Below are 134,261 nucleotides of genomic sequence, written 5' to 3'. Positions count from 1 at the left end.
TTTCCATTAGCACTTTCCACAGCAGTGCTAATGCAAAAGATATTTTCCTGGCTCTCCAAACAAGCTTAGAAAATGGAATACGGCCCAATTCATGACAAATTTGAATAAGTTGCTTTCCCTATGTATGCAGCTGGGGGTGCTTTCAGATTCCCGAAGCTGTATTAGTTTGGCTACGGTTGTACATACTGCAGAACCAATGAAATGCAATTAGTAGGGACATTTTAATGCAGTTGACAGAGGTTGGGAAGAGACAAGCTGGTTATTTGTTCACTCTGAAGAAGGCAAGATATTAAATGGAAATGGTCAGAAGTGATTCTGACCCACTTTTTGAAGATGCTGCAATCTTAGTCTTTTTACTAAACCATAGAATTAGTGGTAGTTTTCTAGAAAAAGAGGTGCCAGAACTCACCAAGAACACCGCCCCTGTTCTCTTATAATGGCAATGGCGCCCACCTGAGAGGTACCAGAACTGAGTTCCGGTAATTTCTTGCACAGTAGGAAATCATCTTAATTTACCAGTATTTCTCAACTGCACAAGCAACGTCTGAGGCTGAGGACCATATGGATATGTGAGGCAGTTCTTTCGTTACTCACCTACCCACGTGTAATTTTTAGACAAACCAGGGACTCAGCTATACAGCTGCAAATAAAATGTCTTAAGTGTGTTTTAAGTGCTATATACAATGTGACACTAGATGGCGAGCCTTATGGAAAATTCAATGCATTTTTTAAAATGCTTCTTTTTAAAAAAAGGATTTTCAGAAAAGTTTTTATATGTGTGTAGATTCCACCCAGAACTATATATTTGCACGTTAATCATTTCCAAGTAGAAGCCCTCTGGCGGTCAATTGGGAAAACATGATCTGAGCTCAATGATATCACACTATAATCAGTATACACTTTAGAAAGATGCGTACGGTATTTCACATTTTAGGTAAGTATGAATGGACCCTCTAACACTATGCCAGTCACATTCTATGAGTGTAATAATTCTTGAATTCAATCTCAGACTTCACAATAGTAAAAGGAGCCATAACAACTCACATCTTTTATAGATGATAAACTATGCCAGGCAGCAGCAGCTATTTTTCAAGGCATACCTCACAGAAGCCACTGAGAACCGGCTGTTATCTTCAGGCCATTAGTGTTTGACTGTCAGGCTTTGTTGTAAGAAATTTTGAAGAGGTAGTACCTTCTTGGAAGTATGCTTTGTGATGTGTGCCAAATTGTTATGTCTCCTTTCCAGTAACTTTATTCATGAATAAAGCAGCACTTCATGTACTGCACTGCTGTGCTTGTTTCTGAATACATTTGGTCCAGAGAAGACAAGGGCATTGTGTCACTTGACTCACCAGCTGATAGCAATTTTATAACTCAAGCAACACACTGCTGCTTCTACTGCCTTGACTATCGCCATACATCCAGACCATACATTTAAAGCACTGCAATACCACTTTAAACAGTCATGGCTTCTGCCAAAGTATTCTGCGCATTGAAGTTTGTTAAGGGTGCTGAAAGTTGTTAGGAGATCCCTATTCGCCACAAAGAGCCACAATTTCTAGAGAGAAGAGGGATATTAGTCAGTCTTCTGATATTGTTGATGTTACCAATATGGTGTGCCACTCCCAAGGTATTCCAAGGTGTCCAGGAAGCAATAGCCTTGTGGCCACTTCATCTTCATAACCAAGCAAAGTAGCAACTCCCCAAAATTTCAGAGAAATCAGGGAGGGTTTCATTTAACTTGCACCTATCCAATTAATAGGGAAAAAGAGTTTCTAGCACACATACATGGAACTAAAGGGGAAAATGTTAAGTTGCAGTTAGCAGTGTACTTTTCTAAAAAATGAAAACACACACAAAGAGAACATTCAGTTGTAGCATGGTAATTCATTTCATTGTCATAGCTCAGAATCCATTTGTGTGTGTGTTTATCTGTCATTTAAACAAACTACCAAGGCAAGACCTATTGCCCAAATTATTTTTAGAATTCGTTATTTGCTTGACATGCTACTTATTTTTCAGTTATTATGTGCTCTCAAGTAATTGGCTCTTTGATAGGTCAGACTTGAAAGAGACAGAAACAGCCTTGTTCCAGATTGTACGGCTGGGAATTTCTGGTGTGATTGTGGAAAATAAAGAACTGCTAAAAGGCTGTCAAGTGCCCGAGCTACCATCCCATATGGCTTATTTTTGTTCTTCAGACTATGTGAATGGGGAATAACTAGGACTTTATAAAAGGGTTTGAAAAATCCTCCTCACCTGTAAATTGAAGAAGGAGAATACTCTGCAAGGCTAGATGGGGAACTGAGTAACCATTTTCTATCCCTCCCAAGATTACTAACATATATTAATTCTGAATAAATTGAGTGCACATGGAAGCCGAGAGAAAAAAGCTCCAGAGATTTGAAAGCCTGTTTATTGTCAAACAGCACATATTTTTTAATTATCTGTGTGCTCTCTCAGCTGTAGCATACAGATACTACTAGGGTGAATAAAATTCTCACCTTGTTCACACCTCAGCTTAGATGGGGAATAGGTGTTGCCTATTCCATGATGATGGACTTTAAAAAAATGAAAAGACACTAGACCAGGAAAAAAGCTTTTTCAACATGTGGCAAATAACGTAGACACTCCCAGGTTTGTGCTCCACCCACTGTTTTCCAGGTACAGTGGTACCTCGGGTTACAGATGCTTCAGGTTACAGATTCCGCTAACTCAGAAATAGTACCTCAGGTTAAGAACTTTGCTTCAGGATGAGAACAGAAATCGTCTGGCGGCAGCAGGAGGCCCCATTAGCTAAAGTGGTACCTCAGGTTAAGAACAGTATCAATTAAGAATGGACCTCCAGAACGAATTAAGTTCTTAACCTGAGGTACCACTGTAATTGAATATGACTATAACGAGGTTCTGCTTTTCTATGGAACTTTCCCCTGCCCTCCTCTTCCCAGTAGCTACCTGTGCACTCTCAATGTACAAAGATGGATACCATTCAAAATCTTGAGGATTTGTGGTTGAGTACCGAGCCACCCACATTCTGTAATAGATCAGCCTAAGAAGTGGCTTAAGTCTGAGGAACACAAACAGATGGGGCAGCTAATTTACTAAGTGGTTTAGTATGGCAGCCCTCCAGATGGACTTTGGTCATTCTTCCTTATAATAGCAATGCTCCTGCAAGGAGGTAGACAATATAAATCCCCTATTTCCCCAAAGAGCTACTATTTCCAGAGCTCTGGGAAGAGGGCTTGACTGTTAAACCATTCTGAAAAAGGTAGCCCTGGAAATAGGGGTCTCCTAAGAACTCTCAGCACTCTTAACAAACTACGGTTCCTGGTATTCTTTGGTATTCTTTGGGGAACACCATGACTGCTTAAAGTGGTATAAAGGTAAAGGTAAAGGGATCCCTGATCATTAGGTCCAGTTGTGACCGACTCTGGGGTTGTGGCGCTCATCTCGCTTTATTGGCCAAGGGAGCCGGTGTTTGTCTGCAGACAGCTTCCAGGTCATGTGGCCAGCATGACTAAGCCACTTCTGGCGAACCAGAGCAGCACACGGGAATGCCGTTTACCTTCCCACTGCAGCGGTACCTATTTATCTACTTGCACTTTGATGTGCTTTCGAATTGCTAGGTTGGCAGGAGCTGGGACCAAACAACGGGAGCTCACCCAGTCACAGGGATTCGAACCACCAACCTTCTGATCGACAAGTCCTAGGCTCTGTGGTTTAACCCACAGCGCCACCCGTGTCCCCTTAAAGTGGTATACTACTACTTTAAACATATAGTGCAGATGGGGCCTTTGTCTTGGCTCTTAAATTTACCTCACAATGCTGGCAACCTAAAGGCACACTGTACACAAAGTAGCATGATTTGTGCACTTTGCTGGGCCTCAAAGCAGCATTTGGTAATCAGAATTAGAGTGCTAGAACACCTCTGGACAGTGGCGTAGCGTGGGTTGTCAGCACCCGGGGTAAGGCAAGTAATTTGCGCCCCCTAACCCGTGGATTTTAGCACTCGAGTGCGAGCGCCCCCCCCAGATGTTGCGCCCGGTGCGGCCGGCCCCCCCTGCACCCCCCACGCTACGCCACTGCCTCTGGAACATTTCAATCTGTGAAGCATAAAACTAGATAGGGAATATATATCTAAATCATTTCATAATGCTTGCTGATCCTGAAGGAAGCTAATAAAGTTTTGTTTTATTATAGCAGCGATTGTCAGAGTCTTCTTACTCCTAAGATACAATTCACCATTAGTATTCTGTGCAGGATGCCTCCTACACATTTGGCTAATGAACAAAGTTCAGATATAACATCCAGTTCTTAAAAAAAACCACCCAAAAAACCTTTTTGCATGGTTTTCTAGTTACATAATTTCCCCCCAAGTATCTCTGCTGTGTTTTATCAACTCAGATTGTACCATAAGAAACTGTGTCTGAGACTTTGTGTACAGGCCAAAGGAGATGAGATGTAGCCATTTGTTTGTGTAGGACACGAAGTCAGGCAGCACCTCATTATTTCCCCTATTATATTACTTCCTAATAAAGATTAAAGGACAGCAGCATGCCCTGAGCCAATTTCTAGCTTTAGAACAGATAGTAAACGCAATAGTAAAGGGGGCTATGTGAGATGGTATGATTAAGATTATTGTAGCACCTAAAAAGGTTATGTGTCTTAAGTGTTTCTTCCTCTTGGTAGTAATGAGAACTTTCACTTTACAAAAGTTTAACTGCAGCCATGGGAGCACTAAGAAGGGATATTGAAAAGAGAATGCTTGGGTTTCACCACAATTGACATACTACACATGATGGATTATTTGCTAAAAGGAAAACTGTAATGAAAGAGTTCTAAACTCTCTCGGCACTGTACTCCAGACTCTCTGCGTGAACCTATTCCAGGTTGCAAATGTACTACAACTGACCAGGAGGACAAGGGAAATTAGAAGTGGATGTGCCTGATGTTCACTGCTCTGCAGCTGTGTCAGCAAAAATGTGCCCTATCAACAGTTCTCCTGACTCCTGGCCCTACAGACATGTTGTTGGACTTGAACTTCCATCAGCCCCAACCACATGGCCAATTGTCAGGGTGATGGGAATTATAGTCCAGCAACATCCGAATGGCATTTTCCCATACAGTCACTGCCAGTCAGAGTAGACAGTTATAGGCTAGGAGGGCTAATGGTGTGACCAGGTCATGCTCCTGTCTAAAGTCAAGCATTTGACTTTTTTTCACATTTGAAGGATAACAGTTTTAGAATGCATAAGAGCAGTGGCATGGATCCCAACCAGCTCTTTGTGAACACAAGACCACCATCCTCTTGCTGAGGGAACTGGAATCTAGTGGAGACAGGACTATGGAGGGCCTGGGAAGCATTTTCTGCTCTGTTCTGTGCTGCTCCCTGGACCATGCTGCTCCAGAGAGTCTCCCAAGCCTACAGAGCAACTTTCTGAGCAATAAAGGGTCTGCAGAGGGAAAAGGAGACCTGTGAAAGTCACTTCCCTTTTCCACTGATGAGAAAGTTTTATGAGCAGAGCACCTAAGTCAATGCGTCCATCAAATGCAACCTGACACCTGCCAAATCCACAGAAATGTTAAGAAAATGATGAGCAGCTAAAATGTATGACTTTTCCGGTATAGAAAGTCCTTCAGAGTGGATTATGCATGCAAAATTAAAGCAGAGACAAGTATGTGTGAGTGGAGGGCCTGTTTCCATTTTTACAGTTCTCCTAGTGCAAGGACTTATAGCTGCACAACGAAACCACCCTGCCCTTCCTCTCTCCATGTGATACCTAAATCTGCTTTGGGAGTTTGGGGAAACCCCACAGAACATATTTAGGGGCTGCAGGGTGGTACATGCGGGCAGGGAATTTCCATAGTGCAGCCTTTGTGCTAGTGGACCTGCTTAATTGCACAACGTCCAAAGTCAGTAACCTTTCTAATTTTCTGACAGAATTGGATGCAAATTGCCAGCATGATCCCCGCTTGTGAGAAGATTAAATTATGTGCTTCTGAAATGTGCAGTTTAGAGGTGGTCCTCTGACTCAAAAATACAGCCTATGAAGTACTAGGAAATGATCCATCCCTGGACAAGAGGTCACTTTTTTCTGTGTTGGACAGATTGTGCAAAAGAACTCTTCATTTGATTCTAATTTTTGTAAGGACTTTCTTATAATTTGGCTCTGACAACTTTGCTTAACTTGGAAGTTTTGCATTCAAGTGCAAAGGAAACTGAATATAAACTGAAGTGGAGGGAAATAAAGATGTTTGGAAATAAAGGGTTTGCTTTATTTATTCCCCAAATCAAAGTACATTTAGCCTAAATGTCACCATTCTATTTAAAGTCTTGAGTGTCAAAGGCACAGAACAGCTAGCAGGTAGGAGTGTAGTTGATACAATGGGCTGGCTTTTGTTCTCTATTGACTGTATTATCTCATTTACTCATGTAGGTGTACCTGTAAAATATTAAAGTGGCCTGAGAGAATATCAAGCATAAATAACTTCCATTGTAAGTAAACAATGGAGCTCCAGGCACCCAAATGCTGTAAAACGAGTTATTGCTCTCTTAACATGGAAGCGAGTGTAATTATTATTATTAATTTTCAAATCCACGACACAAAGGTTAATCAAAAGGGGTAACTTTTAATTTCCATTTTAAAAGTCTGCATGCTTGTGGGTTGACACTTTGTCTGAATTATGCGTCAGGTGGGAATGCTTAAAGAAGAAAAAGGGGAGGCAGCAGGAAGATAGGGCTTAATACTAATTTCACCTTCATCAGACTATGAAATGACAAAAAGGAACTTTCCCCAGAACCTTCGTGGATAAAGTGATGATGTAAGCTGCTGGAATCAAAAGGATGTCAAAATGTGAGGCTGTGGGAAGTTGTGGGGAATTATGGGGAAACCAGTATGGAAAGCAGAAGATGGTAGGGAGAAAGTCACATAGCAAACTAAGAAGAGGACAGGGGCAGCAGGAGCAAAGGCATTTGGAGTGTGGTTCCACTTCCTTCCTTGTGTCTAACATGGGCATAGGCAAACTTGGCTCTCCAGATGTTTTGGGACTACAACTCCCATGATCTCTAGCTAACAGGACCAGTGGTCAGGGCTGATGGGAATTGCAGTCCCAAAACATCTAGAGGGCTGAGTTTGCCTACACCTGGTCTAATGTGTGTGTGTGTTGTGTAGAAAGAAGAGGATACCCGGATAGCCAGCGACTGTGTTTCTGTTTTGCTTGCATCACTTCCCACAGCCAGAATTGGCTTCCCTAGTGACGTAGAAGTCTCAGCATTAGCTTCCTGGCATGACATTACTGATGCTTATTAAAAGAGGGAGGGACAAGGCTGTGGTGCACTAGTGGAGCCAATCTGGTACTTTTGCCACTGTGCCCAAATAGCCCTGAGTTTGCTCTAATCTCTCCCTTCCTGGTAAGCAACCAGCAGTGCTATTGCCTGGAGGCTAGTGCTGTGGCTTTGCCCCACTGGGCAGGTCACTTCTGCCTACAGCACCTCTTTGAAACCCTATTTGGGGGATGCCTGAATGTGATTTGCTTGGACTTATATATGCCTAGGTCTAGGAATGGAAGGATCTGACAGTTTTGCTTCTCTCCGTTTTTCATTTTCCCAACCTTAAATTCAATTCTTCACATCTCTTGTTTTCAAAACACCCTCAGGGGAAATTAGAGGAAAATGCTGAAGTGTTCTTTTCTCATAATATTACATTAAAGTCTTTTCATGATACAGTAAGAGAAAAGAAACTAATCTAGATAAAAATGCTTTCGTTTTTATCTAGATTAGTTTCTTTTATCCTATTGTATCACGAAAAAGAAAGGAAAAGGGGGGGGGGAATGCAGTCCTCTCTCAAAGTTAGCTCTTAACCCTTGTCTCACACAGGAATTGGTGGACCCTTCTAGTTCTCACCTTGGAGATTTCCTTTCTTTTCCAGTCTCTCACCCTAGGAGATCTTCCCATCCCTGCCTCTGGCCCAGGGTACCTCCATCTACCACCTTCATGGGTATGTAATTTTGGGACCCCAGTAATGGCCCAGAACAGAGGACATCAAAGGAAAAGAAAAGGAGAGAGAGAAGAAGATAAGAAGAAGGAACATATATAAGAAAGAAAGAATGAATGAAAGAGAAATGCTGAAGAATTTTTCATACAAAAATGTGAAGAACTGACTTTAATATGCATGTTTCTGCATGCGGTTTAGATCAATATACACATTTTTGCAAGCCATTTTTCCTAATATAATGCATTTTTGTATGTTATTTACACTAATATATTTATTTTTCCACTTACCAAATATATGCATTTTTCTAAATTTTGTTTAATTGGTGAACTGCATTACAACATTCAGATAAGTGTGAAGTTTGAAGTATGGCTATTTTTTGTATAATGTTGCTTAAGAAAGTGAAAATTTGATAAATTTGGCCTTCAATGCAAACTGAATTGAATTTCATCACTAGGACTAACTACCTTATGACCAGGAAACTTAGTATTTCATTTTACAGTGCCCCCAAACACACAAGAATGGTAGCCTTGGCATTTGTTATTTTGGAATCAACCAGGCCTTTTAGGATTGTTTGGCATGATAACATCTGTTCCTGTTCGGCTAACTTTAGCCTGCAATACATATGTTTTGCAAATTCTCTGCCCACCTACCATACAATGTGTTACAAGAAATGTGTTTGCTTTGTCAAATGCAAACACTGGCCACTAAATGGAAAACTTATAGGTTGGAAATATGTAGGAAATATGAGTGCTTGCAAGAAGCTGTTAATAAGGTGTGCCAGTTTTTTGTTTTTTTTAAAGAACATGCCTTCAAAGCATTAAGGGTTTGGGTTTTGTTTTTGTACCTCACTTCAGAGAGGCCTCATTGGGTCAAAGAGCTTCTCTGAAGCCACATAAAGGAATGGGCAGTCAGTCATTACTGAACTTCAGATGACAGCTTCATCTAATTTACTGCATTGTTTTCAATGCCAGGGTGAAGAATAAAAACAGCCAGGCTCAGTGGTTCCTTAGCATAATGAATTCAGACTGGAAATGGATACAGCATTTGACCCCATTATCCAGTGCTCACTTAAAAAACCACTGTATCAACAGAGCATCTTTCCAGTACTTACATTTCAGTGAGGTAACGTGTTTTTGAAGAAAAACCATTTGAAATACAGCAGGCGGACAGATCGATAGATGAAGCGCTAGTTTTGCATTCATGAGACATCAATTGACCAAATGCATTCTTCAGGGTAAAGAGAGGGGAGTGCGTTGCTAAACCAGGGACTTAATTGTTCCAGTTATTCAGCTGGGAGTAATTCTTTTTAGGTCAGGCCCATTAAACACATATTAGAAGGTGATCGATAATATTACCATAGAAAGATTGACCTTCGACTCTTAAGTTCGTTCTTTGCACTTTTACCAGGAAAATAAGCGAATGCAGTGCTGGCACTATCAGCAGATGCTAGGATATGGGGAGCAGCAACAATGTGTTGGATGACAGAGTTGTATGTGTCAGACTGCACACCTGCAGCATACATTTAAAGAGATGTCTCAGAGCTACAGTTCTCTTAGTGGTTTATCTATCAATCCCTGTTCCCAGAAAACTCTGAGGGGAACAGGGGTCTCCTAACAACTTCTCTGGGGGAAGCCATGACTGTTAAAGCAGTATCAGAGTGCTTTAAATGTAAGGTGTAGATGTGGCCTTAGGCATCCCCATATTGAGCCTGCTGCCCTCAGGTGTGCTATCCCATCACCAGTGTTGGAGTAAGACAAATCAGCTTATGTCTATGGAATTAGGGGAGCACCATCTTGTTCATTGCCTCAGACAGCAAAATGATAAATAGGTCGTGGGTACCTTATATGACTGGTACACCAAAACTGCATTCACATGGCAGCTTATTCCATTTTCATGTTTCCATGTTATTTTGCACATTATTTTTGAACTTTCACACAACGCAAAAGCCACTTCCGGAACTCTGGTAGAAAATAGCACAAGTTTAGCACTCATTCTGAGATTGTTTGGAAATGGATTTTTTCCCCGGAAGCAAATAATGCAGAAATTAGTTCCAAAATTACACTATATTCTACTATAGTTAGATTTTCTCTTTGGGGCACTGAAGACAGACTATTTTAGAAATGCTTTGCTTTCTCTGAGAGCCCAAAGGTGTAGTTTGACCTTTAAGAAATGGACCAAGCTTCTGAGATAAGAGCTAATGTCATCTCTTGCTTTTAAGCTTACTTATTTGAGGCTTTGTTATATATTGTTAGCCTCTTTGGGGACTTGGAGAATGAGAAGCAGAATGTACTAACAGGAACACTGGCTATTTCCTTATGCCAGATCAGATGATTTGTTCATTTTCATATACTAATGTTCAAGGTTTCAGGCATTTACCACCAAGGTTTTCCCCTCAAGGGATCCTGGGAACTGTAGTTTGGTGAAGTAGCTAACAATTCTGTCAGAAAGCCTTAGGCTCCCTCACAGAATGGCACTTCCCAGAGATCCTAGGGGTTTTTGTGTCTATTTCCACAAGTTGGGAGCAATCCACATGGCAAGCTCCTCCACTCAGTAGGGCCAGAAAATTGAGTAATTGTCACACACAGGCTGTTTCAAGTGGCTTTTATCCTGCGGTTCTACACTGCTTAGTGCTTGCCTGGTTCTGCAGGCATGACAATATGATTCTGAATGTTTGACCAGATAGATCACATTCAACATCTTCCTGAAACAATCCATTAGTGCTATCTGGAAGTGAACCCAGTGCTGATCTTACTGTATGTACTGTCTGATAAAGATATTGAATCAGCAGCCAGCAAGGGCCATAAATAACACTCTGTCCTGATTTATAGGTGCTTTATCAGGCAGTCATGCTTCTAGTAAGTTGTGATTTCTGCCAGGTTATTAGAGTCTTTGACGCTGCCAACAAAGGGTGGAGGGAACATCACCTGTGATAAGTGCATATTGCTAAATGAATTGGTTAGATGCGTTTTGATAGAATTCCATGGAAAAAACATGTTTGGTGACTAAAATGTGCTCAGCACACTGTTCTGTAGCCAGTTAGAAGTAGCATGGGCTTCACTGCCAGTGCTATAATGTAAAGATGAAGTCCTGAGACAACATGTACGAAGGAAAAAACAATGAGTAAAAGGGGGAAAGAATAGGATGGGGGGAAGTAATGGTAAATAATTGTCAAATCAGGCCAGAAAAAAGGGTTTCTTTTTGTTGTCGCATGCAGGCCAGCTGGCTGCTACCTGAGTCCTAGAGGAAGAATCTTCCCTTTCATTGCCTGGTAAGGACATTAAGATCAAGAAAAGCAACCTGCTTAGTTTTCCATGGAACTAATACCAGCCTGTGGTATCATGGAGGCTTTTTCACTTGGGCAACCAGTGTTGTGGAATGCCCTTCCTGCTGGTTCTTGAAGATACAGTAGATCTGTTCAAATTGCAATCCTGTAATCTACTGACCCGAACTTCCTATTTGTTTCAATTGCTGTTTTAACTGTTTTTATGGGCTTGTTGTGTTGCACATTTTAATTGTGGATCTTTATTTTATTGTTTTGATAGTATTCTCTTATCGGGTATTTTAATGATATGTTTTTAATTTTTGTCGTAATTGGTTTTATATTTCTAAACAGTTTAACGGCCACGTTGCCAAATAAGTGATATGTAAATGAATATAATGGCAGTCATAATAGTAATAAACAATCACCACCACCACACTGGCATCATCCTGCAGGCTAATGGAAAATGCTCTTCTGCTCTCTCACCTGCAAAGCTGCAGAATTGTTGGCTGCTGCTGGAAACACACTTTATTTGCTTTCTCAACTTCCTTCATTATTTATATGTATTCTGTTTGGTTGTATGGCTCTGTTTACTTAGCATCAGTACTTTATCCATATTGTTCACCAGATGAGGAATTAAGGGACTCTTAGGCTGCAGTTCTATATAAACAGTAACTCCCATTAAACTCAGAAGGTTGTATCCACTGAAGTCCTGGAACAACTTCCCTCATGAAATAGAACTATCCGGTACACACACCCAAACCTCTTCTGAGGATTCCCCAACCCTCTGGAGCAGATTTGAAGGGCTGCAATAGGATGAGAGGGAGAAGTGGTTCCGTTACACAAGTGTGAGCACAATGACTTCATTGGATGCAACCCAGTGGCTTACTTCTGAGAAATCATGTGTAGGATAGAACCACATGTGGTCTAACGTTTTGTGTAACAACTCTGCAATAATTGGCAAGGAATACAACAAGAAGCAATGTGAAAATTTGCCACTGCCTTCCTCAATGTGGTGCCCTCAAGATGTTTTGGACTTCACTTTGCTGGCTGAGGTTCATGGGAGTTGTACTCCAAAACGTCTCAAGGGCACCAGGTTGGAGAAGGCTAACTTGGTGTTTGGTGGAACCTTTTTTTGTCAGCCAACTTGAATCTCTGTTTCTATGTTCAAGTGTTCTGGTTTAGTGTATATTATGGACTTTTGGGTTCTATAATGTACCAGCAGCTCTCATTCTTTCCCTTCCCCAACCAGTTTTTTGGGTCTTGGTTTTCCACAAGCATTTTCTTCTGATCGCTCTCATTTAGCTACTTCAATAACCTGTGCTTTCTGGTTGCCCCCCTGGTCCTTTAGTGTTTGCACGTGATCTTACAAACTGACAGAGAGAATCTTTAAAGGCATCCTACACAACCAACCAGCCTATGGCTGTTTTCTGTAAAACACTACATTTTCTGACATAGCTTATCTGTTGTCTTGTTTCTTAGCAGCCAGCTGCTCCCTCTCAATGGCATGCCAAGGTGAACATCCGAGTTTCTTTTGTTGTTTTTACAGAAAATAGCAACATGGCTGGACACATTTGCATACCAATTTTACAGTATGCTGATTCAGACAATTTGGTCTACAGTTTCATAATGAATATTCTGGGGAGGGCAAAGAGAACTGGAATCCTTTTTGGTGTGATGTTTACATTTATCCAAAATTAGTAAAATGTTCCTTTAAATATTGATATTTACCTTCTGCTGGGAAAGGCATATGGGGTGGAGTGGGGAGAAGCTGGGCTTGAGGAGGACCAGACAGGGTGAGGAGGAGTAGCCAGGGGCCGGTGGTTTCCACACCCCTCTTTTAATACTCTTTTTTCCAACTGTTTACTTCCAGAGACCAAGTCTATGTATGTTTATGTATGGTGTTCTTCCTTGCTGCAAAGGACTAGGTAGTGAGCTCTGTACATTAATTGATTTATCTGAGTTGTCCACTTCTAGAAACTGCAATCCTGGCCACTGGCCAAGCAACCTCCCAAATTTGAAAACAAACACAAACAGCTTGCCCCAGCATCATGAGCTGCTCAACGGGAGAAGGGAGGTGGGAATATTTCAATGCCTAGGAATCCCAGCTACCAATCTGTAGACCAGGTGCCTGGGATTAAGTCAGCAACTGACAAAAAGGGGAATAAAGGACAAATGTTTACATTTGCAATTACTTATATTGTTAGTCTTGCTCCGGGCTGAATGTGCCTGAGACAGTTTTAAGCCAACCACTGTGTAAAAGAATAAGGCTAACAAAAACTACCATCCATACTGCCACAGTGCTAGAAAGGGAGAGGGCAGGTCTCCAGCTCACCATGTCTTTGAAAATAGCTAGTGGGGGGCAGCTGTATGCATAAACCTCTGCCATTCTGTAACAATTATTTACCTCAGCCTGAAAGCTTAAATAGCCAACTGGTAGATAAGCCAATTTCCACAACCTCTCTCCCATTTTTCCACCAGGGAAGAAAATTACAGCACAACCCTATACATTATCTCCTCAGAGGTAAGTCCAACTGAGCAGAATAAGACTTACTATTCAGTAGGTACGTATAGGATGCTGCTGTTAACTTGCCTTTATACAACAGGAGCAGAGTGGCATAAAACAGAGCACATGTGAAGGGTAAATCCTGAATATTTTTTCCCATACTTTAGGTGACAGATATTTTTTGGACAGGGCTATTTAAATATAATCATATATCTGTCAACAAATTTGACTGCTTAGAAAGAGTTCTCCCCTCATTTTGGAGAAGTGGTGGTCTGTAGCCAAGACTTTTCTAAAGCAATAGCTTTAAATAGAAACTACTTGTCTTTTTGTACAAAGTAGCTCCTTATTATTGACATTTATTATTATCACTATTGGCTTAGTAGCTTGAAAGTACCAGTTAAGAGCTCAGACCCATCGGGTGAGTGCTGAGTTACACGCTGTATGCTCACGTTAAGTCCAGAAACGACACTTCACTACTTCCCACAAAGCCCCTAATTGCTTTGTAGGGCTGTTCTCCTGCCAAGCTGTTCAAAGCAGCACAGGATACCCACAAGAGAATAGGGCTATCGGGATGCCAAAGCCAAATGAAACAAGCGGGACAAACAAAACCATTAGCGGTGTTATGCCAATGCAATACAGTGGTACCTCTGGTTAAGAACTTAATTCGTTCCGGAGGTCCATTCCATAGCTGTCAACTTTTCCCTTTTCTTGCGAGGAATCCTATTTGGAATAAGGGAATTTCTCTTTAAAAAAGGGAACTGTGGACAGCTATGGTCCATTCTTAACCTGAAACTGTCCTTAACCTGAGGTACCACTTTAGCTAATGGGGCCTCCCACTGCCGCTGCGCAGCTGCCACGCGATTTCTGTTTTTATCCTGAGGTAAAGTTATTAACCTGAGGTACTACTTACGGGTTAGCGGAGACTGTAACCTGAAATGTTTGTAACCCGAGGTATCATTGTACATAGGCACGCAACGCAAGACAGGAAGGTGAAGTAAACATTTAAGGCAGGAGTTCCAAAACAGTGGCCTGTGAGCCACCATTAGTCTGCAAACTTCATTCAGGGGTCTACGACTTACTGATTTTTAATTATAGATCATTTGTGTAGAGCATGGTGCTGATAATGCCAAGGTTGCAGGTTTAATACCTGTAAAGGACAGGTGCATATTCCTGCATTGAAGGGGGTTGGACGAGATGATCCTCAGGGTCCCTTCCAACTCTATGATTTTATGAATTGTATTTTGATTGCTTCTTTAATTTCTAATACTGTAACTTATTATAGTAATGTTGTTTGATAATGTCCTTGGGACTGTTTTGATGTATAATTGCTTTTAATTCTACCTTTACCTTACTACGACTAAAGACTTCTAAATTATGTATATGGAAAATGTGCATCGTAATAGCAACCGGAATATTTGAATGCCAGAAATAGCTAGCAATTTATAAACTCCAAGCTGTAGGACACAGAAGGATTTGATGCACCTGTGTTATTAACTCTGCTTTCACTATGGTTCGTGCCAATCCTGTGTAATTACAGTAAAGGCTTTATTCCTGCTGAGGGCATTATCACTGTGGAGGAATAATCACAATTATTTACAGGGTGGCATTTTTGTCAAATAACAGCATTCAAAGATCTTATGCCTCAAAGAGTAAAACTCTGGCTGTGTGACTCTTTCAGGTCAATGAGAAGATATCCCTTGCTGTACCAAACATCCATCCATCTGTAAACCAAATTATGCCGTTCAGACAATACTCGAGTTTCCATCCCAGCATGGGGTGCCTATCATCCTGAGGGAATTATGGGATGAGGTTATTATTTTATTGTAACAACAGTGTTTTCTCTGGAATGCAGAATGCCATTTGGAGCCAGAGACATAAGATTTTTGGTAAGGTTATTCCAGAGCACAATTCTGAATGAGTCAAGATAAAAAAAGCACAAAAAGCTATTTAAAGGCTTTCCCATTGTACCACAGGTTTATTTCTTGTTGTGTAGAGATGGTCATTGCTTAATTTTCAGGGACGTAACAAATTAAGAATTGAGACTGTGAAGCTCTTGTTTCTCTCTAATGGGTTATTGTCTGCCTCTGGCTCCCGTCTCCTCTGCCTTTCATTTCCACCCGTTTAAAATATTCTAGTTGACGGATTTACTGAGGTCAAAAGACACAGGAGAAAAATGAAATAATTTTGTAGTAAATTGGATTTTGTCCTGAGTACCGACAAAAGAACTTTGTTCTCCCAAACATACAGTATGGTTTTGAGATGTTTTGAATTTCGTAAAGAACCAATTATATTTTGTTTCTCTTTTTCTTTACCAGTCTGTGTGGTTTACTTTATAGGTTTTGTGTTTGATGAGTACTGTAAGCTTTTCTTCTTTTTCCTAATTGTAATTGTTTTATCCCCATCTCTAAATGTTGCGTGATGCTCTTCCATTGTTTTTTTTTGTTGTTGTTATCGAGTCCTGTATATTTTTTATAGGGACGCGGGTAGCGTTGTGATCTAAACCACTGAGCCTGGGGCTTGCCAATCAGAAGGTCGGTGGTTCGAAACCCGTCCCAGCGGGAAGGTAAACAGCATTTCCCTGCGCTGCTCTGGTTCACCAGAAGCGGCTTAGTCATGCTGGCTACATGGCCTGGAAAAACTGTCTGCGGACAAACGTTGGCTCCCTGAGCCAGTAAAGCAAGAGGAGTGCCGCAACCCGAGTCGTTTGCAACTGGAATTAACTGTCAGGGGTCCTTTACCTTTTACCTGTATATTTGCCACTTTATACTTCTTGTATAACGGCATGTATTTTAGGTTTCATGTCACTGAAAAGTACAAGGTGGCATCTAAAGTTTATATGTAGCTCTCCATGAATGAGCTGCAAACCTTATCACCAAATGGCCCACAGTGGTAGCGAATCAGACCTTGCATGGATTCTTTGTGTGTAGACTCAGCCTCTAGGCAGCTCTTTAGCATTTCAAACTAAATATTGCTAGTAGTTCTGCATTCCTCAACAATCTTGACAAGTGAAAGATTAAGCAACTGGTTTAAAAAAATCTAACTGTAGAGAGAAACATCGATAGATGCTTGAGGGGCCAAAACCTGGAAATATACTCTTTCAAACTGAACTCTGTACTGCTTATGAAATTGCTAAACTGGTGACTTAATCCCACCCCTTTGGGATGCATCAACTTGTTTACTTCTGAACACTCAACAGAGAGACAGAAATGGCAGATTTCTCCTCTTATTTGGGACTCTTAATCCCCTTAATTTGTTTGCCTAAATTTTAGATGGCCAAGGAGCTGCGATAAACATAAGGATCTCCTAATCTCCTGGCCCAGTATTTACCTACAAAGATAAGAGGAAAGACCCTATAAACATCAAACCTGAACAGTGACTGAAAGCAGCATGTGCTTTAAAAAATATTCAGAAAATCTTTCTGGTATTTTGTTGGATAGAAGTTAGCTTTGCTCAGGAAGGAACCATGAAGAAGCTGCGGAATTTTAATAGGTTAGAGGTTTAGAAAAAATCCCAGTTTTACCTAATTTAATGCCTTCCACAGTAAAGTTGTATCTCCCTCCCAAAAAAATGGACTTCAAATCTAAGTGTTTATTGTAGCATGCCATTCTGGCATTTGTGAAATGTTTTCAAATACTGTGGTACATTTTTTTCATATATGGGATACGGGGACAGATCTAAATTAAGCAGCACAAAATAGTATTGCAATTAGTCTTGGGAGTGTATATATCATGAAGCGTTTCTGTTTGGTAATGACAGAGGAATCTAGAGACTGGTGGATATTACATTTCCTGGGCAGATAATCAATTTTTCTCTTGCATCGCAGTTTGAAATTGTGATTTGCATGTAAAATGATTTACTTGGCAGATTGCTAACCACAAGTTTTATAAATGTTTTTAATTCTGATAATCCTTCACTTTAAGATTGCTGCATCTTACATGAAACACAGAATCCAAGTATTGCAATGCCTTGCCCCTACTTTCAGTCCACTCATGCCATTTTGAATTGTGCTCAAAATCTGCCTTACAGGCAATATTCTGCTGTTCTAGTTCTGCTAAATTTTCCTCATGAGTGCAACAAGAGGATTTAAAAGGAGTAAGGATATTGATAAGCACTCATTTCATAATGGGGAAGCTGTCCTTGATAGAAAATGGACATTCAGATAAGATGACGGATGGATCTGTACTGTGGAGTTCAAAATCAATGCAATGTAAAATAAAATAAAATACATTCACCTCATCACTATTATAAGAAGTGTCCTTCATGTTTACCTTTGTATGTATAGTTAACACAGCTGAGTCTACCTTTCTCTGGCTTTTTCGGTGTTATCTAATTTGCTTTAGATTTTTACGATTATCTGTACTAGTTTTAGAAAATAATTAGTAAATGTATTACTGGTGGGCTGTAGAAACATGAGAGGCTCCAAGTTCCCTGATTAATGCAAGCATTTACAAATGCTCAATTATTTTACATGTTTAAAGTGCCCCACAGATATCGTGATAACAATCCAAGTAGGAGAGTAAGAGGCACCCCATATGGGCTCAGACTGAGAGAGGCTGGTTTGCCCAAGGGGATGTGCTGAGATATGATTAAGGGATTTTCAGTGTACAACTAAAAATAAATAGACTCACACCTTCAACACTGGACAACTTTCTAGGCTTCTCTTGCATTTAAGGCTGTAATTCTGTATCTAGCCGTGAATCTCACTGGACTCAGTCAGCCTTACTTCTGAGAAAATATGCATAGGAATTGCACTGTAAGTGAACATATAGGGAGTACTGTTGATAGCAGGACACTTCCACTAGGTTTGATAAGATGCATCTAGAAGTTATACATATGTATGTTTACAGGGTATCATTCCCTGAATGCAAAAAAGGTGAATTCTAGTATACTTGAGGAGAACAGTAAACCCAAGCATCTATGGAAAATGAACAATTTTGTGCCAACCAAAAACAGATGACCAGTAAGCTCCAGCCCCCAATGGCAAGAACCACCAAGAAACCTGCTGTACCTGTAACTGGGTGTGGAGTGCAGCTGAATGGAACACAGCTGTGGGCAGCCTAAGGGAGGACCACTCACCTTGGTGCTTGCCCATAAAGATGCAAGCCCTGCCATGAGACAGGAAAGCAGCTGTAGGTAAAGAGGACAGAAGGAGTTCCTCTTCCCATCTTTTGGAACTCCCCCCCCCCCCCCCCGTTCCACACACCATGTTATTGTTGCTGTTGCATGTGTAAACTGCCCCGTGATATTCGGATGATGGGCGGTATAGAAATTTAATAAGACATTTTAGAATGATTAACCATAAAAAACAACAACACCTACACACAAATTGTGCTTCTAGGTATTTCTCCCCCCCCCCCACTCTCATTTATTTTATTTTTTTTAAAATTCTTTACATAGCTTTTCCATTTCTCCTTGATTTATACATTTTCAAGTAATGATGCTCATACATTAATAGGCTGCATGGATCAGAAACTATATTTGTGCCATGTGTATAATGGGTGCCATGTGTGCAGCCCTTATGGTGGGCTGAGAAAGTAAACAGTTCCCATTACTAAACTATTATATGCAAACACAGCACCAGTCAAATGCACTCAATACACTTTTGCGGTACTGATAAGTTCTTTGGGACTTAGCAAACTGAACCAAGGCTCCCTGTACCTCAAACAGGTGGTCTAATTGTTGCTGAGGGGACATGAGAATGTCTGCAATTGGAAAATCCACCGCCATGTACATATTTCTCTGGATTGGGCCCATTTAATACATTTTTCAAATGTTTGTTATTTATTTTTTAATGTTTTTTTTATTTACATACAAAAGAGAAATATAATAACAGAACAAAAAAAATGGAATTATAATAAAACACTCAAACAGTTTTAGTTCTTGGTTTTATTATATAGTTTAATATAGCTTTTCTATTATTAACTATCTTTGTTGTAAAATAATTACCAAATATTTCAAACATATTACTTTGACTCTGTTCTTTTTATATAAATTTAAAAGATTGCAACCCTTATTGCAGAGATTACATTTCCAAAGGCACATTCGACAGTTCACTTAAATATATTCTGGGTTTAACTCTGAACCATAGAATCATAAAGTTGTAGTGCTAGAAGGTACACCAAGAGTCATCTAGTCCAACCCTCTGCAAGGAGGAATTTCAACTGGAATGTTCCATGTTAGCGAAAGATGATCTGTTGCTCTGTGTGCATCTCCTCAGTACAATTCAAACCTGACTCTGACAAAAGCTGAAAGAATCTTGCACTCCTTTGAGAAATTTATCAGATGTATTTGAGGAAGAGGAAGTAATAAAGCATCTTGAAGTGAGGCAAATTAAAATCTAGAAATATCGGGAAAGTAGGTTCTCTATACCCTAGCAGCGCTAGCTGTAGGAAGCTTGATTTATTTCAGGTAGTAGAAAATATAACTCCTACAACTGAAACCAAAAGGACCTGTTAACGTTCACAACTTACTAAAGTACCAGCAACAGTGGGCAGCTTTTAAATCTGAATATAATTTAAATCTAAAAATAAAACAATCTAAATTTAAAATAAAATCACTATACATAAGTTATCTGTGCCCCATGAACCCCAAAGTTCTTAGTATCAAAGCTTCAATTTTTTTTGTTAATATTCATATTTTATTGAAAATATTTAAACAGAATAAAGTGAAGAAATAAAAAAGGAAACAAAAACTGCATATGAAGTACAAAAAGTGAAAAGTTGAAAATGTGATGGGATGTTAAAAGCCCTTTAATTGCAATATATCACATACAGAATTAAACAGCTCAAATTAAATTAAATTAGCTCAAACACACATTATGCTTGTGATTAAGTCACTATAAGAAGAGAATATCTTCTTGTGCATCAGAATAATCATGAAAAAGCAGGAGCACGACAAACAAATCAATTACAGTAAAACAACAGTTCAAGATGTTCACTGTGAGGTTAAATCATATTTCCCCCCTTCATCTTACATAATTTTCTGCCTTCTGGATTATGACTTTCAATTTGAGATTTTCTGCTAATGCATATGCTAGTAAAACAAAAAAACAAAATCAGTTCCAGACCTATCTTAATTAAGGACCTCAGCCAGTTTATTTTGATTCAGCTTACTCTAGTTTAATGGAAAGTTAAGTAAGTTAAAGGAAAGCTATCAATTTTACTTCCTCTTCTGTAGCAACAAAACTATATTTTCATTTTGTCTGACAAAGTCTAGGTGCCTTGAAAGAGTTTAAATGTCTTAATAAAACAAACCCACATAAAACTGGACTAGACCTTCAAACTATACTTCTAGTCAACTCTGTTAACAAATGAAAATTATAGAGAGATAAACAGAAAACACACACAAATAGGATGTCCCAAAGTGAAAAACAGCTTAAGTGATGAGTGGCATTTTTTAAGCACCTGCATAGTTGCTTATTGATTTAGCATAAGGTGAACAACCTGCAGTGACCCTCTGGTTCATGTGCTCCCCCCATGATCTCCAGGATGATCATGAGATCAAAAGCTTCTATTTCCACTTTCAATCAGATAGTGTAGCAGGTTGTCCAAACCATAAATCTGCTTAATGTAAACTACTGTTTGCTTAAGCCAGCCAGCTTCATAAACTATGGTTTTAAAACAGGTTGAGGTTAATCTAAGCCAGAAGCAAAAGCTTCTGAATTCCTGCTCATGGCCACTGTAGAAGAGGAGGGGAATATGTGATCCTGAGGCTCACTGTGGTTCATTCTCATCACATTAAGCTATGGTACGCCATGATGTCGGAACCAGGCCAACATGAACCTGTTTATTCAGTTTTATGTCAAGGAGAAGCTAAAATAGGAGGGTGGGGAATAACAGCTCAGCAACACACATTTTATTGATTTTGTTTCAGTGTAATGTTCTGAGGCTGACAGAGTATTTGTACATGTGTACTGCCATTTTTTTACTGCTTTACTCATAGCTATCAGTGTGGTAGGTAGATACAATTCGGGATATCCCCCCCCCCCTTTGCTCTAGGGCTTTTCGCTGGACAATCATTCTGACATGTTTAAAATCGGTATAATAATAATAATAATAATATCTTTATTGTCATTGCCCCCTCTCGGGGACAACGAAATTACTTATGCCATTAAAGAGGTAAAAGAAATAATAAATTACACTTACACAAACATTCCAAGCTGGAGTCCTTACTTTTCTAAGATTTGACAAGTGACTGCCAGCCTTTGAAAATGTTTAGACCACAACAACTGCAAGGTCAATGTTTAAAGCTACTTGATCAGAAAGAAAGTGGTTGAAAAATATAGCAGGTTTTGCAATGTGGGGGAATCGTATGAAGGCTGAAATCCTATATTTACTTACCTTGGAATATCTCCGTTGAACTTACTTCTGAAAAGACCTGTATAGCATAGTACCCTGGTGTCTGGTTTAGGAATAGCCAATGTAGTGCCTTCCAGCTGCTGTTGGACTTCCAACTCCCATCAGCCCCAGCCAACATTGATGAAGGTCAGAAATGATTTGAGTTGTGATCAAATCCAGAAGGAATCACTTTAGTGACTACTTAAAGTGGCCTACTTAAACTGGTTTTTCAAAAGTGTTAGCGATGCAGCCACCTTGCTGCAACTGAACAAGTCCAGAATGCTTATGTAAAGGTCACCTGGAAACCACATGTATCCCATCTTGAGTTCTATGATGGAAGCAAGGCTAGATATAAATGTATTAACTTAATATTAATAACTACTAAATTATACTCTGAATCTATTCTATACCACTAATTTAAAATTATTTTCCACACTCTAAACTTAGTCTTCAATCAAATGCAGTAAAATAAATATAAGTAAACTTAAGAAGATAATGCAACATTTGGCCTTTTTGTAGAAAGCAAATGGCAAATTATCACCTACCCTTAATGGCTTTTATACAAAAGCAATAAATTCACCTTTACTCATAAAAAAGAGGCAAACTAACATTGAGTCCAGAAGAAAGTTATTTTTAGATTCTACTAATATTTTTTTTTTTAAAAAAAGGTTTGAATAAGAAGATTTGGATTCTATGAGCATGTACTCACAATCACATACAAGGACACCTGGCTGTTAACCTATATTAGCCTCTCGGTTTGAAAAAGTTTATAAAACAGACATTTAAAAAGCTCGAATGCAGCTTGTTAGTCCCTAAACATAGATGTATATAAAATAGATACTGAGAGATTAAACACAAAATTCAAGTCTAGATTTTAAATACTGCAGTTCACATATGTTGCATTTCAATAATCCTAATTCTACTGATAGCCAAACAAAACCTTTGTTGCAGATACACAGAATTGCTTAAATCAATATTTTTAGTATCCTGTCCACTTGGAATGGACAGAGCCCATTAATTTCCTGAGCTAAGAGAACAGTTTGACTTAGTGGAGAGTTCTTTGAAAAACAGAAATCTTTTTTAAACCTAGTGATTGAAAACGTGTGAACTGGTTCCTGGATTTTAGCCAACAAAGAATTAAAAAGAGCATTGTAAAAAGGCAGAGAAAATTACATTATTAAAAAAATGAATTACTAATCACTTGCCCTTGACTTGTCACTCTGGAATAGAGCATTTTTCTCTCTGTATTAAAAAAGCTTTAAAAAAGCAAAGAAAATTCTGTATCTATTATTTCTCTGTCACATGCATGAACTTACTTAAGAGTTCCGAAACCTGGCCTGAATGATAGGCCAGGAAGGCTGCTGAACTATTCAATTTTTAGACAGTGCTGGAAGGAATACTGTTATTTTTGGTATTAGAGTGACCTTTTAACTCTCTGCTATGCTGGCAAGTGATTGTGAAGAGGAAAAAAAGCCATACCACACCATATGGTTTCTCCTTCAAACACAAACATTAGACAATTCTTCAGCAACATCTTAAGATAGTTTTAGAGCAGGAAAAGTCTCAGACCAGTATTCTAGCAATTTAACTTCCGAGTGTTAGTGAAGCTGTGAAGTAGTTCAGAAGAATGGTCATTACAATTAACATGCTGCTCCAAGTATATTAAATATGATTTTTCATAGCTTTTGCACAGGAAGATATGCCACTTCGGTGCACATCATTGTGCATATGTGTATCCAGATCTGTCTCTTCAAACATATATAAGATGCTTATTTTGAAAAGCCTTTTACAATTGTGTTTATTCGGGTTTAACATTTTTGCTTTTCTTTATGTAAGGCTGGTGGCAACCAAATGCAAGTATTATTGATTTACTTCCACTGAGCTTTGTGTTAAATCCATCATAGACTCCAGCAACTAGTAATTTTGGTGAACAATGATTTTAATGGCCTCTTGGAAGAACTTGAGTATTATTAACAAATCAATGATAATGATGCCCCAAGACTTTCAAAGTAACATATAAATCTAAGTGATGCTATCAAAAACTGAAATGCCTTTTGTAAAGCATAATGGTGCTAAGGAAACATGTCCATAGCTTTGAATAAAGTCTGGCATAGATACAAAGTGTGGTCAATGTCCATTTGGTTTTAACACAGCACTGCCAAAAATCTGAACAAGAAATCTTAATATTAGGAAATAATAAAATAATTAGCCTAAAATAATTAAATACTGAAGTTTTCACAATTATATGTGAATAGACATGGCAGTTAGCAAAAAAATACAGAATGCCACTGCTAAGTGGATAGGTAGTAGAAAACAAACATGGACCTCTCATAAATTGTTGTCCAGAAAACATAAGGCATAAGTTAGTTTTATATAACTGAGCTTATTTGCATAAAAAATAAGCCTAGCTCACTTTAGGATCATTTCAGAATACACCAGTTCCTTAAATACAAAATATTATGGGGAAAACATACTGTTTTTAATCAAGAAAAATATATATCCACATTTCAACCATTTATTCCAGGAGAAAAATACACTTAGGCTTTTGTTTAGCTCCAAATGAATCTGACCATACTTAATAGCAAATTTCCTATATGATATTACAGTATTGGGTTCCTTGTTAAGATTATCCACTATTCACACAATGACTCAAACCCACTTCTGCATTTATTGCTTATGCTGCAAGAAATAAAGGACTAGAATTTTATTACATTTTGCATGATTCAGCACAATGCGTTTCTACTTCATCTGATCACACTTATCAGAGTTATTTTCCACAAGCTTTCAAGGTGAACTTGGCACCAAACTACATGTCTAAATTTGTTACACTCTGCTGGAAGACCAGAAGTGAAAAGGTGGGGGAAGGGGAAAATCACAAATCAACAAACAATTTATTTCTGTTTTAAAAGTAGGCAGTAGTAAATAAAACATAAATAAGTGCTTTTTTTGTTTGCTTTGGCTTAGTTAAAATGCATATATAAGCTCAATCAGAGATGTTCTACCTTGGCTTGAATTAGCTATGTGGAAAGTCTGGTTGAATGAGACTCCCTTCATCATGCAGGCACTGCTGTCCTTGCTACAGTAATAGAGGCACGCTTTGATTGACAGTACAACTTCAGATGATAGGCAGTTCATGGGTATTCGCAATGGGATTATAGGCTGTTTACAAATGTCCTCAATTTCTCCATATGTGTCCTGTTCATGAAGCAGCCACTCACTGCCTAGAAAAAAAGGTATCCCGTCACTATGTTACGAGTTTTATCTTAATTTGAATGGTGTATTTTCTTCTTTTGTGAAACCTCAATCATAAAATAATATTTTGGTAAGCAAAATATGTGGGCTGGGATTCAAAGAATCAAGAACAGAAGGGGAAAACGCACCAGTGCTATTCTTTTGCACACTTTTTGCAATGGAATATGAGAACATATAAGTGTTACAGTATAAAAAACAGTGAATATGGAAAAGATGGGCTGTGGTGTATAAACCCTAGTGGTCCATAAATAAGTCTTTATAATGAGCGTGTACAAAGTCTTACACAAGAGTTTAAGCAAATCTAGAAACTTCCCCAGATCTAGGGTCACCTTCCTCACCCAGTGCTCTTCTGCTTTGTCAAAAATGAGGTTTTTTTAAGAGTGGGAGAAACTTTCCGCTAGCAGAAGGGCACCAGTCCTAAACTGGCAATTTATCTGAAACATTAGAAGATAACATTATGGCCCATAACAATTCTGATGATGAAACTACAGCAATTTCATCTTGAATGAAAGCAAATAGGTCTGACCAGAATCTGGTTTTATCCAACAGGTATGGGATCTTTTTACGTTAAATCTACAAAACAGAAAAGCTACATAGTGATTTACCTTTTTGACATAGCCTACTGATTTGAAAATAAATGTACTGTGACAGCTTGGCTAAAAGAGCATTAAAAAACTCAACAGATATTTACACTAAAAAGCAACTGAGGTCCCTTACCTTCTGATGTGAGAAACCATGAACTGGGCGCTTCTTCTGTCAGTTTGGTATTTGGAGGAAGGCTGAGTTTCAGTGCAAATTGAAGTGCCTGGCCAGGGCTCACAGTCAGTGAAGGTAGCTGAAGATTTGGAGCAGATTTAGGCAGCTTTGGTAATTTTGTCTTATCAGTCTTTTGCACAGATGGACCATCCTGAATGTCTCCGGTGTTGGCATTCTGGAGAGGTAGCTATCAAAGAAACAGAAAGGAAAGTTCATTTGTTTTGAAGTATAATGTCATATTCTAAGACTTGGAAAAGTCACAGCCAACAGTTTGATATTGTTACTATATAGAAAATACAATAATAACAACCACTGTGAAATCTACAAAACTTCCTTAGGCCTGATCCCTTATTTCAGAGAACGAAGGCCAAGAAGAGGCACCACACTCCATTACAATGCCTGGGGAAACTTCTGATAGGCAGTGAGAATGCATAAATTGAGGTGGATTCCCAACACTATAAAGCAGCCTTTCTCAGTCTTGGGCTCCCAGATGTTGTTGGACTACAATTCCCATCATCCCTGGCTAGCAGGACCAGTGGAAAGGAGGATGGGAGCTGTAGTCCAACAACATCTGGAGGCCACCAAGATGGCTACCCATTCAAATACTGTTTTTTCTTTATCTTAAGATGCCATGAACAATGTTTTAAACAAAAGCTGCTTGTTACAAATTACTATAAAGGAGATTTTACAGAATCTGGCACAATTTATACTTTTCCAGTGTATTTGTCAGCTTTCATGTCAAACAAACGAGTAAATAAATAAATATTACTTCTCTTGGCAGTTTTGACTTGTTTAGATGCAAATGCTTTATAGTCTAAACAGATACTTAGCTCCATTAGTTCAAGAAAATTCACTTGAATTTGTTAAGGAATTTGTTAAGGAAGTATCAGTAGCAGCTGATGAGTGTCATATGGATAAAACCATTCCTTTGAATAGTTTTACCGTACAAAATTTTATTTATAAAAATATTCATAAACTACTCACTCATATATCATGACAGTGTACAACAATATATAGAGGTATATAAAACAAAACCCAAATTATCAGAAAAGTAACCGGCACAACTTGGAAAAAATACTTATATGTAAGTAAGGCAGAGTCAGAACCTGAAGGTGGCTGTAATATTGGCTATAGTTCTTTACGTGAAGTACACTGAACAGTCTTATTTGTTTATCTCCCATGTTAAAAGCTGGGTTAATTTATTTAAACAAGTTTGTCATTGATGCTTCTTCATATGTTTCCTAAACAATGATGGAAATCTGATAACTTTACCAAAGGTTAAGGGTTGAAAACCTGATCCCCATCCTAGAAACTATGTGACAAATTCATGCCTATCAGTAATCTTGTAGGACCAGAGCTGTTGTATGGTGTTAATATCCCAGCCCTATGCAAAAGCTGGTATGTGCCAGGCCATCGAGAAATTAATGAAAGTTAAAGGTGGTACCGTATTTTTCGCACCATAGGACGCACTTTTTCCCCTCCAAAAATGAAGGGGAAATGTGTGTGCGTCCTATGGTGCGAATGCAGGCTTTCGCTGAAGCCTGGAGAGTGAGAGGGGTCGGTGCGCACCGACCCCTCACACTCTCCAGGCTTCGCACACCTCTCCGCAAGCAGCGGGAGCCCAGCGCTGGGCTCCCGCTGCTTGCGGAGAGTTGCCAGCATGCCGAAGCCTGCGCGCGCTGAGCTCAGCGCGCCCAGGCTTCGCGGACCTCTCCGCAAGGAGCGGGAGCGCTCCCGCTGCTTGCGGAGAGTTGCCAGCATGCAGAAGCCTGCGCGCGCTGAGCTCAGCGTGCCCAGGCTTCGCGGACCTCTCCGCAAGGAGCGGGAGCGCTCCCGCTGCTTGTGGAGAGTTGCCACCAGCATGCCGAAGCCTGCGCGCGCTGAGCTCAGCGCGCCCAGGCTTCGCGGACCTCTCCGCAAGGAGCGGGAGCGCTCCCGCTGCTTGCGGAGAGTTGCCAGCATGCCGAAGCCTGCGCGCACTGAGCTCAGCGCGCCCAGGCTTGGCAGACCTCTCCGCAAGCAGCGGGAGCACTCCCGCTGCTTGCGGAGAGTTGCCAGCATGCCGAAGCCTGCGCGCGCTGAGCTCAGCGCGCCCAGGCTTCGCGGACCTCTCCACAAGCAGCGGGAGTGCTCCCACGGCTTACAGAGAGCTGCCTGTTTGGGGGCTGGGGTCGGGGGAAGCTCGAGCTTCCCCCGCCCCAGCCCCGCGCCTGGGGGGGGGGAAATAATTTTTTCCCCTTTATTTTCCCAAAAAAACTGGGTGCGCCCTATGGTCCGGTGCGCCCTATGGTGCGAAAAATACGGTAATTAAGTTTTACCCAGAGTAGACCCACTGAAAGTAATGGACCAAACATAGCATGTTCATTCATTTTAATGAGTCTACTCTTAGTAAGCCTTAACTATCACACTATGATGACTAATTCTGCCTTGGACAAGTCTTATATTGCTGTTTCTAGGTATCTGTTGTGGTGTCCAGACTTTGGTTCCAGACAGGTTGTACTTCCTATGAAGGAACAAGTGTGCTGCTTTGGAGTTCTGCCAGACCCAGTCTTTTCTTTTTTCTTTGAAGTGGCAAGGAGAGCTGGCAGTGGTGAAGACTTTATCCTTAAGTTCCCAGACTTCACTGGGAAAGTGAAGTTCTAGTACTAGATCAAGACCATTATGAGCTGGACATGACCATTATGAGCTGGACATGAATGTCAGTGAGAAACTGGCCTAGTTAGTAATGGGGATGGGAAGGAGAAATTCCTGAGTTCAGTATCATGAGAACTGGTGTAATTCCTATGTTTTTAGAAGAAAGCACCTGATCTGCAGGACTCTGTTAACTTACTGTGCCAAGAACAGAGGGCCTATTATTTGATAAATAGTTTGAAGCACTTTGCACATGTTTTATAAGTGTTTTATCTCATTTATTTTCACAAGCAGGACCTATTATTTTCATTTTACTGGGGGAGGAGGGAACAGACATCAAGCAGAGAGAATACATGGTGCTTAAGGCTGCTCTTTAAGATGAGACTTGAATCAGGTCTCCTATATCCAAGTTGAACAGTGCTATGAAAGCTGAGGTTTCTGTATCTCTGCTTACTCTAATTGCACTAGTATCCTTTCCAACCTCTTAAAACAGATGGAACATTTATTTTAAGCCTAACAGGATATCCTTAACACAAAAGCTGTTCAGTTTGCCAGATCATTATAAAACACTATGAGATTGTATTTACTGCTATGCTTCATGCTATCTGGGCAGTAGCATTAGGATATCTGATGAAAGATGACCCAACTATAATAACTTATCCAAAGTTGAAAATCCCAGATAAAGTTCTATAAAGGTGGCTTACCAGTGAAACAATTTTGGTTTCTAAATCTAGCACTTTTATCTGATGATTGTTTGTGTCTGCAACATAGAGCAAACGACCTCCGTCTTCAACACACAGGCCTCCGGGTTCATTGAAAGTTGAGGAAGTGAAGCTGGAACCGATGACATTGCTTGCTTCTCCTGTACCTGCCAATGTAGCACAATTCTTCATCTTGGGATCTACAAATTTAATCTAGAGAAAAGCAAAGCATGAGGAACTTTGTAAATAATAAAACAGAATCGTGTACTTATTTTTACTATACTACTGATGATAAAATTCTGAAGAAAGTAAAGTAGGGAACAGTGTCACAATTAGAGAAAATGCTGCCTGCTAAGTGTCCTGCTATCACAGAGGGGGAGCTAGTATTTCCAGTACAGTGGTACCTCAGGTTAAGTACTTAATTCGTTCCGGAGGTCCGTTCTTAACCTGAAACTGTTCTTAACTTGAAGCACCACTTTAGCTAATGGGGCCTCCTGCTGCTGCCACACCGCCGGAGCACGATTTCTGTTCTCATCCTGAAGCAAAGTTCTTAACCTGAGGTACTATTTCTGGGTTAGCGGAGACTGTAACCTGAAACGTATGTAACCTGAGGTACCACTGTATCACGAAGTGTGGTTTGTTTCACTCCCAACATACTATGATCTGTAGACAAGGTTTATTCTTGACTTACTGACTGTGGCTTGTTGGGACCAAAACAAAGAAAGACCCCTGGTTCAGACATAATGCTAACTCATTCATTGTTGTTTCCTCTCAATATGAACAGGGAGGACCAAAACAACCAAGTCAGGCATGTTCATGGTATACCAGCAACTAACATCTACAATGAAGTGTAAACTGGGCCACTGAACAAACTTCTTGCTTGCTACGGCATTATAGGCCAGTAATAAGATATTCAAGTGTTATTTATTAGCAGTTTGAGGGATTTGACATACTCATAAAGTCACTTTCTTAGGTGTTTATGAAAAAGATACTATTAATAAGTGACTCCCAAAATTTCTGCAGGAAAAGAAGTGCCAAAATGCAAGCCCTTTTCATGTTTCCTGAAGATGTGCCATTTTTTGTCAAAGCATTTTTTGTCAAAGTGCATATGACCGTGCCAGCTATCTGCAGCCATCATTACCATAGATCTGGATCACCACATCAGTAATATCTACAAGTGACCCATGTTTACAATGACTCCACAGCTTTTTATGAACATGACTAAGTACACAGCTGAAAAAGCTTGGGTTTGCATCATCAGGCAAACCTAGGGAAGAGGGAATGCAATTTTTCAGTCATCTGTGCAATTGTCCAGAACTTTCTCAGTAAACATTAGAAAAGAAATTAGCCAGCCACCTTCTACCACTCTGTCTACAGCTTTATTGCTTTTAGGTGTCATAAATCTGATTCCCGACGTTGTCTTGGGGGTCCATATAAGCAAATAGGAATACAGTCTTAGCACTTTTATTGCCTCTCCATATAATCAAAAGCATCTTCCACAAAAAGCAGAAGTTGACAAAAAATCAACTGTTATAACATACATAAATGAATTATAATTTGTTTTTTAACTCCAAATAACAGTTTTACTGAATATCTAAAACTTAACTTTGTAGTAAAGTTGGTGAAATGAAACTCAAGCAGTAAATAATGCACCATGCAGGCTCACCTTATGATTATAGGAATCTGCAACATAAAGGAGATTTCTTTTCTTGTCCCAGGTTACTCCTAAGGGATGTTGTAGCTTTGCATTTATTCCAGCTCCATCAATATCACCAAAGGCAAATAAATTCTTTTTTCAAAAGCATATATATATATACAGAGAAAGAATTATACAATTATTAAATTGGTTCAATTATTATTATTATTTAGCGCAAATAAACTAAGATTCTTGCTGAACATGATGGATCTTCAAACTATCAATTAAAAGCACAATAAAAGCATCAGCAGTTAAAGTTATGAAGTTAACATTTTGGAATGACAGGGAAGGAGCACTACCACAGTGATCAAGTTTATATTAACAATTGCTTTAATAACTTGTATAAGACATGAAGAGTCATACAAAATAAGCTTACACACCACATCCCTATTGGGCATCTTGTTAAATCCAACTTGAGTAGGAATAGGAACAAACAGCAAGAACTTACCATTGGGTCTCTTTCTCCTCCTACAAGGTGTTTCACAGCTCCATCTTTCAGAGAAATGGTGCGCAGAGTGCTGCTTTCACTGTCTGCTACAAAAAGGTAGTTCCAAGGCTCTTCAGCAGCAACAGTCAGACCAGAAGGCTGGGCAAAGCCTGCTTTATGGGGATATGCATTATTTCGGTTCTCTTCATTTCCACTCCCAGCAAACCGAAGGCAGGTTCCTTTTTTCAAGTCACTAAAGGGGAGAAATGGGCATTTCCGTGAGTCCTGCCTTGTTATTTGAACACGCAGCCTGTCCCCCCCCCCCCATACAGTAAGTTTTTTACTTACTGTAAAAAACTTGGATACCTAGAATAAAGAGGAAAATCTTCCGTTTTTGCTTTTTACTCATTTTGAAGTAATCAGTTTTCTTTCCTGCTTCAAATGCTTCATTGGGAAAACAAGCAGGCCTTGTCCCCTTTCCCCTCTGTTTATGCTTTTCTAAGTATACTAAGCAAAAACTACTGACCAACAAATACACTTGCTTCGCTGGAAGCAAGAGCGTTTATGAACCAAGTGCTGATTGATCAGAACTGTTTGGATAATGAAGTAAAAGATGAAGAAATGTAAATACAGAAAAGTACAGCAAGACGTGATGCCTAATATTTATTGCATTTATATCCCACCTTCTTCTGTAGGAGCACACGGTTCTCCTCCTCTTCATTTAATCTCTACAATCCTGTTGTTAGACTGAGATGCAGTGACTGGTTCAAGGTCACCCACTGATCTTCATGGTCAAGTGAGGAGTTGAACCTTCGTCTCTCAGGTCTTATTCTTATTCTCGAACCCCACCTAGTCAGTCTACACATTCCACCCACCAATTATTGACCTGGTGTTTCTAAACATAACATTCTAGCTTACCTTCCTTTTGGTAGTTTTCCACATTCTAACATGAGTGCCCAGATTTGATGTGTTCCTGCCATGGCAATCCACAGAACATCATCTTCATGAGTTGATGAAACTATAAAAAAGGATTAACATTGGATGAGCCCTTGTTGGAAGCTTTTCTCACATTTTGCATTAAAAAACAACAACCACCCAGCCCAACACTTTTCAAATATTCAGCCATTCAGTAAGATAACATAATCATACGTTGGTGTTATTGAATGTACAGGGGGGGATGGAATAAATATAAGAATGGAAGGGCAAATGGTCAAAAAAGAAGTATAAGTTTTGTTTGTAAGAGGCTCATGCTTTTCAGTAGATATAAAGAAAACTGCCAAAACAAAAACGAGTATACAATGGTATTTAACATTGTGGAAGATGTGGAAAATATATAACGAAAGTTAATTTGTAAATCTGTGTAAACCTTCAGAATTCAGAAATCTTTGCAAACTCTTTGCCACACAATTATTATTATTTATTAAATTTATACCTCACCCTTCCTCCCAAAGGACACCAGGGCTGCAAACACACAAGCAACAAAACAATTCCAATATATAAAAACAATTCCAATACAGAAACCAACTGGAAATGAGCTCTCCTTAAACTCTTGTTGAAGGAGGAAGGTCTTCAGCAGGCACTGAAAAGACAACCGGGATGGCGCCTAATATTCAGTGGGAAGGAATTTCAAAATAGATGTCATGACACTGTATTGGGCAGAATGGGCCTCCTGATAAGATGATATCTGCAGTGACTGATTGGGCATCTAAGATATGAGTCAATATTTCACTATAGAAACCTAAATGTTTATGTCACACAGGTTCAAAAGCACAAATATAGAAAGTTCTAGTCAGAGATTGCATCATCTGTCAAAGCTTGGTAAAATGTGTCATTCAATAGCAGAACTAAGAAGAAAACCACTCTTCTTAGAAGCACAATTTCCTTTTCCCTTGTGGGGTGAGTACAGGAAAAGGAAGGGAGAGAAAGTCATTATAATTTCCTCTGGAAACCTAGGTCAAAACCTCCACAGTCATTCTTGGCCAGTAAAAGCAATGACATGAGCCAATAGGACGAGATATGGAAAGAGAAAGGTACTTTGTACTAAGTTCTGTTATGCATAACTTCAAAGTCTTTAAATGCAAAAAGTTCTTCTTTTCAGTATTACACCTCCAGCATCTATCTGCAATTGGACAATGAAGTTCAATATACCCAAAATATTAATCTTTGCTGGATCAATCTCAACTAAAAAAAAATCCAAATAGATTCTAAAGCCATTTCCCATTGTTTAGGCTATATGATACATTCTAATCTTCTATTGCACACCTCTATTAAGATCCTGAACTTCTATCTTACAAATATCCAATAAGCATTTATGAAGAACAGTTATGGGTTCAGGATCCTTCCTTTCCTGAACAAACAGGATTTCCCCCTGAAAGGTAATGAACACATTTATTTATAATAATGCTTCATTTGAAAGCAGAGTGCATTCTGGTGGACACTTTTAGGAACTAACATTTGGGCTTGATAACTGAAATACGTTATCAAGTGCAGCAATCCTATGCACCCTGGCTTGAAAATACAGTCCACTAAAAATCAGCACGGCTTTTTTTTTTCAAATAAACATGCATAAAGATTGAGATGTCAGTGTATTTTATTTTTCCTCAAATTTTATTGATGCAAACTTTCTCTTCAAAAGGTCAGTTAGTGCTGTGGTGTCACATGCAAAAGTACAGTAGACAAATTTTATGTAAAGTAAGCATGCTTAAAATTCTATAAACATGAAAGAAAACAATTCAGTGGTTTTATTCTTTGATCACATATGGAATGCTAACTAAGATACGCTTTCCTCTTCTTCAACTCTCAGCTAATCAGGCAAAACCAGGGGTGTGCCAACAGAGAAAGATCCATAGCATTGCCAGTTTCGATTCAAACTGGCAATGCAAAGGAACGTATTTCCTTTGTGGGCACAGCGCAAGCTGTGCTTGCAGATGAACAACCTTTGTATTGCCAGCTAGAATTCAAGCTGGAGATGCAAAAGAATATTTGTGCTTAAAGCAAGCCCTGCTTTGTGGGTAGGTAAGAGACATGGTTGCTAAGGAAAAACTGGGAGCCTTAAAAGTGCACTCCCAGCTGTTCCTTGGCAAGCAAGGCTTGCTGTAAGTGCCTATCAGCAAGTCTGCTTGGGCAGAGAATGATTGTGCTTTGGAGTTTCCGATCAGGAACTTCGTAGCACAGCTGAACCTCATCCCAAGTGGAGTTTCCTTTAAGCACTGATCAACTAACTGATCCTGACAGCAAGTCTCACTTGCTCCCAACCGATTCTTTCCAGCCACGCCACTTCCTGTACAACACCTGGCATCACAGGTGATGTCAGGAATGGGGCAGGTAGACATCATTTGGGGAAAGCGGTCTTACAGACCAAACTGGAATCTGTGCTGGGCCTAATCTGATCTATGGGCCAGAGGTTTCCTATCCTTGGGCTAAACTGAATACTCTAAATTTTTAATACAACTAGGCTACCTCAAATTATATTTTATCTTGAATGAGATTTATGGTAACGATATTATCTGAAGAAGATATTCACCTACCGGTACTTGATTTCCCTGTACAGCAGGGATGGTCAATTTTCTATGAAAATGGATGCCACATTATTCCAAACAGCTGTCAGGTCTATAAAAAAGTTGGCAGTTGGAATCTGATAGGTATGCAGCACGTGCACTCAGTCATAACACTGTACTGGACACAAATATGTCATTAAAAACTGCTTGAGGGGCTGTATCTAAGCCACAGACTGCCAGCTGACAATCCCTGCTCTAGAGGAAAAACAAACAAAAGAGAAGAAGACAAAGTTTCCAGTTTGCCAGTTTATAGGCATGATCTAACATCTGTTCCAATTACCAATCAAAATGTCACAGGATCTTGATAAATACAATTATGAGGCTCTATAAACTAAAGGTGCCTATTTTGCACAAAGGGAGATATCTGCGATCTTTACAGAGATTAAAAAAGCAAAGTTGCCCCCTTTTTGGTAAGTACTACACTCAATACAACACAAAGCTGCCCAGTATTTCATTATTTTATAGCACAACGTAGGATTGCAGTACGTGCTATTCTTCTACCAGTTGCTTTGAAATAAAATAAAAATACTGTCATGCAGTCAACATGGGCTGCCCTTGCAACTCCTGTAGGTTGTTATTGGTGAACAATATATTACCATACAGGCAGGTCCCACTTTCTGAACGCTTGCTATGTGAAAGTTCACTAATCCAAGCCTCATTATATGCATGGCTGATTCAGATATCTGAACAGCCAGAGTCTGAACACATTTTGTGATTCTTTTGTGCTTTGCTCGTTGGTGGCAGCCATTTTTGGCCAGAAACCATGCAGGGAGGGAGTGGGGAGATTGGACAAATCGGGGAACAGAAGAGGTGGACAAATCAGTTATTCTTTTGTCTCTACAGTGGACCCTCTGGATATGAATTTAATTTGTTCTGGGGGTCCAAGCGCACACCAAAAGATCTGCAGCCAGAGGCGCCGCTTCTGCGCACACACGCGGTGCGATAGAGCGCTTCTGCGCATGCGAAGTACTTCCGGGTTTGCCACTCTTGCAACCTGAAGTTTATGTTACTCGAGAGTAACGTAACCCGAGGGTCTACTGTATTTTGCTGGTTGGCAGCAGTCATTTCAGGAAGAAGCCATGGAGGGACAGGGGAGAGAGATTGGACAAATCAGAGTTTAGAAATGTTTCCATTGTTTACACCTTCCTACAGCTCTCCAAATACAAATCATGGGTATTTCTTTTCACTTATAAAAATTCTACCCCCTCCCTGTAATTTTAGGATTTCTTACTGTATAGAAATTTATATCTATTGCAATATAGCACTGAGGTACAGAAAATTGTAACATACACCTGGCCTAGGAAGCGTTAAGATAATTAAAATCACTGTTCAGATTTCTAGGCAGATTGTTAAATATGCATATCAAGATAAAAAATCATTGTATTTTACATTTTATGGAAGCATTTTAAATACAAAGTAGTGTCTTTCCATAAAAATGGCTATGTAGTAATAAAAAATTAGTCAGATCTTCCTCTAAGAAAATTACTTCTGCAAGAGATCCTAGAAAGAGTACATTTCCTACTATATTTCCTGAGAGATTTTGGAACAAAAAGGAGTCTTTTGTGACTCAAAATATGCATTCCATCACAAGAAGTGACGCAAAGAACATTTTAAAAAATCAAACAGAAAACTGAAACTTGTATGGCTTTTGTCACTGAGCAAAGAAAGAAAAAGAAACTGTATTTAATATGTGCTATATTAAAGAAAGGAAGGAAGGAAAAACAATTACCATATATAGCTGTACCTCCTCAGATATTTTATAAAACACTCATTGTATTCCATAGTTCTGAACAGAGTTATATTGAGATTCTCACTGCTTTTATAATCACATGCAGGATATGGCAAGGACTAAGGCCTTACTATAACACAACAGCCATTAATAGTCCAAAAATCCGGGAAATAATTGGCTTTGCTCAATGTCTACAAAACAAGAACTAAAATACAGAAGTATTTTATATAGTCTCCCTTAGTTTAAACAATAAGCTTATTACAAAATAGTTTCATCTGGCCCATGAGCAAGAAATGTTATTTTTTAATCTAAAGTGGACATACTGTAGATTTTTTTTTTAATACAACAGATGAGCCTTATTGAAAAATCCCAGAGGAAACCAAAATATTATACTTAAACATGTCTCTCACTATGCTAGTAGAATCCCCAGTTACACTTTACAATCCTTCTATGGATTTACCTAAAGCACTTTTACTTTGAAACAGCTACCCTAATAAAAATAATAAAGTAATTCCTTCACTTTTGTGCAGTTAAACTCCACATTCCAGCTAAGGAGTAGTTTCAAAGCAACAGCTTATCCTTATTAGGGAATATACATTCTCATTGCCAGCGCTGTTTGCAGTATCAAAGCATTTATTTTTGCTTTGCAATTACAGCTCCACTGTAAAGATGAATCAACAATAAAATGCAGATAGTGATGGATTAATAGTCCTCATAACTGCATTCCTTTTACCTTCCCTGTAAAAAAAGAGTCATTTTCATTCTATCTAAGAATTCCAAGATAACAATTTCTCTATAAATGGATTGACTCAGGTAGGCAATATATAGGTCCAGCTTTCTCCACTATCAATAGTGTGCAGCAGCCCATCCTAGTTACTTGGGGGTGGGGGTCTCCCTAGTAGGCCTAACACAACAGGCCAGGGAAACAAAGGACTGACCTACCTAGTAAACCTATGCCAGGGGCTGCATCACTTTAAACATGATGGAACGCTGCACCATACAAAACATCCCTTGACATAAAAACTAAATCTGGGGAAATGGTTATGGTTTGCAGTCTCTCTGGAACATTTCATCTGTGTGGAGATCTTTATTTTTTGAACACATATAGATAACATTCCATTAAGTGAGCCCTAACGACAGTGGCGTAGCGTGGGTTGTCAGCACCCGGGGCAAGGCAAGTAATTTGCGCCCCCTAACCCGTGGATTTGCGCCCCCTAACCCTAACCCCCAGATGTTGCGCCCGGTGCGGCCGCCCCCCCTGCACCCCCCACGCTACGCCACTGCCTAACGATAATCTGAAGTTGTAAATCTGACACAGGTTGCTACCTCAAAGAGAATCGGGCTTGTTTCTCATTCTCCCATCTCTCTTGGACAACAGATATGGATCACAAACAAGGGAAACTGCAAACTGATAGGGTCTAAATAATAATAATAATAGCTGTCACTAACATCTCACTTTTCCTCTAGGGAACTCAAGATGCCATGTGAGGTTGTATTGGCCTCACAACACAAAGGTAGGTAGTTTAAACTGAGAGACGGTAACTTTCCCAAGGCCACTCCCTGACTTCATAGTTGAGCAGAGATTTGAAACTGGATTTTTAAAATCCAAAGTTAGTAACAGTGACACCACACATTGACTTTCACACAGGGCTACTGGAAGAGCCAGGTATGTTTCTCTATATTCATTCTCTCCTAGAGAAAGGAACTGCCCTATAAGAGATTTCATTAAAATCTTTCAAGCATTCAGTTTGCATCCCAAGCTATTCCTCTGTACACAGTGGGTAAACATACTTTCAACAAGTAAAAACATGACCAGAAACAGCAGCTATTTCTACTTATTTGTTTTAAGACTCCAGATTGAATAGCTCTAATGTTAACAAAGTTTATCAACATCCTTCCACTGTTCTCTTTCCACCACATTACAGCCTAAAATTAGGGCCTGGTTACAGTGTGCCAAAGAGCCTTTGCTTCCCTGCATGAAATAAAATCTAGTGTATTGAACACTGCTGGGGGGTCAGTTGCTTATTTTTATCAATACTGTTGCTTGATTGCTCGAATTGTTCAGTTTTATTTGGTATAAAGTGCTTTAGGTGAGTTTATGTTAACAAAATGGTGATTAATATATTTGCATTACCTGATTTCTCATTTTGGAAACAAATTCTTTATCAATACAGCGACACTAATTCAATGAATAAGATCAGCATACATATTAAAGCAAGTAGGATTTAAATTCACCTCCAGGGAAAGTCTTGAAGGATTCTACTCAACTTGATTTTATAGAAATTTCACAGAAGTGTAATCAACCTGTTTTTACAGAAATGAGGCAGTACAGTGGTACCTCAGGTTCAGTACTTAATTTGTTCCGGAGGTCCGTACTTAACCTGAAACTGTTCTTAACCTGAAGCACCACTTTAGCTAATGGGGCCTCCTGCTGCTGCCGCACCGCTGGAGCACAATTTCTGTTCTCATCCTGAAGCAAAGTTCTTAACCCGAGGTACTATTTCTGGGTTAGCGGAGTCTGTAACCTGAAGCGTATGTAACCTGAGGTACCACTGCAATGCTCATTTACATACTGATATGGCACACAATTGCACCATAGCACAATACAGTAACGCTGCAATAAATTACTCTCCTTAAACGTGAAGTATGATGATGCATGGCACTGTCAAGTGATTTACTCATTGTTGACCTTGGCAATGTAGAAACAATTAAAGTCTGCTGAACTTTACAGAGATTTGTTGTACAGTTAATTGTAGTGGCACACAGAAAAGTTTTATAACTATTGCAGGCATGGGTTCAATTGCCCTTTTACAAGTGAAATGAGCCTGAAGTATCACCATTAAAATGCTGCCTGGTTCAAAGGATCAGCCTCAATTTTCCCTGAAGTACTACTTAATGATGAGACAGGTAGGGAACTGAAACCAGGTTTGGCTATGTAGCAACTGTACGTTTCTAAATAAAATACTTTTTATTAATAATTGTCTTTTAAAATATTCACATTTCTGTCTGCAGGATACAAGTGCAGGGTGAAAATTGTTTTACAGCAAAGTTCAGTTATTTACTTGCAAGCAGAGTGCATACAAATTATGATATTGCAATGAACTAGCCCTTTCTTAACTTTTCTGACAATATGAAGACAAACAAAATCAACACAAATATCTGTGATGAATTTAAATCATACTTCTACCTATGACAGGGATGGGGAGCCTTTTCCCACCTGAGGCTCACATTCTCTTGTGGGCAACCTTCTGCATAAGAGTGGTAGGAGGGGCAAGACGCAAAAATAGGTTTTTGTGACTCTTAACGTTGTACACTAGGTTACAGTCCAGCTACATAAAAGATCAGTGTTCCCCCTACCACCACCACACATCTCCATTGAAGCAAGCAAGAGACCCTATCACAGTTCAAGGACCTCACAGTTCAATATTACAGCTGAGCAAAAGAACTCAAGGAGGCAAAATGCAACTCTCAGATATGCACAACAGGAAGAAAAATCATAATGATAAAAAGTGTTTCCAAAATAGCAAACTGTATACAGTATAGGGAAAAGAGATCAAATGAAGTACAGGTTACCACCACCACCATTTAAGCAGAACTCTTTCGTGCAGTTAAAGAGAGGTCAGGTATGCTTGACAATCCCTGGTCTAATACAGCTCTTTGCAGAGTGTGCAACAGGCTCACTATCTCTCAATTTCAGCTCAATCTGTCACCTCTCTCCTGCCACATACACTTCTAATACATAAATTATCAATGCCACTTAACAAAGCCATTAACAACTTAGAACCAATTTGCCTATGAGATCCCCTTACCCCACTTTCGATCAACATAATTTGTTCTACTACAGGTGCCACACCATACCCATTCCACATCTGCAAGAACTTGGTCATTTAGTGTGACAGCACCTACATTTTTGAATTCCCTACCTATTGACATCAAGCAGGAGCTTTCACTGTACACTTTTTGGTGCATGTTAAAAACATGTTTTGTTCAGACAAGCCTTTCCAGATGCTTAGGAAGCTGAGGTAATTTTAACGTTTTAGTATTTTAACTTTTGTATGGTTTGAAGTACAGTTGTAATTTTTAAAATTGATTTTATTGTTTTATCTTCTTGTAAACCACTTTGAGGTGTTGTTTTTTTACACAATCATGCAGTGCATACATTTTATAAAATATTCACTTATATAGTTCATTAGGACTATATTCTCTGTTGCCCTGCAAGTTTCAATATAGTTTACTTAAGATTATGTGTGCTGGCTGATGCTTTTATAAATAGATGTAACTGTGTACCAAAATGCATATATTTTGGAATCTATGTTATACATGCAGATCACAGTGCCTGGGTCATAGCTGCCTTCTTTCTGAAAGGCACAGAGCTATCAAGAACATTTCACACTTCAGTCAAAAGTGCATTTAGCACTGCTTGCTTTCAGTGGCACTGAATAAAAATAGAAAAAGATGGTACAGAAAGCTGAAATGTACATGACCATTAATAAAGTGCTAAGACTCCAAAACTATGTATATAAAATTCTGTTCAAGAACCCTAAAGCAGTAAAATATGCTACTTTAACAAAGCATGATAAAAAAGGGGACATAATTGAAAGTTTGAACAAAATGTTCTATGTTCAAACCTCACACTAAACTTAGTTTAACATGATGTGAACAAGCCACAGCAAACCTCAAGCTCATGCACACACAACTTGCTTTCTTCCTCCTGTGCACCTGGGAGGAATTTGGACCTCTCTTTCCTCCTTGCTTGCTTTTATGCTTGACTATCTGGGCTTTTGGCGTTAGTATACAAAAAAGAAAAATCCCTTACCAAATAGACAGCTGGCATAGTTAACTGAATTTCACTTGTTATTTCTTTGGGTTAGTAGTATCAAACAGATGGAGCAAAAGAGAAAATCTTGGGTATAGCCACTGTTATAAAGTAAAAACTCCTTATCTTTAGAAGCATTTCTTGTCTCACAAAATAGACTGTATGCATTCACTGCATGTGCAGTGGCTCAGTACAGGGGAATACTTCCTGTTCTTATTAGACAGCAACAGCAGCTTTGCGAGAAATCAATATTGTGTGATTTCCACAATCAGGACCAGCAAGCCCTCCCATGGTATGTCTGAGGTATAGACAAAAGACTACGGTACTTGATCAAATGCTTCTATAAAGATACTGTGTTGAAAGTACACTGCTCCACAAATGGACAACTTACAGGATCTGTACCAGCCACAAAGGGAGTCAAGCAAGGGTGTATTCTAGCCCTGGCACTGTGCAACCTATATATAAATGATATTGTCTAACATCTCCAGTGTATCATGCCCCTAAATTGGCTACAAAACCCATCTCAATTCTATTATATGCAGATGATGCAGTTTTTCTATCCCATACAAAGGTAAAGGTAAAGGTACCCCTGCCCGTACGGGCCAGTCGTGTCCGAATCTGGGGTTGCGCGCCCATCTCACTTAAGAGGTCGGGGCCCAGCGCTGTCCAGAGCACACGGAAACGCCGTTTACCTTCCTGCTATAAAGCGGTACCTATTTATCTACTTGCACTTAAGGGTGCTTTCAAACTGCTGAAGTCTGCTTGTTTTTGACAGCTTGTGAGATTAATGTGTTAAGAGTGTGCAGTTACAACTTTATTAAAATACCTGATGTTCCAAAGACTACATCCCATGGTGAACTAATAGGCTGTTCCTCCCCTTTGGCTCCTCCTTCCTTATCTGTGCCTTGTAATCCAACTCCTGCAACAGTGCTCACCATCTCTAACTGGAGGTCAATCTAGAATGAAATCAGAATAATTTTATTTGCTTTTTATGTTATTTATCAAGTCTGGAAAAAATATGCTACTCTCTATTGTCTTAATGTGCCTTTATCATATTTTATTGCATTATAAATATTATAAAAAGCCCAGAGACTTTTTAAAAATAGATTGATGTACAAGTCTAGTAAATCAAATCAATTGCCTTCCATGTTCTTCAGATTTGAAATACAGTATGATGGGTAGGTAGGGGAAGCTGAGTAACTGAATTTGTCTTTTATAGTTCTTCACATGGACCTATCTTTAATTCTTAAATGAATTCCCTTTGAAATATTACTGAAATGTTACTGGTCTTAAGAAAAAGGTAAAGGATAAAGTAATGTATTCCCATAAAAATAATAATGGTGTTTATTAGCAATGGAAATATTACAATGTCACTGAAAAGAACTTCTCCAGGTTATTCAACATTCACAGGCCTAATCCACACTGTAAAATTATAATTGATTGAAACATGTACAAACAGTACATGATAACCTGGACAGAAATCAAAAGGTAAATACTGAAATCCTAATTTTACATAATTTAAGTTGTAAGGGGCCTGAGTAGCAAGGCGGAAAGGTAACAGTTTATTATTATTATTATTATTATTATTATTATTATTATTATTATTAGAGATTTAGGCCACAAACTTTGACTTGGACATCTTATGTGCTCTTGCTCATAGCACACTCCAATTCAAAATGATGTGGGCCAAACTATAATGTGCAGATTCATTTGTGATGTATACATATGGTCTCATGTAAGGGGTCTGGCATTCAAGTGAGCTGAATGAGATAACCAGTTTCACCCCAGCCCTATGATTCCATTGCTCTGCTGAGTAACGATAGTCTCTTGCTTATATTTCTAGATATTTCCTAGAGGGAAGGGAGACAAAACACATGGTTTTGTAGAGCCAAAATGCAATTACTTAAAAATGGAACTGAGAAATCATGGCACACAGCATTATTGCATTCCATTCTCTTTAGGAAAGCACTAAACTGTTATACCTAATAACTTGCCTTAAAAGCATATGTGAAAAGGAAAAGAAGTCTGTTCCAAGTACTTTGGAAACATGTTTATAAATATTAGACAAGATTCTACTTTCAGAGACGTTGCATAGTTACTTTCACATCCATTTTACGAATGTAACTCATAAGAAAATTTGGCCATTCTCCTATATTTTTTTTCTATCTAGGAAAGTTTACCTTCCTAATCAGATGGTTTTCTGTATCTGCTACATAAATAATATTGTTCTTTATAGCCACTCCCTGTGGAGAACTGAATAATGCTTCTGAAAATGTCCCATCTTTTCTTCCACTGTTTGGTCCTGAAAAGAAAACAAAACAAAAAAGAAATCAGCAGAATTAGAATTTGCATCAAAAGATTAACGATATGTAAGCGTAAAAGCTGATAGAGTTCAGGAGCAAACCTTTACCCAATTTTAGAAATTAGAGAGCCCTGCATTGTTTAATTATTTAAGAGTTTGCCATTTATCTTCTTCAAGGAAAATGTTATTGTAAAAGAATATCCATATTTAAAATGTACTTGTGCAAATGCTCTTGAAATATGATTTGTACATTTTCCAAATAATATTTTGTAGGAAATACAATAAAAACAAACCAGCTGCAATTACAAGGATTTTCTTTACAGCAAAACCTAAAGTTTCAACTTTTGCAAGGCATTACACAGCTATAAAAACAGAATTAAAAGTATTTACCGTACCTAGTCGGAAGCCCAGAGCAAGTAACAATTAATTTGTGGCAGACAACTTGCTACACTCTGCATGGAAAACAGTTTTAATAACACTTTTACCAGTATAGTACTAGGAAGGGTACCAGCGGCACAGAATTCAAGATCTGCCATGACAGCATAAAAGCTAATATGAAAGGCTTTCCTACATTTAAGTTCTCCTCACCTCCAACAGTGTGCAGAATTTGACCATTTTTCCTGACAACCAAAATCCTGTGATGTCCAGTATCTGCTATTACCAATCTGTCCCCAGAGTTGTCCACTGTAATTTTGCCGGGAAAGAGCAAAGGCGAAGGTGGCAAATAGTCTCTATAGAGCTGTGCTCTAATTTTATTAGCATTGATTTGTCCTTGTTCTCTATAATACTTTAGGGCTATGGATGTAAATAGAAATAATTTGTCCTTGTGTCCTTCACCAACCAGAGTGAACAGCATATTCCCACGAGGTCCAACAATGATCAAGGTTGGCCAGCAGGATACTTCTAGCTCATGCCAAAGAGTTGCATCAGCATCATTTACCACGGGATGAGTGATGTTGTATCTAAGGACAGCACTTTTGATGTTATCCAGAACCTTTTCATTTGGAAATTTTGCTGAATGGACACCAACTACAAGGAGACCATCTGAAAGCACAGATAAAACACACACACATATTAAAGTGCAGATAAGGCTGGATCAAAGGCAAGTTCCCTAAATGGTTATATGGAACTCTAGACTAGAGCATTTTGTAGTTATTCGGCATATGGGGGAGGGGGGACAGTTCAGAAGCTCAGGTTTTAATCCTCACAGTAGGACTGAGTTCCACTGAACATTATGGAATTTAGTTTAGAGTAGATATGCACAACATTTCACTGTTATTGCTTTGTACATCTATGACCACAAGGAAGAACATATCAAAGATCCCAACTGAATGAGAAAAAGGGCCATTAAATAAATGAAACCATCACCTATGGGAGAAGGGGTAAAGAAGGGAATCAAGAATAGGTTTGCAAGAATTGAGGAATCATAAAAGCATTTATCTGCAATGATAGATGGCCTATTATAATGTTTAGTGCTACTGCAATCCAGCCTGATGGTCAGCCATTTGTCAGCAGTTCACACCAATCTTAGAGAACACTCAGCCTTCAATGACCAGAGCAAGCATCAAAACAACATTGTAAAGTTTTTCCTAGTTCGATTGCAGGTATGTTACTACAGTGGTGCCTCGCAAGACGAAATTAATTCGTTCCGCAAGTTTTTTCGTCTTGCGAGTTTTTCGTCTTGCGAAGCACGGTTTCTCATAGGAATGCATTGAAAATCAATCAATGCGTTCCTATGGAAACCGCCTTCAGACCAGGTCTGGGGGGCGGCAAGGGCTTTTTTTGAACCGCCAGCCTTCAGAAGGCTGTTCTGAAGGCTGGCAGTGGGGAGAAAAGCCCTTCTCCCCACCTCCCGCCCCGCAAGCTCCGGGGACAGAAGGGCTTTGCTATCGACCGCCAGCATTTTAAAAGCCCCCGGGACAACGGATTTTAAAATGCTGGCGGGTGGCAGCGAAGCCTCCGCTGTCCCGGGGCGATTTTAAAATGCTGGCGGGCGGCAGCGAAGCGTTCGCTGCCGTCCCCCAGCATTTTAAAAGCCCCCGGGAAATCGGAGACTTCTCCGCTGTCCCGGGCGATCTTAAAATGCTGGCGGGCGGCAGCGAAGCGTTCGCTGCAAACCCCCAGCATTTTAAAAGTCCCCGGGACAGCGGAGACTTCTCTGCTGTTTCTCCGCTATCCCGATGGCTTTTGAAGGCAGGCGGGGGGGGGGGAGCAAAGACTTTCACCCTCCGCCGGCCTTCAGAAGAGGTCCTCGACCTCTTCTGAAGGCTGGCGGGGGGCGAAAGTCTTTGCTCCCCCCCGCCTGCCTTCCCGGGACAGCGGAGACTTCTTTAAAAGCCCCCGGGGGCTTTTAAAATGCTGGGGGACGGCAGCGAAGGCCTCGCTGCCGCCCGCCAGCATTTTAAGATCGCCCGGGACAGCGGAGAAGTCTTCGCTGTCCCGGGAAGGCAGGCGAGGGGGGAGCAAAGACTTTCGCCCCCCGCCGGCCTTTAGAAGAGGTCCAGGACCTCTTCTGAAGGCCAGCGGAGGGCAAAAGTCTTTGCTCCCGACGGCCAGCATTTTAAAAGCGGTCCGGGATAATGGGAAAGCGCAGCCCAATTCCCTGCTATCCCGGACCGCTTTTAAAATGCTGGCGGTGGGGAGCAAAGCCTTTCGGCCCCCCGCCGGCCTTCCTGGACCTCTTCTGAAGGCCAGAGGGGGGCGAAAGGCTTTCCTCCCCACCGCCAGCATTTAAAAGAGGTCCCCGGAGATTTCCCTATGGGCTTTCTTCTTGCGAAGCAAGCCCATAGGGAAATTCGTCTTGCGGAACGACTCAAAAACGGAAAACTCTTTCGTCTTGCGAGTTTTTCGTTTTGCGAGGCGTTTGTCTTGCGGGGCACCACTGTACCTCCTCACAATGCCAACATTCCTGGAATTGAGTTTTCCAGAGAGTCAAGCTTGTATTTCTAAAATTCAGTTATCATTATTTGGTTTCATTTCATTACTTTTTAAATATATTTATAAATGTAAATATATCACTGAAACCTTGCCAAGCAAACCTAGCATAGAAACAAACCCAAATTAACATTCTGCATTAAATGTTTCACATATGAATAAATGTTGCATATAATTAACCAGTAATCCGTGAAGCTACTCATCACTCTAGGAACAGGAACTAATGTGCTACTCCACACCAACCTCAATCTACATTTCACCGAAGTGGTTATTTTAGCCATGGTTTTATGTTTTGCTAAAATACAGATGCTGATTTCAAAAACAAAAGCTGTTAGCTGCTTTGGAGACTGTACAAGGAAAGGCAGGCTATAAATATTTTAAATAAGTAAATAATGTTGATAAAAACCTATGTTCTCAAGCAGTTAAGATACCATATGAAAATCTACACCAGAAAAGTTTCATGTAACCAAACTACCCTTTCTAGTTTTATAATGTTTTTATGTTTATTGACACTTATCAAAAGATATACAAAAGTTCATACCCAATACAAAGTATATTTTTATAATTACCAAAGCAAAGAGAAAAAGAAAAAGTAGAAACAAAAAGAAAAAAGATGAAAAAAACTTCCAATTCTTTGTCAGTCAGCTAAATATAGTAACTTGTTCAAAGTATTCACTCACTAAAATCCAAGTATTCTATTTTCTATAAGCCAATACACATCTTCCAAGGACCATTTGTGTGTCAGCTGTACACCAGTATCTAACGTTCATTATTTTATTATGTCTCAATGCCCCATGAACTGCTTTCCTAAGGAACTAAACTGACAGTGTGGAATTATGATACGCTGATACTTTTGTGAAATTTCCCATTTTTAAAATACATGCCAATATAAACTCATTACAGGGTGAATAAAAACCAGTAACAAAATATTCCATCTGTCTCCTGCAGAACCAAGCAGACTGCAAGAGTAGAGAAGCCTCCTGATCATTAGGCTGCTGGAGAAGGAATGAAGCCCTTAATACCTCCTCTGCTAAACTAGTAACTTGTGGGTTTATTTGCAAGGCTGTGCTTGGCACAGTAATTAATTTCAGAATGCTAGCACTCAGAGTGTAAGGGAATGCCTAATCCCAGGAATGGGACTTGGTTGTTGTTAATCAGTGTTGAGGGAAAGGCTTTTAGCACATTTTTATAGAAATCACATGTCTACTGGGCTGAGCCCTAACATTAAACACAGGTTCTAATTCATTACATGTAGAAATTTGGGCTGCAATTCTAATCCCACTTATCTGGGAGTATGCCCCAATGAATGTAGTAGGACTTAAATGTGAATAGACATGGTTAGGATTGAATTGTTATTAAAAAAAAATACTGTCCAATCAACTGTGGCATCATCAGTCTTAAATTACTCTAACAGTTTAAACACGATAGTAACCTTGAACTCATTTCATAAGTATTGAAAAATGGTATGAAAAAAACGGCACTGTTAAACGTTAATGAGCAAATATACCACTAGGTAAAGAGACCCCTGACCGTTAGGTCCAGTCGCGGATGACTCTGGGGTTGCGGCGCTCATCTCTCTTTACTGGCCGAGGTAGCTGGCGTACAGCTCGGATCCGGGTCATGTGGCCAGCATGACTAAGCTGCTTCTGGCAAAACCAGAGCAGCACACGGAAACGCCATTTACCTTAAATGAAATTAAGGGGTTGCTAGCTGTAATTATTATGTAATATGAAAAGAAATTTTAAGAAACTTAATTAAAATTAAGGGAAGGATTTGTTGAAGATAATTTAATTAGAGAATGGAATGCAGTAAAGAGAGGTATGAGGAGGTCGGGAAAGTTATTTTCACGAATATAAGGGAATGAAGTTATATATGTGATTTTTGTTTGTTGTTTCGATTTTTTCTTTCTTTTTTATATGTATTTTTGATTTTACTTGTTGAGTCTTTTTTGTGTTATTTTTGTGTTTTATAAAACTTGTGAAAATGCTAATAAATATCTTATTAAAAAAAAAAGGAAACGCCATTTACCTTCCCGCCAGAGCAGTACCTATTTATCTACTTGCACTTGGTGCTTTCGAACTGCTAGGTTGACAGGAGCAGGGACCGAGCAACGGGAGCTCACCCCGCCGCAGGGATTTGAACCACCAACCTTCTGATCGACAAGCCCTAGGCTCTGTGGTTTAACCCACAGCGCCACTTGCGTCCCTAATATACCACTAGTAATGTCTTATCAGTGAATAGTGGTGCAAATTTAAGAAGGAGAAAAAACACTTCCACCCAGCCCTCCATCTGCAAGCAAATGATATCAATGTTTCAAAGATTTAACCAATCTGCCCTTTCCTTCCCAAAAGAAAAATAATTATTTCAACTTTCTAATGACAGCTAATTTATTTAAAAAATAGTTATATCACCCATCTAGCTCCTTAAAACAGAAAATCTCACAAGAATTTCCCCTACCCTTCTGTTATGTAGTGTTGACAGAACATTACCATAAATAAGATTCTAGCAGTCTGCTCTGTTAACAGACAGAACCCAGTGGAAGGTGATAGCTATCTAATTTCAAGGCCTCTTCCCACACATAAGATAAACAATTCCAACTCTTCAAACTGCACTGCATTTAATTACATACCAAGTGGAACAGAGAACTTTAATTTCTTATTGATATTGAATTCAACTGCACCCCTTTTGCTTTCAATAGGGTCTGAAATAGGATAGCAAAACATTTCCATCTTGGATGTAGTCCAGTACTCTTTCATCCAAGCTTGGAATCAATGTTTAAATTCTGAGCTAGGGATTTAGTAAGAATAAGTGCACGATGTAATCCTCACAAAACCTGGCAGCTTGTTGTCAGGCTCTGAAGACATGCTCATGACTTCAGGACAAGTTCTGCAATGGAGAGTCTAAATACCATTGCTCTGTCTCTGGAATAAAAAATGGAACCGAAAATGAGATACAGATTTAGTGTGCAGACTAGAGTTCCCAGATCTCTACTATTCCTTCCTGTTCTACTACCTAGACTTGGTGATATGGCAGATGAATACAACTTGGTCTGCACTCACAAGAAAGATGTATCTTAATAATTATTTTGTCTGCTGCTTATAAAGTATACAAAAGCTATAGTCCTACGCACACTGAAGTCCTTAGTGCTGAGTATGCATGCATAGGATCAGTTTTTTTAAAAAAAGGAATAGACAACATGTCCACGAAGGCTTTAACAGAAAAGGAAAGGATACCAAACTACAAAATCTCTACAGATCAGATATAGAACTGTAGCAGTATGTAGTGCCACTTCAAACATTAACAGAAAGGCTGCTGTTTGAGCACAACATTCACTCTGTATCATGGAGAAAATATTCATACAAGAAAACATGCAGTTAACATTGTGCAAAGAGCTTGTTCAATGGTAGTTTCTGAGTAGTGTGCTTGCCAAATGCTTTCACAGACCTTCTCGTCACACAATACAGTAGCCAAAGCAGAAATGCACACCAGCAGCTTGATCCTAGCACTTCAAACTTGCGTTTCATTTATTTAATTCCAGATCAAACATCAGTCTCAGTAATTTAGGGAAAAAAGTAATTCTGATTTGAGAACACTTATATCAACATATATGCTCTAGTTGAGATTCCTGCATTGCGGAGGGTTGGTCTAGATGACTATTGGGGTCCTTTCCAAATATATCAAATGTAAAATTCTACTTTGTGAGGATGCAGTTGGATTCAATCTGCACTGAAAAGATTACACAATAGCAGCAAACTGGCCTTCTACCAAAGTATTTCTGTCAAGAAGCACTTCCTCATACAGCAATCCAACAGGCCATTTCTAAACTGTTGATGTGAAATGAATGTGCATTAGGGCTTAAAATAACCTTGTGAATGCCACACTGGATGCAGAAATAGCACTAGCAATGATAAGAGCAAGAACATATCTGATAAACATGCTAACTGGCAACAATTCATGTTCTAAAATACACCTACAAAATTCCAGATGTACACGTTAATTAAAAAAATGTGATGACCTTGACAATGTCATATAACAACTCACTGGGTTTACGATCTCCTATCACATAAATATAATAATGGACTTTTGTTTTAAAACAACTACTTACAAGAGAATATCTGTAGCACAATAATATAAAATATGTACATCAGAATAGCAAGAGCTTATGCTAGAATTCTAAAATTAAGATATGTATTCCAGCAAAAAAAATGATAAATTTTAATTTTGCAAACTAGAAATTTGTACTTATAGTTTGCTTAAGTAAGACACTAAGGTTCATGCAACATGCCTATTATATACTACGCAGTAACAATTTCACACTTAAATATATTGGGTTGTATTTAACATAGCACTCAGGGGATAATTCTGTCAGTGTGAGAATGTTTTCTTCTCCAAATCAACAATAGAATTTGTTGACTAGAAATGTAGCAAGCTACTGGGTCTTTATGTCCAAAATGGAGAGCTCTGATTTAACAACTAGGATGAAACTATGAAGGAAGATTCTAGCCCATTTTCCTGATTTGTTAAGCAATATATATCAAGCTAGCATACCTCAATTTGCACATAACAGGAAACTTTCACTTAATACAATCCAGGATATTCATGCTGAAGTCAGGACACAATGGGAAAGGGGCAAAGGAGGAGAGCTTGGCCAAAACACTTATTCCTGGCTTCACAAACTATGTTTTATGAAGAAAGGCATGATAACATTAACTAGGTCGTTCTCAGTAAAGTGCAGTTGGGATTCCAGTAAACTGTACCCAAGAACGTACATTAATGTCTGTACCTAGAATCCTTCCTATGGAACATTGTCTAAGAGGCTCTGTATGTCAACCATGAGAACCTGAATGCAAAATTGCAAATTGTAGATGGAATCAAGATTTCTAATCTATCAGTCACAATCTCAGCCAGTTGGCTGCAAATCAAGCAGTGCTGTTACAAACCCTTTGACAACCAGATCAGGGTTACAGAACAGGTGGCACCCCAGATGCTGTTAAGATTCCAACACCATCATTCCCAGCCCAGCAGGGTCCATCAAGCAAGTTCAAAGGTTCTTCTTCCCTGCAGTGGACTATGCTTCCCCACCTATGTGCAGTGCCAGAATATGCTTACTTATTAGGGTAAAACCAGTCAAAGCATAGGTTGATGATCACTAAATGGAAGATCATCAAGTAAAAAGGAACAATGTACAACAATGTACAGTGGTACCTCAGGATGCGAACAGGATCCGTTCTGGAGTCCTGTTCGCATCTTGAAGTAAACGTAACACGAAACTGTGCGTCTGCGCAGGTCGCGTTTCGCCATTTTCGCGCACGCGCGTGATGTCATTTTGACCGTCTTCGCATGTGCGAGTGGCGAAACCCAGAAGTAACACGCTCTGTTACTTCCGGGTCATTGCGGAACACAACCCAAAAATACTTATCCTGAAGCGTATTTATCCCGAGGTATGACTGTAGTCTCTTTAAATTCTTTACAGTGCAGTCTTATGTATGTGAGTGCCAATGATTTCAGTAGGGTTTAGGTTGCAATCCAACCCCACCATAGCTGTCAACATTTCCTTTTTTTTAAGGGAAATTCCCTTATTCCAAATAGGATTCCTCGCAAGTAAAGAGAAAAGTTGACAGCTATGAACCCCACCCCACCCTCCCTGACAGTGGGGCTTTGCAGAGGAGCAGAGAAACCATGGCATCTGCAGCCTGGTCATTCACAACAGCTACTGCAGAAGGAAGCAAGTATAATTGGGCTTGATTCCTTAGCCAGCTCTGGTTTGGACCCAATGCTGATGCAAGTGAGACTTTTTTGAGATCCAGTGGATCTGAGATTGGCTCACCCTGCCTTTGGAATGCCCCATTTAAATGTTTCATGCTGGTCCTCACCAGCGGGCCAACTGCCTGCCCATTTGGTAGGTGGTAGGAGGAGATTGGCACCTACAGAGTGACATAAGTTTGTTTGTTTTTAATTGCTCTGCTATTCACTAATAAGCACACATACAATTGCATCCAAAATTCAAACAGGAAGGAACAGAGCCAAAGGTTCTGGACTCCAGGGTATTTGTGATCAGATCAGCTTTTTCATTACAAAATTTTAAAAATGTTTCTTCTATAATGACAAATATACAGCAGGGCATTACTTGGAACAGGATAGCAGAATACATGAAAATACATTCATTAAAAGAAAGTGTTTAAATTAATTTTTGACAATGCCTATGAGAGCTACTGAATTTATTCAGATCAAATGCTAAAAGATTTACAGGGTCATCCAGAAAAAAAATAAGACTTGTTGATACCTTTCACAGAGTACTTCCGCTCTAACTCATGGAGATCAGGCAGTATGTGAATACAATTGATGCAACAGTAAGTGAAGAAATCTAACACCACCACTTTGCCACAAAGGTCTTTGTACAGAGACAGTGATTCTTCTGTATTCAGCCATTGTAAATCTGAAATCAGAGGGCAAATAACTCCATTACTTTCAAGAAGCAAAAGTGCAAGGAACTATGCAAATTCAAAAATAGCAGATGTCTACTGCTACATTCAAATTAAAAAGAAAACTTTTCATACATACATCTACTTAATATTTCATAATCTGTATTTTTTCAGGCCTCCCAAGATAACCAACCTAACATAAAACTGGAAAACTACCCTATTTCACATTCAGGCATGCTAACTTTCAAAAACACGTCCAAAAGTATTTTTCATTTTGTTAAAGAATCTTTTTGACAACAAAATAATATTATTCAATTTTGATGTTGACATATATGATATATAACCATACAATAACTTGAAGTGGAGCTAATTCTTAAGCATCCACTTTCATAACTGGCAATTTTAACTCATAAGGAAAAGTAGTTGGCAGTTACTATTCTTTGCAAGGTGAAATAATAGTGGTTGGCTGTATTTTTTTACCCATCTTTCTTATGGAATACTTCTCAATATATATACAATTAAGCACAGTTAGTTGGCATTATTACCTTCTGTTGAAATAACAGGTAATCTGAAGTAGTTTGAACCAACAAATTAGTGGGAATGCCAGTGTCAAAGTCTGAAACAATGAGAACAACTTGCATCTGCTACTTATCCAACCACCACATTGTAGTGCCCGCCTAGCCTCACTTCAATGAGTTCCACTGGTGGTAGCTTTCACCTGTCATGTGGGTGGATGCACTGGGGTGATCCTCATTGGTGGTGCTAACCCACCAGCAGAGGCAGGCAGGACTGTGTGCAGGGACACTTCAACCAAACCAGTGACTGAGTTTGGGTTTTCAAATTTCAGTGGTCCTTTGCGACACCAAAATCTCTCCCCCCCCCCCCATCATCACTGTTGCAGTGTACCTTCTTGGCTCAGTCTCCAGTGTGGGTGAATTGGCTTCACTCCCCTAAATCCACCTTTGTCCTAACCCCCTCCAACACAGATGTGAGGGTTGGGATTGCACTGCCTCTTCTGAATAGACACATATTGCATTTCAACTGTGCATGGGGCAGAACTCTGCATGCAGCAAGGTAGTCATTGCTTTTAGAGTTGGAAGGGACCCTGAGGATCATTTAGTCTAACCCCCTACAATGCAGCTGTCCCATACAGGGATCGAACCTGCAACCATTGTCTTATCAGCACCATGCTCTAACCAACTTAGCTATCTGGTCTCAGGCATCGGGCAGCCAAATATCCAATGATTCGGAGTAAGTACAAGTTAACAAATAACTTTGGAGTAAACATGAATGAAGTTGCAGCCTTGTTTCCCAAGATAGTGAACAAATACAACATAATTACTGTCCTGGATCTAAGCATCAGCTACCGAGATTACAGTTCCCACTTGTACCTTATGTATTTGCTGAAAGGGTGGAGGAAAAGGGAGTTGCCAACACTGATACTATTATTTTTAATCTGGAATGTGTTGCTTAACATTGCTTGCGACCAAAGAAAGAGTTTAAAGTGAATGTGATGGGGGCCAGGACCATCCGTTTAATTCTGGATTATTTTTTTAAGATGTAAGAGAGACCCAGAATAATTTTGCAGGTGCAACTGTTTTCCACTTCTGCATGCAACTCTCTTTTCTATGTAGCTATTATCAATGCAAGTGCCTGTGTCCCCTTTCATTTCTGAAGAGAGGAGAAAAACTGGTGTATATACAGGGGGTTGGCGGCGGGGAAAAGAATGCAAAAGAGTTCTCTTAAGTTTCAAGATTGCAAAACCCATTGCATTAAAAAAAAATCAATTGCAAGCGTCGTTTGCAACATCTAGTTTCCAACACCCAGAAAGAAAGAGACGATGAGCGGAAAGGCACGACAGGAGAAACACCAAGTCGCGCTGCGAGAGCTTGAGGATGCGCGGAAAGGCGGCGTCTCAGCGCTGGGCTTTTGGCGGAGGTCCTTCTCGTCCAATCCTCAAAGCTCACCTGCTCCGAACTCGGGGACTTTCAAATCCCTCTCCCAGGTGTCCACCTTCCGCAGGTGCTGATATACCAGGTTCTCCTTCTCCTGAGCCGTCGTCGCTTCCTCCAGCGCGCAGTCTAGCTGGCTCTGCGCGGGCAGAAGGTCGGCCAAGCCCCCGCCGGCCGCCATCTTGCCTCTCTAACTCCCTCCCGGAGAGAAAGAACTCTGAGAGGAGGACGCTGCCTGTTTACTGCTCTTCGCTTTCGCTTTCAGCACTTTCGAGAGACTGCTGTCTGGTCAGTGGAGCAAATCGCCCTCACACGTCCTACCGTGGCGGGGGAAATAGGGACGTGGTAACAAAAAAATAAATCGGTTTTTCGGACTAAGTGGTTTTTGTTTTCCCCTTTTGTATTTCAAAAAAAGCATCCCAAATCGCATATTCGACAAGAAATACACGATCTTCATAATTCCAAGTCAGTCGATTCGGAAGAAAGAAAAAAATATGGACCACACTTGGTAAAAGGAACATTATTTTTTTAAAAAAAGGTTGAAGAAAATAAGAGGGTGGTGTTGTCAATTTCTTTAAAAGCAAGCAGAATGCCGGGGGTGGACATTGGCGAAAGCGCAGGGCGGTAAACGGCGTGACTTTCCAGAAGCAAAAATAGGCGGCGCGAGAGAGGCGGCAAAAGCTGACCAGGAAGGAAAGAATGGGAGGCTTCCCTTTGGCGCTGCTGTCAAACGTGTGAGTGAGGACGGAGATGGAGGGGGGGGGGGCTGTTTACTCGGTGTGAGAAGGGAAGGGAGGGCAGTATCCTGCACTGTTTTCTGGTGCGCCAGGTACTGAGCTGAGTCAGAATCGAGCCCCTTGAGCAGATTCATGGCTTACTAGGGAGTCCAAAAGCCAAGGGCGGCGCTTGCCACTGCTGCTGCTTTCCTTCTGACTGAGTAGATGTCTGGGGGTTTCTTTCCTTTACGTTTAAAACAGGGGCACGTATGCAGTCGGGTTAATTTGCACAAGACTGTCCTGGGAAACAGAGTTGTGCTGAGTACACCCTCAAAGCACATTTCCCCCGCCTCAAAGAATTTCGGGTGTGGGTGCTGTAATTCACCTCTCGCCCAGTAATAATTTCCAAGAGCCCTTAGCAAACTACAATGCCCATAATTCTTTTAGGCGTGTTAATGTGCACGCACTTTGATATGCTGACATCATGAGGTTCTTTTTGTTGGGCCAGGGCTTGAAGACAAACAGAATAAAACAACAGCAACAACCCTTGAATGGGGAAAGGAAGAAGAAAAATCCTATCTTCTGTTTAGGCTACTGTCTTCTTCAAGTCAGCCTTCAAAGTTGGTGCCCTGTCAAATTTTCAGTTGTGATGGACAGATACAGAATGAGATGGAATAAGTGCAGCGTTCTCTTTTCCCTCTTTGGTGGTGGTGTATTGTGGTTAAAACAAGCCGCTGCCTGCAAAATGCTGTAACTAGAAGCTCACAATGAGGTTCAGGGGATGGGTTATGGTGGTGCTGTGGTCTAAACCACAGAGCCTAGGGCTTGCCCATCAGAAGGTTGGCGGTTCGAATCACCGCGACAGGGTGGGCTCCCGTTGCTCAGTCCCAGCTCCTGCCAAAGGGCAGCAAAGTGCAAGTAGATAAATAGGTACAGCTCCGGCGGGAAGGTAAACGGCGTTTCCATGGGCTGCTCTGGTTCCCCAGAAGCGGCTTAGTCATGCTGGCCCAGAAGCTGCCTGCCGACAAATGCCGGCTCCCTTGGCCACTAAAGCAAGATGAGCACCGCAACTCCAGAGTCGTCCGCAACTGGACTTAACGGTCGGGGTCCCTTTACCTTTACTTGTTTTTCAAAGGGATAGAAAGGAATAAATGTACATTTTTTTTTGAAAATTAGTTTAATTGTTCCATTTAACACAATGAGATTTGCAAACATGCAGCTGAAAATGTGGGGTTGTTCTGAAATTTACATGCTGATCCTAAACATGTTCATTTCGATGCAAGATTTGTTGTTCTCAACAGGATATGTATGCAGATAGTATGCTTCAAACTGCAGATAGATTGAAGTGTTGTACCTATTTTTTACTGAACAGGTTTTGAGTTTCTTGACAGTTAGCTGGGTTAAGGTTGCCACAGCAATTTTTATTCACAACTCAAAACGTATACTCAATAGCCAGAATAATCAGTCACAGCAGTAATAATTCTTAGTTTTGCAGTGCTAATTTAACATCTATAAAATCCCTGGTCTCAATTAAGATGGAATGAAATTGCCTGATAAATTCTAATCCAGCAATTTTGTGCTAAAGTTAACTCTAATTTTCAGTTATTGAACTTTAAATAGCCAAAAGAGAGTTGGTTTTGCTGGTTTAGACATAACATGGCCATTTCTCAGGATATGTTGTACTGTGAGGGACTAGACATAATTTTGCCTCTTCTTATTGTTCTTTATTTCAGAATCATAGAGGGAAACAAAGAAGTCAATTGTACTGTTGCAGAGTACTCTAAGCAAACGTCCCATAAACTGAGATTATGACTTACCTCACAGATAGAAGAAAAGGACTTTCTACTATTCTTAAGTGCACTTTAGTTTCATGTTTAAATGTAATTTATTGAACTAAACCAAACTTGAGCATTTTAAAATTGTGTTTGGTTATCTTTGTCATATACAAGGAGATAAAATCCAGTGTAGTGGAAGAAAACAATACACATATTTTAAAATGCTACAATATTATTAAATCTGAAGAAGATATTTTGTATGTTGTTGAGCTGTCATGTCTGAAGTTAGCCTGTTGGAGGAAGACATTTGGGAGTACAAATCTATTCGGAAGCTAAAGTCAGTAGACCAGAATTCAGAAGCTATCTGTACAAATGTACATAAAGCAAATGGTGGAAAGTCACAAAGACATGGCAATAGGAAAACATCAGAAGAAAAACAGACTTCGAAGATGACAAAGCAGGGACCAAGGCAAAGAAGTAGCCAAACACCTTTAAAACCAGATCTACATGTCGGTGTTCCCAATAATGACCCTGCCACACAGTCACATGAAGGCATTTCATTGACACCATCAAAGCGAAAGAAAAACTGCAAGAAGCAAACCCCTTTAAAAGCTCGTCCAGTTTATGAAGGACATTGCCCCAGTTGCCAGATGCCATTTTCTTTGTTGTTGATCCAAACACCTCATTGGCATGTGACAGAATGTTTAGATGGCTCAAGAACTGCTGAAAAAGGTACAGCCATGGCTGGGGAGAAGGTGTCTTTCAAATATATTTGCTACTGTGTTTGTGTGTGTGCTTTTGCCTTTAACAGGAGTCCAAAATTTGGAAACTTCGCAGGTGAAGCCTTTTCTATCACTTACCTCCATGTGAGGGAAACATTTATTTAAATTTCTGCAGCAGGCTGTAGGATGACATGTAAAAATAATAGTAGCCCTTTTTCAAAGTTGAAACAAACTTCCAAAAACTTACGTCAGGTTGAAAATGGAAATAACTGGGAAAGTTAGCATTATTTCATAATGTAAAAATGTTTATCTGATTTCAGAGAACAAAATCTTGCAGTTCTGAATTACAGGTTCTGGGCCAGTGGCAAGATATAAAGAGGACTGGATACTATTTATAGAATATATGGAAAAGTTTATTTCTTTATTGTAAACTGCTGTTGTTATTAACCCCAGCAATAGTGCTTCTGGGTTTTTAGCAAAAGATTTTAAAAACATTTTTAAAAGTTCAATATAAATCATTTCCCAATAATTTTTAATTATGCTACACAACCACCACATGTTGTTTTACACTTCCAAAAGTTGCCCTTTATTGATTTTTACATTTTTGCTAATTGGTCGTTGTTTTCAATACCACCTTCATAAAGTTCTCTCTTAACATATAGCATGCCGTAAATCTTATATTTGCTTTCCACAGTTGTTCCCATAGTATAAAATAAATATTGGGTCCAACTCAAATGTTGTCTAACTTAAATGTTGCCTGAAATGCTAGGTTTTATATATACAATTTTACAAAGCTAAAGTGCCAGCCTGTGCCTTGTGTTATCTTTTGAGGTCCTTATCTTAAGGGCATTAGTGTTACTTGTTTCTGCCTAAGGAAGCAGATCACAACGTTACATGTTGTTATTTTGTTTTCAGATAGTTGAAAAGTTTTCAGTCAAGACATTGCATGCTGTTCTAATAGCAGTTATTTGGATGTGAGACAATTCATTTCCAAGGAACTTTATTTCTGTGTAAGAAGGGAAGAATGTATTGCCTTTAATTCAGAATAGGGAGGACTTGCTTGTACATCTTCATGCATGCTGAAACGTCCTCTTTGAAATTAAAGGCTCTCTTCTTTCAAGTGGTGCTGTCATATGACATCAGGCATTACAGTGAACTAACATCTATCATACATGTACTAAATTTGAGACTATAACGCTAATGTACAGAAGGTTGACAATTGTCATATTTTTTGTGTTTTTTAAGTAAACCTTTTGGGAACCATGTTGTTCTGTAAGTATACAGTTGTACTCAAAACACATTTTGTTTTCTTCCATTCCCACCCAACATGTTTTTGTTTCTTTTCTTAGAGTGCCCTGATGGTCTTCTGTGTACTTCAACTATTCCTTCTCATTATAAACGTTATAGCCACACCCTTCTTGCTGCAAGCAGAGCAGGGGAATATGTTGCTGAATTTTCCTCATCTAACACAGAAAATGATTTATTTAGTCTTGGTACTTCTTCATCCATCAACTGCGGTGCCTTCAGCGATGGGGTGTTGCAGGATCTGAAAGACTTCCAGAGTGTGGGAAAACCTCCAAGACAGTGCTTTCTGTTGCCAAAAGCTACAAACGTTACAGAAAATGTTAAAGAATCTGAACACAGTACACAGCGTACAGATGAAGTAAAACTGGCTGAGTGCTGTGGTTCTCTTTATCAAGAAACTGAAAGTGGTGAAGATCTGGACAGTGGCTCTTACCAACGAAGTACGGTAATCTCAGAAGCTGACCTAAGTGACTGTGATATTTCCTACTCTCCACTTAACACAGATGGGGAAGACACTATAGAGACAGATGACGAGGAGAACATAGAGGTAGAACGTTTTAGAAAAAGGCTATTTGATTTTGGGAGCCTAGAAGACAAAAGTGGAAGGATTGGAAGTTTGAATAAGCCACTAACTGCTTCACAACTAAGTGACCAGGAACACAACATAGACCATAATTTTACAGTAAGCAGTGAATCCTACAAAACATTAAATGCATTCCAAAGTCTGGATGGTGTTTGTAAGACTCTCTCTCAAAGTAGCATGCTTGGCAAAGTTTGCAGTTCAGCAAGTATATTGGATCAGTTGAAACATCCCACAGAAGCACCCATTCCCCCTGTTGAATATAAAAAAACTCTGGAGAAACCGGAGGAGCTAAAATTGAGTGCTTCAGCTTTTGATGCAGGTGAATGTGGGTGGGGCAACTCTGATTACTCTAATTGGGCCTCTACAGAGTCTGCTAAGGGCACATTGCTTTCAGAATTTAGAGAAGAAGGTACTAAGTCTCCTCTACCTGGCCTAAGAGATACTGTGGAAGAACCCAGTAGTAGCTTAGTTACTGAAGGTAAAAGTGTTACTGGCATATGTAGAAGCAGGTTGGCTCATAACAATTCATATTCAGTATCAGAAAAAGTGGGAAGGCTTTGTAATAACATAGCTATGCCTGTTTTCCCAAGTACAGTCTCTAAAACACTGTCATATGTTTCTGCTAATGCTGAAGTCAAAACCACTCCTGCCAAGGAACTAAAACAAATGGATATTGGTGTTTTCTTTGGGTTGCAACCGAAAGCCAAAATGGAGAGTAACCAAAAGAAAAATCTCTGTGAAAGTACACAGACTTTGAGTCCACCAGCTGCTGCAGGAAAGCGGCCCGGATCTCGAAAGAGGAAAGCCGAAGGATCAGTGGGAGAGTCTGATACAATCAGAGAAATTTCAAGCAAAAATGTCATCTCTGCAGATCCAACATCTGGTGGACAGAAAAGGTGGACAAAGAGGTTTAGGGAGTCCTATCCTGCTGAAGAGGGAACAAGAAAAAAACAGTGTCCCTTCTATAAGAAGATACCAGGTAGCAGGCTCTATTTTGTTTTAGAACTGTAATTCTCCTTCCATTGTGCTGCTGCTGTGTCTTCTTAAGTATAAAACATCTTTTCATCTTTTGTGCTATGTGAAATTCCTCTTTGAAGCACTTCTTCATCTCTTTTTAAAGACCGCAGTTCTGCTGTTAAGATGGGAAGGAGCCTTTAACAATCACCAAAATATAAGTAAAAGAGTGAGCATTGCTATGAGTTCCCATTAAAAACCTTATTTTGTGGAGAAGTGTGAAACTATAGAATAGTAATAGTAATAAGAGTTACTTTATTTTCTTGAAGAATAGGACTAAATACACTACCAGTAAATACTCTTAATTTTTTAGAAAGAGTATTTAGGAAAATAAGTGCCATTAAAATTTAATTATGTTTCTAAATCTGAAGCTCATCAAATTCTGTAACATTGTCTCATATATGATTTAAAGCTTTCTATGAAATTAACCATTTCATATGAAATTTCTTTCTCTTCTACTACACATTTGATAAATTGTTCGTGGAGCCTCATCCTGTGCATATTTCTTTGGAAATAAGCCTTACTGATTTCATGGGGCTTACTCCCAAGTAATTATGCATAGAATTGCAGCCTCAAAGCTCTTACAAGCATGTATAGTTTTACTCAGAAGTAAGTCCCATGGTATTCCCAGATAAGTGTGCACAGGATTGCAGCCATAGTATGTTGAATCATACCAACCCACAAAAGAATGTAGCAACTCACGTTTTCAAGATTGCTTATTTGAAATGCTTCACTGGCTGCATTTCATGTTGACCAATGTTACATTTCCTGGGTATTACACCCAGAACTGGAAAACTATTCTATGCATCCCTTGAGTTCTCTTAGTCCTTGCTCTTTCAGGTTGCAGTCTCCTGAATTTCCAACCAATATTTCTGATGTTCACCACCTCTGTGGCTCTTGAGCCCTATGCACAGGCAATCTAGGATTCTGTGCTAAAATAATTAACTAGGTAAAATTATTCTAACTGTGTGTATTTGCGTATTTAATTGTTTAAAAGTTTTCATTTGGAAGTTTGTGGTGTTTTGCGATGACTGGCCAAGAAAGAGAGGGACTTTGATCAAAAGTGTAAAAATTAATAAATACACAAGATGTGTTGAGAGACCTGGTACAGGTTATATTTGCTCTGGTAGTTAACCTCTTTGTCTTGTGTTACTTAGACCCTTACCTTTATTTTCATTCACTTTTTAAATTGCTAGTGGTAGTTGTTGACCTTGGCAATTCCAGTGTACATTAGCTGATTGGCTGTTCTTGTATTAATTTGTTACAGGTACAGGTTTTGTAGTAGATGCATTCCAGTATGGAGAAATTGAAGGATGCAAGGCTTATTTTCTTACACACTTCCATTCTGATCATTATGGTGGCCTAACTAAAAAGTTTACATTCCCAATATATTGCAATAAGGTAGGTTTGGGCTCAAGGGTGATGTGCACAATAAGATTTATGCAGTCTATGCAAATGTTACTGATACACAGCTGGTACATTTAATATTACAGTTGACTTGAATAAATCTGTCATTTACTTCTGGGATTTATCTTTTTTGGGTTAGCACAAATGGTGGTCAGGAGCTGCTAGAATAGCTAGCCTCACCTTCACTTAGTTTTTTTAAGTCATCCTTGCCACTACTGTCCTTTTTGCAGAACTGTAAGTTGTAATATTGAAGTGAACAGAGCACATGCCAAAATCACAATGTTCAAGAGTCTCTAGTGCGGAGGAGACAATAATCAATACCAGTGCTCCAAGCCTGTAAGATACATGTTTGGAAAGAGCTTCTCTGTTATTTATTATTGAAAAGGGGGCAGGGTTGAGCTATTTACAGAAGAATCTCTTTCTCCATTCTGAATTATAAAACTGGTGATAAGATGACCCATATCAATAAGTTTGTCTCCACCAATTCCTTCGCCTCAGGTCACTGATGTGTATCATGCTCTGTTTCTTTAAAGTTACATACTAGACATTTTACAATTCTAGCTTGCACACACATCAGTTTTCCTATTCTGTAATATATAAAGAAGAAAATAGGGAAAGAGACAGACAGACAGAAACAGAGAAGGAAAGGAAAGAACAAGAACAAAAAACCCATGGGGTAGTGGGGTGAGTAGTTTAACCGGAAGAGAGTTCTAAAGAAATATTCTGCCAGATATTCTGCCATTTATTTTTCTGTATTTTCATGTAAATATTTGTTCGTAAATGGTGCTATTTTGGAAATCAGTCACAGTTACTGTAGCAAGCCTTGTTATTTAGTGGGCTTCAGAAGCCTTGAGCTCCTCTTCCTCTGTGTCATCTAAAGTAGTAGAAGGTTCATTTGGGTGGGGTGGGGGTTTTTTTTGCATCAGCTACAAACAAAATCTTGATTAATTGATAAAACAGAAACATAGTGATGTTAAACACTTTCTGTTGTTCAGATAACTGGAAATCTGGTGAAGAGCAAACTTCGAGTGGAAGATCAGTACATCCATGTCCTGCCAATGAATAGAGAATGCATAATAGATGGCATCAAAGTGGTGTTGCTCGATGCTAATCAGTAGGTATCTTTGACAGAAGCAAGGTCAATACCAAAGGAGTTAAAATGATGGACTTAAGTAGAGACCTGCTTTCAAAAACTGTAGTTCATGTTTAAAACTATGTGGATCCCAAATACAAAATGGAATGTCTTTCTCTTCTTCCCCCTTCTCTTCTCTGGCAGTTGTCCTGGTGCTGCAATGATCCTATTCCTATTTCCAAATGGGACTAATATGTTACACACAGGAGACTTCAGGGCAGATCCTTCTATGGAGCGCTGCCCTTTTCTTGTCGGTCAGAAAGTTCACACCATCTACTTAGATACAACGTAAGTTGCATTTCAGTGATATGCTCTTTTCCTTGCTGTGTAAAAAAACCAAAAACGAAAAAACACCACAACCTGCTTAGCCTAGACTACCTTGAGCCAGTTTGGATGATTACACACTAGTTTATTAAACTGAGATATGAGCAATTGTTACTTACATAGTTCTTTGGAAGCACCATAGCAGACGTCATTGTTGGGAATCCACCTTTGAACCTGGATTTTGAGAGGATAGTTCCCTAGAAACAAGTATAGAACCTTTAGCCAAAACCTACAGACTTGACTTTGGCCAGTGAAAAGTAACAGTCTTGGAAAAGCCCAGTGGTGTAACTTCTCCCATATACATTGTGATGTAGAAGAAATCATAACAATGTAGTTTATGGTGAGAGCTTTAAAAGGAGACATTTTATCTCCTGCATCAGGTGCAGGTGCTTCTGCCACTATTAAGAGCCCTTGGCAATTGGCACCTAGCCTGAAAGAGGGACAGCATTTAAACAAGCTTCCAAGTCTCCTTTTTTGGGTCAGGAACTTTCTCACAGATGCACCCTTCCCACTGCTCTCTCCCCTTCTCCCAGCAGTGCAGTATAACCACTCTACTTTGCAGTATATGCTGGAGAGCTGGGGACCAGTTTCTAACAACTCAGGCAAATCATAGAATGTTAGAGATTATCTGCTCCAACCCCATATAACTTGATGTGGGTTTTACAAGATAGGATCCAACTAAGGCATCCCTAATAGGTGAATACCTCTAGCAAAGAAGAACCCACTATCTTCCGAGGCATTCTATTCCACTGTTAAATGGCCCTTACAGTGTGGAAGATCCTTCTACTATTTAGCTGAAATCTAATGTACTAAGTTGTCTTTTGCACTGATGGTGAATTACATATCCTAGGAACTGCTGTCTGTCTCAGCACACCATTGTAACTTCCAATATGTTGCTTCTGCAAAGTTGGTCATTGTTATATCTCTGTAGCGCTTGATCTTTCATTGCTATATCTGGTGTAGGCCAACTGACAAAGCAATGTGATTTTTTAAAATATGTCTTCTCTTTGCTTTTCTTAGATACTGTAGTCCTGAATACACTTTCCCTTCCCAGCAAGAAGTGATTCAGTTTGCTGTCAATGTGGCCTTTGAGACAGTGACTTTAAACCCACGGACTTTGGTTGTTTGTGGCACATATTCTGTTGGAAAAGAAAAGGTCTTTCTAGGTATGTGAGTGAACATTCCACAAGAATTGCAAAGATTCTTTTTGAGTTAATATTTTCTTAGGGAAGAACATTCAATGGAATCTATTCTGAAACTTCTACTAATAACATGGTTGTGTTTTTTTAAGCATTACAGCATTTCTGTAAAAGTACTTAAATTCGGAGCACAATAGGCCTCTTGGCATGGTGCACAGAGAAGAAATAGTCTATGACATGAACCGTTCGCTGATAGCTGCCCTTTTTACTAATGCTGCAATTTTAAAACACTCTAGCTGTATTAATAGTCCTGTAAATGTAATGCATTTTTTAAACTTTTAACCTCAGCTTCTTGGTATGTGCATTAACTTTTCAAATGCAATGTAATTTATTTCCATGCCAAATTGGAAACAGTTGAAGCGTGTATGTCAACGCTTCCTGAAATCCACCCACCACCCACTTGTAACTAAGCAAATCTTTCAACCGCTTCAAACCTTTCATGGCCTATGCTTAAATCACTACCCTTCTAAATTGTACAGACCTATTAGCTGGATGTTTTTAATCAGACAACAGATACTGCTTTTGATGGTTCTTTTTGAAAGGAATTAGTGGGTGCCACTGGGTTTCTCACAAGGGGGCCACCACGAAAGGGTTGTTGTTCTCCTTTAAAACAACACATACGGGCTGCCAGATTCTAAGTGAAATATTCCTTCATTTCCTTGAATAAGAACCTTTTATCACTGTAGCTATTACTTCTCCTAGGTAAACTGCAACAGTACATTAATATAAAGACTCAAGCATGTAAAAATCAGACTTGGTCAATGTTTATAAAAAATGCACTTCTTTAAAGCAGGATGGCAGACAGTGAGAGAAGCTGGTAGGCATGTTTTTCTAACTTAGGCCAATTCCCTGTGAGTCTTTATCATAAACACTATTGGATGACCTGGTGTCTTCCAGCTTTTAATCTGCCACAAGCCAAAAGCTGAAGTGACTTGGTTAAAAAAAACAAAAACTTGGATATGCCTCTGGGATGGTAACTGAGCATTAAACTGATTTTTTTAAGACATTGAAGTTTTTCCTTGCCCACTTCTGTTTCCATCATGTCGTAATCCTTCCTCCCCTTTCTGTAGCTATTGCTGAAGTTCTAGGTTCAAGAGTGAGCATGTCCCAAGACAAATACAAAACATTGCAGTGCCTGGAATCAGCAACAATCAATTCCCTCATCACCCTGGACTGGAATAACACTTTGCTTCACCTTTTACCCATGATGCAAATTAATTTTAAGGTGAGTATTAAAACCGTCACTTGTACTCATCCGGCAAAGCTTAAATTGGTGGGGAGAGACAGAAGTCGGTCATCTTGTTCCTAACTTCATATTTAAAATTAAGGAACAAACCACCTCTCAGTACCTCTCAATCTAAGAGTTTATTTTCAGTGCCAGAACTGAACAGTGCCAGTCCTTTCACACCTATACCCAATCCTGGTTTTCTGCCAAGTTTTCTTCATTTTAGCAGCCTAATTTTTTTGATGGGGTGTGTGTGAAATTGTTAAACATTTGAGAGTCCAGCTGTTCAGCACCACAGACACCTGTGCAGTTGCTTTAAAGTTATTTCTAGTGGCTGTGCTTTTATTTCATTACTAAAGAGTATACATATTTCATTTTCCATTTTGTTCTTTATACTGTATAGACATTTCTGACTTAATAGCTTATATTCAAATTGTGTTTGATTTGGTCTGTGTCACTGCTAGTCTTTGCTTTCTATTTTATGTATTTGTAGACTCTAATTTCCCTTTACTTTCCTGCATTTATTTGTTGATGTTTCTTTTCCTGCTTCTGATTTCATACAATTTTCTTTCCAGGTATTTTCAAATGGATGCTCTTTGTACAATGACTGAACATACATGAAACAGATCTTGACATAAAAAGCATTGATTATCTTTTAAATCCACACTAAGTTTATTATGCTTTCCATGGACGAAAACAAAGTCTATGCTCAAAAAATTCATCATTTTCACTTTTAATGTTTGACTAGCATAAAGTCTCCATTGAGAATCCTTAGTCTATGTCAGATATATTTATTATCAATCTGACAAGTGGAAATTTCAAATTTTGTTGCTACATTTTATGTAATTTAAATGAATGTTTTTGAAGCTTCTTAAAACATTTTTTCTACTACTAATTGGCATTCACTGTTGACAGAATGGACACTGAAAGTGTATAAAATGCCACAGCTTCCATTCTTATCTAATTTGATTATTTGACAAGACTCTGAGAACTCTTGCCATTTGTAGTCTGTTTTGCTTTGATCAGAAGACTATCAATTTTTTTTGCAATGAATGTTTTAAATCCTTAATAACCAACTGTTCTTTTCTATCAACAGAATTTGAAGAATCACTTGAACAAATTCTCTGAGAATTTTGATCAAATTTTGGCTTTTAAACCCACTGGGTGGACTTATTCAGACGGGTGTGGCTCTTTGAGTGATATTAAACCTCAGACCAAAGGAAATATCACTATATATGGTAACATAATTTCAAATGTTTTAATATGGTTATTTCTTTTCTGAGTACCTTAACAGGTACCTTAACAGAAATGAAATGATTTATTAATGAACATCATACTTCATTGTTAACTATTGTTGGTCCTGCTCCTATGGACTTGTAGAAGCAACTGTGGATACAGCTTGTTGTTACCAACTTTGGGAAAGCTGTGACCCTCCAGGTATTGCTGGACTACAACTCCCATCGACCCTGACCATTGGACATTGGAAATGTTCATTGGCGCTGAAGATCTGGAAGCCCTGGACTGCATGAGGGCCAATAAACTGAGCCTGAATGCTGGCAAGACAAAGGCCCTGTGGGTGGGTGGTTCTTAAGTCCAGATAATTGGTCAGTCTGCTCTGGATGGGGCAGTATTCCCTCTGAAAGAGCAGGTTTATAGTCTGGGGTGCTCCTGGATCCATCTTTGTCACTAGAGACCCAGGTGACCCCAGTGGCTAGGAGTACCTTCTACCAGCTTTGGCTGGTAATATACCTACAAACATTTCAAGACCACGATAGTCATGTTCTGTTAACCTCCAGATAAGATTGCTGCAGTGTGCTTTCTGTGGGACTGCTCTTGAGGTTGGTCCGGAAGCTGCAGCTGATGCAAAATGTAGCAGCTCAACTGCTCATTGAGGGAGGATTTCACCAGCAGACTACCTCTATGTTGAAAGCATTGCACTGGCTACCAATTTGTTACTGGGCTAAGTTCAAGGTGCTGCTTTTGGTCTATAAAGCCTGATATACAGCTTGGGATCAGGATACTTGAAAGGCTGTATCATACACCCAACCAAACACTGCACTCTGCAGGTAAAGTTCTTCTGCATATACTATCTTATCAGGAGGTCTTTTCTGCAGAGTGTAGACTTTGGGCCTTTCGTGACATATACCTTTTGGAATTCCCTCCCATTGAATATTAGACAGGCACCATCTCTGTTGACTTTTTGGCATCTACTGAAGACCTCCCTCTTTCAACAAGCCTTTTAAGTCGAGATCTTTCTCAGTCTGCATCTGTGCTGGAATTGTTTTTAAGATGTTTAAAAAATGTTTTTATAGTTTCATAACTTGTTTGCCACCCTGGGCTCCTTTGGGATGATGGGCGGGATATAAACTTAATTATTAAATAAACAAATGATATTTTATACAAGTCCATTGTAATATTATACAAGTCCATTGGGCTAAATTTATTCTGTGTTGTTTCATTTGCAGGAATACCTTACAGTGAGCACAGCAGCTTCCTCGAAATGAAACGCTTCATCCAGTGGTTGAAACCTCAGAAAATTATCCCTACTGTAAATGTGGGAAACTGGAAAGCCAGAAATGAAATGGAGAAGCATTTCAGAGCCTGGAAGATGGAGGCTGCAGGATGGAACTAGGAAGAAGAGTGGGATTTGCAGCTGTATGCCTTACATTCCTTTTCTGTTATTTTTCTATCCTTTTCTTTGGCTCTGACCTTTGCAGAAGCAATAATACAGCGATCCTTCATTTGCTAATTATAAAGATACTGTTTGTTATCTGTAGCTGTAGCCGGTAGAAACTTTGTCATACGAGGTATGCCCTGAAAAGCACTTTAAAGAAATGCAAAATGTTAAGCACCTCTATTACAAATCCAGGCTCCTTAGATGGCATAAACAAATCCCTCCTGATAGGTAAGAAAGTGATGGCTACTGATAAATCCCTGTCATACTGAAGTATCTATTTGGGTCCCAGGGGGACAAACAAGTATGCAAATATTTTACTGGGGAATTTCATTCACCACATGTTAAGTGACAAGCATTCAAATTTAAGGTTTCTAAGACAGTTGGCAGCCTTGCCAGTCTTAAATTGTTTAAGCTTGGGGTGGGGGGCTTTCCTGAAATTTTCATGACCAAGAGTCTTCCGAACAACCATTTTTATATGATGAATTTGGTGGGTCATGCCCCCCCCCCAAACAACCATTTTTATATGATGAATTTGGGGTCAGGCCCCCCGAGACAGTCAAAAATATGTTATATGGATCCAAGTTGTCCTGCAAGATGGTAGTATGAATCTGCATAGCAATTAGCATCTCAAAGCTAGGAGTCTTAACACTAATTTTGTAACTTATTTGCAGAGTTTAAATAATTATTGCACGCTCCGCACAGGTACGGAGTAGAACAACTAATGTCAAGGAAAATGTATGAATGAGAATATTTTACACATTTTTATAAAAGAAATACCTTTTTAATAAACGACCTAAATATATTTATGCTTCATTTATATTTTGCCTGGAGGTTTTGAAATAACTAATATGATGCATTGAAGGTTCCCATGGTGTTGGAGCAACTTCTGTCTCATACGTTCCATTGAAGAGATGCTTCAGTTCTGTTTATATTCTGATCTTACAGTTTTATCTGCATTAAGAACATAAGGAGAGCCTTGTGGGATTGGATCAAGGGTTTCTCAATCCAGGAGCAGGGATCCAGAAGTTTCTAGATTACAGCTCCCATCACCCCTGACCATTGGCCATGTAGACTGGAGCCAACAGATGTTGGAACCCAACAACATCTGGAAGGGCCGCAATTCCCCATCCCTGTTATAGCCCATTTAGTTATCGTGACTACCTAAGGGGGGTTACCTAATCCCCTTTTAAGCCAGAAGCCATCACCATATTTTGTTACACCAGATCCCATAAATTATTTATAAGTTGTGTGAGTAAGCATTTGCCTTTTGATCTTTACGTTTGCCCTTTTATCTTCTGCACCATTGTGCAAGTAGAAGTCCTTACACAGGGCTTCCTTAGGTGACTCCTGCCCTCTGTTGGCTACCTCCAGTTCTCTGGTATGGAGGCCAGTTTAATGACATGATTGGCTTTTTTTGTTTGTTTTAAGCATTTCCACATTTACGAACTTTACTTAAGTGTATGCTACCATCACCTGGTAACTTATTTAATTTTTAAACGTGTCACTTAAGCTATAAAACTTTTGTCACCTCTGTGATTGCTGACATCCTTGTACTTGAGGGATGGCTGGTATAGCTATGCAAAGAATTCATTTTGAAATGGGGACAGTCAGCCTTAATGACAAACACATTTAACTGCACTAGCATGTAGTTAGAGAACAAAATTCAGCAGGAGGGAGACTAATTTCACTTGTTCGCATCTTATTCGGTATTGCAAGAGGAGAAAGCCTTCTCCATCTTGTTGAGTTTTGAAAGGATTGTGCTCCCGAGAATGAACAAGCCACAAAAGCAGCTGTCTAGACACTGGTAAATCTTGGAAAACTCTTGTTGTGATTGGCCGGAGTCAGCATGACCACGTTATTTTTTAGCCAATTAATTTGGTCTTGATTAAAGCCTGATTCCAACAGTGGTTATCTACTCACCAAGTCAGGAGGGAGTGGTTTCTACCTAGATTTCCCCTTTGTCAGTAAAGTGTTCTGGTTTGAGCGTGATGTTCCAAGCATGCCTGTGCACGAGTCTTGTGCCTGTTCCCATCCCTGTACTTGTATCCTTGCCATGGTTTTGTGTTCATTGACTACAGCTTTTCAGCACATCATCAACATTTCATGCTCAACAGCATCCCACTTCTTTATAACTTGGCCACATTCTGGTGGAAAAAATTACTAGTATGATCTTAAACTCAGAATGACATTATTTATCTTCATTCAACTGGAACTGACAAAGTAAAATGATTAATAATGGAAATGGGTACATAGATTACAGAACTGGAGTTGCAAAAAGCTATGGAAAACCACTTAGTAATAAGAGATTCTACTTTTTTCTACTTCTGTCTGGTTGGTGCCTTTGGTTGTTTCTTGATCAAGGGAAGGAGCTGGGTTGGGGGTTGTGAAGCAAAATTTCCAATTGAAATTAATAAAAATCATAGAGGGAGAGAATATAAAGTCTGAAAGTAAATATACAAAGGTAAATACCAAACATCCTTTTGTAAAAGATAAAATATCTAAATAAAAACATAAACCAAAAGGAGGAAAAAAAGAAAGAAAACTTCCAAGAAAATTATTCAAAATGCCCACTCCAAAATAACACCTAACAATTCTACTTTCTATAAACCAATATTTTCTTCAGTCCTCAAACCCAGATTTCATAAGCTCATTTTCTTTTTCACACAAAAAGTCTATAAGGGGTTTCTAATATTTAGTAAATATCAATGATATTTTCTGATTACCAATGGAAATTATATTCATAAGTAAATGTCTCTCACACAAATGTGACTACACAACTATATAGGATTCATGTAAAAATAAATAATCAACATTTTATTGTTGGAAATTGCAGAAGTCCCAAATTAAATGGGAATTACAAGATAGGAATGTTGATATGTCTCCTGTTCAATAAAATCAATACGGCAGCTATACTAAGCACCTATATCAAGGGAAAACAAGATGGTACCCTCCAGATATTTTGGAAAAGACAGGGTTCCAATTTGCCTTTCGCTTGGCCTGAAATATAGAAACAACATGTGATTGCTATTTTTGGATCAATTAATACGGAGTAGACAAGTGATTTTGTGACCCATTAAAAAGGTAAACCAACACTCCATTTTGTCCAATATATTCCTTGGAACCTGCAGACAATCACTTCCATCTGACATCAGAACATTACAGATGGATTAAAAAAATTATGTGGAATATGTGCTACTCCCTGGTATATTTACTATTCATCTGCTTTTTGTCTGAAACTTGAAGTAGAAATATACTTTTTCTTTAGGCCCAGAAAGAGCTGCCAAAAGGTTAATTGGCAGAAGGACATGGTCCTTTATGTAACTTAAGTAAACACCCTGCATTTCCAAGAGACAAATTTTTGGCTGACAGGTAACTTCAGCAACAGACTCAATGGGCTGTCTAAACTGCAGTGAATCCAGAGTATCTCTTTCAAACTCACATACTATTAATCTCCAATATGACTATAAATATGCATTACAAATGTCTAGATTCTAGAATGGATAAAGTTGAAATTCAAATGCTATCTTTCACCTTAATGATTTTAAGGCTGTATGAATTTGGGTGATCCTATTCCTTGGCAACAGCAGTGACTTTTATTAATATTTTTTTGAATTCTAAGAACTTCCAAATATCCTGATCAAGCCAATCCTTATCCACCCAGTTCTGATGTGAAAAAAATAAACACACATACAAGATGAGAACAGAAGGTGCTTTCAAACTGTCTCAACTTTGTTCCCTCCCCCCGATCCCAAGTTACGTATGTTCTTTGTTATTAAGAAAATTACTTTACATAACATTATATTACATCATTACAACATAAGCAAGATAAAAGTAATTTTTTTACATTGATTCATATTAAATGTACTGAAGGTTGATTAACATGTTAAGAAGTGAGGCATTAATCATGGAAGGCTAATCATACCTTGCCCGTTCCTGGCCAGAAAACCAACACAAATTTGGTGCTAGAGTCAGGATTCAAGTTTGTTCAGTAGAAACCCAGTGAGACAGAGAGTGAAGCACAAGCAGTGATTTTTTAAAAAATCTGTTTATTGGTGTACCATGCTTCAATTAAGACATATAGAAGATAATGATGTTTTAAAATCTAACGGAAAACGAAGCTACTTATAGCAATGTAACATAGTTGAATATAACAGCAATTGCACTGGTTTACTAAAGTCATAAACTAATAATTGCATTGACAAAGCAACCAGAGTGTGTAACATGGTTAATATAGTTTCCTCGTAACTTCCTCCAGCAGATCAAATTTTTAAACAGACGTTATATATTTCTTACCATTTTACCATTTTGGAAGAAAGTACAGTTAACCAATCTAGGTTCTAGCCACAGAAAAGTTGACTTTGTTGTAAAAATGGGGGGGGGGTGATTTTGAGAGCAGAATAGCTTTTGGAATAGATCTGGAAGATGCTTTAATGTCTGAAACATTACAGTGAGTTGCACTGAAAAAAACCACTGCATGCTCCTCTAATGGCAATGGGACAGTTGAAGTGACCTGAAATGCCTTTTCTGCTTCTCATGTCTTTGGTCCTTTAACCATCATTATACAATGCCATCTTCTTATCGAGTCTCTCTGATGAGTACCTTGGCACCAGCCGAACTTTTCCACTCTGTCAGATCTGCATGAGCTGTGGTATCATAGAGCTGATAGAAACTGGCACAAACAAAAACCTAAAATAAACCCTTATGTAAAACAGAATTAAATGTGGGGAAATATCTCCCTACTACACTGCAGGACTTAGGGAGGTTTTGCAAAGCAGCAGAGAGTCCTTTGTGTCCCAGACATTAAAACGTATACCACTCAAAGGCTCATTTTTCAATTACTACTTCCCAGAAATGACAGAAAAAAGGGGTAGGATCAAAGATAATGTCACAATTATGTGAGCTACTTTCCAACAGTGGTAGTAATTTCTTTTCATAAGTTAGCAACAGCAATGCCTTTTGCGAATTAGAAAATAGGTCCTTGAGGAACCCAGCAGTCCTGTGTGGTCACTTCTACATAACCAAACAGGGGTCAAAAGAGGACACAGATTTGCATAATAGTTGCATGTGCTTATGTACCCTGAAGAGGTATTATTTGAATGTAAAACACTTTATGCACCCTTAAACAAATAAATGTGTAAAGATGGCAACTTAGAAATAGTGACAATAAATAGAAATGCAATACATCTCACCCTGGTGAGGAAGATTAAATGGTTACATATGTGTCTGCCCAGACTACTGTCCAGGTGATACCTCTTGATGGACAGCTTCAAGGTCTCTGCTCTCCCTTCTCATGGTTCTTTATCTTTAAACGGGACTTTGGAGAGCATAGCTCTTCAAAGATAGGATGCCTTTAAATAGAGGGTTGTCTTCTGACTGCCTTCTGTAAAGTAGGACACATGACCAACCAAGTGGTCCACCATACAGAAATAGCAAGCCCTTAATTCACTTCAACCTATGATTTGTTTATTTGTTCAAGGTGAGAATATGAGGTTCAAGTGAGAGTGCAGAGACAGGATGGCAAGATCAATGAGCACTGGCAAGCAAAAAGGGTTTTCAAGGGTTTCAGAGTTGACACAAAGTGATTCCTATTTCCCTGATCTCTTTCCATTGTTTCCCTGGTCAGTTTTGCCCAATGGAGCTTAAATTTCATAGCTTCCTCCTCCAGCCAGGCCAGCTTAAAACTTGGGTACTAATCAGGACATGAGAAATGTAGATGAGACAGATGGGAACAGGACAGTTTCTGAAAATGTTAAATTGTGATACTGCAGGCAGGGATCTGCTTGTTTTCATTTGGTGCAGTTATTAGTATAGTTTGGATGCTTTTAATGGACTAACTCCTTAGAAAGCCATCTAAGTCAATGGCCACATCACAACACAGCATGATATTAAAATATTATTTTATCTGTCTTTTCCTGTTATCCATCAATTTAACCTAATGATCCCAAGTTCTGGTACTAGGGGTAGAGGAGGAACATCTGTCTATCCACTGTTATCTCACCATGCATACTTTTATAAACTTCTAATTTTAATCAGAAGTTGTAGAAGGAATCTTAAAGAGGTCTGCAGTCTCTGTTTTTATCCCTCCTTTCCTTATTGTTTTCTGCTTTGTTCTCTAATTTCATTTTCCCCAATAATGTATTATTTTCTGCCTTTAATGTGACAAATAGCCCTGCATCGCCGACCCCTATTTGCAGCTGTCTTTGTAAGGAGCATGTGCAATATCGGTACAGTTTGCTGTCTTAAATGAATTATGATTAATTATGTGATATCTCTCTCTCTCTCTCTCTCTCTCTCTCTCTCTCTCTCTCTCTCTCTCTCACACACACACACACACACACACACACACTTTCTCTCTCTGAACAAGTTTGTGAAAGGGATATGAATAAACAGTGTCCTGATTTACATCACAAACACATCCAAAAGCTGAGCCCAGCCCAATGCACAGCTGCTTTCCACTCTATTTCTGTCTTTGCCATTCTACTGATTTAACCCTTCTCATAGATGCCAGTTCTGGGTAACAGCTGTAGATTCTCAGAAGCAGCCCAGCGCATTAAAAAAAACACCCTCTACATCCGGTGAATGCATGAACAGACTTTATCACATAACTAAGGGACTGAAATGAATAAAAACCCTCAGAGTAATAATTATTACAGTGGTGGAGTGTAACATTTGGCGTGGAGCCAGCCCAGAATGCTTAAGCATTGATCTATTGCCTTTTCCCAACAGATCAATTTGTTCTGATGGATATCTTCATAGGGCACAGATGGGATCTATCTATTTTGTTATAGTTCAGAGAATCTGGAGAATATGAACTCTTGGCAGCAGCCCTTAAAAGAAAAGAAAAATCAATAAATTTGATATTCAAGGAACACCTGAAATGCCAGAAGCATTTCTAGGAACTGCTCCATACGTTCCAAGTTGCCTGTGAGACGCATCTGATTAAAGCCGAGTCTTTAATAAGACAAAAATCTGAAAAGGTTGTGGGAGATGATCTCATTTAAAATGCACTGCTATGGGTGGAAACCTGTTACATGTTACAGCGTTATCACCTTGAAAGGTATCAAAACAATAGTTGCCCCATATACTAGCTGAAATAAAGCTCCTTATAGTTCCCCAAGAAAACTAACAGTAATATCAATAAAAGAGCCAAATTTGACAAGTGCTTAAAAGCTATGACCTAGACTATCGTTTGACTATATGCTGTGCTATGAATATCCCTCAACTTTATTTTTTTGGGGGGGATAATGAATACAGTGGTAGCTCAGGTTACAGACGGTTCAGGTTACAGACTCTGCTAAACCAGAAATAGTGCTTCAGGTTAAGAACTTTGCTTCAGGATGAGAACAGAAATCGTGCTCTGGCGGCGCGGCAGCAGCAGGAGGCCCCATTAGCTAAAGTGGTGCTTCAGGTTAAGAACAGTTTCAGGTTAAGTACGGACCTCCGGAATGAATTAAGTATTTAACCCGAGGTACCGTCATCTGATCTGTGAGAGAAATGGAGATATGAGCGCAAAGAGTGGTTCAACAACTCTACAGCCAGAACAGTAGTCACACAAAGTTCTGAAGAAACATCACAACTCAGGAGACGGATTGGCCTAGGATCAAGGTGGGTGGGTGGGTTGTCAGAGTAGCAATGACCTGTCCTCCTTTGTGACATCTCTTGCTGTAGGCTTAAAAGTCACCCAGTAGAGGTGCAGTGGAGGGCACTGTCCCATTGCCAGTATTGAAGGGAAATTTAGCTACCAGTTTACAGTAGTTGTTTACGTAGGAGCTTAGGAAGCTGCCTTAAACTGAGTCAGTCCATTGAGTATTGTCTACACTGGCTGGCAGCAGTTCCTCGTGCTTTTAGGCACGAATCTTTCTCAGCCCTACTTTGAGATGCCAGTGATTGAACTTGGGACCTTCTGCCTGCAAAGCAGATGCTCTGCCATTGACCTACGACCCCTCCCCAATGTTTTTGTGCATTCAGTGGTGAGGGAGGAGCCATCTTGTCCTTTGCCTCAGGAAGCAAAATGTCTTGCGCCGACCATGAGTAGCTAAGTGACTAGCCACAAAAGAACTGAAGGGTAATGTCACCTTCTGATGACATTTCTCTGTAGAAACTGCATGCGCATACATTCTTATTGTTTTCCCGGCACCAGAAGCTAACTGATTCAGCATAACATCATCTGTTACTGTCATCATTTTATCCAAACCAGAAATATATAATTTGGCATCTTTCTGTAGAATGGAACATATAGTTCTCCTGTCTACATCTTATACATCAGAAGCAAGATACAATACAGTGATGCCTCGGGTTAAGAACTTAATTCATTCTGGAGGTCCATTCTTAACCTGAAACTGTTATTAACCTGAGGTACCACTTTAGCTAATGGGGCCTCCTGCTGCTGCTGCTGCTGCACCACCACTGCACAATTTCTGTTCTCATCCTGAAGCAAAGTTCTTAACCCGAGGTACTATTTCTGGGTTAGCGGAGTCTGTAACCTGAAGCATCTGTAACCCAAGGTACCACTGTATAAAATTTAGAAATCCTGATTGTCCAAGGAAACAGGACCTGTGCTTCTATGTAAAGCTGAGTGCTTATTTAAATAGGTTAACCTTGATTTAATGGTTACTCAAAGGGCTGATTCACACATAACACTAAATAATGTACAAGCTATAATGAGCTTGAGCAAAGCCCCTCACTTCTCATGCTGCCAAGTGTATGGAAGAACTGTATTTAATTTCCACAAATCTTCTTTGATCCTCAATATCCCTCTCTTCTCCAGACTGGCACTCAAGGCCATTTACAAAAACTAAAATAACATGGATAAAATACAAAAACCTAAAAACATACAAAAGGCAATCACTTAATAGAACTATAATAGAATGAAAACAATATAAAAAATATATATTAATATACATATAGTAAAAACAGCAAAACGCAGAACTATTTAAAGCCCTTTTCTTTAAAAGTCAGTTCCTGAAAGTCTATTGAAATAAAACAGTCTTCACCTGCTGGTGGAAGAAAAAGCAAGGAAGGACCCATTCTAGCCTCTCTAGGAAGGGAATTCCAAAGACTGCAAGTAGCCACTGGGACGGCCTTCTCTCACATCTCCATCAACATGCCTGCGAGGGTGGCAGAACGGAGAGAAGGGTCTTCTCCAAAGATCTCTGAGCCCAGGCAGGTTTGTATGGGATAATGCATTCTTTAAATAGCCCAGGCCTAAGCCATATAAGGGGGATGCTGGTGACACTGTGGTCTAAACCACTGAGCCTTGGGCTTGTCAATCAAAAGGTCGGCGGTTCAAATCCCCACAACCGGGTGAGCTCCTGTTGCTCGGTCCCAGCTCCTGCCAACCTAGCAGTTCAAAAGCACGTCAAAGTGCAAGTAGATAAATAGGTACCGCTCCGGCAAGAAGGTAAATGGCATTTCTGTGTACTGCTCTGGTTTCGCCAGAAGTGGCTTAGTCATGCTGGCCACATGACCTGGAAAAACGGTCTGCGGACAAACGTTGGCTCCCTCGGCCAGTAAAGCGAGATGAGCGTCGCAACCCCAGAGTCGTTCGCGACTGTACATAACTGTCAGGGGTCCTCTACCTTTACCTTTTAAAGCCATATAAGATGTTATGTTTCATAGATAGCCAGTGATGATATGTATGAACCAGATATTGTGGTTTAAAAGAAACTTTAGTTAGTTAAACAAGCCAACTTATAATGTGTGGTTTGACGTTGGGTTGCTTTGAAACTGACTAGAGTTTGTTTGAAACCATGTTAACTGGTTCATATGATGTGTGGAAAGTGAAATTAAATGGAAGCAAAGTCCTTTTCCTGGCCAGAATGGGGGAATCGCACAACCAGAGATTTTGTTTGGGCTTACTTTAGCTTGTGCATGTAGTGTTAAAACCATGGTTTAGCATTACACATGAATTAGCACAATATGTTTTTGGATATTAATAATCTCTACAAGAATATAAACCTCTGCTGAAGGAAAAGGTGAGGTTGATGTGCAAGCATGGATTTCTTAACTATGAGCATAACTAACTCAATAAATCAGAACAGCACTTGGTCCATAAATTGGCAAAAAAATAATAAACAACAAAACATTTACCGTAAGACTGTATGACAAATAGATTAAAAAATAAAGATGATAAGTCTAAAAGACTGGGCATTATATATAGGTTATATGGAAAAAATATTACAACATGAATATGCTCGTAACAGACTGATAAAAAACACTCAGCAGTAGATGTTACAACAGGAGAGAATGTAAGGTAATGAAAATAACCTAGTAGAATAAGAAAACACAGTTAAAATGATAGCAAATAGGAAATCATGGAAAGAGTAGAAGGGGAGTAACAGTTAAGGTACATAAGAGTTAAATAAGATGGAGGAATAAGTTATGTTGTTATTATTATTATTCACTTACATATGTCTTATATTTATGCTATTCCTTTCTTATTATCTTATGTTGGACTGTAACGCAGCATGTGGTGAAGATATGATATAATAGAAAAGCAAAGAAAAAAGAAATGAAAAAAGAAAGACAAATGTCTGATACCACAGTGGGATGGCAGCATCTTTGTTCTTGGAGCAGCGCAGAAACTCTGAAAGGGTTTTAAATACATGTATGGATATTCACAGGAGTGAAATACCATTTCTTCTGAATACCACTGCATTTCAAAATTTGCAGAGGAATAGTCCTGTGCCAGTCTGGTGCAGTTCACTGAGTGCTACAAGAGGAGAGACCACCACCATGCTACTTTTTTATGAGACAAAGTTTTGGTGTCTTCACAGTGGTTTTTTTTTTGGGTGGGCACTGTTTTCAAGTCTTCATTTGTATTTGACCTAAGATCTTGGCCAATGAAGATTCTGCAACAAGTAACAAATAAAAATATTTTTATTACATGTGGATCCTGCCTTTTCACAAAGAAACTCAGAGGAATTGAAGTTCTTGATCTTGATTTACAAAATGTCTGGATTGGATTTTGGAATCAGCTGATTCCAGAACCACTGTTCTGAGAATGGCTGCTTGACCTGGCTGTCCGTGCCTAAAGTTATCTGATTTCCTGTGTTATAGGCTGTAGGCCCTTGTACATGTTGTATGCCCAACCTATGCTACTGTGCCCAGTTTGAGCTGGATTTTGGCATCATAGACTATATTGGTATCATAGACTGGATTTTTGGCATCATAGACTATATTTATTTACCCACCATTCATATGTTTCATTTTGAATGTAATAACATTTCCAATAGATCATATAGCAATACTTTTTTTAATTGCCACCAACTGCTGGTAGTTCAGTTGTTAAAGTATGAATGCAAACCATTGATCTCCCATTGCAAAAATCTCTGCACTATCATTATGAGGCAAATGTGGGCTGGGAACTCTAGATTTGCTTCATAGCGTATATTTCCAATTTAGGGGATGGGGGATCCTGTGTTTTCGCTCTACTGCTGATAATGGGCATGATAGAAAAGTGCAAATCATGCTAGTTCTGGAATAAGTAACATCTAGTTCTAGAAGGAAATGGGATAACAAGCCAGTGAAATCAGAATACTTGGATTAAAACTCCATTCATCATAGTAAACTAAACCTGCTTACTACAACGTAACTTAATTGTTGATGACTTTTGCATAGGAGAGTAGGCAGGTTCATCATACACTTACATTTTTCTCCATTAGGAACATTTGCATCCTTGAGCATGTAAAATTTTTGAATCTGGAAGCCGACATACAGTCAGTTTCACCTTTTGGGGGAGGGAAAGGAGAGATAAGCACTTACCACGTTACTATTTATAGTTTACAAGCCTGCACCATTGTGTTAATAGAATAGTGATGGAAGTCTGGAATTGCCTTAAAACCAACAGGAGTCTCAACAGGAGATGGATACAAATCCCATTGCCTCTCCATTTTCCTTTTCAACACATAACCAGTCTTCTTTGTCCCCAAGATCAGTGTGAAGAATTTTCACCCAGTGCTATTTTTTCATTAGCCCCACCTTCCCTAAATTCCCTGACCCTGTCTTCAGTTTTCCATCACTTCCACTTACCTTTCTGTTCCCCACTACACTTCTGCTTCTTCCATTGCTTTCTCCAGCTTTCCACATACTAGAATTTCCCCTTTGTCTTCTCTGCCTCCTTGGCCCCTTGTTGTTCAGTTGCTCACATTGCATTTTGCTTGTCTGCTCAGCCCTTCTTCATTGTGTACATTCCCCCCACCCAACAACAACAGATCAGCCCATGCTGTCCCTGGTCACTCTGCAAGACTCGTGCTCTAAGTCCAAATTAAACTTCCTGCACAGCTTGTATTTTTTGCTGGCACTGCATTTAACTGACTGTCCCTCTAAGCCGGTAGCCCAGCTGATGAATACTCTACTATGAAACCTATTATTGTTGGGTGGGTGGGTGCCTATTTTTATTAACAGCTTTTAATGAAACTTGACATGATTAAGATGCTTGAGTTTTATTACACTGTAGGGGTGCCAACCTGAATAAAATATTGGGCGGGCCCAGGTAAGCCTCACCCCACATAATCAATCACATGACGCAGTGCATGCACACCATTTGAATAACAATGCCTATCAACTTGGGGGTGGGGCCTTGGCCCCCTCAAATATTTTATGGGGGGAGCGAAGCCCCCGCAGCCCCTAGGAGTTGGCTCCTATGTTACACTGTCTTCCATTGTGTTCCAGAGCTCAATCATTAAAAACATATTCCTTGGATAAGGTCCATGCTCAAATTAAAGTGGGTTGCTGAGGGTAAGAAATCCACTACCACTTTTTACTATGGTGTGAAACTACTGGCTGCACACAATAGACCAGCCACATGAGAGATTGTATGCAGCAGCAGCAGCAGCAGCAGGAAGAAGAAGAAGAAGAAGACATTAGCCATGCTTTTGTCTGAACAAATGTGCCCGGATAAGCCCCACAGCTAATTGCCACAAACTAATTCACTGCTTGATGGTCCTAATTAGTTAAATTGCTGTCTCTTACCTCCTTTCTTGTGGATCTAGTTAAGAACAAAGACATTTCATCTATGCTCTTTGCATGCAGGTCGTTCACAGCCACTATATAATCCCCTTGATGAAATATGCATCCCAAGCGATGCAGGTCTTTCCACTGGGAGACACTGTAGTGAATTGGAGAAGGGGCAAGGGGGAAAAAGCACGGACTGATTAGGATTCTTGTTCACTTTGGTGATGGCTTCTGATCTGGAGAAGTATCCATGGAATACATGAAATTGATAGCTAAGCAGATAATCTAATCAAGCAGTAGATATCAATTAAAGCTTCCAAGCAGGGAGGTGAAATGGAAATAACTGTCAGAGCTTAGGGTGATCTATGGGTACTCATCTGCAGTCTATTAAGGGATCACAAATCTTGTAGAGGAAGCTTAGAAACCAGAGATAATTCTTAATTCTGATCCTGTTATGAACCTGAAAGCTAACAGCTTTTGGTGAACAACTTGTTGTTTTTTTAAAAAAATTAAAGGTCAGCCTAAAGATACTGGAACCAGTAACCGACAATCCATATGAATGAAGGTACAAAATGATTTTGACCCTGTGGTTTTGATTTCTATTCTACATTACTGTACTACATTTGAATTCATTCTTTGAGTGGGGAGAAAGTTATCTAAATTGCTCTTTGGCAATTAAGGCTGCTGAAAGTTGGAAGATAAATCTTTAAATTGAAATGAATAATATCAAGTATTCAAGCCTCCAGCTTTGTACACATATCAAGTCCAGCGTAAATTCCAGTAGACAATCTGTTGGTATTCTGTTTATCTCAGCCCAGACACCTAACATAATTGGCCTATTAGGCTGGTTGAGTCCCCTCCTATCGGAGGGATTAACCAAGGAGACTGCACAACCCTCCCGCCCTGAACCACAAAAGAGGGCTGAGCTGTACACCCCATGTCTGGGCCAGTCTCATAGTACCCCCACTCCTACAACTAAATACTACGAGTGTGCCAGTAACTCTTTGACACCCCAGGAGGAAAGAGAGCTTATCGCCTCCTTTGGAGAGTTACCAGCGATGGAACAACAAGAAATTATAAATAGGCTGGATTTACTTAAACTTCAGCTCCTAAGGATCGCCTGCAACGGAGTTCCTACGAATGATACCCACTCTAATTTAGCGGTGCCATGCCCCATGGAGGTGGAAACAACAATTCCCCAATACCCAGCATATAAGGTGCCGTCTGCAGTAGATGGGAAGGTCCCACTGCTGGAGGCAGACTCTTCTCCTCCCCTTCACGCTGGTAACTCACCCCTCCTTTTAATAGACTTATCTGTTCCCTCCGTGATTAACCGATCCAAGAATGGAACTCAGGATAACACCCCCCTGGATAAATCGTTGTCCCTTCACCCCTCCATGCCGGACTTGGAATCAACATACATCGAAGACCATCCACGTCCTGAGACGGCAGTGGCCACCTCAAGTCAGGCTTCTCCACCAAAAATCCAACAATCATGTGAGGAAGACACCATAGTGCCGAGAGTCACCACAGAGTGGACTGAAGACCCAGCAGGACATATAAACCAAATGATCACAAGTGGATCGGTTAGATCCCCAAAGAGGACGGATCCAGCGGACTTGGCAGGAGCCTCTTCAGGGCCTAGTCGGGCCCGACAGCTAAAAACGTCAAATATTATCTCTATTCACAATAGCTCAAGAGGCACACCTGCGCCAAAAGGAGAGAAGCCATCTACCATTAGTCAAAGGAAAATTACTGACTTCTTTAAATTTGACAACCCACCAAGATCAGCGTTCCCCCCTTCTCCATTGTGACTACCCAAACCTCAGTCAAATCTTCCCCCGTTCTCCCTTTTAAGCTGGAACATAGCAGGTTGGAAGGGGAAAAAATCTGACCCGGACTTTGTAAAACTAATAAACTCACACCAAGTAATTCTCTTGCAGGAAACATGGGAAGAGGGGAGAGTAGATATTAATGGTTTTGATGTTACATCATTACCGGCATGCCCGTCTACTAGTGGAGGATTAGTTATAGCAATTTCCTTGAAAATACAGGCAAAACTCACGCTTGTAAATGCTTCCACCTTTGCAATTACAGCCCTGGTTACGGGGAAAAACTTTGAACTTGTTATAACAAATGTTTATCTTCCTCCTGGAGGCAACATTGCAGACTTATACAATAAATGGGGAATCTTGGAGGAACATCTTACTCTTTGTCACTCCAAATATCCCAATATACCCAATGTTATAGCAGGGGATTTCAATGCTCGCATTGCAACCAACTGGGAGTCTTTAATCAAAGCCAAATGGTGGATAAGCCCAGAATTCATTAATGATCTCTCCCTCCATAATCAAAGACTTTCCAAAGACAAAAGGGTAAATGAAGCAGGAACCCTTCTTTACCAATTGGTACTACGTCTAAACCTAGTGATTCTAAACGGGAACTGCCCGCCTGACGTACCGGGTGAGTTTACACACATAAGCTCCTCTGCAAACAGTGTCCTGGATTATATGTTAGTATCTCATGACATATTCCCCAAATTTTCCCATTTTAAAGTTGAAAATATTCAATTGAGCGACCACCTACCGTTGGTCGCCATAATGACTATAGACTGGACCCCAGATGGAGACAGACACCCAACACATCTGATTACGAACTCAGTATTGCAAATCAAAAGTGTAAAATGGTCCGAACTACAGGCCCAAAAATACTCAGCATATTTCCAACAAGGACTAAAACAAGCATACTCAGGCTTAATCGAGGATTATTATGATTATGACCAAACTCTAAGACTATTCTCGAATTTGTCGGAAGATCTAACGTCTTTTTTCTCTGTCCCAACGCATAAAATAAACCAAACACAAAGGAAGATAGGTGCACTGTGGTTTAACAGTGCTTGTAAACAGTCTAGACAACTTCTTGGTAACATCTCCAAAGAGTATAAAGCCTCCGGGGCAACGGTTTTGCCAAAAGAATATTTCCAAGCAAAATTGGCCTACAAGCAAATTCAAAAGGAAGCCAGACAGGAATGGCAAGCGAATCAATGGCGGGCAATCATAGAAGCTTCATCATCACGGAACTCCAGACAATTTTGGCTCCTGGTAAGTAAAAGAACTAAAAGATACCCTTTGACTATTATTCCTGCCCCGGTTTGGGAATCTTACTTAAAAAATTACTTTGCCACAACTGACTGTATTGCTAACACAAGAGATGAATTCCAAGATCAGCTTCCCCTCTGGCCCCCCACCGATCTGGAAGACATCCATGATTTGATCGTTAAACTCAAAACAGGGAAAGCACCTGGGCCAGACCTGATCCCGGCAGAAGCTATAAAATACCACGCGGACTGGTGGGCCAAAGTCCTGGCGACAATCTTCGATGCCGTTAACAACTCTGGAATGATCCCGGAAGTATGGAAGGACGCTGTTATCGTTCCAATCCACAAAAAGGGCTCACCAGATGACCCGGGGAATTACAGAAATATCAGTCTGCTCTCAATAGTGGGGAAACTGTATGTCCGCTTCCTGCTGAACAGACTTATCCAATGGTCCGAAGAGAAAAAATGAATTGGGCCCGAACAAGCTGGATTCCGCCCAAAACAGTCAACAATTAATCATATTCTAATTTTACAGCATCTTGCCTGGAAATATTCCACCCCAAAGGGTGGCCAACTCTGTGTGGCATTCATTGACCTAAGGGCAGCATTCGATAGTATCCCCAGGAGCATCCTCTGGGAAAAACTCACCCGCTGGGGCATCGACAGAAGGCTTCTCTGGCTAATAATCAAACTCCATGAGAACTCAGCAGCTAGAGTGAGATTCACCCCGGAGGGTGATCTCACCAATTCAATTCCCATTAACAGAGGTGTCCGACAGGGTTGTATATTGGCTCCATTCCTGTTCAATTTGTTCATAAGCGACATGAGGACTCCCCTAATAGAGGCTCAAGAAAGGATTCATGCACCCCGCCTAGCACTTTATTGCTGCCCTTTGTTACTATATGCGGATGACGCAGCCATCCTCTCCTTTTCTAGAGTAGGTCTCAGGAGGGCCTTGAAAATTTTTGGATCATATTGTAACTCAAATTCCCTTACAATTAATTATGGAAAATCTAAGATACTAGTTTTCTCAAAGAGCCGGAAACTCCATAATTGGAAAATTGATGGGAGAGCCATCGAACAAGTCTATAAATTCCAATATTTGGGAGTTTGGTTACAACATAACCTTAGATGGAAGGCCCATGTAGCCTATGTTACAAACAGAGCCAAAGCTATCTCCTTGGCGATCTTGCGATTCTTCTTCACCGATGGGGCCCTTCATATCCCATCGGCGTTGAAAGTCTTCAAGGCCAAGGTGATTCCAACAATTGCTTATGCCATCTCAATTTGGGGGACTTTTGTCAATCTATCTCACCTAGAGGTTATTCAAAATCAGTTTTTAAGAGGGATATTGAAACTGCCCAACTGTGTAAGTAATACAGCGTTACGCATGGAACTTAACACTGTATCCCTGGAAAACGCTCTGTGGAAGCACATACTTTGTCACTGGTTATCTCTATGGCACAATCTCCCAAACTTGTACTTGATACAATGTATGTGGAGAGATGATTTCCAGAGCCCATGAGTTAAAAATTTACAGCTGAAAATTACGGCAATGGGAATCTCCCCATCCAAATTACTAGAGCAGGACATAGTTCCAGCTAAAAGAACAGTAACCTGTAAACTAGAGGAGATGGACTTGCAGCAGAAAATGGTCTTGGGCAATGGTACCTGCTCACCTCTAAACCTTGGTTTATTACCCCTCTTAAGGCTCCCAAACTATTTGAATTCCTTAACTTCTTCGGCTCATAGATATGTCTTTGTAAAGGCAAGATTCAACACCTTCCCATCGAACGTGCTGAGAAATAGATTCTCCAATGGACAGATATCGCTCTTATGTGATTGTAATTGTGGGGCACCGGAATCGTTGCATCACATAATTCTTGATTGTGCTTTTCACTTATCGGCCAGGAGCAAGTTTCTTGCTCAATATCTTAAGGGAATTGCCGATGATACGACTGAAGCCAAACTGAGATATCTATTAAATGATGATGACCCCCTAAGATCACTCATGGTTGCCAGATTCTTGATCAGCGTCCTATCCCTAAAGAAGAGAAACGGACTCTTGTGTGGCTCGGATAATCCTTTTAAACCATGATCTATGTTTTAGGATGTAATTAGGTGATATCAGCATTGATGTCTTCTATTAATTTATGAGCAGAGGGCGATGTTTATGTTACAAATTTATTGTAATGTATGATGTTGGTCTTTTGTTTTTGTTTTGCTTTGGTTCTTGTCTGTTTTTTCTAAGTTTTGGCGGTTTTAAATTTGGAGGTTCAAGTACATTATGGTGGTATGGGAAACTGTCGTGTGACAGGCCAATGGCCGTAATAAAGATCAATCCAATCCAATCCAAAAGGCTGGTTGAGCAATTTTATTATGGCATTCCAGTACATAGCCCTAGCCCTGGAAGTTTAAACTCATATAGAATTATGGATTCAAGGAGAATTCCCTGGATTATCCAGTCACATGCCAAAATGCACTATCTATTTAAACACACACACACACATGTTCACGCACACATGCATTATATGCACTAAGTAGGAGATCCTACCATCTCTGTTAGTAGTTTACTGCATTGCTGAATTGGTCTGATAGGCCATTTTAAGGTAGATTTCCTTTTCTGTCACTTCATTCCATTACTCTTTGCTTTATCCTTGGTAAATGTAGTCAGCAATTGTTTTCCACCTTCTTTCCAGCACTTTTTAAATATTGAAAATTTTTAATTTTTTTTAAATTTTTGATAGGAGCCTTCTTTCTACTAATCTGAATATGCCCATCAGCTTTCTGTGACAGGGGGACTTCCTCTCTGAAACTTGTTGGGAAGAATTTCCTCCCATCACTGACAAGGCCTGAGAAAGTGACTTTCTTGTGCGCAGTGTGCAGCAGGCATGTGAAGTACATCAAAGGAGAGCAGAGAGAGTCAGACTTGCAACTGAGGACTAGAGAGTACACAAGGGAAGGCACAGCAGGAGATGAGCTCTAGGCACCTCTAATCTATGTCCATTTCACCCTCCCTTCCTTTCCTCAGTCACTGATACTGACTGATAAGGAAGCACACTAACTTCCTTACTGCCTCTGCAAAATATGTGAGATAATGGAAATTCTCTACTTTCTTAACCTCCTCTTGGGAATGTTATAGGATATCCATGAAAATAGGAGTGGAAATTGCCAATGTTCACTTATTTGTCCCATGTACAGAACAGAAGTCTTATCTGGTGAATATGATCAGTGTTCACTGATGTTGTACCTTAGAGTCTGCAAACAGTATGTAACTGATGACTTTTCTCTCCCCCCCCCCCAACATTTGCATTGTGTTTTCTTTGCACTGAAATATATGGATACAAAAGCATAATACCACTGGACTGTTTGTCATATGGAATAAACTGTGGTAGAGAAAGTGTGACATCTTGTGGTCCACAAAGGCTGTGGAGCAGTTTTATGTGCTTGTAAGTTTCTTTTTATTTCAACTCCCTCACAGACTCATTAGTATGGGAATGCCCAACTGAAGAATATACTGAGAAATGTGGGGATTAAAACTTCTGTTTTGTGTTACATAAAAACTAAGTTGGTGATTTGCAAATTAAAACCTAAACTGCCAAGCAGCAGTTTTCAGTGTTTTAACAAATTCATTTCTGGTCTCTGGCAGGAATGGAAAACTAGCATCCCCTAACTGACTTATATAGCCAGCTCTCCTGAACACTGCAAAATGACAGGTCACCATATGAAGTAAGTATAAAAACAAGTTAATATAGGTATGTTGTTCATCTGCCAGTCAGAGTGAACAGATGTTGCTTTTGAAAAAATTATATCCCACTTTTATTTCTTGGCAAACCTGAAGAAGGTAACAATCAAGAACAATAGCTACTAGATGTTAAATAACTTATTTAAAAATGCAAAATAAGTTCACACCCAAAAATAGACTGATCAAAAGGTTAACTCAAAAGGTTAGATATAAAGATAGATTTTAGATAGATTACAAGGCAGGGCTCTGACAATCTTCTTTGGGACAATCATTTCACACTTATATCACTTGTATTGAGAAAGACTAGCATGAGCTACAACAGCAAGAGCTACAGCAGATTTCACACAGAACAGGCTAACAAGAATAAAGAAGTGGGAATGAGTGCATGTGTGTATCTATATAATAATAATAATAATAATAATAATAATAATAATAATAATAATAATTTATTTATTTATACCCCGCCCTTCTGGCTAAGTTTCCCCAGCCACTCTGGGCGGCTCCCAATCAAGTGTTAAAAACAATACAGCATTAAATATTAAAAACTTCCCTAAACAGGCATATGGATACAAGTTGCGGGGGTCATTATCAGCAGTGCTGTTGTTCTCAGGTCCTGCCCACAGGCTTCCCACAGGCATCTGTTTCGCAGCTGTAAGAATAGGATGCTGGACTACTCGATGGGTCTTATGCCTGATCCAGCAGGGCTCTTCTTAGGCCTCATACACACTTACCTTTGCTCCAGGTGTCTAGGCACAGGTATAGACTTTCCAGGTTCAGGTGTTGTTGGGTTTTTTTGTGTTGGTTTTTTTTGTCCCAATGCTCTCCCTGTGGAAAACCTGCATTTTACTGCCGAGTGGGAGTAAACAGCAATAGGGTTTTCCAGATTGCTGTTTGCTCCGTTTCATCAGTAAAACATGGGTTTTCCCAGGGAAAGCCCCGGGACAGGGGAAAGCTCAGCCCTGTGCCTAGAAAGCCTGGAGCATGTGTGGGTGAGCCTTAATTTGGGTCAATTGATTAATATTAACTTGAGCTGTCTATTATGAAATTGATCAGTAGTGATGCGGTGACATTGCTGAAACTAACCAAAAAACCTGATTGCTTTTTAAGAGCTGAAGGTACAAACCAGCATGAAAATAAGAGGCCTTACCATATACGCCCAGCGGCTTTGACAAGTGTCAGGCAGTTGGTGAAATCACTCCGGGGAAGGAGAATATCCACCTCTTCCAATTTGCAGTCATCTCTGACTTTACTGAAAAGAGGAAAGCCGTGTTGTGAAACCCAAAATGTGTGGCTAATAAACCAGAAAGGTACCACTGCAAGTTGTTGCTATTAATGAGAGCCACTGCCAGTCAGTACTAAGCTAGAAACAGTCTAAATATGTTCCATGATAACCCACACAACCAGTCTTACAACATTCTATATCTGACTTCTTTCTCTTCTTATATAAAATAGTGAGCTTTTCAAAACACTTATATTCTGCCCTTTCAAAACTCAAGGTGATGTAAGTGTGCGTTAGAATACAGCTGTAAAGCAGTGTGTAAGAAAAGGCTCATTTCTTAACAGAATCAAATTATTGTCAAAGCAAGAATCATAGTGATTCATTTCCCCTGCACCTTTGCAAACTACGTGGAACAATGGAACAAAGTCCAATGTACACTTGAATGAATTCAAAAGGCTCACATGGTGGGGAGATAAAGGTTAAGTATTCTTTTCTGGTTCACATAATGGAGCAAAGAACTAACATCAAAGCATTGACATTGACTATTGGACTGATTATATCACTTGGAAATCGGGACAATGGAAAACCCACTGAAATAGAAATGCATTTTCTTTTGCTCTCAGGGAGTTTGTGAGACATAATTAGTAATATATTGAAAATGTAAATTATGCACATGTATCCAGCCATCACTATCCACAGGAAACACTGAGAATATCCACACCTGAGAATAATGGACAACTGAACCACAGACAGAACTGATAGTTTCGGTGTTTTTTCTGGTTTCCAGGTCCTTGGTAGTGGTGTTGGTTTCAAAGGCTTGTCCTCTATCACCTGCAGATTCATGATATCTTCCTGGCCTTTGGGAAGGGTCGTCAATTCATTGCTTGTAGGTTCAATTTTTACCTCCGCTACCCCTGAAACTCTAATGAGTAAATTATATTACTTTTAAAAGGAAATGCATCAAGCATGTCTATTTTTTTTAAAGAAACTTTATTTCTTTTAAACTTTATTATTATTATTATTATTATTATTATTATTATTATTATTATTATTTAGCCTGGGCAGCAGACTGAAGCTGCACAATCAGTGTATGAACGGAGGGGTGGAGGGAAGTGAAGCAGAATTGTAGTGCCAGATCAGCCCTGACAGACCTCCAGACTTTGGCCATTTTTTGTACAGAAAACCAACACACATTCAAGTTGTACATGCCCAGCCTTTGGGTTGGATCCAGATGGGCAGAGAAACCCTAACCTGCCATTCTAGAGGGGGTTAGGATGTTGTGATGGTGTCCTGGCTCCACTGCAATCTGCCAGCAGGGGGCCTCCACCACCACAGAGGTCCCCACTATAACTGGATGAACAGACCTACAGTTGGAGGTATCTCTGCTAGTTTTAGCTAATGGAAAGCCCCCAAAGTGAGAGTTTTGTGGGGGCAACAAGGATGGTGTAGAGAAGGGTCCACCAAGTATCTGCTGGTTCCTAAGCCACTCCAGCTACTGATGCTGGACTTGATTTGGGCCTCTCTGCTGCACCATCCTGAAGCCAGTGCAGGGAAAAACTGCAGTTTCACAGCCACCTCTCTTCCATGGCTAGCACAAGTGGGAGGGCTTTGGATGTGTCTCTGCAACTCTATTCAGCCCCACTGAAACAGACCTTTGTCATGAGACCTGTATTTTGCAAAGAACACATGGTAAAGATTGGACATGGGGAGTAACAGCTTTTACAAGTGCAGGCACTGTGCATGTGATGCTACCAAGGTGTGGAGATCAGGACAGAGCCAGCAGGCATGAACCCAGTACTACCCCACCAGCATAGTGATGGTATGCAGTCTGCACAGAGTTCCTGTGAGTCTGTCTTGCTTGTGGGGAAGGGAAACCTGACCTCAGCCACTGCCCAGAAAAGGCTTATAATCCACAGGAACGTCCAGCTTGTTCCAATTTCTGGGACATAGTTATTGTTTGAAGGTTTCTAATCTAGATGGAACAAACGGACTCAGGTTACACTGGTCTACAGCCCTCAGCCAGGACAGGACTTGCCACGACAACCCCAAATCACTGAAATGGACTTTAAAACAGCTCTATAGCATGCTTTTGAGTCTACATGAGCTGGGTTTCTTAGAGGATCCGAGGAATGCTCCATGAAAAATGGTACGATGGCTGTCTAGCAGTTTGGGTGCTAAACCAAACATGAAACTGAAAGCTAGACTATAGTGTTACCTCCCCACAAAAATAACACCTGGAATAAAGCCTCGCTGACTTTGAATGGCAACAGAATCCATATAATGAATTCAGGCTACTGGTTCAAAAAATAATAATCTGTGTGGTGGTTTACTCACTGGCAGTGAGCCGTGAGTGTATCCAGCCAATGTCTTGGAGGATTTTAATATATTTTGTGTTTATCCAGCTTCTGTACTATGGCCTTTTCCAGGGCTTCGAGGCACCAGAAGTCCTGGCAATCTTTGAGCAGCTACAGTAACATGCCAAAAGCTGATTCAGGGGGAATTATATGATTGCTGTTGGCATGTACGTTACTGCCTTGCCAGGGCTGATGGGCTTGGAAATTGGCACAGACTGGTTAAGACAAAGTAGCTGCTTCTGAGAAGAGGAAGGAAGAAAGGAATCTATGCAAGATTACAAGAGTGATCAATTTGCACCAGCAAACTGGTAATAATACTTTCTTTCTGGCTATGTTAATTTAACACCTAAAGGTAGACATCACTTTGTTGTGAGAAAGAAACAGAGTGCCACAGTAGACTAAAATGTTCTCCCCCAGGTGCAATAAAGATGAACCAATGATTGTCTAGCACAGAGATGGGGAACCTGTTCCCCTCCATGTGTTTCTGCACTACAACTCCAATCACTCCAGACGAATGGCCATGCTGGCTGGAGTTGATGGGATTTGGAATCCTGGTCTAGCAAAAGCTTTGCAAAAGAAATCCATGGACGATTGCTTCAGATAAATTTAGGAGCAAAATGCACCATGCTTGAGTACTCACATGGATCCCATGGGCATGTATTCTTCGGGTTCACCAACCTTTTCCTTCTCTGGGTTAGTAGTCTCTTCTGTGGTGCTGAATTTATCCTGCATATCATTCAGCTATGAAAGTAAAAAGCATATGCAAAGTACATTAACGTATCCAAAGGAGTTGGCAGGGACCTAAGGGTCCTCTAGTTCAAACACCCTGAAATGTAAATTCCTGTAAACCAGGAAACCTAGACAGATGGACGGGGGTATACATCATCATCATCTAATGATAATGATGATTAATACCCAGCAGCTCCAGCTCTAGTAACAAATTGTATCAGATGCAAGGGCTGTGAAAGACCTCTGAATAAGACCCTTGGAAGTTGCTGTTAGTCGGAATTTATAATGCTGGGCTCTGTGGACTAATGTTCTGACTCAGTATGACACAAGCTTTATACAGTGCTACGAGACTAAACTGGCGTGGAACAAATCTGCACACAAGATAAAGGATTCTGCACATTAAAAAGAGATATAAGCATTACTTCATTATTTAGAACAGAGCAAATAATGATATATACGTTACCGTAGCTAGAATATTTGTTGGACAAGCATAGTATTCCTCCATTTCAGCTTTTTCCTCTGACTCTTGATGATTTGTCAGGTGTCGCTGAAATATAAGTACAGACATGTTTACAGTGTCATTATTCTTTGCTCATCATGCTCTGAGAAAGGTCAAAATGGATAATATGCAAACCCTTGCTCTTTTTGGCAAATGAAAGCAGCAATGAGTAAGACCTGCTGCCCCACAAGAAAATCAGAAGTGAAACACTTATGAGGAATGTAATCAGGTAGAGATGTGCCATAACAACATGGAGAACAGCTGGTATGAATGTACTCAAACCCGCTGACCTATGATAGATTTGTTTCTAAATTGTTTCAATTCTATTATAATTTAATTGCTTTTAAATTATTATATTTTATATGTTTTTGGCTTTCTGTATTTTATCTGTGTTTTTTTCAATTTGTGCAAGCCACCTTGAGTCCTGGTCTGGGAAAAACATGGGCTATAAACAAATATAATAATTATAATTATAATCATATTATCGTGCCCATAGATATAAGTTTCTAAGCACGTTTCTGCAATGGAAGCATTATGGGCAACTGTGTGGAAGCCAGGGACAAGGAGAGGCAAGTGAGTGTGAAAAGGAAGGATCAGAAAATGAAGAAATAATTAGTAGCAAATAATCACTAGCAGGGTGGCGCTGTGGTCTAAACTACAGAGCCTAGGGCTTGCCGATTGGAAGGTCCAGCTCCTACCAACCTAGCAGTTCGAAAGCACGTAAAAGTGCAAGTAGATAAATAGGTACCGCTCTGGCGGGAAAGTAAACGGCGTTTCCGTGTGCTGCTCTGGTTCACCAGAAGCGGCTTAGTCATGCTGGCCACATGACCCAGCCGCTGTCTGAGGACAAACGCCAGCTCCCTCGACCTATGGAGAGAGATGAGGGCGCAACCCCAGAGTCATCCGCAACTGGACATAATGGTCAGGGGTACCTTTACCTTTAATCACTTGCAAACCCTTATTTTATTTTATTTTTGAAAATAACTGAGCAATGCCTCATGCAACTTTCTCCACTACACAATGCATGGAAGTGATGCAGTAGCTGCTTCAAATTATCCATACAGTTCTTCCAGTCCCACTTTCAATACTCACTAGTTGCAGTACTGTCAGTGACTCATAAACAGGGGCTTCTTGGGAGGATTCTTGAGTAATAGGCTCTGAATAGGGCCTCTTCTTGGAGGTGGATGTTCCTATATCCTGCAGCGCAACGAATCAAAACAGAATAAAAGAAAGCATAGCTTTATTTCAGGGTGATTCATTAAAACTAGAAATTAGCCCTGTTCTTTCTGCTGATAGAACACATTTAAGCAAAATCAGGTACTTGAGTTGTGGTTCTACTTTAAAATTGTTATGGGTGTGGAATAGAAAAGGAATAGTATTTTTATTTTATTTTTAGCACTTGTCCAGACATGCTATTTATTGCACATTCATCCTGATTTTCTTTCACAAAACTTACCCAATACATAATTACGTAGGCTATACCTAGTCTTTATTCTGATTTGTTTGTGCGGAAGTTATATGACAGTGAGTACCTATCCTGGATTCATCCTGACTTATTTGAATGGTGTTTACTTGCGTTCCCATTCATTTATCCCTCAATTTCCAATGCATTTTCCAATTACTGCCAAAAAAACTGTTTCTTTTTTAAGATGGATTTGTGGCACCGGGGAACAGAGCACTTTAATTGTGCAAACCTAAGTTTCCTGGTATGCCCTTGAAATCCTTCCCATGAAATACTGACAGCCTGGAGGCACCCTTAAAATGAAAAAGACAGTATATAACAACCACCTCATATTCATTGTCAGGACATGGTTCCTTCTTGATGATGTCAGCAACTACTTCATCAAGACAAGCTGGTGAAGATTTTGACCGACCTCTCATTTCTGGTTTCTGGGTCAAGAAATGAAGCAACAGAGTAATTTCACATAGTTAAAACCTTTACGAAACACTATGAAACCAAAGTGTAACTATTTTTTGAAATTGACTTTTACATGAATATTGCTATTTAGTTCTCCAACCAAAGAAGGCTTACAAAAATGCATATACTAGAGGAAAGTATACAAGAAAAAAGCAATATATTGGTGAAAATAACAAATGAATATGCATTGTATTAGGGGAAATTGGTTGAAAAAATGCAAATGTGTACATTTCTCAAAACTGCTTATAAAATGTGCTTATTGGGAGAAATTTAAACTAAAATGCTGGTAAATTTCCATGAGGATTTTTAAAATTGTGCCAATTGCTACAAAACATGGAGAACTGAATTTAAGACTGGAAAAATTAGAAACTTGAGAGAACTGAAACTGACAGACTCCAGTTGTAAGTTACAGTATAGAAAAGAAAACTGAGCACTAGTAGAACAAATGATGAAGACAGTTGTTATTATTATTATTATTTTAAAAATGTCAATCGCTGATGTTTGATAATTAAAACAGCATTACAACCACTGACCTTTGTTTCTTTGCTGGTTGAAAACAGGAAGGTGGCCCAGTCCTCAACGTCCTTGCTAGAGAGTGAAATTACATTTTAAGGAGACAGATAGAGAAACAAAATATTAGGAATGAGATTGTATTCCTCTGAAAAATGTGTAAAGTTTTTTTTTAAAAAAACTTTTAAGAAGAACCAAATCCTTGAGCAGCATCTTCAAGGTGCTCAAGGGCCTCCTCCCTATATGCCAAGGGGCAGAGAAACTCTGGAAAAACATTGACAATGGGAGTCACAGGCCAGTGATGGTTGTGACCAGAGGCAAAAGTGGCAACAAATCAGACTTTTAACTTTGTCAGGTAGGCTACATCCCACCTATGCAAAAGTCAGAGGTCTTTACACCCTACGCTCTACATCTCTTCAGCCAGGCAGGCAAGACAGTTCAAGGACAGGAAAAACTAGGATGAGGAAGGTATGAAGCAGGGCTAGTGAAGGAGCATGGCTTGGGGAGACTTCTGGGAGAAAGATATGGAGGCCTCAAGGGCCATATTTGAGCCTTGGGCTTAAGGTTCCATAATCCCTGGCATGAGCAATACAGTGGTACCTCGGATTAAGTACTTAATTCGCTCCGGAGGTCCATTCTTAACCTGAAACTCTTCTTAACCTGAAGCACCACTTTAGCCTATGGGGCCTCCTGCTGTCGCCGCGCCACTAGAGCACGATTTCTGTTCTCATCCTGAAGCAAAGTTCTTAACCTGAAGCACTATTTCTGGGTTAGCGGAGTCTGTAACCTGAAGCGTCTGTAACGTGAAGTGTATGTAACCCGAGGTACCACTGTATTGCTGGGTGATATTCAAGTAAGTTTTACTCAGAGTTGAATACTACCCTGGGTATATCCAGAAAACATCTAAAGCATTCTTTGACTCCAGCAGTTGGCCAATAGTCAGAAGTGGGGGGGGGGGGGTTGTGGTCTGACAAGATATGGAAGGCCAAAGTTAATCACCCATGATTTCAAGATTCTCACAAGTAATCCTTCACCATATAACCAGGGATGTCTTTATTCCATGGCTGTAGAAGATTTCAAATCTTAAAAGAATCTCATTCTCTATAGTCACCCAAATAGGACATATTTCTGATTAGGCATGGTTAGGACTGCAAACTAAGTAAATTAATTTATCAAATCTGCATAAATTTAGGAGTCAAAGCAATAGCACTGAAGCATAACCCTAGTTTATTTTAACTGTACACAGGTCCCGCTATCCAAACACTTGTTAAAAAAAAATCACTTATCCAAAAATGAGGAATTAGTATGCAACTTATACACACCACAGATCCATATTGCTGGACCTGAGTGTAGTACTGAAAACAAATAAGCAGCCTTAAAGAAGCCTTACTTTTTGTGTTTTGCTGGTCCACGGCAGCCGTTTCACCAGAAACCATGGTGGAAGGAAGTGAGGAGGAAGGGGGAAAAATCAGACAAATAAGAGCATTTTTTTCTTTTCTTATTTGCCTTTGCAAGGTTTCAGAGGGCTTTCCCAGGTATTTTTGACATTTTGTCATATTCTGTGGTCGGGAACACATTAGAAATTTCCACAAAGAGATCAGTGGAAATGGTCAACTTGTTATGCAAATGTTTGTTTATGAAATGAATTCCTGCAAATGTATTCTGTTTAGATAGTGAGGCCTGCATGTAATGTTCATCTGCAGCTTTTATATGCACTACTTTGATAAAGAACAGTAAAAAAAAATCCATTATTTGCTTTATTTATTTAGCTGAACAAAAGCATTTTTAATCAGTGTTTTAACCCAGACATAAAGGCATATCCATGCATTGGCCTGAGCATACTATGTGAATGGGAGCAGGGTGACTGCACACATTGAAAAGGATTAGATCTTCTAATCAAGACAATGATGGTTTGCTTAGCAGCCTTGGCATTTTGCACTAAAGCTGCAGGCTTCCTACACTGTCAGGATGGTGTTGTTGACTTGGGTTCCAAGCTCATAAAGAAGGCACACTGGACGGCAAGTACAGAGATAGCCAGAGCAGTCTCTTGCAGGGTGGCATTTCAATACACCCACTGGGGACCCCACAGGTACTGCCCCACCTTTATTGTGAGGATGAGATTCCCCTGTTTGATGGTGACTGTGATATCTATATAAAAAATAATGTTTCTATCAACCACCACCTTTTCCATTAGTTGTTGTTAATGTGTGGCTGTAGGCTATAGAGGGAAATGAGGGGAAGATGGGGCTGTCAACCTGGGAAGGTAGCCCATCTAGGAGAAGGAAAACTCTGGTTCTAAACCTCCACTTCCTTGCACCTAAACTCATTCGTGGGAAGGCCTTCAGGAGTAAACCCTGAGGAAAATTCTGTACTGTACCCACTGCTTTGCAGGAGTGGTTAGAATCTTTCAAAGTAGCCTTTAAGGAAACTGGCACTCGATTCTAAGTTACCGAAAACAAACAAAGGGTATTTGTTTTCTTTGAGGTCAGACTGGTTTTGTTTCAGTGACAAAGTCTCTGCTGGGTATTGAATGTGCAGAATAAGGGGAGGAGAGTATAAGGTAAAAAGGTACCTAACAGGATTTGTATTATCTCTTTCCAAGCAGCACTGATTTCTCTCACAAGTTCTAGGTATTTTGACTCTGGGAAAATCCCTGCCGCATGTGTAATGCCAAAAGAGATTATTCTGTGGCTGATTCTTCTCAAATAAAGATTCCCTCATAATTTACCTTGTAGCACAGCTCTTCTTCTACTTCCAGAACAGCCTCTAAAGCAAGGGTTTTTCAGAAGGGAAGCACACTATAATAAGTGGCTTAACTGGGCAAGAAAGGAATCACAGTAGGGAAACCATTCTTGATTTATTAAGCTATGGTGGCTCCTTAAATTTCCTTCACCTCCACTCATCTTGCTGTTCAAATGTATTTCACGAGCTTTGTAAACGTTGTAAGGGGAAGATGGCTTGTGTGATAATTTCTTTGAGGATGTGCTCTGACCAATTTGAGGATCCTGTACCGGTATTTTAAATTTTTTTAATTCATTGCCTTCATACTAGCAGGTATGAAAGCTATACATACATATCTGTAAAGAATGGTGAACATACCTGTCTGATCCAATAAGATAGAAAACCCTATTTTCTGTTCTGATGGTCATCACTTCTGCAGGCTTGCATTTAAACATCTTCTTCACAACCGTCATTTTCTCAGGGTCACCTATGCCAATCTCTATTTCTGAAGTCCTGTTAGGTAAATATATGAAAGATGTACACAGTCTGTCAGTCTGTGTGGCTCATCATGTTAAAAGATGTCATAGGCAATGATCTAGCATTGTAAAATATGTTCTTGCGTGTGATGAGACTGTTTTTACTGCATGTCATTTCTAAACAAGTGTTTTCATCTTACATAATCCAGAATGGGAAAAGCAAGTGCAAAATAAGAACTTGTCTGTCCCAAATTCTTACCCCAATCCATAGATACAAAAAACGTGAAACGTAACTCAACTTCAATATGTCTATATATTGGAGCACCACTATGAACCGTGGTTGATTCTTGAGATCCTTTCAAGTACAGGTTTTTACAATCATGTAAGTTAGAATGAAATAAACTGCCATCTTGTGCATGTCATAAAAAAGCATGTAATGTGTAATATAATGTGGTATAGTGGTTGGAGTGTTGGACTAGGAGCTGAGAGACCAGGGTTCAAACACCTGCTCAGCCATGAAACTCACTGGGTGATCTTGGGCCAGTCACTATCTCTCAGCTCAACCTACCTCACAGGGTTGTTGTGGGGTTTAAATGAGGAGGGAGAGAACTACTATATATTCCACCTTGTTTAAATTACGCCACATGGCAGCCTAATGCATTCTGGTACATTACTTTTCCGATATAGCACACTCACAAAGCTTGGTTATTTTAACTAGTTATATAAAACAGAATCACATGAGGTTTTAAATGGGTAGACAAATGTGATATAATGATACATATATTTAAAACCATATTAATCCTGTCTCCAGCAATGGCCCCTTTTGGACAGAGAAGACTTGGCCACTGTACTCCATGCTCTGGTAACTGCCAGACTGGATTACTGCAATGTACTTTATATGGGGCTGTCTTTGAAGAGACCTTAGAAACTTCAATTTGTCCAAAATGCGGTAGCCAGATTATTCATTTGTTCGTTCCTCAAAATTTATATAACGCTGAATTGTCAAAAACCTCAAAGCAGAAATGAACCTGTTTTGATTAATTACACAGAAAAGGAAAAGAATTTTGGATGAACAATAAAGCACAGATTATTTAACTGTAATAGTTGAGTTGAAACCGCGAAGAGATAGACAGAAGTCAACAAAATTATAAGGGACTCAAACCAGTATGAAGGAATTTGCGCGCAGAATATTTAAGTATTGGTTTGAACTTCCTAAAAATGTTTGTTTAAGAAAAGTTTTTTTTCTAGTTTTTGTTGTTTTGCTTTGGTTTTTTTTCTTTTTCTTTTCTTTTTCAATGTTGTTCTGTTTATCTCAGATGTTTAAATACTTTTACCGTGTATTTTGTAACACCTATTTTTATCCTAGAATATGTCGTTGAAGATCAAATTATTTTTTTTATTCTTTCTTTGTGAATTTTGAAAATGTAATAGTTTTTGTTTCAATTAAAAAACAAAACAAAACTCAAAGCGGTTTACAAAAGATAAAACAAGGAAAAGCAAGGAAGAAACCACACACTTTAAAAACACACAAAACCTAAAACAATAAAGCAGATTAGAATTACCTCAGAGCATCTGGAGAGATGACTGGCTGAGGTTCCATTTTAGAACTCATAGAACCCTAAACAGCTGCACTGGTTCTCACACATTAAAAGCGCATTACTGTGAAGGGGTTGCAGGGCCACATGGGTTAGCCACTCTCCTACCAATGCACCCCCCAGGCACCCCACCCCACCCCAGCTGCAGGGTCCCTGTATGCATACCATCAGAGCTTCTTTCTGCAATAAGTAGATGTGCAATAAGTCTTGCTCACTGCCTCGCAGTGCTTTTAACCTGTCAGGTGGTTCAATTTCATATGGTGCTCCACCATGCATTTGGGAAGAACCTGGAGCCGAACTTTTTTGAGGGGGCCAGCAAGCAGCAATTCAGGCAGTCAGGGACTGTTAAAAGAAACTTTGCATGGACAGGCGGAGTCCCCCAAACCCTGGGCGGCCCCTGTGTGGAATAACAACTCAAGACAACATGCTATGGGATTAAAATTGGCCACAACTTTATTATGTTCTAATGTGGGTAGACCATGGCTCAGTCATTGTGCACTTATCCCTCCCAGTCCCCCGCCGGGGATCTAGATATCCCACCTGGGGAAGGCAAAGCCAAGCCTGTGCTAATGGTGCCGCATAGGGTCTAGGGGGCTGTGCGTGACAACGCAAAAGGCGCCCCCCATTTAATGTGGGGAGTGGTCATTCTGAGACATGGCTAGATACTTACTCATTGATTTCAATGTAACCCTTTAACTGGGCACCTTTAAGATACCTCAGGACATAATCATTCTTGCCAGACTTGGAAAGGATAAAGTGTCTCCTTTTCCAGGAGTTCTGTTGGAAGAAAGGTAAAAGACAAGGAATTAGAAATACAGTAACACATTATGAGTACAATTATTATTGCTATTTGCTCATCATTATTATAGCAGCAGCACTGTGGCTATTATGGTGTCAACAGTACCTGGTTGGAGAAAAGATGAGGAGGTGGGGATTTGATGAAGAAACCATGCTTGTAGACATCTCCATAACTACAATTTCCTGATAAAGAGATAACAGTAAGAAACATTCCATGTTACCTCCATAGGAAAAGAACCATGAAGAGTGGATTTCTGTATCCCTTAGCCACAGACCCATAGTCAAGGAGGGAGAGATATCCAATTCAAAATGTCAAAAATCAATGATATTTATGTGTTTGAAGTAAAATATGAAATGGTTTTTGACCAGTCCTACTATGATTGGTCCAGTTTGATTTATTTATTAAAGTGCTTATGTTTCTCCCACTCACATCTACTACTGGGCCGGCAGGTAAAATGGTTAAAACTATGTTGGGGAGCAGGACAGTCTTTATGGATGCTGCTGCTGGAAAACCCAAATCGAGTACTTGAAAAATATCACCCAGTAGAAATGAAAGAGTGTGGGTGGAGCATCATGGTGAATCAGAAACAGGGCTTCCTGATCTCAGGCTAACTCAGCCAAGACTCATCCCTAGGACTCATCCAGCAACAATCCAATGCATGTGCAGAATGCATTTTCTACAACACTGAGTGAAGGGAGTCCTTCTCATATCTTTGGATCAGAGGGCAGGCCTTTAAGTGCAAATGTGTCAGTTCCAATGTGGCTCAAGACCTGAATATCCCTGCCCAAATATGCAAACTCTGCCATGTTTTGGAACAGGGACACGGCTAATCTGCCAACCTAATAACAAGACAATACATGGCAGGGCCATAAAATTGTACGCTAATTTTGGTTGGAGTCAAATACTGATTGCATCCATTAAAAAAAGAAACAGTGCATGTTGAGAAAAACATGAAAATTGCCAGGGAAACGGGTATGGCCTGCAGTCTGGATAAACTCATGAGACTCCATCTCATACCTATGCACATCGTTCGTGGAGCATCCATTTTGATTGCTAATTCAACCTAGTAAACAAACAAATAGTGAGGGTTAAAGACCACTTTAACTCATGTTTAATATGTACTGCCCCAGTGCACCATCACTATAATCTAGGACTTTGTATAAACCACACCTTGCCTTCCCAGTAAGTACTTGCAGTTCCTGTTCAGATTAAATAAACAGAATATTATGAGGAACAGAAGTACTTAATTTTCTTTTTTGTTCTTCTGCTATGCGGTATATAAACAGAAACTGTAACCAAGCAGCAGTTTATCAGATGTTAACGAATATTTGTTATTTGTCAGTACCCATTAACTAGGTTAACAAAATATTAACATAGATGTAGATGGTGACTGTGTGCCAGAAAATAACTACCAGAAACCCCCTCAATTTATAATTCTCCCAAAACGATGCAATGAATATATAACATAAAGAACAGCAATATTTTATTCCTACAGTCCTTTCTTCCCACTTGCTCCATTGAATGTTTTGAACAATAAAATGCAATTAGCATTCCAAGAACTTACACAGCATAAAAAGGGCAACAAAAGACCGTAAATTAGATCAACAGTTGTTTTTGAAATGAATGGATGGGTATAATGCTTACAATAATACCTTCTTCAGATCAAGGGAAGTAATAGTCCTGCTCTATTTTGCCTTGACCAGACCCCACCTGGAGTACTGTGTCCACTTCCGAGTATCACAGTTTAAGGATATTGACAAGCTGGAATGTGTGCAGAGGAGGGCAACCAACACGATAAAAGGTCTAGAAACCTAGCCTTATGTGGAATGCTAGAGGGAGCTGGGGATGTTTAACCTGAAGAAGAAAAGTCTGAGGAGCTATATGATACCCATCTTCAAATATCTGAAGGGTTGCCACATGAAAGAAGGAGCAAGCTTGTTTCCTTCTGCTCCAGAGGGTAGGACCTGAACCAATGGATTCAAGTTACAAGAAAAGAGATTCCGACCAAACATTAGGAAGAACTTTCTGACAGTAAGAGGTGTTCGACAGTGGAACAGATTACCTTGGAAGGGGATAGACTCTCCTTTATTGGAGGTTTTCAAACAGAGGATGGATGGCCACCTGTCATGGGTGCTTTAGTTGAGATTCCTGCCTTGCAGGCAGTTGTGCCTTTGGGCACAATTCTTTGATTCCCACCAATGAAACTTTGAAAATTTTAATTAAACAAATAAATACTTTCAAAAACTCTGGTAAAACCGATTCTGATCGGGGGGCGGGCGGCGGGCGGCGGTTTCCAGCAGGGAATTAGGTGACAGCTTAAAATTGGCTTGCTCTCTGCACCTATCAACCCAAACTTCCACCATTAGTACACACACACACACACACACAAAACTTACACTTAACACAGATATTCCCTTTCTTTCCCTATCCACATGGATACATGCATACACACCCACATGCATACACACCCCATCCACACACTCATTCTCTGTGAATTGCCCATGTGGAAAAATTAGCGTGGAGGCAGCCATGAGGGCATTGCAGAGTGTGCTCCTATGCCAATACAACCCCCAAGTCTATGATTCAATTCCCTATTCCCCAACCTGTTCTTTGCCTCCTAGGATAAACATACCAATAGCTATTTTTTAGAAGAAGAAAACACTATAGCTGAGCAATAAGCTTAAACCCGGCATTCCACTGCTCTGTCTTCTTTTCCTATATCCTCTTCTGCCCAGTTTGACACAAACAATTCTGAAAACAGCAAATCCATTCTGGGACAATTTTATTTGAGGACTGATCATTAGTCTTAGTCAAGTTATTTCACTTTTTGGAAAGCAAGTTTGAGGGTGATCTTACTTCCATGCAAACTCACACTCTGCCTCTCACTTCCTGCTGTATTCGGAACAAACTTGAATTGATTCAAGTGTTCTCTAAAGAACTGTCTCAGGAATACTTTCCATAAGTTTCAATCAATATGCATTCAATTTTACTTGCCATCAAGCTGAATGACTCAAAAGATTGGTAATATTTTGCTCTTTTTGTTAATATCCCATTTCTACTATTGACTAATCACATTACCTCAGTTAATGTCCTATTTCTTCTATTGACCTATGTTTGCTGCTATTTACTTATATTATCCCTCAGTTGTATTCCAGTCAAATTAATCTAATGGGTAGCATTTGGTGATTTCATTTTATTTTTTAAACACCTCCCTTTTAGTGTGATGAGCCCTTGCAATTCTGCATTCATAGAGAAGGCACAGAACAAATGATGGTTAATGCTACAATCCTATGTATACTAAGCTCAGTGAACTTAATAGGATTTATTTCTGAATAGTCTTGCAAAAGATTGCACTACATGTTGTAGTGAATTAAAAGATCTCTATTTTTTAAAGCTAAAGACAGTATAACATTTTTCCATGTTACCACTTGGGTCTGAGCAGACACACACTTGGTCTTGGTAAAGTTGTCAGAATTAAGAATAAACCAGTGCTACAAACCACAACTAAGATATATATTAAGATCAAGGCAAGGCAATATAAATGTGAAGGAATGCCATGATATACAGAGAGACTTATGAACTTACAGCAGAGAATGGTCACTGCAAAATGTCAATATATGATTAGAAGAGGGGTGGTCACTCTTTAAATCGCAGCACATTTTCACCCACAAACTAGATTTAGTGGAAGAAAGAGCTTTTACATTGCACAACTCTTACCCAAGGAGGCTTTGCTTTCAGAATTTAAAATAGTACAGTTTAGCCTTTTTAAAACAAAATCAAAACAAACCACTTAAGCAAAGTGTATGTGTGAAACAGGAGGAGGTTGAAATTAGATGATACTTCTAACTTTTACTCTAAATGAACATGAACATTTGTAGGGGTACTTACAGGCACTAGGTGTTTGCCAAACTGAAGATCCACAATGTCAAAGCACGACAAGTTATATTTTCCGAGCGCTCCGTTGCTCCTAGTTTAATGCTGAGCAAATAGCAACTGCCTCCTTATACCAGTGCACAAAACATAGGCTGTACTATGAGTCATAAGGAAATACCCAGGCTTTTTCCTCAGGGCAAATGTACAACCTCCTGTCAAGCTGAAAGAAGTTTCAAATGGGGGAAAACCAGAAGTGGATAGCATGCTAATGTGCCTTTGACAACACCTGAGAAACAGACATAGCAATAAGCTTACATTTAACTCAGTAGCAAAACACATCCTGGAAAGAGAATGGTTTTGCTTGTTTGGCCTTACAAACAGCATGCCCCCCCCCCGAATATTGCTTATATATATTAAGGTCCCCTATTTCTCGAAATAGGGGGAAATACTGTAGTAAAAGAATTGTGCTTTATTTTGAATGATCATAGCAACAAAAGGAATCAATGTGATATATATTCCCTGCCAAGCAGCATATTTAAAGATCAACACAGAGCCTGCAAACCTAGCTCCCCTTACCTGAAAATAATACCTATTAAATTCAATATGACTGAGTAGAAATGGTTTGGATAGCACTGTAATTTCTGAGACTTTCACGCAAGCAACAAAAAGTCACAGCTGGGCATTCCAAACGAATCAAGATTTAGGGATTTCCAACCGGTTTTTTTTTTTTTTGAATGACCATCAGAATCTTAAATGTGTGCTAATCGTCTCCCATAAACCAATGCTGAAAGAGAAGAGGAAGTTATTTGACCTACTCTGCAAATGTTCACTGAATAATCCAGTGAGGGTTTATCGACACTTCTTGTCCCACTGCTTTCCTCTGGGAAAAACTGCTCTTCAGTGCTCCATCAGAGCATATGGCAATTGGGGTTTTCCCTTGAGAAGGAGCAGGGCAAGAGGGAAGCTGCTTGGACCCGTGCCTAGAAGCACAGGTCACGATTACACTGTAGTTGATCTTCAGAAGAGGGAGAAGAGATGAGGAAAATTTAACCACTTAGGGCCCACTGTCACCGATGATTGATCAGAAGAAGGCTGTTGAGCTATTAGCTTCTCCTTCAGTTCCTGCCACATCCTTCTCTACAGAAACTTCTGGGTGTTAAGATCGGCAGAGGGAGTTCTCTTGGTAATTCTGCTATCCTTGGAAGTGTGGAGAATGGTGGCAAGGGAGAGGGCTCTCTCAAAATGGACAGTTAAGGCATTTGTTTTGCAGGACCCCTCTCTTTTAAGCAATCGATATTGCTGTTTAGAATGGATATTTTTATAATTGCAACTGTTTTTCTTTTTATAAACTTACATTATATTGTTCTAAGCAGTCCTAGGATCAGATGGTGAAGGGTGGCTGAGAAATAAATAATGACAACTACATTTAAGATGGTGGCTATTAGCAAAACAGGTTCAAGAGGCAATGAATATGGGCTGCTGCCTTAATATTTTCCTTGTGGATGTATGAAAACCATTTGACTAGTGAGGCACAGGATGCTGAACTAGGCAGAGCACCCAGTTCACAATATTTCTTACAAGCACTGTTAAGAACAACTAACAAACCTGGAAGCAACCCCATTTACAAGAAAACATACAGAACCAGATTTTCTAACAGATGAATTCAGCTTTGCAGGAGATACCTTGGCTGATTACAGAAAACCACCCATAATTTCTATGGATGAGAGCTCAGAAGATACATTCGTTCCTCCCACAGAGAGAAAAATGAAACAAGCAGGTTAGAAAATTATCTTTATTTTTCCCTAGCTAATGTTATTAATTAGCTAATGTTTCTGAAGTGAAAAAAGATGATCCCATGCTGTTTTAAAATAACCATTAAAATATTTATAGATTGGCATTTGATTATTCGCATCAAATATATATTGATCTCTTAATTGAGATTTTCCATGACGATTCCCTGAAGAACAAAGGAGTTATGCATTTCCATCATATGTAAACAGTTTATTAACTTCAACATGTAAACAGCTGATTAGCTTCGGTGTCTTGAACTACTAGTTTAGTTTTTACTATTATTTCATTGTCTGAATATAACTGGACAGACATGTTATGTCAAAAGAATTTATTAATTCTTTAAGTGCAAAAAATGTTATGATTAACTGAGATTATTTCACAACCATTTGCAAGGCAAAACTCTCATTGATGCTCCAATTTAGTTTACTCTCTTGCTCAAGAAACATACAGGTCTTTGCCAGGATAAATTCATAGGACCGCATATTTCCCACTTCATGGTGAGGCCTAGTCCTGCAGTTGTCACTACATGAGATCCTACTGCTATATTTTTTGCATCATGCCAGAAAAGCAATTTGTCTCACTGTAGAATCCATAGCGCACTGGATTTCTTAAGTCATTGGCATTCTGTGGAGATCTCCTCTTGCAGTGATGAAAATATTTCCTACCTGATGTTGTGTAAGATGTGGTCTATCCCCAGTTAAAATTCAGCACTCTTTTCCTATCTTGCTTTAAAGCTTGAAAACTACATAAACATTGCCTTTGTACTGGTGACTTGACTGACACAAAATCAAGTTTCCATGAGTAGCTAGGATTCATAGCTCAAGCTTACTTCAAATAGCCACAGCACCGAACACGCCAAGAAAGAGCGCCTTTATGGTAATGAAATGAAAGTTGGCCAATACATCCATAGCGTTGGGTATACTGTGGACTTGTTATAATAACAAGAAATTCAACAATTGTACAACACTGTTTGTAAATCTAGAAATAAGGAAACAAATCTAGAAACAAGAAATTGGCACTATAAAGTGACATACAGAAAAATGTGAATTTATGGTGTAATATCAAGAATGATGGGTGGTGGTGGTGGTTTGCCTTCAAGTGAATATGTAGGCACCGAATCTGCAATATCTAATCAAGCAGAAAGGGCAACACAATCAGGCTTAAGGCATTTAAAGTAAAGAACTGTGTAGCTTCTCAGCAGCAGTTAGTCATTACAAGGAAGTAGAAACTCTTAATTTAAATTAGTTTGCTATAGTTTTACTTATTGCTTTGTGGAATAATTGCGCTTTGATCTAATTGACAACGTACAGGCATCACTGTTATTTCTGTTTGAAAGCTATATACTACACAGCACATATTTGCTATCAAATTGTTATTGCGCTGAAAATGTCATAAGCTGCACTTAACTGTTCAGTGTTCTCATGATAAAACTGGAGTGGTATTTCCATATTGGATAAAAAGAAGCGTTTCAAGTATTTCTTAGGTTTTATAAGGATAGTTTTCCAATGTAGGGAGAAGTAAGGAAAATAGAAACAGACTTAAAGTAAATGGCTTATTTCAAACCCACACTGAGACCAAGCAAGACCTATGAATGGATATGTCCTCTGATATGTAAAATACCAATGATATCAAGTCCACCATTTAATCACAGAAAACTCCAGTATACCTTGGTCATATTCCTATGTGATTCCTTCCTTTTATATTTGAGAAATTAAGAAAAATGTTTCAGTGCCATAGCACAATGCCAACACATTTTAAGTAGTTAATATTGGGGAATTATAAGGAATTTCCATGAGAAAAAACCCACACACGACTCCAGATGTGGTCAAACAAGAGAGGTATTAGAGGCATTTTTTTTCAATGTGGCCAGAAACAACAAGAGACTAGAATTATCTACCAAAATACACATAAACAGTCAAGGTGGCATGTTGAAAAGGATTTTAACTATCAACTGAGGTAATAGTCATATTGCATATTTCAAAGATTATCTTGACGAAGCTCTGGATCCAGTGTGGTTTGATTTGAAATGTTTTAATTAAAAAATCCCCATTGTATATTTCAATCTTTCTTTGGAAGATGGGCAGATGATATATGCCCAAACAAATGAGATTTCAGAAGTAAACTTCTTTGGTTAGCATGGAGACCACACAAGGAATCTGTTTCTTCCCATTGAAGCGTGGGTCATCACACTGCGATTCATAGTTTCTTGCTACTTTGTAGTTAACCATGGTGAGCATCTGCAGGATCTCCAGCTCTTTGGCATACTTAGTCAGAACTTCACAAAGAGATTGCACAAACCAGGAGCCGTTCCCTGGATTCCGCCAAGAATAATAACCTGTAAGTAAGAGCAAAGGGGAAAAAGCCTCCTTACCATAATGAAGGGTGAAAGAGATATTTACTGCACATTACAAATAGGGTCATAATCCAAGCCATATACGTACAAGTGAAGGAGGGAACCAATTTGGGTCTATAGGTTTTTGTCACAATCATTTGCATTGCTGGAGAGGCAAGCAAAGCATTTTGCTTTTCAAGAGTGTGAGTGCTTGCTGTGGAAACCTATGCATATGCAACGTTCTCGAAAAGTACACAGGGCTGGACTGTGTCAACTAAAATGATCCCGGACCATCATGATACATGTAAATAGGGCTATTTTTTTAAAAAAATCCGAGCCTAGGACTTGAGGATCAGAAGGTTGGTGGTTCGAATCCCTGCAATGGGGTGAGCTCCCGTTGCTCAGTCCCTGCTCCTGCCAACCTAGCAGTTCAAAAGCACGTCAAAGTGCAAGTAGATGAATAGGTACCGCTCCGGCGGGAAGATAAACTATGTTTCCGTGCGCTGCTCTGGTTCACCAGAAGCGGCTTAGTCATGCTGGCCACATGACCCGGAAGCTGTACGCCGGCTCCCTCGGCCAATAAAGCGAGATGAGCACCGCAACCCCAGAGTTGGCCACGACTGGACCTAATGGTCAGGGGTCCCTTTACCTTTATTAAAAATATGGAATTGTTAAGACTTTTCCAGCTAGGTGAAATAGAGAAAGATAACTAAAAATAAAAGAGGACATTGATATCGTTAGCACCACAGTTTAGCATGTACAACAAATGTGTGGGATCCCACAGAGGAGATTGCGGCTGCTTTGCTCCTCCTCTGCTCATTCTGCTGCTGTGCTGCCCTAAGCTATGGTTTGGCTTTGTATTTTATCCAAACCTGGGACTGTGCTTTAGCTCTCCCAGACAAACCATGAGCTATAAAACCATAGGATAAACCTTGCTTACAGCACATGGTTTATATGGAGAGAGCTAAACCATGAGCCTGGGTTTGGATGCCATGCTGAGTCAATCCATGGCTTAGCAGCAGAATGTCAAGAGGAGCCATTCCAGTAGCTCATATATAATCGTTTGCACTAATTATACACAGTGGTGTCACAAGGGGTGGTGGTGGTGTGACCCAGGTGCCATGTCTGGGGGGGGGGGGGTTGACCCCGGGCATGGCGGCGCGAGCAGCCATTGTGCCACTGTAGCTGCATGTGGACGATCCTCCGTTTGTGGCTGCAGCTGCGATCAGAGGATCCCGCCACCATCCATACGGCATTCAAGTGGCACTGGCGGCAAACCGCTACATACAATGCATGCACAGTGTTGCACGCATGCGCTGTACGTAGCGATGCTGCATATGTTCCCTGCATAACGATGCCATGCATGCGTCATACGTAGCGGCACAACGCGTACACAGCCGGCAGTTTGCCCCGCCCCGGGTGTCGGTTAGCCTTCGTTCGCCCCTGATTATACACACAAACTAGAACACTGAAAAGCCTATATACTTTTCAGAAGGAAACAAACTTGATATGTGAAAATATAAAGTGCAGTGCTTCAAACTTTCAAGACTGGTTCATAATTCAATGTAAAGAAAATACATTTCCCCATAAAATAGCATTCCATTTTTATATAAGTTCAGCTGACAAATGCTTAAACTTCCCCCAATATGTGACACTTTGTTTTACTCTCACTCATTTGTATGTCAAGTTTGTCACTTTTTTCATTTATACCTGGCACGGTGGAATATGCATACAAAAAATCTGCTTCTACAGGAATCTTGCATCCTGGATTGGCATCCATTTCCAGATCATTATTTGGAGAACCTGCATCTGTCTGAATCCCTTCATCGAATTCAGAACCTCGACATGCCTGAAACCATGATATAAACAGTGAGCAAAATAATTCAGTGTACACATAAACCACATAGAATTTACAGGAGTTATGGAATTTTATGATAATTTTGTAACTGAAACAGATTCACATTATAACTGAACATATACTTGAACCTTGCAAATGAAATATGGTATGTTAATGACCTATACTAGGATCAGCAGCATCAAACCTATGGAAAACATATTCGTCCTAGGGCTACAGCTTAAATATATAGCTGCAGTTCCTTTGTATGAATACACAGATAGGCCATGCCATTGCTGGTGAGCACACTATTCATTATTTATTAAGTGCCTAATATTGGCCTTAAAATGACATTTTGTGTTTGTATGTACAGTTATCCAAAATACTCAATACATGAGAATTTTTTAAAATCAGTTTTTAATTAATAATTAATTTAACAACAAATAAATTACTCTAGGGCAAATAATGTAACATCTTCTACAAAAGAAGGGAGAGGACAATAAAAGGAAATGAAAGTGGGTTGTAGTGTTTGAGACACAAATTGAGAAAACAGGAAAAAAGACAACAATTGAGAATCATTCTTAAGAAAAGCTGACCAAGTATCTCTCGTATCTACCTCACCTTAGGCATTGCCTGCAACCATTTTAGACCACTGTTTCCGATTCTAGCTTCCTGCTGCTAAACTTTGGAAAACAGCTTCTACCCAGCACATGCTTGCTTGCATCAAATACCTCCTTACCTGAATGAAAAACAATTTAGGTTTTCCAATGAGGCTTGGGCACTTGTCTCCTCTGAAAAGACTTGTCAACTCCTTTATTGCCATAGCTCCATCTGTGCCATAGATAAACCCCTCATCTCCGTGGCTTAACAATATGCAGGCAAAACAAGCAGCATCACTGTGGCTCTCAAGGGCAACTGCAAATCAAACATATTTCCTCTTACATAATGGAAATGCCACTTAACAAAAACTATACATGGCAAGTCTTTTTTCTGCACAATTAAAAGAAGGGCTAACATCAATCCTATTTGTGTTTACTCAGAAATAACTCCCACTGGGTTGGATCTTTGTCATGCTTAATAGAGACCCTTTGAAATCAATGGAACTTAAATTAGTCCCACTGTTTCCAATGGCTCATTTCTAAGCATGACTAAGCCTGAACTGATCACTAGGAAGTGCTTGTACAGTGGTACCTTAGTTGTTGAATGGCTTGGCTCCTGAACAAATCGGCTCCTGGAGATGAGTGTTCTGGTTTGCGAAAGTTCTTTGGAAGCCGAACGTCCGACACAGCTTCCGTGGCTTCTGATTGAGTGCCGGAAGCTCCTGCAGCCAATTGGAAGCTGTGCCTTGGTTTTCAAACTGTTTCGGGAGTCGGACAGATTAAGTTTGACAACCAAGGTCCACTGTATTCAACAAAATTGTTGTGCTAGAGGAAGCCAGTTGAATGATGCCTGCTAGTGCAATGGAACTCCACCCTCCAAATCTTCTCCAGATGATTAGAACCCCCAGAATAGTGAATGTGGGGAGATGGTTCCATTGAGGAAACAGAAACAAATCTCCTTAGTGCTACACTGACAACAACCCAGTTGATTTAGTACTACCCAAATTATGTATTAAGAGGTCAGCTTCTTAAATGACCAAAGGAAGAACACAACTGGTCTTCTTAAGCTAACCAGCAAACTATCTAAACAGGGTGGTCATTGTTACCTTCCTTGAGTTTATTCTCCATAGCTTCACAGGTGAGATCATTATGGATGGAAACATCAAATCCAATGCTTCGAAAACATTTTAGCAGGTCACCAGCATCTTTATCAGTGCCATTTCGTATACCCATGTCTGATAAGAAACACAAGAAGATTGATGCTGACTGTGCAGAGGCATACTTATTATTATAGGTTGTGTGAATGCCCAATGGCAGAGAAAATGATTTTAAAACTTAAAACCTTTGAGCAGTATTCAGAAACAGCTTGTTATATTCACAAAGACCCAAGCAATGGCCAGAGAGGGGGCCCTGTCGAGACTGCTGCAGCAATGTTTTGTGGCATCATAAAGACTAACAATATTTTACGGTGCACATTTTGTGGGCTCAGTCATTTTCTGGGTATGGCCACTCTTCCTTTACAAGAGTTCAAGGCTGATCAGAGCAAAATACAACCCCCCCCCCCCGGACAAAGTAAACACTAAAGAAGCATGCTAAGAAATAATAATAAAAAATACATTATCAACAGCATATCCCTTTAAAACCGCAAAAAGCCCCTCATAAGAGAACACCATAGGCAAGGTGGTTATGTCAGACATTTAAAGCACAAAAGCCTTTCTAACAGAAAGCTTTTAACTTTATGGCTGAAGGCCAAAAAGGAACATGCAAAGCAGGGTCTCAAAATTTGAAACTAGAAATAGAAAAGTCACTCTCCCTTGTTCCCATCAAATGTGGCTGATTGATATGGGGGAACGGTGTCCCTAGATATTAGCATATTGTCTTGAAAAGCACTGCTCTCATGTATAGCTCTCTTGCTCTCTAACAGAAATACCACCCAGAATTATATTAAGATGATGCGAAAAACATACTTGTACTTTCTTTGAAGTTCTTGTTGTTTATAATAACACATTTTCCAATTTTCTTGTAGTCCATACGATACAGGAATTCTGGAGGAACAATTCGGTTTCGGCTAGGGAAAGAGGTCTCTGGCTGAATTTCCTGTCCATTCTTTTTTCTGTGGAAATGTAACTAAATGTTCATAGACAGAACACAAAAGCATTTCAAATTTTCATTGATGCTTACTTGATTATTACGTATTGTGCTTCTCTCGTATGTAAGCTTTATCATTAAGATATTTTGCCAAATTTTCCTTCACCAAATAGTTATGGTAGGGGTATGTTTGTTTTTCCATTTTTGTGCAATACACTGTTTTGTTGTTGTTGTTAGAAGCAGTAATCAGTTGTAAATCAGTATTAATGGCTGCAGGATGAAGAATAACTCAAAAGAAGAGTTATTTTAGGTTTCCTTGGGAGATCACAGTCTGTACTTATTAATATATTATTCAATACTTCTGTCCAGAAACGTTTGTTTTTACAGCTCCAAAAGATGTATCTTAAATTCGCCTTAATTCTATTGCATCTCCAGCCGTGCATGTTTTGGCCAAATATTTGTCTAATTCTGTGTGGAGTTAAATACCACTGGAATATTGCTTTAAAATAGTTCTCTTTTGGATTTATACTTATAAGCATTGTTGAAATCAAGAAAACAAATTTATTGAGAGGTGGGCCTTGATTTTACATTCTTAAATGACAGTATCTTTCCTGATGTCAATTCACAGGGAGTTTCAAACACACTAAAAAATACTTCGTTACAACTGCGGAATGTGTATAATGTGGCACTTGTAATAGGGCTAGTTCTGCAGATCAAAGCAGTTAAATGGGCACAAGTAAACTGCTCCCAGGCTGTGCATTTAAGACACACATTCCAACTTTTAAGTGGTTGCAAGTTCTTGGTCACAGCATGCTATTACCAACCAAAGACCACCTGTACAGCAGGGGTAGCTAACCTTTCTTCGGCCAAGAATAGGAATGACACATGGTCAACCCTCTGGGGGCCAAATGTCAAAGCGGCCTAGGTATGAAAGTGGGGGTGTGGTGAAAACTGCAGTTTTCAAACCTGTCCTTCCAAAGCTTTTTCTGTTATAGTTCAGAACTTAACTGGTTAAATTCCCTGGTGTGTGTCACCTGCTGACGTCAGCTTACAGAAGCTGGGCGGAGACAGAAGCTTTTAGAAGCTCAGGAGGAGGAGTTTTTCCCTGTACTTTCACTTCTTCTCTCTGTATCTGTGAGAGAAAGACGTGCCTTTGGACATGGCTGAAAGAAGCCCCGGACTTTGATGCTGTAATGTTTTAATAAAGAGCTGTAAATAGACACACCTGTCTATGTGTGCTTGTCTGGAAACTAGGCTGCTTTACACGCTGTGCTTCTACTCTGCTACAAGCCGTGACTGAGAAGAGACAGCAGGAGTTATTGCGCAGCTTCGGAGGAAGCGTGCCGGACCGCTGTAAATGATTGATTGGGATCGTAAAGCTGTCTGAGATCGCGGCCCCATCGATCAGGGAAGATCGATATGTCCACAGGTTATGGGGTGTCAGAAAACGCTCGTAAAGCAGTCGGTGTGAGCTCCAGGAACGCTTTGAAGCCAAGCGTGGGTACCGGAGGGCAAGGATGATTAATTGCCTGCTTCCGAGAGGCAGTAAGAGCTTCTGACACAGAGAGCTGGGAGCTGAGACGCAGCTGAAAAATCGCTTCTCCAAAGACAGGTGCTGGAGGCTACTGCTACGTGAGTAAGCTGGGGCACTGGGGGGAGAAGATGGCGCAGTTCCAGAAGCATGGTTTTGAGCTTAAGCTACCATGTGAAAAGCTGACGCGCGAAGGCTGGTGGACGTGGAGTCTCCACGTAGAACTGTTATTGGTCGGAGAAAGCCTTTGGGAAGCAGTCCAGCCACTACAGAAAGCGGCTGGAGCAGCAACAGAGCTGAGCGAAGCTGAGAAGTGTGTGCTAGTATTTCTGGCAGAGAATGTAAGTGATGCGCTGAAGCCTATTGTCCTAGATGCTGAGAGGCCTGAGGTTGCATGGCTAGCACTCCGTGAGGCTTGTGAAGCAGGAGTGGAACGCCATGGCCTAGACGCGGCTGCGTCAGAAGGGGAGAGGCAAGATGGCGCTGGGCACATTCTTGAGAGTCAACACACAGCTGAGGGAAGCTGTGGGCCCCCAGAGGGGGCAGAAGGGACTATTGCTGGCAGCTGTACTAGTGCTGCACCGTGCTTGTGTGAGGCGTCAGCGAAAGGCCAGAGCCCTGAAGGAGGCCCAGGAGAGGCTGAAGGATGCCCAGAAAGCCCAATGGGGGCTGGGACAGTGTTGGGGAGCTGTTGCAATGCTTCTACACGTCTGTGTGATGGACTGAGTCCTGGAGAGGCTGGACTGGCAGGCCCTGTTCCCGATGTCTTGGCCTCTAGGAGCGCTAGTGAGCAGATCGGGGGGGCGAAGAGTTCCAAAGGCGAGTTTAAACAACTTTCGCTTTGTGCTGAAGCAGAGAGGAGCTTCAGGGGGGGCCAGGCTGGTGGAAGGCACCGTTCCAGAAGGAGGAAGGCCAGGCCAGCTGGGAGGAGCCCCGGGCAGTGTTTTTCCACTGGAGTTCAACGTCGGCGTGGCAGTTGCCCCCACCGGAGCAGAGAGCCGATGCAGGATGTTTTCAAGGACTTTTCCCATGGGAATCAGGCGGGTTTCCATGGCAACAGGCCTGGGAAGACAGGCAGGCGTGGAGCTGAGCCAGGTGGTCGTGGTAAACAACAGGGAGAAGAGTCTTATCAAGTTTCTGCGAATATGGCAGTGTTTGAAGACGGCCGAGTGGAAAATTTCGAGCTCAGCCTTGTAATAGACTCTGCAGCTAACCGCAACATGGTTCCAGAGACCCCTGCAGTCGAGAGGTGGAATTGCACGGCAGTTCCGAAGGGACAAACTATTAAGTTCGCGAATGGACAGAAAACTAGAGTTCTCAAATGTACTAATGCCTTTCTTTCTGTTTTACAGGAGACGGTGGATTTTTGTATTGTTCCAGAGATTCATCACTGTTTGTTATCTGTGCCTTATTTGTTAAGTAAGGGGTTCAAAGTTTGTTTTGAAAATGATGTCTGCACAATCTCCAAAGGGGGGAGGTTACTGGCCAAAGTGCGGAAGGGACAGAATGATCTTTTCATTCTTAAAACGTCTCTTGGGGGTGAGGGGAAGGTTGAGAAAGCACAAGCGTTGCGTGCTACAGTTCCCAACCAGCGTACTACAGTTCCCGCTCATAATGTTACATGTGCATGCGTATGGCATCAGAGAACAATTCATGGGTCGGTAGAGGATTTGCAGGCGTTACCTGAGGTTGTCACAGGTTGCAGAATTAAAAATTGTCAAAGTGCCATTAATTGTGACACTTGCAAGCAAGCAAAGGTGAGAGGGTGCAGTTACCCAAAGGTGGAACGTGTGGCCACTAAACCTTTTGAGCTGGTACACATAGATTTGTCCAGTCCTGTCAAGGAACCAAGTCTAGGGGGGGCCAGGTTTCTGCTAACTTTTCTGGATGATTTCTCGCAGAGTTCCTGGGCTCACGGTCTCAAATCCAGGGAGGATGCAGCACAGCTGATCAAGAGCTGGATTGAGGGGGTGGAACAGAGGTTCTCCACCAGGGTTCAAGCGATCATCAGTGACAGAAATGCTGAGTACACTGGTTCTGCGTTGCAGAAGTTCTTGCAGAAGAGAGGGATACGTCACACAGTTAATTCACCCCAGCGAGGGGGGGTGGCAGAGCTGAGGAGTGGAGCTCTGGTTAAGGCTGCACAGGTGATGCTGAAAGAAGCCAGGTTACCTCCTGAGTTTTGGCTGGAGGCTACTAGGGCTGTGTCATTCACCTGGAATCGTGTCTACAACTCACTGGTAGGTGACACACCGTTCTCTTTGTTAAATGGCCGCAAACCCCAGGTTCACTTTCTGCGGACTTTTGGAACTCCTGCGCTTGTCCCTTTGCCTAAGGCTTTGCAAGGGCCAGATGGAGCCAAAGTCCAGAAAATGATCTTCTGTGGGTATGAGCCAGATGCCCGTGCATGGCGGTTTGCCTACCCGTCAGGTGATCAGAGTAAGGTGCTGATCAGTAAACACACTGAGTTCTTAGAGGAGGATGTAAAGTCAAAGACTCCTGTCAGGCGTGATGTTCTCTCAGATTGTCTCTCTGACCCAGAAGACAGTTCTGATGAGGCGGAAGAAGAGGCTGAGGCTGCTGATGACGACCAGGTCACTGACCGGGGTCAGGAGCAAGATAGGGCATCTTCACAAGCTGTTAAGAGACAGCCCAAGAGTCAGCCTAGTTCTCCTGTGAGTGTGATGGAGAGGATTCGAAGACGCTTTAAGTCAGAAGGAGAGTCCCATGATGCAGAGGACACACCTGCTGATCAAAGTGAGTCAGAGGAAACACCTGAGTTTGTGCCTAGGAGGTCCAGTCGCACAACTAAGGGTATCCCACCAGAGAGGTATCAGGCCACAGGTGCGTGGGTAAGTTTCGCACAGTGCGATTCTGAGAGTTGTGAGGTGGTTCCACAAATGCCAAACAGGTTTGCCAAGGGAGAGCGCAAGGCATTGGGGGAGGAATTGATCTCACAAGGTGTTACTGAAGATGTTGCACAGGTATCACGCAGGGACACAAGGGGGGGTGTTATAGTTCAGAACTTAACTGGTTAAATTCCCTGGTGTGTGTCACCTGCTGACGTCAGCTTACAGAAGCTGGGCGGAGACAGAAGCTTTTAGAAGCTCAGGAGGAGGAGTTTTTCCCTGTACTTTCACTTCTTCTCTCTGTATCTGTGAGAGAAAGACGTGCCTTTGGACATGGCTGAAAGAAGCCCCGGACTTTGATGCTGTAATGTTTTAATAAAGAGCTGTAAATAGACACACCTGTCTATGTGTGCTTGTCTGGAAACTAGGCTGCTTTACACGCTGTGCTTCTACTCTGCTACAAGCCGTGACTGAGAAGAGACAGCAGGAGTTATTGCGCAGCTTCGGAGGAAGCGTGCCGGACCGCTGTAAATGATTGATTGGGATCGTAAAGCTGTCTGAGATCGCGGCCCCATCGATCAGGGAAGATCGATATGTCCAACAGCTGGTCTACACCATTTTAAATCTGTTGTTGTTGTACAAGTGTAGGGAAAGTCTTTGGGGAGACATCTAAAACATTTTGGCATCATAGAAGCAAACCCACAGGAGTGAGCAATAATACATATTTTTAATGGCTAGTTTTTGGGAGTGTGTGTGTGCACAAGTTAACCACCCTGCTGTGGACCTACTAATACCACACAAGAAAAAGCATGATTAGTTATAAGACAGAAAAAGTGCTTCTATTAAGCTAGTCCCAAAGAACATTGGTACAAGAGTGAAGCCACAGCAACATTTCCTTACCAATACTGTGGCCTAGGTAGCAAATAGAATGGGATAATGTCTTTCCCTTGTGTGTATAGAATTCCTACTCATTGCTGGCCTCAGCTAATATTTTATAAAAAATACCCCCCCCAAAATCCTTAAGGCAGTTCCCCTATTTTTTTGTGTGCTACCTAGTGCAAGCCTCTTTTACATCTCATTGCCTCACGCAATTGGCTATTTGTGCCAATAAAGTACAAAGCCTTCTACAGAACCTGAACTATGATTATTTTTTGTTGTTGCTGCTGCTGCTTGAAATCTATTAACTTTTCGGGGGGGGGAGGGTTAGATGATAAAACCCACAAACAACCTACACACCAAGTTTATGTGTGTGGAGGAAAATGACTGTAATGAAACTGTGGTGTTATATCCTTCCTGTCATAAAGAACTCTAAGAAAAGGAAGTACTTGCCTTTATTTTTTTAAAAGGAAACACATCAAGAAACAGTGGCCTGATTCACACACCAAACTATGTTTTAAAATTACAAGAATGAGCCATAGCAAGCCTTTGGCTTGCATCTGCCACTTCTCCTTTGGAGTGGCTGGGCGGAAGAGATGAAAAGCTTCTACTCCTATTTCAGACTGACCATGTAGCATTATCCAAGCCCTGAACTACAGTGCATCTTAACTAGGGCTTGCTGAAACAAGTCAGGTTATTGAACTATGGTAAGCAGTTTGCTTGTTTCAACTAACCACTGTTAAGCATAACCACCTTTTCTCAGATTTGGATGACAGGGAAATAAAAAATGGAAGCATTTCTAAAGTCCTTCTCAAGGCAAAAGTGCAATTGTTTTTCATTCCTCTGGGCACTCAAGAGCTCAAATCGTCAGGTGGAAAACAGCTTTGAACCTGATGAGGTGATCAGTTGATCCTATTTGTTGAACCAATCATTCTTAGGAGAGTTGGAAGCGCAGAGCCTTCTGAAGCATAAGGCCAGACCAAGGCATTTTGCTGACTGAGGCAACACGGTTAACAGCATAGTGTCCTCTGCCACACCTGAGGCAGTAGGCCAATTGGGGGAGGATGGCAACAAAGGGGAATGGCTGAGGGGCTCAAGAGAAACAGCTGGGGACTGCTGATCTCCAGCATCTGAGACACTCTGCCCAATTGTAGGGTTGTCCCTAATGAACCAGCACAATGGGTTGTAGATGCTAACCTTCTCTTGTGAAAAGGATTCTGCCACAATTGTCATGCTTTCGGTTTGTGTACAGAAAGCCTTTTTCTCTAGCATAGTTCTTTCCAACTTTCTATGTTTAAGAAAACCATTCCCTATCAAATTTGTCTCCCTATAATGCCTATTTATGTTGCAAAGGATTGTAGGGCAGAGCTCTAGGGCTGAGCCGGAACTATAAAGAACCGGGTCTGCTATCCTAGACCAGCAAGTTAAGAAACTATGAGTACTTATGAAGAGTTAAGTGTGCAGCGAAGAATAACGGTGTGGGATATTGGGCTCCTGTAGATTACAGGTGGAATTAAGCCTCTGGATTTTTAAGACCTGGAATAAATACAAGAAAACTGGCCTCTGCCTTTGCTAGATAATTTCAGTGCACCTTTGAGGTCTCTTCTCTCCTTGTCTTTCACATCTGTGGCCTGGGCTTGAGATTCCACATGGCACACCAAGCACAGCCAGTAGAGCCTTGTCATTAACCCAGGAAAACAGAGTCTGCTTTAGAACAGGTTTGTTAGGGATAGGAAAGCTGTTTTTCCATGCTTGTAGGCTATGGCTGATCTCAAAGTGGAGCCCCTGATTAAGCTGGCCGAGGAACCTGAGGTCTCAGGAAAACAATTGGTAATCTACCATTCTGCCTATTCACACATTCACTCATGTGGTGAAGCAGGGAGGGTCTGCCCTGTTGGCCTCATCCCTGACCCTGTGCCCCCACACCAGCCTTGCCTCTGGCACCTGCATTTTGAGTGTGGGTGTTTGAAATGGAGTTATCTGCATGTGAGCAACTGTTCACAACTCAGGGTGCCATGTGACCAGGGCAACCTGATTTTACACATGTGTGGATCACATGGAACCCCTCTGCATAGACAGCTGAAAAGAGGTTCCTTTTCAGATGCCCATTCAAAGGAAAGTGTAAGTCCAGGGAAACTGTGTGGCCAGCTCCTCAACACATTAAACTTGTTGCATGCAAGTAAGGTGTATAGGCCTAAAGTATACTTATTTTGTTTCCCACTCTGCCTTTATACTATCATAATGAACTCTAGGGCTGCAGTTGTTATTTGGCCAATCTTCCTCCTATTTGTATTCTTGATCTGGGGAAGCTATTATGATAATGTTGGAGAGCCCCTATGTGATTCAGGTTTAGACCCACATCACTGTAATCTAGATGGACAACTGTGAGAAACAGTTGGTACTTGTCCAAGGAGTGGCAGAACAAGAAGGAAGCAAATTTGTAGTGGGGAACAAACCAGGTTTTGGAATTTCCCTTATTTGCATGCCACAGCAAATCATGATAAATTAGTTTGTTCGAGAATAATAAAAGCAGGTCACTGGTTTATATTACTCTTTGATTTGTGCCCAGCACAGGTTCTTCAGGCAGAGACAGCAATGCAATACATTTTTAGTGAAAAATAAATCTATTCTCAAACTTAAGTTTCTGCTTACAGAAATGTAAAAATTTACAACAAAACTCAACTTGTATCATTGATTACTATGAACAGTTTGTTCTTAAACTTGACCAAAGCAACATCGTGTAACAACACATTCCCATAAACCAATCACATGACATTTTCTTTGACACAACGCGCAATTAGTTATGTGCAGGACTGTAAACTTCTTATTTTGTTTCAAGGCAAGATAAGTTTATGTTTTTATTTCCCCCCAGTGCTATGCAAGAGAAGTTTACTGCTTTATTCCCCCCCCCCCCCCCGTGCTATGCTTTAAATAAAAAACATCTGTGCATGAGTTACAGTTAATCAAAATGAACACTTACAGGGTTAACATTTTTAATCAAGAGATTGAAAAAAAGCCTTTTCTGTTAATCATTTACTAGATATTGTTTTGGGTTGTCGGGATAGGACGTTGTGCATAACTGTAACAGTATGAATTTACATTTATGTGAAATTTGAGGCCTTCAAATTCTTATGTCAGACTGCTCAATTACTGGAAGCTTTGATGCATATAGTCAGATTTCTGTTAAGAAGGAAGTGTAAACACAAAGATTGAAATAGTATACCTATGGCCACACCTGCACCCACCAGCAAGCAACTCAGGCTGTAATCCTATGTACACTTATTTTTGAGTCACATTGCAACATTGGGGCCTGCTTCCAAATAAATATGCATAGGATTACCCAGAGAATTTGACTAGTTAGGAGGGGCACCTAACCATTCTCGTGAAGTGGTCTGTCTTATGAGCGACGGTAACAACCAATAGTTTTTAGGACCCACCCACAGGGTATGAGCTGGAGGTCGTCCTACCATGTTAGACCTTATGGGAGACCTACTGTGCTTTTCAAAGCTCTCCTGCACAGTAAACACCCTCCCTCCAAAAACCACACACCAAAAGTCTAGCACACATACATTCCAGTATCTTACTGCTGAAGCGATTTAGCTTTCTATAGAGCAAGAAATGGTTGGCAAGCAGTGAGATGTTTAAATAGGCTCCTTTGATGTAAAACCCCAGCCTTCAGCTTACACCAGCAGCTGAACAATACTGACTGATTATGAAGTGGCGAACAACTTGGTAAATGTTCCAGAACTGTCATTTTCATTAATCAATTGTGGTAGGTCATTGTGCTATGAAAAATGGTGCACTTTTAACTGCTGTTCCCTCATTCATGTTTTTGTGTTTCAATCTTTACATAACATTTATTTCCTGGCTGCATCTAACAAGTAACCTAATACGCTGTATGTTTTTCTGTATGTAAACAAAACAAAACAAAACTGAAATGCAAGCAGATTAATAGTTGTTAAAGAAATACCAATGATGAAAAAATATGACGTAGAAAAAATATTCAGCTATAAAAGACCCTAATGGCTGCTACCTAGTTTTCAGTGTGAGAACTCTGAAAAAGGCTGGAATGCAGTTGTTGCATGGGGAGGGGGGAGGGGGGGGAGATCATCAGATGGCTGCAGATTCAGTTGCTGCAGAAAGAAAAACTTCCCTAGGAATAAGCCAGAGTGAACTCGAGTGAGGCTTTGTTCTGAGTAAGCATATATAATATTGCACTGACAATTTCAGGTAAAGTACAATAAAACAATAAGCAGAACATTATAATTCTCAAATGCCTGCGGAGAGGAGACATGCAGATGCCAAGGTATTTATACACATTAGCTAGAACCCCCATGTAGGTCTGAGACACAGGGTCATGGAAAGTGAATTCACTGGGACCACTGACTACATAAAAAATTATACCTCAAAATGCTCTTTCTTTCGTAAATAATCAAGTTTAGATAACAGCATCATAGTCCCTTTAGACAAAATAGGGCATCTTATTCTATGAATGTTCTGTATTCTTTTATTCCAGTACCAGGTACTATTAATCAAGTCTTGGGTGAAATACCCATTAAGTCCCTTGAGTAGAGTTTAAACACACAGACTGAAATGTGCCTAATTTTTAGAAACTATTTGAAAAGCTGCCCTAATTCCTTAGGCCAGATCTCCTTACCTAACAAATCTGGCAAATGAGGGGGCAAGAAAGGGGGAAAATGAGAGGATGGAGTGAAGTTCTGTTCTACAAATGGCACAACTTTGTTGCAGCCTCTGGCCAGTATGGGTGAGGGGAAAACAACAGAATCTAGCACCACCCTCACCACATGCTTTGGTTATCTTTGTAAATGAGGCAAGACCAAATGTTTTGACCCCTGTACCTAATTTAAAATCACAAATAATAACTGGGATGATCTAACCCAACCTTCCAGCTGAATATATTCCTGCCATCCTCTGATCACTGGCACGCACTAACACACCCATTCATACTTTTACTGTTACCATTCTTTTCTCAAACCAAATTTGCTCCAGCTTAAAATTTCATACCACTCATGTAGCTCCTCTTGTGTTTGTTGTCAGAACTGAAGACTGCTATTACCTGGCACAGCTTTTTAGTCTTTTGCTTGTCTCATGCCATCATGCTATCTCTGCACACGGCCACTAAGGGTAACATGGCACTTGGCCTGGAAGTTGGGCCAACACTGATGTGGGGAGGAGTTGCAGAGTGGATTCCCCCCACCTGACATGGAGCTTCTCACATTACCTGAGCACAAGAAGGAGCTGTGCCACACTGGCTACCATCCCATACATAATGTGAGAAGGTACCAATAGACTACTGTTGCTTTCAATGGAGCAAATACTTCTCCATTTCTATGCCTTACTGACCTGTTTTAATTCACCAAACAAATGTGCACCCAGTCTGCGGATTGCCAATCAGGAACATCAAAATGCTCATTTTCAGAGTTCAGGATGCTAAATTATCTAAAGTCTGTTCTCCCCCTCCTACAGAAAGGGAGACACAAAGAATGTACAGTACCTTGGCTCTTCATCAAGTGGTACACCACTCTGCATCTGAAAAATACGTCCACCTTGCGATGAAGAATAGGTTTAGTGTTCTCTATTAATGCCAGCATCCCACCATGCTTACACTACATTAGTGACTGAAGCAGCCTACGGGTGTGTTCACAGACCCAAAGATTTGTCTGTGTCAGCAATGGGTCACGCTGGACTTTTCTATAGGGCTATTGAAACCTCCATATCTATGGCCTAACATGCAAGCCGAGGTCATGCAGGTCTCTTCCGCTCCTGCTGACAGGCAGAAAGCATGTGCTTGCACCACTGTGTTTCTATCACTGCACTGCTGTAATAATAATGCACAGGATATTTTTTTTAAAAAAATGCTTAAGAGATAGACACATGTGGCTCTGTGTGCAGAAAGCAGATGGTTGCTGTCCTTTGAAACCATCACCTAACTCTGATATACAACCTCACACTGTATCAAAGTAGTGTTCCTGAAAATTCTTAAGCTTCTTTGTAGAAAAACAAGCATTTCAGTCTATTTAATACCCTATATTTACAAGTATAGTGGTACCTCGGGTTACATACACTTCAGGTTACAGGCTCAGCTAAGCCAGAAATAGTGCTTCAGGTTAAGAACTTTGCTTCAGGATGAGAACAGAAATGGTGCAGTGGCAGCGCAGCAGCAGCAGGAGGCCCCATTAGCTAAAGTGGTGCTTCAGGTTAAGAACGGACCTCCGGAATGAATTAAGTACTTAACCCGAGGTACCACTGTACATTAAATTCTACATGACTGATGTTGGGATCCTGCCTAATCAATTTAGACCAAAAGAGTTATATGCACAATGTTTTTCCTCCTGACATCCTTGCAAATAAATTTGTTGCTTAAGGTTCAACAAGACAGATTAAATAGGTTTGCACATTACTTTCTGTACCCTTTGAGAACAAACTGTCAAACTCCATGATATAATTATCCAACATGAATCTGATGCCAACCACCCTATTTCCCTTTCCCTAAAAGAAATGAAATTCCAAGTTGGACAATTACACGTATCTGAACACACGTTTGAAAGAAAACCCAGACCCTGCAGTCTGAGGCTCTTCTTCGCATGTCTGGAGGGCAGCAACACAAGAATGGGCCAGCAGCCTCCTCACACACTGTTCTGAATTCAATAAAGATTTAGAATTTAATCCAACCCCTAAATTGTTGGATCTGGCAAAGGCTGGAAATAACACAGGACAGTTTCCTCATGAGGTAGTCATGTGATAATGGCTGAGTCAGATGGGCCATTGGGAGATTCAGTGCCAGACAGCCTAACGCAGGCATGGTCAAACTTGGCCCTCCAGCTGTTTTGGGACTACAACTCCCATCATCCCTAGCTAACAGGACCAGTGGTCAGGGATGATGGGAATTGTAGTCCCAAAACTGCTGGAGGGCCAAGTTTGGCCATGTCTGGCCTAACGGGTTAAGCCCCACCCTGGGCCCTGGTTTTAGTAAGTAAGACAAAAAAGCCAGTGTTAGTTTTTTAGGATTGCAGTTGGCAGTGATACGCTAGCGAAAAAAACTGGGACGACCCTAAAAGGAGAAAGAGAACATGGTTGATTTCTGTTTTGGATCCTGTGGGAGGAGTGAGAGACCCTCTTGGATTGTAATGCTGGGAACCTCTCCATCATAGGCTCAGGTTGTAGATATGTGTAAATAAACCATATACCATAAAGATACCACAGTCTCCACTGTGCTTTATTTCCAATAGGAGGCATGAACCCTGGTTAAGCACCTGGGCCCCTGGGGTCTCATACTGCTTGTAAATTGGGTTGGCGTAACAATGTATTTAGTCACCAGCCAAAAACATCCCTCTTCTGACAGGCCTTTGGCTAATTAAACCAGCTGTGGGTGCATGAAATTATTGTTTTGGTTTGTTACGATGGTATGTATTTTTGTGTTTTTATATTGTAAACCATCCTGTAATCCTTGGAATGAAAGGCAGTATACAAATTTAATAAATAAAGTCACTTTAATGGTAATTCTGGATGGTCCACTCCTGCCTTTGTCAATCTGGTGTCAATCCAGGTGTTCTGGAGTGCAATTCCCACTGCTCTGCTGGCTGGGGCTGATGGGAATTGTAGTCCCAAAAATCTGGAGAGCATCTGCTTGATAAAGACTGGACTACTAGTCAATTGGCCTCTGGAGCGGGGGTCCATAAACGTATATAATCATAGCTAAAATAAGGATTGAATTTATTTATATAATTATATACTGCAATTTCAATACAAATGTATGTATGTTCACAGCAGCTAACAGAATAGTTAAAAACAAAAAGTAAAGTACAACTGAGTAATAATAATAGACAATAATGAATGCAAACAGATACAGAAAATTAAAGGAACAAAATAAAACAGCCACGACCACTCAAATAGGTAGAAAAACCAGTCAAATGTTTACATTAGCGATTCCTAAAAGGTTATGGTGCCTAAGTGATAGTCTGAGCTTCTTAGCATAGTTCAGCTGGGAATTGAGGAGGTACCATAATCTCACAGTGTACCTCTCCACGTCCTTGATAGATTGCAGGGAGTACAGCATGAATTCAGCGACAAGGGGATCAGTAACCTGTGCCTGGCTACATACAAGCTGTGAGTTGTTCCCCTGTGCAACAAAGCAATGTTCTTCTCTTTGGAAATGGTTAATTTCGCAGAAGTCAGCTTTTAAAGGACACAGCAGCACAGAGTGCTGAACATGTCTAGATCAGGAGAGGACAAATGAGTGCAAACTGAATTAATTCCCCCCAATAAGTTTTGCTATGCATGTTTTGCTTCTCTAAGAGATGACAGGAACCTGTCAGCCATCAAAAGTTGGTGGAAATTAACAACCAAGAGAGGGGGTGGTGGAAGACAAGACAGGTAACAGAAATAGGCTGGCACGAAACCCTCCCCTTTCCGTTACATCTCAGAAGTTGTCAACGTAAGTAGTTATTAAGCTATGTGCAAGCACCATTAAAGAAGAATGCAAGGCCTCTGGAACAAGGTCTTCCAGGCCCCTTTTCTTCAGCAAAATACTGAAGTCACGCAGCGGATCAAGCTTTCAAAAAGAGAAACGACCCAAAAAAGTAGAACCTGGATGACGACAGTTTTGGGTAACAATTCAAGAGCAACCCCCAAACTATTAGTGTGGATCAGAATATGGCAAGTTCAGAAATATGCTGAATATTAATCTGTTGTATCAAAATTGCTTAAAAGAAATGCATTCAGGCACTCACCAAACTAGGATTCTTGTGCCTGCCATGCGCACCCACATCAGAAGCATTTCATAAAGTTCAACATGGATGTTATTTGCATGCTCATTTGCCCAGTTAGTGAGAACCAGTGTGGTAAAATGGTTAGTGTCGGATTATGACCTGTGATGTATGAATTAGAGACCCCAGGTGTATATTTTATTTTTATTATTTTAATAATGTTTCATTTAACCTTTTAGAATGTATTAGGCTTGCTTTCTGTGTGAAAGTTGTACAAATGGCAGGATGTTTTAGAACCAGAGTGTAAATCGACTATCCTTGAAGCTCTCTGAGACTCAGGAAGAGGATTTTATGATGCTCTTCCCTCACTGAAGACCAAGTTGCCAGGGTAATGCTGGACATCCAAGACCTAAAATGGTCAAATGGCCTGGGAATATTGGGGCCACTACAAGGTGATGTGGGGGTGAAGATACCTGTACGGAGCCATGCGTGCTTTACTTCTCACAACCTGTAACCTTTCCTGATGTACGTGAATATGTTTTATGACTCTTTGTTTGCTGTGTTTGAACTACTATATGAGCTTTGGTTCTGAAGTGCCTCGGGGCAGACCTTCTCAAGTGGCACACTGAACTGAGCGAGCTCTGTCCTATTGTAAAGCTATAATAAATGCTAGGTCCCTAAATCTGGATGCTGGACTTGGAAACAGTTTCCTGGGTTCTGTGGTTCATTCAAAAGGTGGTTGTTCCTCATCTGGGTAGCGAACAAGGTGGTGTAGAGGTGAATTCTTACCTAGGAGACCAAGTTTCAAACCTACTCAGCCATGCAACTCACTGGATGAATTGGGCCAGTCATTAGCTCTGTCTAACCTACCTCACAGGGTTGTTGTGAGGATAAAAATGGGGAAGGGGAGAGCCATGTGCGCTCCTTAAAGGAAAGGTGGGATATAAATGCAAACAATAAAATAAACGTGCAGGCGCACTTACATACCGAGTTTGTAAGAATTCTGACTCTTTTTTACTCCCCGCCCTAGATGAAAAACATTGGAAAAGGCAACTTGTCACACAGGTATGTGTACATGCCATGTGCATGGTGTAGGAATGGTAGGAAAAAAGTGCATATGTACGATCCCTAATTGGGTGTACATGCTGTGGATCCAACTAACATGGAAGTCAAAGTCCTGATGCCTTTAAGTTAGTTGAAATGTGCTTAGAAATGCTGTTCTTGGAATGTCAATGAATCACCAACACAAATCGCAATACTGGATGTAATCTAAAAGACAATTTCTTATTTGGAGTGTGTATACTTGTAGATTCACCTATCCTTGTGATGAAATATGAGTTGCCTCACTCCCGCTGCAATTAATCTTGTGGCAATGTGGTCGCAGAATGGTTTCACCGTGTACCAATAATTTGGCCCCATACACACCATCAGGTAACAAATGCTCTAGAAGTGGATTGCTTGTGACATGCTAAATGTGCCTCACTGCACATTTTATCAACCCTCATTGAATTATGCTGAGAGCACTATGTTGACTGGCCCACAAAACTGTGTAGCAGAACCATTAGTTTGATTTAATCTAAATGAAAGAAAGATAATGGAATCCAACAGAAGGAAATTAATGTCAAAAGATTCCCCCCTGCTGCCAAATCTTCCTCACCTTCTGTTTTCTCATTGTACTGTCAGTGACATTTACAGTAATGTAATACAATAAGCATTAACTTTTAAGCTGCGACAAGTAAAAACAGATCTCAAAGATCTTATGACATCTAACAAGCAAAAAGTTATATTCATCTGCCATCTAGTGGGAAGAAGATATACAGGTTTGTTTAAAAATCCAATCCAATCTGTAGACGACTTCTCTCAAAATACAGCAATTTTGCCTTAAAACTAAACCAAAGACAGAGAGGCCAGGACCCTCTAGATGTTGGATACAACCACCCATCAGGCCTAGCCTGGTCCAGATGTGAACTGTAGTTCAGCAATATCTGGAGGGCCACACGCTCCCCACTCCTGCACTATAAAAAGAAACGTGAGCTCTGGTGTCCAAATAAAAGTATGTGTGTGTGTGTGTGTGTGTGTGTGAGAGAGAGAGAGAGAGAGAGAGAGAGAGAGAGAGAGAGAAGGGGGAGCAAACTATGATGAGGATTCCCAAATTGTGATCTGAAAGCTTTGCTCAAGTGTCTGCAGTGCTGTCTGTGGTTTCGTACTCGAAGACCAGAGACAGCACATCCATCGCATTAAGTATTCATAAGATTTTAATTGTATATTTATTGCTTCTTTTATTTCTTGTATCGTTTTTCACTTAATTACAATTTGAATTTAATAGAATTCTAATTGTACCACAATAAAATACAATCTGTAAGAAATGAAGGCAGAAATGAAAATACACTTGAACATAAACAGTATCTAGACTAGTGCATCACAATTACTACAATAGGGTCTGCTAAGACCCTGAGCAATGTACAAGCGGTCCATGGGGGGTGGGGAGAAGTTTGGAAGGCACTGGCGTATTAAGTTTTTAAGGCAAGGCCTAGCCTCACAGTTTGGACTGGATACTAAGGCGTGGCAGTCAACTGGTTCCTTTCTTGAGATATTCCCACATGGCAGGAGCCAGAGCCAGGGAAATGCATCATAATCTGTCTCTCTAGCTCTCTAACCCTGTTTTAAACAGTCACCCACTCACCTGCTTCTTACAGATGCAGCATGATCAGAAGTCAACAGAAAGTGAATGAGAACACACTACTGTACTAGGTTCACCTTCTTTTGAAACCTAAAACGTTATTCCTTGTTAACAATCATTATACTTTTCTATCCACTAGAGTTGAGTAATCCACATACTAGCATTTAATTTGACTCCTTGTAGGTAAAAAAAATTATTACCATGATTTCGAGAATCCCTAAAGGCAGACACACAAAATACAGAAACCTGCAGCCACTTGTTAACAGAAATTAAACATACACCAGTTAAAACAGGCTGCACTACAGGTTCCCAATATTTGCTCTTTTAAAAATAGAAGCCAATCACGTCCAGTTGGCCAAATCTTAGCAATCACGACCAGTGGAAGTCAGGTAGTGCGCCCCACCCAATCCGCTTGTGTTGTTTCTCCACCCTTAACAAAGAAGCTTATATTAACTCGTGAATGAATACCGTGAATCATTTAACTGAAGTAAACATCCACTTGGGACTGACAATGGTTATAAATATAAAATATAATTAACAGCTATTCTTGGAATTTAATATTCAGAATTCAATTTAAAAGGAAAAGGAAAAGTTTAAATTATAAGATTCCCCCCCATGCGGAACAGTTGTAAGGTTCATTTCTAGTATGTAGTGCATTTATAGGTCTGTATGCAATGCTCTCTGCCTTTTGTGCTATTGGACGGCTGAGTTTGAAGGCTGCACAGCAGAAGAACCTAACACAACAGCTGCACTGGGAGAAACCTGTTGCACAACCAGTGCTATTTTCCCATTAGAATTCTATCAGTGGATCCAGAATAATGTCAAGATAAATTTCTTTTGGACAAGCTAACCAACATGTGCCTTACTTTGAAAAGAGTGAAGATCGCTGTCTTCTATCTGGCTTTGCATCTGGAACATCACCATGGTCTCTTTCATCATCGCACTGCATCTTTGTTGGCAAAGGATCTGCTGACTATTTAGAGAAAAAAATGACAAGAATGCTATTGAAATACTTTCAACTTTTAAAAATGCATATTTTTTTTTTGCCCATTTCAGAATTACAGAAAAACTGTGTTCTCAGATCCAATTTAAAAATTCTTTCAAAATTCAGGAAATTTTTAGAATTTTAGCTTTTGATGTTCAAATTACAAGAGATGCTTTTCAAAACTAAATATCCATAGACATCTTGAGTACCTACCACCTCCCTTCCTTGTATACTCATCTACACACAGAGGTGTGCTGTTGGCAAGGAAATCCCACATGCATAGATCTGTGTACAAGAGAAACAGACTGTGCTCAGAACCTTTAAGGCTGCACTCCTATTTACATTGCTTTGGAGTCACTGGGTTACATCTGAAACTCCTTTCTGATGTAATGTAACTCCTTTCAGGAATACAGAAAGGCAACTTCTTTATTCATGATGAGAGGGTAGACTGTACAGAAATTTTATACTGTAAGTCCCTCTGAACAAAATGGAATCACTCACTAGGCTCCATAAGGAGATTATTATCTATACTAGGCAAATTTTAGGATGCAAACTGGGCAGGGAGAAACCCCAGTATCTGGCTACATTTCACAGAATAGTGAAAATAATCTGCATCATGCAATCTTGCGGTAACAAGTCTGCATTATGCAATCCTGAGGAAACAACATAGGTCAGGATCACTCATGAATCTGCTTAGTGTTCTTTAACTTATTTTAAATTTATGAAAGTGACGAGTGATATGAGTACAGCAGTAGAATTAAAGTGTGTGATCGAAGGAGCTGCAAAAATAATTAGAATTGAAAAGGGTAGAAAGGAGAGTTTGGTGGCACTATAGCTAATCCTCAGACACTGACAGCCTTTTAAGATTTTTTAAGGCTCTGTGACAGAGCACCTGCTTCACAGGCAGAGTCCCAAATTCAACCCCCAGCATCTCTAGGTAGGACTGGGAGAAACCCGTCTGAAATCCTGGAGTCAGCGCTGGCAATACTGACTCAATTGACAACAGCTTCTTAGGCTCCCTTCCATCAGGTCAGCTCCCCCCAGCCTAGAAATACAGTGACAGGTCAACAGGCCTCTGTAGCAATTGGCAGCTTCCTCAGCAAGCAGAAATCCACCAGGCTGTTGTGGTTGTTTTTACAGGCAGGAATTAGGATTTAGGGGTGCTGCTTTCACCTCCAGAAAACAAGAGAGACAGTCGCGAGTACAGGAAGTGTGTGTGTGGGGGGGGGGGGGGACAGATATTGGAAACTAAGTGGGCGGGCGCAATAGGTTATCAATAAATGCTGCAAAGGGTTGAAATGGGCGAGGCGCAGAACTTCAAAGGAAAAGGAAACGGGACGGAGCCCGGCGCAAGACGCCAGGAATTGGAGGCTCGACGGGGCAGGCAAGGCCAAAGCGAAGCGGGAAGCGTCGGAAAGGGCGCAGCTGCGCGTAAAGAGGCAGGCAAGCGAGGGAGACCGAGCGTCCCCTCCAGCCCACCCCGGGGGAAACTTGCCTGGGCGCGCTTGGTGAGGAAGGGGCAAGCGGGGCGTCCCTCTCCGACTGCGCACTGCTACGTGGAGCCACGAAAGCGAAAGCGAAAGGTCCCGCCTGGGCGGCGCAGGAACCTCGCAGCGCCCCCGCCCGGGCAAAGGTCCCAGAGCGGAGTTTCCGCGTCCCCGGCAGCCCTTTGGAAATGAATAAGGCTGTGCAGGTGTTGATTCATGGGCTATAGTCACTCTGCACTCGTCAGCCTTCTAGGCGCACCCGACACGCCGCCAACCCCGCGGGGCAGAGGACGGGTCCGTTTTATTGGGTGTTGCCCGGGCACATACGCCCCACGCGCAACCACATTTCGAAGGAAGTGAAGCGACGCGCCTTTACCGTCTAAGGAAGGGAGGCGGGCGGCACTTCAGCCAGCAGTCTAAAATTATCCGATTGCACCATAGATTCCACCCAAGCAGGCAGGCCCCGGGGGGAAGGCGAGGGGGAAGTAAAATCCTTGGAAGGGAATTCCCTCTGGTAGGGAAGCTGCGTGGTTGGGGAATGTTGCAGCTGAGCTGGGTTTGAATCCCTGCTCAGGTGGGAAGCTCACCCAGAGGCTATTCTGTGCTACAGACTCAAGCTAATATATATTTGACTTCACTTAGCAA

The 134,261-nt window shown here is 40.3% G+C and overlaps 4 protein-coding genes across 7 annotated transcripts; 1 reads left to right on the top strand and 3 right to left on the bottom strand.

Annotated features, from left to right (window-relative positions):
* Positions 1–23,879: 23,879 nt before the first annotated feature.
* Positions 23,880–55,489, bottom strand: NHLRC2 (NHL repeat containing 2). The gene is made up of 11 exons (XM_081912162.1): positions 55,286–55,489; positions 53,180–53,332; positions 44,551–45,006; positions 43,841–43,962; positions 42,487–42,616; positions 32,477–32,576; positions 31,580–31,811; positions 31,102–31,224; positions 29,439–29,648; positions 26,065–26,290; positions 23,880–25,316 (listed from the first exon to the last, which is right to left on the bottom strand). The coding sequence occupies exons 1-11, from the start codon at positions 55,449–55,451 to the stop codon at positions 25,060–25,062; spliced, it is 2,175 nt and encodes a 724-aa protein (XP_081768288.1). The 5' UTR covers positions 55,452–55,489; the 3' UTR covers positions 23,880–25,059.
* A 430-nt stretch (positions 55,490–55,919) lies between these two features.
* On the top strand, positions 55,920–69,428 carry DCLRE1A (DNA cross-link repair 1A). The gene is made up of 10 exons (XM_081912049.1): positions 55,920–56,002; positions 57,720–58,493; positions 59,833–61,350; positions 62,653–62,786; positions 63,788–63,906; positions 64,069–64,212; positions 65,269–65,414; positions 66,518–66,672; positions 67,769–67,910; positions 69,138–69,428. The coding sequence occupies exons 2-10, from the start codon at positions 58,037–58,039 to the stop codon at positions 69,302–69,304; spliced, it is 2,982 nt and encodes a 993-aa protein (XP_081768175.1). The 5' UTR covers positions 55,920–56,002; positions 57,720–58,036; the 3' UTR covers positions 69,305–69,428.
* Positions 69,429–79,433: 10,005 nt separating this feature from the next.
* PLEKHS1 (pleckstrin homology domain containing S1) lies at positions 79,434–106,105 on the bottom strand. Of its 4 annotated transcripts, none has more exons than XM_081912117.1 (15): positions 105,854–106,105; positions 102,983–103,028; positions 102,071–102,147; positions 101,837–101,943; positions 99,474–99,608; positions 96,398–96,452; positions 95,729–95,836; positions 95,039–95,143; positions 93,911–93,994; positions 93,359–93,459; positions 91,086–91,286; positions 90,293–90,394; positions 82,322–82,457; positions 80,998–81,077; positions 79,434–80,199 (listed from the first exon to the last, which is right to left on the bottom strand). In XM_081912117.1, exons 2-14 carry the CDS (start codon positions 103,008–103,010, stop codon positions 81,009–81,011), a joined length of 1,308 nt encoding a protein of 435 aa, XP_081768243.1. In that variant the 5' UTR covers positions 103,011–103,028; positions 105,854–106,105; the 3' UTR covers positions 79,434–80,199; positions 80,998–81,008. The 4 variants fall into 4 exon arrangements, with proteins under 4 accessions (XP_081768243.1, XP_081768245.1, XP_081768244.1 ...); XM_081912119.1 differs by having other exon boundaries at positions 95,735–95,836; XM_081912118.1 differs by lacking the exon at positions 105,854–106,105 and adding an exon at positions 105,551–105,813.
* A 1,713-nt stretch (positions 106,106–107,818) lies between these two features.
* Positions 107,819–134,009, bottom strand: CASP7 (caspase 7). Its single transcript, XM_081912126.1, has 7 exons — positions 133,621–134,009; positions 132,011–132,113; positions 114,362–114,507; positions 113,501–113,629; positions 112,535–112,710; positions 111,672–111,810; positions 107,819–109,964 (listed from the first exon to the last, which is right to left on the bottom strand). Exons 2-7 carry the CDS (start codon positions 132,091–132,093, stop codon positions 109,741–109,743), a joined length of 897 nt encoding a protein of 298 aa, XP_081768252.1. The 5' UTR covers positions 132,094–132,113; positions 133,621–134,009; the 3' UTR covers positions 107,819–109,740.
* Positions 134,010–134,261: the final 252 nt, after the last annotated feature.

The sequence above is a fragment of the Podarcis melisellensis genome, assembly GCF_964234715.1.
Source record: "Podarcis melisellensis genome assembly, chromosome: 5".
Lineage (NCBI taxonomy): Eukaryota > Metazoa > Chordata > Lepidosauria > Squamata > Lacertidae > Podarcis > Podarcis melisellensis.
This window is presented reverse-complemented; position numbering and strand designations above follow the sequence as displayed.

Coding starts and splice junctions, on each gene's coding strand:
- PLEKHS1 (XM_081912117.1), bottom strand. CDS start 103,010: ATGGATGCTCCACGAACGATGTGCATAG. Junction 101,944..102,070: donor CTCATCTTTTCTCCAACCAG/GTACTGTTGACA, acceptor TTCTTCCAACAG/AACTCCTGGAAAAGGAGACA. Junction 95,837..96,397: donor CAACCAGCAAAGAAACAAAG/GTCAGTGGTTGT, acceptor TTCTTGACCCAG/AAACCAGAAATGAGAGGTCG.
- CASP7 (XM_081912126.1), bottom strand. CDS start 132,093: ATGCAGTGCGATGATGAAAGAGACCATGGTGATGTTCCAGATGCAAAG. Junction 114,508..132,010: donor CGATCTTCACTCTTTTCAAA/GTAAGGCACATG, acceptor ACATTTCCACAG/AAAAAAGAATGGACAGGAAA. Junction 113,630..114,361: donor GAACTTCAAAGAAAGTACAA/GTATGTTTTTCG, acceptor GTTTCTTATCAG/ACATGGGTATACGAAATGGC.
- DCLRE1A (XM_081912049.1), top strand. CDS start 58,037: ATGTCTGAAGTTAGCCTGTTGGAGGAAGACATTTGGGAGTACAAATCT. Junction 63,907..64,068: donor GTGTTGCTCGATGCTAATCA/GTAGGTATCTTT, acceptor CTTCTCTGGCAG/TTGTCCTGGTGCTGCAATGA. Junction 65,415..66,517: donor AAAAGAAAAGGTCTTTCTAG/GTATGTGAGTGA, acceptor CCCTTTCTGTAG/CTATTGCTGAAGTTCTAGGT.
- NHLRC2 (XM_081912162.1), bottom strand. CDS start 55,451: ATGGCGGCCGGCGGGGGCTTGGCCGACCTTCTGCCCGCGCAGAGCCAG. Junction 42,617..43,840: donor AAAACCATCTGATTAGGAAG/GTAAACTTTCCT, acceptor ATTTCATTCTAG/ATTGACCTCCAGTTAGAGAT. Junction 32,577..42,486: donor TGTAGTCTTTGGAACATCAG/GTATTTTAATAA, acceptor CCTTTTTTATAG/TTTCATCAACTCATGAAGAT.